The sequence below is a fragment of the Mustelus asterias genome, unplaced genomic scaffold (assembly GCF_964213995.1).
Source record: "Mustelus asterias unplaced genomic scaffold, sMusAst1.hap1.1 HAP1_SCAFFOLD_1259, whole genome shotgun sequence".
Taxonomy (NCBI): Eukaryota; Metazoa; Chordata; class Chondrichthyes; order Carcharhiniformes; family Triakidae; genus Mustelus; species Mustelus asterias.
Genome location: NW_027591204.1, coordinates 1 through 103,000, shown reverse-complemented (window position 1 = coordinate 103,000; position 103,000 = coordinate 1). Strand labels below are relative to the sequence as shown.

At 55.0% G+C, this 103,000-nt stretch overlaps 1 protein-coding gene across 1 annotated transcript; it reads left to right on the top strand.

The window, feature by feature from the left end:
- Positions 1 to 2,164: 2,164 nt before the first annotated feature.
- LOC144488067 (uncharacterized) lies at positions 2,165 to 59,984 on the top strand (the record flags this gene model as incomplete). Its single annotated transcript, XM_078206090.1, has 26 exons — positions 2,165 to 2,309; positions 4,221 to 4,297; positions 4,391 to 4,555; positions 7,159 to 7,303; positions 10,395 to 10,471; positions 10,565 to 10,729; positions 14,456 to 14,600; positions 17,776 to 17,852; positions 17,946 to 18,110; positions 21,937 to 22,081; positions 25,257 to 25,333; positions 25,427 to 25,591; positions 33,542 to 33,631; positions 36,267 to 36,356; positions 38,969 to 39,058; positions 42,227 to 42,316; positions 44,330 to 44,419; positions 45,767 to 45,856; positions 47,398 to 47,487; positions 50,145 to 50,234; positions 51,785 to 51,874; positions 54,537 to 54,626; positions 56,179 to 56,268; positions 57,008 to 57,103; positions 58,599 to 58,684; positions 59,889 to 59,984. Coding segments are annotated over 26 exons (2,816 nt in total), but the record flags the coding sequence as incomplete, so codon positions are not given.
- Positions 59,985 to 103,000: the final 43,016 nt, after the last annotated feature.

Genomic DNA, 103,000 nt, shown 5'->3' with positions numbered 1-103,000 from the left:
CTTATCCACCCTCCCCACTGCCCACACACATCACTGTCCCCCTTATCCACCCCCCCGCTACCCACACACATCACTGTCCCCCTTATCCACCCCCCCCACTACCCTCACACATCACTGTCCCCCTTATCCACCCCCCCGCTCCCCACACACATCACTGTCCCCCTTATCCACCCCCACCCCCCACTACCCACACACATCACTGTCCCCCTTATCCAACCAACCTGTCCACTTTGGACTCTCAGCAGCCTTCAGTCTGGTCAATCCACTCAGCCTACACTTCCTTGGACACAAAGGGGCAATTTAGCATGGCCATTCCACCCAACTTATATATCTCTGGACACTAAGATGATTTTACACTGTAGTAAGGTAGTTTTGGGCTCCTTACTTGAGAGAAGATGTATTGGATCTTACAGGACATTCACTTGTTTGAGTTGAGAGGGTTGGCTAATGAGGAGAATCTGAGTAGACTGGGGCTATACTCATTGGAATTCAGAAGAATGAGGGGGGATCGTACAGAAACATATAAGATTATGAAGGTATTCGATAAGATAGAAGCAGGGAAGTTGTTTCCTCTGGCAGGTGATACTAGAACTCGGGAGCATGGCCTCCAAATAAGGGGGAGCGGATTTAGGACTGAGTTGAGAAGGAACTTCTTCACCCAAAGGGTCTGGAATTCCCTGCCCAGTGAAGCAGTTGAGGCTACCTCACTGAATATTCATAAGCCAAGGACAGATTGATTTTTGAACAGTAAAGGAATTAAGGGTTATGATGACCGGGCGGATAAGCGGAGCTGAGTCCACGGAAAGATCAGCCAGGATCTTATTGAATGGCGGAGCAGGCTCGAGGGGCCAGATGGCCTACTCCTGCTCCTAGTTCTTAGGCTTTTCATTGCGAAGTGGCACAGTTTCTCCCTGTCTATCCGATCTATGTCCCTTTATAATTTTGTACACCTCAATCAACTCTCCTCCTCCTCAGCCTTGGCAGCTCTGGGGGCGGCACGGTAGCACAGTGGTTAGCATTGCTGCGTCACAGCTCCAGGGACCTGGGTTCGATTCCCGGCTTGGGTCACTGTCTGTGTGGAGATTGCACATTCTCCTCGTGTCTGCGTGGGTTTCCTCCGGGTGCTCCTGTTTCCTCCCACAGTCCAAAGATGTGCGGGTTAGGTTGATTGGCCATGCTAAAATTGCCCCTTAGTGTCCTGGGATGCGTAGGTTAGAGGGATTAGTGGGTCAATATGTAGGGATATGGGGGTAGGGCCTGCGTGGGATTGTGGTCTGTGCAGACCCAATGGGCCGAATGGCCTCTTTGTGTGCTGTAAGATTCTAAGAAAACAACGCGACCCTAATCAGCCTCTCGCCATAGCTGGGACGCTCCAGCCCAGGCGACATTCCAGTGTATCTCCTCTGCACTCCCTCTCTGTCTCCACTGTGATCACATCCTTCTAAAAGTGTGGTGACCAGAACTGCACACAGTACTGTAGCTGTGTCTGAACAAGCGTTTTATACAGCTCCCATTGTAACCTTCCTCCTCTTATATTCCCTGCCTCAGCTAATAAAGGCAAGTATCCCCGTATTCCTTCTGAACCACCTTATCTCCCTGTCCTGCTGCCTTCAGGGATCGATGGACACGCACCCCAAGATCCCTCTGGTACTCTGTCCCAGCACCCTAATGTTCACTGTGTATTTATTCCCTTGCCTTGTGAGTCCCCCCGAAAATGCCTCCCCTCTCACTTTTCAGGGTTAAATTCCATTTGCCATCGTTCTGCCGATCTGAGCAGCTTGATCATTTGCGGTGTCTCTGTTCGGTTTATTGCCGTGTTCCTTTGCCTGGGCCGTAATGGTTCATCTCGAACGGCGGGAGGGGGGACGATGTCTTAGGTGTGAGACAGAGGGACGAGGTTTCACTGGGAGTCAGATAGAAGCCTGGTTTGGACAAGGGGGGAAAGATTCGAGACTGAGTTTGTGATATTTACAATTGGGCAGGGCCCAGGGGGTGGGGGTGGGGGAGGGGGGGGTGTGGGGGTGGGGGCGCGGGGGGCTGGGGGTGTGGGTATATTTGTCGGGCAGGGGGAGAATCCGAGCTTATCGGTTCTTTGGTAATCACAAGTCTCTTTGTGACACGAAGTGTACTTTGTATTCACATTAAACATCTCTCTGTCTCTCAGTCACAGACCCTGCACTGACTGACCCGTGTGAGAATCACACCGTCCTGGACGATACCTGGAGGAGCGCCGATTGCAAAGAGAAAGAATGTTCTGACAAGGAGATGTGTGATCAGCAACTTAATGAAGGCTGGTACCGGTTTAAAAGGTAAAGAACATTTCCTGATAAACTGGGTACACCGGGAAGGACGTGTGAGTGTAGACACAGTAACTACGGCGATGGTCAGAGATATCAGTGCGGGAGGGGAGTGGGGAACAGCAGTCGCTAAGCTCTCTCCATCATGGTGTGAATAGTTGTTGGCTACAACTGACTGGCTTGTGGGGCCATTACAGACTCAGCCAGGTTGCTGTGTGTGTGTGGAGCCATCTGCAGGCCAGACCGAGTAATGATGGCAGATTTCCCTCCCCATCAGTGGCGAGTAACATTCACCCCACACAAGTGTCCATCTCCAACAAGAGAGGATCGAACCATCTGCCCCTTTGACATTCAATGGCGTTACTATCGCTGTATCCCCCTCCCCCAATATCAACATCCTGGGGGGGGCGACCATTGAGCAGAAACTGAACTGGGACCCAGCCATATAAATACTGTGGCTCCCAGAGCACAGTAAGAGTTTTAACAACACCAGGTTAAAGTCCAACAGGTTTATTTGGTAGCAAATGCCATTAGCTTTCAGAGCGCTGCTCCTTCGTCAGATGGAGTGGAAATCTGCTCTCAAACAGGGCACAGAGACACAAAATCAAGTTACAGAATACTGATGAATGAACGGATGAATGAACACCGCTCGACAATCACCAGGCAGGAGTGTTCTCTTCCTGTGGGGGAACACTTCAGCAGTCACGGGCGTTCAGCCTTGGATCTTCAGGTAAGCGCTCTCCAAGGCGGCCTTCACGACACACGACAGCGCAGAGTCGCTGAGCAGAAACTGATAGCCAAGTTCCGCACACATGAGGACGGCCTAAACCGGGATCTTGGGTTCATGTCACACTATCAGTAACCCCCACAGCTTGCCTCCTGGACTTGCAGAATCTCACTGGCTGTCCTGTCTGGAGACAATACACATCTCTTTAACCTGTGCTTAATGCTCCCTCCACTCACATTGTCTGTATATTTAAGACCTGGCTGGCTGCAGAGATTCGCATTCTAATCAGTATTCTGTAACTTGATTTTGTGTCTCTGTGCCCTGTTTGAGAGTAGATATCCACTCCATCTGACGAAGGAGCAGCGCTCCGAAAGCTAATGGCATTTGCTACCAAATAAACCTGTTGGACTTTAACCTGGTGTTGTTACAACTCTTACTGTGTTTACCCCAATCCAACGCTGGCATCTCCACATCATGGCTACCAGAGCATGTCAGAGGCTGGGAATCCTGCGGAGAGTCACTCACCTCCTGACTCCCATCTCTCCAAAGCCTGTCCCACCATCTACAAGGACACAAGTCAGGAGTGTGATGGGATACTCCCCATTTGCCTGGATGAGTGCGGCTCCCAACAACACTCGAGAAAGCTCGACACCCTCCAGGATAAAGCAGCCCCCTCCCCCCCGCTCGATCGACACGCTAACCACAAACATTCACTCCCTCCACCACCCACGCACAGCGGCAGCCGTGTGAACCGTCTACAAGATGCACCGCAGTGACTCGCCAAGGCTCCTTCAACGGCACCTTCCAAACCCACCACCTCTACCATCTAGAAGGACAAGGGCAGCAGACACATGGGGAAACCCCACCAGCTGCAAGTTCCCCCCTCCGAGCCCCTCACACCATCCCGACTTGGAAACATATCGGCCGTTCCTTCACTATGGCTGGGGGTCAAATTCCTGGCAGTCTCTCCCTAACAGCACAGTGGGTGTACCTCCATGATTGAATGGCGGAGCAGACTCGATGGGCCGAGGGGCCTCATTCTGCTCCTGTGTTTTATGGTCTTAGAGGAGGGAAGGGGAGGTGGACATTATTGGACAGACCATTCACAGGGGATAGCAGGGACATGGGGGACTGAATGGCGCTCATTCTCAGCTGTATCATTCTGTAATTCTCTGACTCTGTGATTGTTGTTCCAGTTCTGGCGGATGGAAGATTCTGGAGACTCGGGTCGCAGAGGAATACTGCTCCACACATCATCCAGGCTGGTTACAGGGTAGAGACAGACTTTACAATATCAGATTTACACTCACTGTCCAGCACTGTTCACATCGCTTACACTCTCCAATATTTATACACCTCATTTCAGGATCACATCCCACCCTGGAACAGGGGGAAGGAAGCGGGACAGTTTGTTTTAACTGGGATGGGAATCTCTGCAGCTGGAAGCGAGAGATAAAGATTAAAAACTGCAGCAGTTACTTTGTCTATGAGCTGAAACCGACACCAGGCTGTGACGCTGCTTATTGCACAGGTACATTGCTGTTTCAAAATGACCCAGGAGGGCAACACTGGATATACCGGGACACTGACACACCCAGTGACTGAGGGGAGAGGGACGGAGCGACTGAGGGGAGAGGGACGGAGCGACTGAGGGGAGAGGGACGGAGCGACTGAGGGGAGAGGGACGGAGCGACTGAGGGGAGAGGGACGGAGCGACTGAGGGGAGAGGGACAGAGCGACTGAGGGGAGAGGGACGGAGCGACTGAGGGGAGAGGGACGGAGCGACTGATGGGAGAGGGACGGAGCGACTGAGGGGAGAGGGACGGAGCGACTGAGGGGAGAGGGACAGAGCGACTGAGGGGAGAGGGACGGAGCTACTGAGGGGAGAGGGACGGAGCGACTGAGGGGAGAGGGAAGGAGCGACTGAGGGGAGAGGGACAGAGCGACTGAGGGGAGAGGGACGGAGCGACTGAGGGGAGAGGGACGGAGCGACTGAGGGGAGAGGGACGGAGCGACTGAGGGGAGAGGGACGGAGCGACTGAAGGGAGAGGGACGGAGCGACTGAGGGGAGAGGGACGGAGCGACTGAGGGGAGAGGGACGGAGCGACTGAGGAGAGAGGGACGGAGCGACTGAGGGGAGAGGGACGGAGCGACTGAGGGGAGAGGGACGGAGCGACTGAGGGGAGAGGGACGGAGCGAGTGAGGGGAGAAGGACGGAGCGACTGAGGGGAGAGGGACGGAGCGACTGAGGGGAGAGGGACGGAGCGAGTGAGGGGAGAGGGACGGAGCGACTGAGGGGAGAGGGACGGAGCGACTGAGGGGAGAGGGACGGAGCGACTGAGGGGAGAGGGACGGAGCGACTGAGGGGAGAGGGACGGAGCGACTGAGGGGAGAGGGACGGAGCGACTGAGGGGGAGAGGGACGGAGCGACTGAGGGGGAGGGGGACGGAGCGACTGAGGGGAGAGGGACGGAGCGACTGAGGGGGAGGGGGACGGAGCGACTGAGGGGAGAGGGACGGAGCGAGTGAGGGGAGTGGGATGGAGCGAGTGAGGGGAGTGTGATGGAGTGAGTGAGGGGAGTGGGATGGAGTGAGTGAGGGTAGTGTGATGGAGCGAGTGAGGGGAGTGGGATGGAGCGAGTGAGGGGAGTGGGATGGAGCGAGTGAGGGGAATGGGATGGAGCGAGTGCGGGGAGTGGGATGGAGCGAGTGAGGGGAGTGGGATGGAGCGAGCGAGGGGAGTGGGATGGAGCGAGCGAGGGGTGTGGGATGGAGCGAGCGAGGGGAGTGGGATGGAGCGCGCGAGGGGAGTGGGATGGAGTGAGCGAGCGGAGTGGGATGGAGCGAATGAGTGGAGTGGGATGTAGCGAGTGAGGGTAGTGGGATTGAGCGGGTGAGGGGAGTGGGATGGAGCGAGTGAGGGGAGTGGGATGGAGCGAGTGAGGGGAGTGGGATGGAGCAAGTGAGGGGAGTGGGACGGAGCGACTGACGGGAGAGGGACGGAGCGACTGAGGGGAGAGGGACGGAGCGACTGAGGGGAGAGGGACGGAGCGACTGAGGGGAGAGGGACGGAGCGACTGAGGGGAGAGGGACGGAGCGACTGAGGGGGAGGGGGACGGAGCGACTGAGGGGAGAGGGACGGAGCGACTGAGGGGGAGGGGGACGGAGCGACTGAGGGGAGAGGGACGGAGCGAGTGAGGGGAGGGGGACGGAGCGACTGAGGGGAGAGGGACGGAGCGACTGAGGGGAGAGGGACGGAGCCAGTGAGGGGAGGGGGACGGAGCCAGTGAGGGGAGGGGGACGGAGCGACTGAGGGGTGAGGGACGGAGCGACTGAGGGGTGAGGGACTGGGCGACTGAGGGGAGAGGGACGGGGCGACTGAGGGGAGAGGGACGGAGCGACTGAGGGGAGAGGGACGGAGAGACTGAGGGGAGAGGGACGGAGCGACTGAGGGGAGAGAGACGGAGCGACTGAGGGGAGAGGGACGGAGCGACTGAGGGGAGAGGGACGGAGAGACTGAGGGGAGAGGGACGGAGCGACTGAGGGGAGAGGGACGGAGAGACTGAAGGGAGAGGGTGGTAGTGAGTGGGGGGAGAGGGACGGAGCGACTGAGGGGAGTGGGTGGTAGTGAGGGAGGGGAGTGGGGTGGAACTTCGGCACATTCCGCCTTTCCGGAATCCAGTCTAATTCCCTCTCGAATCCCTCGATTGAAGCTGCCTCCTACACACACTCAGACAGCTCACTCCACACCCGAACCACTCGCCGTGTGAAAACATTTCTCCTCGTGTCCCCATCGCTTCTCTACCCGATCCCCATGAAACTGTCTCTGTCCCTTCTCGTTCTCAACCCGACTCCCACAACATGAACCGTTTCTCCCTCTGGACTCTGTCCCAGACCCTCCCCGTGATCCTCAGCCCCTCGATCAAATCTCCGCTCCGCCTTCACCTCTTCCCCGTGGAGAACATTCCCCGATTTTCTCCAATCCCTCCACGTCACTGAGGTTCCCCCATCCCTCGACACTCCCTCCTGCATTGAGGTTGTTGTTATCTGAGTGAGGGGGGGGAGAGGGTGGTCACAGGTTTCTGACATTGACTGTACTTTATCTGTTAGCGTTAAACATCTCTCTGTCACTCAGACCCAAACTCAGTGCTCACTGACCCGTGTGTAGATCACACGGTGCTGAACCAGCCCTGGAGAAGCAGCGATTGTACTGGGACAGAGTGTGTGGGACAGCGGCAGTGTGACAAGGATCTTGTCTACGGATGGTACAGGTTCAACAGGTAAGGTGTAGGGGGACACCCAGCTCAACCACCTGGGGAGGTGGGAGTTAGTGGCAGGTCGTGGTGATGATGGGTGGGGTTTTCCATCCTGCCCACTGCCTCGATCATCCAATCCCGCCATGGGGCCAGTGGACTTTCAACCGGGCCCCACAGTGGGTGTCACTATGACGGGACCATAAACCACATCCACTGGTTCTCCTCAGCCAACTCTACCAGTTACATCCTCCAAAAACTCCAATCGATTCCTCAAGCATGATTATCCCTTTGTAAATCCATGCTGACTTTATCTGATTACACCAGTGCTTTCCTATTGCTGAGCTATGAAATCCTTGATAATGGAATCGAGCAACTTCCCCAGTCCCGACGTTAGGCTTGTTAGAATGGAATCAGTGATAAGATTGGATCTGCTGGAGTGTGACTAATGGTAACAAGCTGTAAGGGTCAGCTGACCCACTAAACTGTGTGGCCAATGACAAAATGATGTGGTGGTGGTCAGCTGATTCAGTATTCACAAGGAGCTGCTGGGGTTTGTGGGAGATTGGAACAGCTCAGGGTGAGGGCTCAAGTGTTGGAGAAATGAATTTTCCTTCTTAAACCTTTTGAACAAAGAGAATTACAGCACAGGAACAGGCCCTTCGTCCCTCCAAGCCTGCACCCACCATGCTGCCCAACTTAACTAAAACCCCCTACCCTTCCAGGGACCATATCCCTCTATTCCCATCCTATTCATGGAGTAATTAAGATGCCCCTTAAAAGTCACTACCGTAACCACTTCCACTACCTCCCCCGGCAACGAGTTCCAGGCACCCACCACCCTCTGTGTAAAAGATCTGCCTCATACATCTCCTTTAAACCTTGCCCCTCACACCTTAAACCTGTGCCCCCGAGTAACTGACTCTTCCACCCTGGGGAAAGCTTCTGACTATCCACTCTGTCCATGCCTCTCATAATCTTGTAGACTTCTATCAGGTCTCCCCTCAACCTCCGTCGCTCCAATGAGAACAAACCAAGTTTCTCCAACCTCTCCTCAGAGCCAATGCCCTCCATACCAGGCAACATCCTGGTAAATCTTTTCTGTACCCTCTCCAAAGCCTCCACATCCTTCTGGTAGTGTGGCGACCAGAATTGAATACTATATTCCAAGTGCGGCCTAACTCAGGTTCTATCAAGCGTCAACATGACTTGCCAGTTTTTAAATTCAATACCCCGGCCGATGAAGGCAAGCATGCCGTCTGCCTTCTTGACTACCTTCTCCATCTGCGTTGCCACTTTCAGTGACCTGTGTACCTGAACACCCAGATCCCTTTCCCTATCAATACTCTTCAGGGTTCTGCCATTTACTGTATATTTCCCATCTGTATTAGACCTTCCAAAATGCATTCCTTCATATTTGTCCGGATTAAACTCCATCTGCCATCTCTCCGCCCAAGTCTCCAACTGATCTATATCCTGCTGTATCCTCTGATGGTCCTCATCGCTATCCACAAATCCACAAACCTTTGTGTTGTCCGCAAACTTACTAATCAAACCAGTTACATTTTCCTCCAAATCATTTTATATATATATATATTACAAACAGCAAAGGTCCCAGCACTGATCCATGAGGAACACCACTTGTCACAGCCCTCCATTCAGAAACGCACCCTTCCACTGCTACCCTCTGTCTTCTTTGACCGAGCCAGTTTTGTATCCACCTTGCCAGCTCACCTCTAATCCCGTGTGACTTCACCTTCTGCCCCAGTCTGCCACGGGGTCACCTTCTGCCCCAGTCTGCCACGGGGTCACCTTCTGCCCCAGTCTGCCACGGGGTCACCTTCTGCCCCAGTCTGCCACGGGGTCACCTTCTGCCCCAGTCTGCCACGGGGTCACCTTCTGCCCCAGTCTGCCACGGGGTCACCTTCTGCCCCAGTCTGCCATGAGGTTTTGGTTTGATTTATAAGTTGGAGTCAGTCTTGTTTTATTTTTAATGCCTCCAGTTGAAGAGTTCTGTCTGGAGGATTAACAAGGCTCACTGGTCTATAGATCCCTGTGGAGTCCAGTGGAGAGAGGCGGTATGTAGAGGGACAGGTAGTATTGAGGAAGCAGGGGGGCTGCAGAAGGACTGGGACAGGTTAGGAGAGTGGGAAAAGAAGTGACAGGTGGAATACAATGTGGAAAAGTGTGAGGTTATACACACAGGAAAGGAGGACTGGAGGCTGAGACTATTTTCTAAATGGGGAAATGCTTCAGAAATCAGAAACACAAAGGGACTTGGGATCCTTGTTCAAGATTCTCTTCAGGTTAACGGGTAGGTTCAGTCGGCAGTTAGGAAGGCAAATACAATGTTCGCATTCATGTCCAGAGGGCTAGAACACAAGAACAGGGATGTACTTCTGAGGCTGTATAAGGCTCTGGTCAGACCCCATTTGGAGTATTGTGAGCAGTTTTGGGCCCCGTATCTCAGGAAGGATGTGCTGGGCCTTGGAAAGGGTCCGGAGGAGGTTCACAAGAATGATCCATGGAATGAAGAGCTTGTCGTGTGAGGAATGGTTGAGGACTCTGGGTCTGTACTCGTTGGAGTTTAGAAGGATGATGAGGTGGAATCTTATTGAAACTTACAGGATACTGCGAGGCCCGGATAGAGTGGACGTGGAGAGGATGTTTCCACAAGTAGGAAAAACTAGAACCAAAGGGAACACAACCTCAGGCTGAAGGGACGATCTTTTAAAACAGAGATGAGGAGGAATTTCTCCAGCCAGAGAGTGGTGAATCTGTGGAACTCTTTGCCGCAGAAGGCTGTGGAGGCCGGGTCATTGAGTGACTTTAAGACAAAGATAGATAGGTTCTTGATTAATAAGAGGGTCAGGGGTTATGGGAAGTCAGGAAAATGGGGATGAGAAAAATATCAGCCATGATTGAATGGCGGAGCAGACTCGATGGGCCGAGGGGCCTCATTCTGCTCCTGTGTCTTATGGTCTTATAGGAGGGAAGGGGAGGTGGACATTATTGGACAGACCATTCACAGGGGATAGCAGGGACATGGGGGACTGAATGGCGCTCATTCTCAGCTGTATCATTCTGTAATTCTCTGACTCTGTGATTGTTGTTCCAGTTCTGGCGGATGGAAGATTCCGGAGACTCGGGTCGCACCGGGACACTGCTCCACACATCATCCAGGCTGGTTACAGGGTAGAGTCAGACTTTACAATATCAGATTTACACTCACTGTCCAGCACTGTTCACATCGCTTACACTCTCCAATATTTATACACCTCATTTCAGGATCACATCCCACCCTGGAACAGGGGGAAGTAAACCGGACAGTTTGTTTTCTGAAGGATGAGGAAATGTGCGAATGGAAGCGAGAGATAAAGATTAAAAACTGCAGCAGTTACTTTGTCTATGAGCTGAAACCGACACCAGGCTGTGAGGCTGCTTATTGCACAGGTACATTGCTGTTTCAAAATGACCCAGGAGGGCAACACTGGATATACCGGGACACTGACACACCCAGTGACTGAGGGGAGAGGGACGGAGCGACTGAGGGGAGAGGGACGGAGCGACTGAGGGGAGAGGGACGGAGCGACTGAGGGGAGAAGGACGGAGCGACTGAGGGGAGAGGGATGGAGCGACTGAGGGGAGAGGGATGGAGCGACTGAGGGGAGTGGGATGGAGTGAGTGAGGGGAGTGTGATGGAGTGAGTGAGGGGAGTGTGATGGAGTGAGTGAGGGGAGTGTGATGGAGTGAGTGAGGGGAGTGTGATGGAGTGAGTGAGGGGAGTGGGATGGAGTGAGTGAGGGTAGTGTGATGGAGCGAGTGAGGGTAGTGTGATGGAGCGAGTGAGGGGAGTGGGATGGAGCGAGTGAGGGGAATGGGATGGAGCGAGTGCGGGGAGTGGGATGGAGCGAGTGAGGGCAGTGGGATGGAGCGAGTGAGGGGAGTGGGATGGAGCGAGTGAGGGGAGTGGGATGGAGCGAGTGAGGGGAGTGGGATGGAACGAGTGAGGGGAGTGGGATGGAGCGAGTGAGGGGAGTGGGATGGAGCGAGTGAGGGGAGTGGGATGGAGCGAGCGAGGGGAGTGGGATTGAGGGAGCGACGGGAGTGGGATTGAGGGAGCGAGGGGAGGGGGATTGAGGGAACGAGGGGAGGGGGATTGAGGGAGCGTGGGGAGTGGGATTGAGGGAGCGAGGGGAGTGGGATTGAGGGAGCGAGGGGAGTGGGATTGAGGGAGCGAGGGGAGTGGGATTGAGGGAGCGAGGGGAGTGGGATTGAGGGAGCGAGGGGAGTGGGATTGAGGGAGCGAGGGGAGTGGGATTGAGGGAGCGAGGGGAGTGGGATTGAGGGAGCGAGGGGAGTGGGATTGAGGGAGCGAGGGGAGTGGGATTGAGGGAGCGAGGGGAGTGGGATTGAGGGAGCGAGGGGAGTGGGATTGAGGGAGCGAGGGGAGTGGGATTGAGGGAGCGAGGGGAGTGGGATTGAGGGAGCGAGGGGAGTGGGATTGAGGGAGCGAGGGGAGTGGGATTGAGGGAGCGAGGGGAGTGGGATTGAGGGAGCGAGGGGAGTGGGATTGAGGGAGCGAGGGGAGTGGGATTGAGGGAGCGAGGGGAGTGGGATTGAGGGAGCGAGGGGAGTGGGATTGAGGGAGCGAGGGGAGTGGGATTGAGGGAGCGAGGGGAGTGGGATTGAGGGAGCGAGGGGAGTGGGATTGAGGGAGCGAGGGGAGTGGGATTGAGGGAGCGAGGGGAGTGGGATTGAGGGAGCGAGGGGAGTGGGATTGAGGGAGCGAGGGGAGTGGGATTGAGGGAGCGAGGGGAGTGGGATTGAGGGAGCGAGGGGAGTGGGATTGAGGGAGCGAGGGGAGTGGGATTGAGGGAGCGAGGGGAGTGGGATTGAGGGAGCGAGGGGAGTGGGATTGAGGGAGCGAGGGGAGTGGGATTGAGGGAGCGAGGGGAGTGGGATTGAGGGAGCGAGGGGAGTGGGATTGAGGGAGCGAGGGAAGTGGGATTGAGGGAGCGAGGGGAGTGGGATTGAGGGAGCGAGGGGAGTGGGATTGAGGGAGCGAGGGGAGTGGGATTGAGGGAGCGAGGGGAGTGGGATTGAGGGAGCGAGGGGAGTGGGATTGAGGGAGCGAGGGGAGTGGGATTGAGGGAGCGAGGGGAGTGGGATTGAGGGAGCGAGGGGAGTGGGATTGAGGGAGCGAGGGGAGTGGGATTGAGGGAGCGAGGGGAGTGGGATTGAGGGAGCGAGGGGAGTGGGATTGAGGGAGCGAGGGGAGTGGGATTGAGGGAGCGAGGGGAGTGGGATTGAGGGAGCGAGGGGAGTGGGATTGAGGGAGCGAGGGGAGTGGGATTGAGGGAGCGAGGGGAGTGGGATTGAGGGAGCGAGGGGAGTGGGATTGAGGGAGCGAGGGGAGTGGGATTGAGGGAGCGAGGGGAGTGGGATTGAGGGAGCGAGGGGAGTGGGATTGAGGGAGCGAGGGGAGTGGGATTGAGGGAGCGAGGGGAGTGGGATTGAGGGAGCGAGGGGAGTGGGAGTGAGGGCAGTGGGATTGAGGGAGTGAGGGGAGTGGGACTGAGGGAGTGAGGGGAGTGGGATTGAGGGAGTGAGGGGAGTGGGATTGAGGGAGTGAGGGCAGTGGGATTGAGGGAGTGAGGGCAGTGGGATTGAGGGAGTGAGGGGAGTGGGACTGAGGGAGTGAGGGGAGTGGGACTGAGGGAGTGAGGGCAGTGGGATTGAGGGAGTGAGGGGAGTGGGATTGAGGGAGTGAGGGCAGTGGGATTGAGGGAGCGAGGGCAGTGGGATTGAGGGAGCGAGGGCAGAGTGATGTCGTGAGTGAGGGGAGTGGGATGTCGTGAGTGAGGGGAGTGGGATGGAACGACTGAGGGGAGAGGGACGGAGCGACTGAGGGGAGAGGGACGGAGCGACTGAGGGGAGAGGGACGGAGCGACTGAGGGGAGAGGGACGGAGCGACTGAGGGGAGAGGGACGGAGCGACTGAGGGGAGAGGGACGGAGCGACTGAGGGGAGAGGGACGGAGCGACTGAGGGGGAGGGGGACGGAGCGACTGAGGGGAGAGGGACGGAGCGACTGAGGGGGAGGGGGACGGAGCGACTGAGGGGAGAGGGACGGAGCGAGTGAGGGGAGTGGGATGGAGCGAGTGAGGGGAGTGTGATGGAGCGAGTGAGGGGAGTGGGATGGAGTGAGTGAGGGTAGTGTGATGGAGCGAGTGAGGGGAGTGGGATGGAGCGAGTGAGGGGAGTGGGATGGAGCGAGTGAGGGGAATGGGATGGAGCGAGTGCGGGGAGTGGGATGGAGCGAGTGAGGGGAGTGGGATGGAGCGAGCGAGGGGAGTGGGATGGAGCGAGCGAGGGGTGAGGGACGGAGCGACTGAGGGGTGAGGGACTGGGCGACTGAGGGGAGAGGGACGGGGCGACTGAGGGGAGAGGGACGGAGCGACTGAGGGGAGAGGGACGGAGAGACTGAGGGGAGAGGGACGGAGCGACTGAGGGGAGAGAGACGGAGCGACTGAGGGGAGAGGGGGAGAGGGACGGAGAGACTGAGGGGAGAGGGACGGAGCGACTGAGGGGAGAGGGACGGAGAGACTGAAGGGAGAGGGTGGTAGTGAGTGGGGGGAGAGGGACGGAGCGACTGAGGGGAGTGGGTGGTAGTGAGGGAGGGGAGTGGGGTGGAACTTCGGCACATTCCGCCTTTCCGGAATCCAGTCTAATTCCCTCTCGAATCCCTCGATTGAAGCTGCCTCCTACACACACTCAGACAGCTCACTCCACACCCGAACCACTCGCCGTGTGAAAACATTTCTCCTCGTGTCCCCATCGCTTCTCTACCCGATCCCCATGAAACTGTCTCTGTCCCTTCTCGTTCTCAACCCGACTCCCACAACATGAACCGTTTCTCCCTCTGGACTCTGTCCCAGACCCTCCCCGTGATCCTCAGCCCCTCGATCAAATCTCCGCTCCGCCTTCACCTCTTCCCCGTGGAGAACATTCCCCGATTTTCTCCAATCCCTCCACGTCACTGAGGTTCCCCCATCCCTCGACACTCCCTCCTGCATTGAGGTTGTTGTTATCTGAGTGAGGGGGGGAGAGGGTGGTCACAGGTTTCTGACATTGACTGTACTTTATCTGTTAGCGTTAAACATCTCTCTGTCACTCAGACCCAAACTCAGCGCTCACTGACCCGTGTGTAGATCACACGGTGCTGAACCAGCCCTGGAGAAGCAGCGATTGTACTGGGACAGAGTGTGTGGGACAGTGGAAGTGTGACAAGGATCTTGTCTACGGATGGTACAGGTTCAACAGGTAAGGTGTAGGGGGACACCCAGCTCAACCACCTGGGGAGGTGGGAGTTAGTGGCAGGTCGTGGTGATGATGGGTGGGGTTTTCCATCCTGCCCACTGCCTCGATCATCCAATCCCGCCATGGGACCAGTGGACTTTCAACCGGGCCCCACAGTGGGTGTCACTATGACGGGACCATAAACCACATCCACTGGTTCTCCTCAGCCAACTCTACCAGTTACATCCTGCATAAAATCCAATCGATTCCTCAAGCATGATTATCCCTTTGTAAATCCATGCTGACTTTATCTGATTACACCAGTGCTTTCCTATTGCTGAGCTATGAAATCCTTGATAATGGAATCGAGCAACTTCCCCAGTCCCGACGTTAGGCTTGTTAGAATGGAATCAGTGATAAGATTGGATCTGCTGGAGTGTGACTAATGGTAACAAGCTGTAAGGGTCAGCTGACCCACTAAACTGTGTGGCCAATGACAAAATGATGTGGTGGTGGTCAGCTGATTCAGTATTCACAAGGAGCTGCTGGGGTTTGTGGGAGATTGGAACAGCTCAGGGTGAGGGCTCAAGTGTTGGAGAAATGAATTTTCCTCATTAAACCTTTTGAACAAAGAAAATTACAGCACAGGAACAGGCCCTTCGGCCCTCCAAGCCTGCACCGACCATGCTGCCCAACTTAACTAAAACCCCCTACCCTTCCAGGGACCATATCCCTCTATTCCCATCCTATTCATGGAGTAATTAAGATGCCCCTTAAAAGTCACTACCGTAACCACTTCCACTACCTCCCCCGGCAACGAGTTCCAGGCACCCACCACCCTCTGTGTAAAAGATCTGCCTCATACATCTCCTTTAAACCTTGCCCCTCACACCTTAAACCTGTGCCCCCGAGTAACTGACTCTTCCACCCTGGGGAAAGCTTCTGACTATCCACTCTGTCCATGCCCCTCATAATCTTGTAGACTTCTATCAGGTCTCCCCTCAACCTCCGTCGCTCCAATGAGAACAAACCAAGTTTCTCCAACCTCTCCTCAGAGCCAATGCCCTCCATACCAGGCAACATCCTGGTAAATCTTTTCTGTACCCTCTCCAAAGCCTCCACATCCTTCTGGTAGTGTGGCGACCAGAATTGAATACTATATTCCAAGTGCGGCCTAACTCAGGTTCTATCAAGCGTCAACATGACTTGCCAGTTTTTAAATTCAATACCCCGGCCGATGAAGGCAAGCATGCCGTATGCCTTCTTGACTACCTTCTCCACCTGCGTTGCCACTTTCAGTGGCCTGTGTACCTGTACACCCAGATCCCTTTCCCTATCAATACTCTTCAGGGTTCTGCCATTTACTGTATATTTCCTATCTGTATTAGACCTTCCAAAATGCATTCCTTCATATTTGTCCGGATTAAACTCCATCTGCCATCTCTCCGCCCAAGTCTCCAACTGATCTATATCCTGCTGTATCCTCTGATGGTCCTCATCGCTATCCGCAAATCCACCAACCTTTGTGTTGTCCGCAAACTTACTAATCAAACCAGTTACATTTTCCTCCAAATCATTTTATATATATATATATTACAAACAGCAAAGGTCCCAGCACTGATCCATGAGGAACACCACTTGTCACAGCCCTCCATTCAGAAACGCACCCTTCCACTGCTACCCTCTGTCTTCTTTGACCGAGCCAGTTTTGTATCCACCTTGCCAGCTCACCTCTAATCCCGTGTGACTTCACCTTCTGGAACAGTCTGCCACGGGGTCACCTTCTGCCCCAGTCTGCCACGGGGTCACCTTCTGCCCCAGTCTGCCACGGGGTCACCTTCTGCCCCAGTCTGCCACGGGGTCACCTTCTGCCCCAGTCTACCACGGGGTCACCTTCTGCCCCAGTCTGCCACGGGGTCACCTTCTGCCCCAGTCTGCCACGGGGTCACCTTCTGCCCCAGTCTGCCACAGGGTCACCTTCTGCCCCAGACTGCCACGGGGTCACCTTCTGCCCCAGTCTGCCATGAGGTTTTGGTTTGATTTATAAGTTGGAGTCAGTCTTGTTTTATTTTTAATGCCTCCAGTTGAAGAGTTCTGTCTGGAGGATTAACAAGGCTCACTGATCTATAGATCCCTGTGGAGTCCAGTGGAGAGAGGCGGTATGTAGAGGGACAGGTAGTATTGAGGAAGCAGGGGGGCTGCAGAAGGACTGGGACAGGTTCGGAGAGTGGGAAAAGAAGTGACAGGTGGAATACAATGTGGAAAAGTGTGAGGTTATACACACAGGAAAGGAGGAGTGGAGGCTGAGACTATTTTCTAAATGGGGAAATGCTTCAGAAATCAGAAACACAAAGGGACTTGGGATCCTTGTTCAAGATTCTCTTCAGGTTAACGGGTAGGTTCAGTCGGCAGTTAGGAAGGCAAATACAATGTTCGCATTCATGTCCAGAGGGCTAGAATACAAGAACAGTGATGTACTTCTGAGGCTGTATAAGGCTCTGGTCAGACCCCATTTGGAGCATTGTGAGCAGTTTTGGGCCCCGTATCTAAGGAAGGATGTGCTGGGCCTTGGAAAGGGTCCGGAGGAGGTTCACAAGAATGATCCATGGAATGAAGAGCTTGTCGTGTGAGGAATGGTTGAGGACTCTGGGTCTGTACTCGTTGGAGTTTAGAAGGATGATGAGGTGGAATCTTATTGAAACTTACAGGATACTGCGAGGCCCGGATAGAGTGGACGTGGAGAGGATGTTTCCACAAGTAGGAAAAACTAGAACCAGAGGGAACACAACCTCAGGCTGAAGGGACGATCTTTTAAAACAGAGATGAGGAGGAATTTCTCCAGCCAGAGAGTGGTGAATCTGTGGAACTCTTTGCCGCAGAAGGCTGTGGAGGCCGGGTCATTGAGTGACTTTAAGACAGAGATAGATAGGTTCTTGATTAATAAGAGGGTCAGGGGTTATGGGAAGTCAGGAAAATGGGGATGAGAAAAATATCAGCCATGATTGAATGGCGGAGCAGACTCGATGGGCCGAGGGGCCTCATTCTGCTCCTGTGTCTTATGGTCTTATAGGAGGGAAGGGGAGGTGGACATTATTGGACAGACCATTCACAGGGGATAGCAGGGACATGGGGGACTGAATGGCGCTCATTCTCAGCTGTATCATTCTGTAATTCTCTGACTCTGTGATTGTTGTTCCAGTTCTGGCGGATGGAAGATTCCGGAGACTCGGGTCGCACCGGGACACTGCTCCACACATCATCCAGGCTGGTTACAGGGTAGAGTCAGACTTTACAATATCAGATTTACACTCACTGTCCAGCACTGTTCACATCGCTTACACTCTCCAATATTTATACACCTCATTTCAGGATCACATCCCACCCTGGAACAGGGGGAAGTAAACCGGACAGTTTGTTTTCTGAAGGATGAGGAAATGTGCGAATGGAAGCGAGAGATAAAGATTAAAAACTGCAGCAGTTACTTTGTCTATGAGCTGAAACCGACACCAGGCTGTGAGGCTGCTTATTGCACAGGTACATTGCTGTTTCAAAATGACCCAGGAGGGCAACACTGGATATACCGGGACACTGACACACCCAGTGACTGAGGGGAGAGGGACGGAGCGACTGAGGGGAGAGGGACGGAGCGACTGAGGGGAGAGGGACGGAGCGACTGAGGGGAGAAGGACGGAGCGACTGAGGGGAGAGGGATGGAGCGACTGAGGGGAGAGGGATGGAGCGACTGAGGGGAGTGGGATGGAGTGAGTGAGGGGAGTGGGATGGAGTGAGTGAGGGGAGTGTGATGGAGTGAGTGAGGGGAGTGTGATGGAGTGAGTGAGGGGAGTGTGATGGAGTGAGTGAGGGGAGTGGGATGGAGTGAGTGAGGGTAGTGTGATGGAGCGAGTGAGGGTAGTGTGATGGAGCGAGTGAGGGGAGTGGGATGGAGCGAGTGAGGGGAATGGGATGGAGCGAGTGCGGGGAGTGGGATGGAGCGAGTGAGGGCAGTGGGATGGAGCGAGTGAGGGGAGTGGGATGGAGCGAGTGAGGGGAGTGGGATGGAGCGAGTGAGGGGAGTGGGATGGAACGAGTGAGGGGAGTGGGATGGAGCGAGTGAGGGGAGTGGGATGGAGCGAGTGAGGGGAGTGGGATGGAGCGAGCGAGGGGAGTGGGATTGAGGGAGCGACGGGAGTGGGATTGAGGGAGCGACGGGAGTGGGATTGAGGGAGCGAGGGGAGGGGGATTGAGGGAGCGAGGGGAGGGGTATTGAGGGAGCGTGGGGAGTGGGATTGAGGGAGCGAGGGGAGTGGGATTGAGGGAGCGAGGGGAGTGGGATTGAGGGAGCGAGGGGAGTGGGATTGAGGGAGCGAGGGGAGTGGGATTGAGGGAGCGAGGGGAGTGGGATTGAGGGAGCGAGGGGAGTGGGATTGAGGGAGCGAGGGGAGTGGGATTGAGGGAGCGAGGGGAGTGGGATTGAGGGAGCGAGGGGAGTGGGATTGAGGGAGCGAGGGGAGTGGGATTGAGGGAGCGAGGGGAGTGGGATTGAGGGAGCGAGGGGAGTGGGATTGAGGGAGCGAGGGGAGTGGGATTGAGGGAGCGAGGGGAGTGGGATTGAGGGAGCGAGGGGAGTGGGATTGAGGGAGCGAGGGGAGTGGGATTGAGGGAGCGAGGGGAGTGGGATTGAGGGAGTGGGATTGAGGGAGCGAGGGGAGTGGGATTGAGGGAGCGAGGGGAGTGGGATTGAGGGAGCGAGGGGAGTGGGATTGAGGGAGCGAGGGGAGTGGGATTGAGGGAGCGAGGGGAGTGGGATTGAGGGAGCGAGGGGAGTGGGATTGAGGGAGCGAGGGGAGTGGGATTGAGGGAGCGAGGGGAGTGGGATTGAGGGAGCGAGGGGAGTGGGATTGAGGGAGCGAGGGGAGTGGGATTGAGGGACCGAGGGGAGTGGGATTGAGGGAGCGAGGGGAGTGGGATTGAGGGAGCGAGGGGAGTGGGATTGAGGGAGCGAGGGGAGTGGGATTGAGGGAGCGAGGGGAGTGGGATTGAGGGAGCGAGGGGAGTGGGATTGAGGGAGCGAGGGGAGTGGGATTGAGGGAGCGATGGGAGTGGGATTGAGGGAGCGAGGGGAGTGGGATTGAGGGAGCGAGGGGAGTGGGATTGAGGGAGCGAGGGGAGTGGGAGTGAGGGCAGTGGGATTGAGGGAGTGAGGGGAGTGGGACTGAGGGAGTGAGGGGAGTGGGATTGAGGGAGTGAGGGCAGTGGGATTGAGGGAGTGAGGGCAGTGGGATTGAGGGAGTGAGGGGAGTGGGACTGAGGGAGTGAGGGGAGTGGGACTGAGGGAGTGAGGGCAGTGGGATTGAGGGAGTGAGGGGAGTGGGATTGAGGGAGTGAGGGCAGTGGGATTGAGGGAGCGAGGGCAGTGGGATTGAGGGAGCGAGGGCAGTGGGATGTCGTGAGTGAGGGGAGTGGGATGTCGTGAGTGAGGGGAGTGGGATGGAGCGACTGAGGGGAGAGGGACGGAGCGACTGAGGGGAGAGGGACGGAGCGACTGAGGGGAGAGGGACGGAGCGACTGAGGGGAGAGGGACGGAGCGACTGAGGGGAGAGGGACGGAGCGACTGAGGGGAGAGGGACGGAGCGACTGAGGGGGAGGGGGACGGAGCGACTGAGGGGAGAGGGACGGAGCGACTGAGGGGGAGGGGGACGGAGCGACTGAGGGGAGAGGGACGGAGCGAGTGAGGGGAGTGGGACGGAGCGAGTGAGGGGAGTGTGATGGAGTGAGTGAGGGGAGTGGGATGGAGTGAGTGAGGGTAGTGTGATGGAGCGAGTGAGGGGAGTGGGATGGAGCGAGTGAGGGGAGTGGGATGGAGCGAGTGAGGGGAATGGGATGGAGCGAGTGCGGGGAGTGGGATGGAGCGAGTGAGGGGAGTGGGATGGAGCGAGCGAGGGGAGTGGGATGGAGCGAGCGAGGGGAGTGGGATGGAGCGAGCGAGGGGTGTGGGATGGAGCGAGCGAGGGGAGTGGGATGGAGCGCGCGAGGGGAGTGGGATGGAGCGAGCGAGGGGAGTGGGATGGAGCGAATGAGTGGAGTGGGATGTAGCGAGTGAGGGTAGTGGGATTGAGCGGGTGAGGGGAGTGGGATGGAGCGAGTGAGGGGAGTGGGATGGAGCGAGTGAGGGGAGTGGGATGGAGCAAGTGAGGGGAGTGGGACGGAGCGACTGAGGGGAGAGGGACGGAGCGACTGAGGGGAGAGGGACGGAGCGACTGAGGGGAGAGGGACGGAGCGACTGAGGGGAGAGGGACGGAGCGACTGAGGGGAGAGGGACGGAGCGACTGAGGGGGAGGGGGACGGAGCGACTGAGGGGAGAGGGACGGAGCGACTGAGGGGGAGGGGGACGGAGCGACTGAGGGGAGAGGGACGGAGCGAGTGAGGGGAGGGGGACGGAGCGACTGAGGGGAGAGGGACGGAGCGACTGAGGGGAGAGGGACGGAGCCAGTGAGGGGAGGGGGACGGAGCCAGTGAGGGGAGGGGGACGGAGCGACTGAGGGGTGAGGGACGGAGCGACTGAGGGGTGAGGGACTGGGCGACTGAGGGGAGAGGGACGGGGCGACTGAGGGGAGAGGGACGGAGCGCCTGAGGGGAGAGGGACGGAGAGACTGAGGGGAGAGGGACGGAGCGACTGAGGGGAGAGAGACGGAGCGACTGAGGGGAGAGGGACGGAGCGACTGAGGGGAGAGGGACGGAGAGACTGAGGGGAGAGGGACGGAGCGACTGAGGGGAGAGGGACGGAGAGACTGAAGGGAGAGGGTGGTAGTGAGTGGGGGGAGAGGGACGGAGCGACTGAGGGGAGTGGGTGGTAGTGAGGGAGGGGAGTGGGGTGGAACTTCGGCACATTCCGCCTTTCCGGAATCCAGTCTAATTCCCTCTCGAATCCCTCGATTGAAGCTGCCTCCTACACACACTCAGACAGCTCACTCCACACCCGAACCACTCGCCGTGTGAAAACATTTCTCCTCGTGTCCCCATCGCTTCTCTACCCGATCCCCATGAAACTGTCTCTGTCCCTTCTCGTTCTCAACCCGACTCCCACAACATGAACCGTTTCTCCCTCTGGACTCTGTCCCAGACCCTCCCCGTGATCCTCAGCCCCTCGATCAAATCTCCGCTCCGCCTTCACCTCTTCCCCGTGGAGAACATTCCCCGATTTTCTCCAATCCCTCCACGTCACTGAGGTTCCCCCATCCCTCGACACTCCCTCCTGCATTGAGGTTGTTGTTATCTGAGTGAGGGGGGGAGAGGGTGATCACAGGTTTCTGACATTGACTGTACTTTATCTGTTAGCGTTAAACATCTCTCTGTCACTCAGACCCAAACTCAGCGCTCACTGACCCGTGTGTAGATCACACGGTGCTGAACCAGCCCTGGAGAAGCAGCGATTGTACTGGGACAGAGTGTGTGGGACAGTGGAAGTGTGACAAGGATCTTGTCTACGGATGGTACAGGTTCAACAGGTAAGGTGTAGGGGGACACCCAGCTCAACCACCTGGGGAGGTGGGAGTTAGTGGCAGGTCGTGGTGATGATGGGTGGGGTTTTCCATCCTGCCCACTGCCTCGATCATCCAATCCCGCCATGGGACCAGTGGACTTTCAACCGGGCCCCACAGTGGGTGTCACTATGACGGGACCATAAACCACATCCACTGGTTCTCCTCAGCCAACTCTACCAGTGACATCCTCCAAAAACTCCAATCGATTCCTCAAGCATGATTATCCCTTTGTAAATCCATGCTGACTTTATCTGATTACACCAGTGCTTTCCTATTGCTGAGCTATGAAATCCTTGATAATGGAATCGAGCAACTTCCCCAGTCCCGACGTGAGGCTTGTTAGAATGGAATCAGTGATAACATTGGATCTGCTGGAGTGTGACTAATGGTAACAAGCTGTAAGGGTCAGCTGACCCACTAAACTGTGTGGCCAATGACAAAATGATGTGGTGGTGGTCAGCTGATTCAGTATTCACAAGGAGCTGCTGGGGTTTGTGGGAGATTGGAACAGCTCAGGGTGAGGGCTCAAGTGTTGGAGAAATGAATTTTCCTTCTTAAACCTTTTGAACAAAGAAAATTACAGCACAGGAACAGGCCCTTCGGCCCTCCAAGCCTGCACCGACCATGCTGCCCGACTGAACTAAAACCCCCTACCCTTCCAGGGACCATATCCCTCTATTCCCATCCTATTCATGGAGTAATTAAGATGCCCCTTAAAAGTCACTACCGTAACCACTTCCACTCCCTCCCCCGGCAGCGAGTTCCAGGCACCCACCACCCTCTGTGTAAAAGATCTGCCTCATACATCTCCTTTAAACCTTGCCCCTCACACCTTAAACCTGTGCCCCCGAGTAACTGACTCTTCCACCCTGGGGAAAGCTTCTGACTATCCACTCTGTCCATGTCTCTCATAATCTTGTAGACTTCTATCAGGTCTCCCCTCAACCTCCGTCGCTCCAATGAGAACAAACCAAGTTTCTCCAACCTCTCCTCAGAGCCAATGCCCTCCATACCAGGCAACATCCTGGTAAATCTTTTCTGTACCCTCTCCAAAGCCTCCACATCCTTCTGGTAGTGTGGCGACCAGAATTGAATACTATATTCCAAGTGCGGCCTAACTCAGGTTCTATCAAGCGTCAACATGACTTGCCAGTTTTTAAATTCAATACCCCGGCCGATGAAGGCAAGCATGCCGTATGCCTTCTTGACTACCTTCTCCATCTGCGTTGCCACTTTCAGTGGCCTGTGTACCTGTACACCCAGATCCCTTTCCCTATCAATACTCTTCAGGGTTCTGCCATTTACTGTATATTTCCCATCTGTATTAGACCTTCCAAAATGCATTCCTTCATATTTGTCCGGATTAAACTCCATCTGCCATCTCTCCGCCCAAGTCTCCAACTGATCTATATCCTGCTGTATCCTCTGATGGTCCTCATCGCTATCCACAAATCCACAAACCTTTGTGTTGTCCGCAAACTTACTAATCAAACCAGTTACATTTTCCTCCAAATCATTTTATATATATATATATTACAAACAGCAAAGGTCCCAGCACTGATCCATGAGGAACACCACTTGTCACAGCCCTCCATTCAGAAACGCACCCTTCCACTGCTACCCTCTGTCTTCTTTGACCGAGCCAGTTTTGTATCCACCTTGCCAGCTCACCTCTAATCCCGTGTGACTTCACCTTCTGCCCCAGTCTGCCACGGGGTCACCTTCTGCCCCAGTCTGCCACGGGGTCACCTTCTGCCCCAGTCTGCCACGGGGTCACCTTCTGCCCCAGTCTGCCACGGGGTCACCTTCTGCCCCAGTCTGCCACGGGGTCACCTTCTGCCCCAGTCTGCCACGGGGTCACCTTCTGCCCCAGTCTGCCACGGGGTCACCTTCTCCCCCAGTCTGCCACGGGGTCACCTTCTGCCCCAGTCTGCCACGGGGTCACCTTCTGCCCCAGTCTGCCATGAGGTTTTGGTTTGATTTATAAGTTGGAGTCAGTCTTGTTTTATTTTTAATGCCTCCAGTTGAAGAGTTCTGTCTGGAGGATTAACAAGGCTCACTGGTCTATAGATCCCTGTGGAGTCCAGTGGAGAGAGGCGGTATGTAGAGGGACAGGTAGTATTGAGGAAGCAGGGGGGCTGCAGAAGGACTGGGACAGGTTCGGAGAGTGGGAAAAGGAGTGACAGGTGGAATACAATGTGGAAAAGTGTGAGGTTATACACACAGGAAAGGAGGAGTGGAGGCTGAGACTATTTTCTAAATGGGGAAATGCTTCAGAAATCAGAAACACAAAGGGACTTGGGATCCTTGTTCAGGATTCTCTTCAGGTTAACGGGTAGGTTCAGTCGGCAGTTAGGAAGGCAAATACAATGTTAGCATTCATGTCCAGAGGGCTAGAATACAAGAACAGGGATGTACTTCTGAGGCTGTATAAGGTTCTGGTCAGACCCCATTTGGAGCATTGTGAGCAGTTTTGGGCCCCGTATCTAAGGAAGGATGTGCTGGGCCTTGGAAAGGGTCCGGAGGAGGTTCACAAGAATGATCCATGGAATGAAGAGCTTGTCGTGTGAGGAATGGTTGAGGACTCTGGGTCTGTACTCGTTGGAGTTTAGAAGGATGATGAGGTGGAATCTTATTGAAACTTACAGGATACTGCGAGGCCCGGATAGAGTGGACGTGGAGAGGATGTTTCCACAAGTAGGAAAAACTAGAACCAGAGGGAACACAACCTCAGGCTGAAGGGACGATCTTTTAAAACAGAGATGAGGAGGAATTTCTCCAGCCAGAGAGTGGTGAATCTGTGGAACTCTTTGCCGCAGAAGGCTGCGGAGGCCGGGTCATTGAGTGACTTTAAGACAAAGATAGATAGGTTCTTGATTAATAAGAGGGTCAGGGGTTATGGGAAGTCAGGAAAATGGGGATGAGAAAAATATCAGCCATGATTGAATGGCGGAGCAGACTCGATGGGCCGAGGGGCCTCATTCTGCTCCTGTGTCTTATGGTCTTATAGGAGGGAAGGGGAGGTGGACATTATTGGACAGACCATTCACAGGGGATAGCAGGGACATGGGGGACTGAATGGCGCTCATTCTCAGCTGTATCATTCTGTAATTCTCTGACTCTGTGATTGTTGTTCCAGTTCTGGCGGATGGAAGATTCCGGAGACTCGGGTCGCACCGGGACACTGCTCCACACATCATCCAGGCTGGTTACAGGGTAGAGTCAGACTTTACAATATCAGATTTACACTCACTGTCCAGCACTGTTCACATCGCTTACACTCTCCAATATTTATACACCTCATTTCAGGATCACATCCCACCCTGGAACAGGGGGAAGTAAACCGGACAGTTTGTTTTACTGAGAAGAACAATGAATGTAAATGGGAGCGAGAGATAAAGATTAAAAACTGCAACAGTTACTTTGTCTATGAGCTGAAACCGACACCAGGCTGTGAGGCTGCTTATTGCACAGGTACATTGCTGTTTCAAAATGACCCAGGAGGGCAACACTGGATATACCGGGACACTGACACACCCAGTGACCGAGGGGAGAGGGACGGAGTGACTGAGGGGAGAGGGACGGAGTGACTGAGGGGAGAGGGACGGAGCGACTGAGGGGAGAGGGACGGAGCGACTGAGGGGAGAGGGACGGAGCGACCGAGGGGAGAGGGACGGAGCGACCGAGGGGAGAGGGACGGAGCGACTGAGGGGAGAGGGACGGAGCGACTGAGGGGAGAGGGACGGAGCGACTGAGGGGAGAGGGACGGAGTGACTGAGGGGAGAGGGACAGAGCGACTGAGGGGAGAGGGACGGAGCGACTGAGGGGAGAGGGACGGAGCGACTGAGGGGAGAGGGACGGAGCGACTGAGGGGAGAGGGACGGAGTGACTGAGGGGAGAGGGACGGAGCGACTGAGGGGAGAGGGACGGAGCGACTGAGGGGAGAGGGACGGAGCGACTGAGGGGAGAGGGACGGAGCGACTGAGGGGAGTGGGATGGAGCGAGTGAGGGGAGTGGGATGGAGCGAGTGAGGGGAGTGTGATGGAGTGAGTGAGGGGAGTGTGATGGAGTGAGTGAGGGGAGTGTGATGGAGTGAGTGAGGGGAGTGTGATGGAGTGAGTGAGGGGAGTGTGATGGAGCGAGTGAGGGTAGTGTGATGGAGCGAGTGAGGGGAGTGGGATGGAGCGAGTGAGGGGAGTGGGATGGAGCGAGTGAGGGGAATGGGATGGAGCGAGTGCGGGGAGTGGGATGGAGCGAGTGAGGGGAGTGGGATGGAGCGAGTGAGGGGAGTGGGATGGAGCGAGTGAGGGGAGTGGGATGGAGCGAGCGAGGGGAGTGGGATGGAGCGAGCGAGCGGAGTGGGATTGAGGGAGCGACGGGAGTGGGATTGAGGGAGCGAAGCGAGGGGGATTGAGGGAGCGGAGGGAGTGGGAATGATAGGGGACTCAATGGTCAGAGGTACGGACCGGAGGTTCTGTGGTCGGGACAGAGACTCCCGCATGGTTTGTTGCCTCCCGGGTGCCAAGGTCAGCGATGTCTCTGATCGCGTGCACAGCGTTCTGGAGTGGGACGGTGATCAGCCAGATGTCGTGGTAAACATCGGGACAAATGACGTGGGAAGGAAGAGTGAGGAGGTCCTAAAGAGTGAGTACAAAGAGCTTGGAAGGATGTTAAAAAGCAGGACCCCGAGGGTAGTAATCTCAGGATTGCTACCTGAGCCACATGCCAGTGAGGGCAGGAGTAGGATGCTTGGGCGGATAAACACGTGGCTGAGGAACTGGTGCAGGGGGCAGGGTTTCCAATTCTTGGATCATTGGGACCTCTTCTGGGGCAGGTGGGACCTGTACAAGAGAGACGGGTTACACCTAAACGACAAGGGGACCAATATACTTGCAGGGAGATTTGCTAGTGTTATTGGGGAGCGTTTAAACTAGATTTGCAGGGGGGTGGGAACCAGAGTGCCAGAGCAGATAGTGGAGCAGGGGTAAAAAGACACGTTAGTTCATGCAAAATCACAAATGGAAGGGTAGAGTGTGGTGGAAATAATTTTTTGAGGTGTGTCTATTTCAATGCCAGGAGTATTGTAGGGAAGGCAGATGAGCTGAAGGTGTGGATAGACACGTGGAAATATGACATTATAGCCATTAGTGAAACTTGGCTACAGGAGGGGCAGGACTGGCAGCTCAATGTTCCAGGGTTCCAATGTTTCAGGCGGGATAGAGGCAGAGGGATAAAAGGTGGGGGGGGTGGCATTGTTGGTCAGGGAAAATGTTACAGCGGTACTCAGGCAGGATAGATTAGGGAGTTTGTCTACAGAGGCCCTATGGGTGGAGCTGAGAAACAGGAAAGGTATGACCACATTAATGGGCTTGTATTATAGACCACCCAATAGTCAGCGAGAATTGGAGGAGCAAATCAGCGGAGAGATAGCTGACAACTGCAAGAAACACAAAGTTGTGATAGTAGGGGATTTTAATTTTCCACATATAGATTGGGACTCGCATGCTGTTAAAGGTTTAGACGGGGTAGAGTTTGTAAAATGTGTTCAGGAGAATTTTCTACATCAGTGTATAGAGGTGCCAACAAGAGAGGATGCGATATTGGATCTCCTATTGGGAAATGAGTTAGGGCAGGTGATGGATGTGAGTGTGAGGGAACACTTTGGATCCAGTGATCATAATGCCATTAGTTTCAACCTGATCATGGATAAGGATAGATCTGGTCCTCGGGTTGAAGTTCTGAACTGGAAAAAGGCCAAATTTGATGAAATGAGAAGGGATCTGGGAAGTGTGGATTGGCACAGGCTGTTCTCTGGCAAGGATGTAAATGGAAAGTGGGAGGCCTTCAAAGGAGAAATTTTGAGAGTGCAGAGTTTGTATGTTCCTGTCAGGATTAAAGGCAAAGTAAATAGGAATAAGGAACCTTGGTTCTCGAGGGAGATTGTAACACTGATTAAGAGGAAGAGAGAGTTGTATGAAATGTACAGGCACCAAGGAACACATCAGATGCTCGAGGAGTATAAAAAGTGCAAGAAGCTACTTAAGAGTGAAATCAGGAGGGCTAAAAGAAGACATGAGGTTGCTTTGGCAGACAGAGTGAAGGAAAATCCAAAGAGCTTCTATAGGTATGTTAGGAGCAAAAGGATAGTGAGGGATAAAATTGGTCCTCTTGAAGACCAGAGTGGTAGACTGTGTATGGAACCAAAAGAGATGGGGGAGATATTAAATGGTTTTTTTGCATCCGTATTTACTGAGGAAACGGGCATGGAGTCTACGGAAATAGGGCAAACTGGTAGGGAGGTCATGGCACCTTTACAGATTAAAGGGGAGGAGGTGCTCGCTGTCTTGAGGCAAATCAGAGTGGATAAATCCCCAGGACCGGACAGGGTATTCCCACGGACCTTGAGGGAAGCTAGTGTTGAACTTGCAGGGGCCCTGGCAGACATATTTAAAATGTCAGTATTCACGGGGGAGGTACCGGATGCTTGGAGGGTGGCTCATGTTGTTCCGTTATTTAAAAAAGGTTCCAAAAGAAATCCGGGAAATTATCGGCCTGTAAGTTTGACGTCGGTGGTGGGCAAGTTATTGGAAGGTGTGATAAGGGATAGGATCTACAAATATTTGGATAGACAGGGACTTATTCGGGAGAGTCAACATGGCTTTGTGCGTGGTAGGTCATGTTTGACCAATCTATTAGAGTTTTTCGAGGAGGTTACCAGGAAAGTGGATGAAGGGAAGGCGGTGGATGTTGTCTACCTGGATTTCAGCAAGGCCTTTGACAAGGTCCCTCATGGGAGGTTAGTTAGGAAGGTTCAGTCGCTGGGTATAGATGGGGAGGTAGTAAATTGGATAAGACACTGGCTCAATGGAAGAAGCCAGAGAGTGGTTGTGGAGGATTGCTTCTCAGAGTGGAGGCCTGTGACTAGTGGTGTGCCGCAGGGATCGGTGTTGGGTCCATTGTTGTTTGTCATCTATATCAATGATCTGGATGATAATGTGGTAAATTGGATCAGCAAGTTTGCTGATGATACAAAGATTGGAGGTGTAGTGGACAGTGAGGAAGGTTTTCAAAGCTTGCAGAGGGATTTGGACTGACTAGAAAAATGGGCTGAAAAATGGCAAATGGAATTTAACGCAGACAAGTGTGAGATATTGCACTTTGGAAGGACAAACCAAAGAAGAACGTACAGGGTAAATGGTGGGACTCTGAAGAGTGCAGTTGAACAGAGGGATCTGGGAATACAGGTACAGAGTTCCCTAAAAGTGACGTCACAGGTGGATAGGGTCGTAAAGAGTGCCTTTGGTACATTGGCCTTTATAAATTGGAGTATCGAGTATAAAAGTTGGAGTGTTATGGTAAGGTTATATAAGGCATTGGTGAGGCCGAATTTGGAGTATTGTGTACAGTTTTGGTCACCTCGTTACAGGAAGGATGTTAATAAGATTGAAAGAGTGCAGAGAAGGTTCACAAGGATGTTGCCGGGACTTGAGAAGCTGAGTTACAGAGAGAGATTGAATAGGTTGGGACTTTATTCCCTGGAGCGTAAAAGATTGAGGGGAGATTTGATAGAGGTGTATAAGATTTTGATGGGTATAGATAGAGTGAATGCAAGCAGGCTTTTTCCGCTGAGGCTAGGGGAGAAAAAAACCAGAGGGGGCATGGGTTAAGGGTGAAAGGAGAAAAGTTTAAAGGGAATATTAGGGGGGGCTTCTTCACGCAGAGAGTGGTGGGAGTGTGGAATGAGCTGCCGGATAAAGTGGTAAATGCGGGGTCACTTTTAACATTTAAGAAATACTTGGACGGGTTCATGGATGAGGGGGGTGTGGAGAGATATGGTCCAAGTGCAGGTCGGTGGGACTAGGCATAAAATGGTTCGGCACAGACAAGAAGGGCCAAAAGGCCTGTTTCTGAGCTGTAATTTTCTATGATTCTATGGTTCTATGGAGCGAGGGGAGTGGGATTGTGGGAGTGAGGGCAGTGGGATTGAGGGAGCGAGGGGAGTGGGATTGAGGGAGCGAGGGGAGTGAGATTGAGGGAGCGAGGGGAGTGGGATTGAGGGAGCGAGGGGAGTGGGATTGAGGGAGCGAGGGGAGTGGGATTGAGGGAGCGAGGGGAGTGGGATTGAGGGAGCGAGGGGAGTGGGATTGAGGGAGCGAGGGGAGTGGGATTGAGGGAGCGAGGGGAGTGGGATTGAGGGAGCGAGGGGAGTGGGATTGAGGGAGCGAGGGGAGTGGGATTGAGGGAGCGAGGGGAGTGGGATTGAGGGAGCGAGGGGAGTGGGATTGAGGGAGCGAGGGGAGTGGGATTGAGGGAGCGAGGGGAGTGGGATTGAGGGAGCGAGGGGAGTGGGATTGAGGGAGCGAGGGGAGTGGGATTGAGGGAGCGAGGGGAGTGGGATTGAGGGAGCGAGGGGAGTGGGATTGAGGGAGAGTGGGGAGTGGGATTGAGGGAGCGAGGGCAGTGGGATTGAGGGAGCGAGGGCAGTGGGATTGAGGGAGCGAGTGCAGTGGGATTGAGGGAGCGAGGGCAGTGGGATTGAGGGAGTGAGGGCAGTGGGATTGAGGGAGTGAGGGCAGTGGGATGGAGCGAGTGAGGGCAGTGGGATGGAGCGAGTGAGGGGAGTGGGATGGAGCGAGTGAGGGGAGTGGGATGGAGCGAGTGAGGGGAGTGGGATGGAACGAGTGAGGGGAGTGGGATGGAGCGAGTGAGGGGAGTGGGATGGAGCGAGTGAGGGGAGTGGGATGGAGCGAGCGAGGGGAGTGGGATTGAGGGAGCGACGGGAGTGGGATTGAGGGAGCGAGGGGAGGGGGATTGAGGGAGCGAGGGGGATTGAGGGAGCGAGGGAAGGGGGATTGAGGGAGCGTGGGGAGTGGGAATGAGGGAGCGAGGGGAGTGGGATTGAGGGAGCGAGGGGAGTGGGATTGAGGGAGCGAGGGGAGTGGGATTGAGGGAGCGAGGGGAGTGGGATTGAGCGAGCGAGGGGAGTGGGATTGAGGGAGCGAGGGGAGTGGGATTGAGGGAGCGAGGGGAGTGGGATTGAGGGAGCGAGGGGAGTGGGATTGAGGGAGCGAGGGGAGTGGGATTGAGGGAGCGAGGGGAGTGGGATTGAGGGAGCGAGGGGAGTGGGATTGAGGGAGCGAGGGGAGTGGGATTGAGGGAGCGAGGGGAGTGGGATTGAGGGAGCGAGGGGAGTGGGATTGAGGGAGCGAGGGGAGTGGGATTGAGGGAGCGAGGGGAGTGGGATTGAGGGAGCGAGGGGAGTGGGAGTGAGGGCAGTGGGATTGAGGGAGTGAGGGCAGTGGGACTGAGGGAGTGAGGGCAGTGGGACTGAGGGAGTGAGGGGAGTGGGATTGAGGGAGTGAGGGCAGTGGGATTGAGGGAGTGAGGGGAGTGGGATTGAGGGAGTGAGGGGAGTGGGATTGAGAGAGCGAGGGCAGTGGCATTGAGGGAGCGAGGGGAGTGGGATTGAGGGAGCGAGGGCAGTGGGATGTCATGAGTGAGGGGAGTGGGATGGAGCAAGTGCGGGGAGTGGGATGGAGCGAGTGCGGGGAGTGGGATGGAGCGAGTGCGGGGAGTGGGATGGAGCGAGTGCGGGGAGTGGGATGGAGCGAATGCGGGGAGTGGGATGGAGCGAGTGCGGGGAGTGGGATGGAACGAGTGAGGGGAGTGGGATGGAGCGAGGGAGGGGAGTGGGATGGAGCGAGTGAGGGGAGTGGGATGGAGCGAGTGAGGGGAGTGGGATGGAGCCAGTGAGGGGAGTGGGATGGAGCGAGTGAGGGGAGTGAGATGGAGCGAGTGCGGGGAGTGGGATGGAGCGAGTGAGGGGAGTGGGATGGAGCGAGGGAGGGGAGTGGGATGGAGCGAGTGAGGGGAGTGGGATGGAGCGAGTGAGGGGAGTGGGATGGAGCGAGTGAGGGGAGCGGGACGGAGCGAGTGAGGGGAGTGGGATGGAGCGAGTGAGGGGAGTGGGATGGAGTGAGTGGGATGGAGCGAGTGAGGGGAGTGGGATGGAGCGAGTGAGGGGAGTGGGACGGAGTGAGTGAGGGGAATGGGATGGAGCGAGTGAGGGGAGTGGGATGGAGCGAGTGAGGGGAGTGGGACGGAGTGAGTGAGGGGAGTGGGATGGAGCGAGTGAGGGGAGTGGGATGGAGCGAGTGAGGGGAATGGGATGGAGTGAGTGAGGGGAGTGGGATGGAGCGAGTGAGGGGAGTGGGACGGAGTGAGTGAGGGGAGTGGGATGGAGCGAGTGAGGGGAGTGGGATGGAGCGAGTGAGGGGAATGGGATGGAGTGAGTGAGGGGAGTGGGATGGAGCGAGTGAGGGGAGTGGGACGGAGTGAGTGAGGGGAGTGGGATGGAGCGAGTGAGGGGAGTGGGATGGAGCGAGTGAGGGGAGTGGGACGGAGTGAGTGAGGGGAATGGGATGGAGCGAGTGAGGGGAGTGGGATGGAGCGAGTGAGGGGAGTGGGACGGAGTGAGTGAGGGGAGTGGGATGGAGCGAGTGAGGGGAGTGGGATGGAGCGAGTGAGGGGAATGGGATGGAGTGAGTGAGGGGAGTGGGATGGAGCGAGTGAGGGGAGTGGGACGGAGTGAGTGAGGGGAGTGGGATGGAGCGAGTGAGGGGAGTGGGATGGAGCGAGTGAGGGGAATGGGATGGAGTGAGTGAGGGGAGTGGGATGGAGCGAGTGAGGGGAGTGGGACGGAGTGAGTGAGGGGAGTGGGATGGAGCGAGTGAGGGGAGTGGGATGGAGCGAGTGAGGGGAGTGGGATGGAGCGAGTGAGGGGAGTGGGATGGAGCGAGTGAGGGGAATGGGATGGAGTGAATGAGGGGAGTGGGATGGAGTGAGTGAGGGGAGTGGGATGGAGTGAGTGAGGGGAGTGGGATGTAGTGACATTTATTGGAATTGTGCAATTGGATAAAACTTACCGAACAATCACGCAGGTACCAAGAATTACACAGCAGCCATTTTCTGACTCTCGCCCTTGCTTGCAATGTGCCTCAAATAGACTTGTTGAAGATGAATAATTTTGCACTCAGGGCCACTCTCTGCATGTTCTCCAAATAGTGAAGTTGTTCAGGAAACATCAGTTTGCAGTTCTCTGTCCAATGGAGCATTACAATGAGTTTCCCAATGACAAGCCAACAAATCAGCAGCATCTATCCGACGCTGCGCAAGTTGTTTGTCCCTGTACGATTTGGTTTTGTTGTATCTGAGTCCTGATGAGTCCAGGGTGGAAAGTTTTAACTCTTCATCTCTTTTCCCGACCATACTCGAGGAATGTGATATGTTGGGACTGACGACCGGTTTTGGGTGAGGAAGGTTTTTAAATTGTTACCGTGCGGAATCTGGTCTGAGTATTATGGTCTGTCCTGGAATTGTCCAATCAGCAAGTTTTCAATTCTCTTTCTCTCATTCTCCATCCAGGAAAATCCACAACTCGGGAAGCTGGGGGAAAATCGACTGGAAAACCCACCCAACAATCATCCACTGTCCCTGTGGATTCTTCAACCCCAGGTAGGTGAAACTCAGGGAACGTTCGAGATGAATTGTTCACTCAGTGTGACACATGGAGATGTCAGTGCTCAAGATTCACTCAGGCATTTACTGATGGAGTGGGAGCAGTGAGTGAGTGAGAATCATCGTAGAGTTAGAGTTAAAGTCAATAACCTGAATGGAGAGACGGTACCTCAGAGACAATGTGGATATAGTCACAGCCATTGAGGGGAGTGGGATGGAGTGAGTGAGGGGATTGGGATGTAGTGAGTGAGGGGAGTGGGATGGAGTGAGTGAGGGGAGTGGGATGGAGTGAGTGAGGGGAATGGGATGGAGTGAGTGAGGGGAGAGGGATGGAGTGAGTGAGGGGAGTGGGATGGAGTGAGTGAGGGGAGTGGGATGGAGTGAGTGAGGGGAGTAGGATGAAGTGAGTAAGGAGTGGGGAGCAGTGGCTGAGGGGAGTGGGATGCAGTGAGTGAGGGGAGTGAGGTGCAGTGAGTGAGGGGAGTGGGATGGAGTGGGTGAGGGGAGTGGGATGGAGTGTGTGAGGGGAGAGGGATGGAGTGAGTGAGGGGAGAGGGATGGAGTGAGTGAGGGGAGTGGGATGGAGTGAATGAGGGGAGTGGGATGGAGTGAGTGAGGGGGAGGTGCAGTGAGTGAGGGGAGCGGGATGCAGTGAATGAGGGGCGTGGGATGGAGTGAGTGAGGGCAGTGAGATGGAGTGAGTGCGGGGAGTGGGATGGAGCGAGTGCGGGGAGTGGGATGGAGCGAGTGCGGGGAGTGGGATGGAGCGAGTGCGGGGAGTGGGATGGAGCGAGGGAGGGGAGTGGGATGGAGCGAGTGAGGGGATTGGGATGTAGTGAGTGAGGGGAGTGGGATGGAGTGAGTGAGGGGAGTGGGATGGAGTGAGTGAGGGGAATGGGATGGAGTGAGTGAGGGGAGAGGGATGGAGTGAGTGAGGGGAGTGGGATGGAGTGAGTGAGGGGAGTGGGATGGAGTGAGTGAGGGGAGTGGGATGGAGTGAGTGAGGGGAGTGGGATGTAGTGAGTGAGGGGAGTGGGATGTAGTGAGTGAGGGGAGTGGGATGTAGTGAGTGAGGGGAGTGGGATGGAGTGAGTGAGGGGAGTGGGATGGAGTGAGTGAGGGGAGTAGGATGGAGTGAGTGAGGGGAGTGGGATGGAGTGAGTGAGGGGAGTAGGATGGAGTGAGTGAGGGGAGTAGGATGAAGCGAGTAAGGAGTGGGGAGCAGTGGCTGAGGGGAGTGGGGTGCAGTGAGTGAGGGGAGTGGGATGGAGTGGGTGAGGGGAGTGGGATGGAGTGTGTGAGAGGAGTGGGATGTAGTGAGTGAGGGGAGTGGGATGTAGTGAGTGAGGGGAGCGGGATACCGTGAGTGAGGGGAGCGGGGTGCAGTGAGTGAGGGGAGTGGGATGTAGTGAATGAGAGGTGTGGGATGGAGTGAGTGAGGAGAGTGGGGTGCAGTGAGTGAGGGGAGTGGGATGGAGTGAGTGAGGGGAGTGGGTTGGAGTGAGTGAGGGGGAGGTGCAGTGAGTGAGGGGAGCGGGATGCAGTGAATGAGGGGCGTGGGATGGAGTGAGTGAGGGCAGTGAGATGGAGTGAGTGAGGGGAGTGGGATGGAGCGAGTGCGGGGAGTGGGATGGAGCGAGTGCGGGGAGTGGGATGGAGCGAGGGAGGGGAGTGGGATGGAGCGAGGGAGGGGAGTGGGATGGAGCGAGTGCAGGGAGTGGGATGGAGCGAGTGCAGGGAGTGGGATGGAGCGAGTGCAGGAAGTGGGATGGAGCGAGTGAGGGGAGTGGGATGGAGTGAGTGAGGGCAGTGAGATGGAGCGAGTGAGGGGAGTGGGATGGAGCGAGTGAGGGGAGTGGGATGGAGCGAGTGAGGGGAGTGGGATGTCGTGATTGAGGGGAGTGGAATGCAGCGATTGCAGGGAGTGGGATGGAGCGAGGGAGGGGAGTGGGATGGAGCGAGGGAGGGGAGTGGGATGTCGTGAGTGAGGGGAGTGGGATGGAGCAAGTGCAGGGAGTGGGATGGAGCGAGTGAGGGGAATGGGATGGAGCGAGTGAGGGGAGTGGGATGGAGCGAGTGAGGGGAGTGGGACGGAGTGACATTAATTGCAATTGTGCAATTGGATAAAACTTACCGAACAATCACGCAGGTACCAAGAATTACACAGCAGCCATTTTCTGATTCTCGCCCTTGCTTGCAATGTGCCTCAAATAGACTTGTTGAAGATGAATAATTTTGCACTCAGGGCCACTCTCTGCATGTTCTCCAAATAGTGAAGTTGTTGAGGAAACGTCAGCTTGCAGTTCTCTATCCAATGGAACATTACAATGAGTTTCCCAATGACAAGCCAACAAATCAGCAGCATCTATCCGACGCTGCGCAAGTTGTTTGTCCCTGTACGATTTGGTTTTGTTGTATCTGAGTCCTGATGAGTCCAGGGTGGAAAGTTTTTACTCTGCATCTCCTTTCCCGACCATACTCGAGGAATGTGATGTGTTGAGACTGACGACCGGCTTGGGTGAGGAAGGTTTTTAAATTGTTACCGTGCGGAATCTGGTCTGAGTATTATGGTCTGTTCTGGAATTGTCCAATCAGCAAGTTTTCAATTCTCTTTCTCTCATTCTCCATCCAGGAAAATCCACAACTCGGGAAGCTGGGGGAAAATCGACTGGAAAACCCACCCAACAATCATCCACTGTCCCTGTGGATTCTTCAACCCCAGGTAGGTGAAACTCAGGGAACGTTCGAGATGAATTGTTCACTCAGTGTGACACATGGAGATGTCAGTGCTCAAGATTCACTCAGGCATTTACTGATGGAGTGCGAGCAGTGAGTGAGTGAGAATCATCGTAGAGTTAGAGTTAAAGTCAATAACCTGAATGGAGAGACGGTACCTCAGAGACAATGTGGATATAGTCACAGCCATTGAGGGGAGTGGGATGGAGTGAGTGAGGGGATTGGGATGTAGTGAGTGAGGGGAGTGGGATGGAGTGAGTGAGGGGAGTGGGATGGAGTGAGTGAGGGGAATGGGATGGAGTGAGTGAGGGGAGAGGGATGGAGTGAGTGAGGGGAGTGGGATGGAGTGAGTGAGGGGAGTGGGATGGAGTGAGTGAGGGGAGTAGGATGAAGTGAGTAAGGAGTGGGGAGCAGTGGCTGAGGGGAGTGGGATGCAGTGAGTGAGGGGAGTGAGGTGCAGTGAGTGAGGGGAGTGGGATGGAGTGGGTGAGGGGAGTGGGATGGAGTGTGTGAGGGGAGAGGGATGGAGTGAGTGAGGGGAGAGGGATGGAGTGAGTGAGGGGAGTGGGATGGAGTGAATGAGGGGAGTGGGATGGAGTGAGTGAGGGGGAGGTGCAGTGAGTGAGGGGAGCGGGATGCAGTGAATGAGGGGCGTGGGATGGAGTGAGTGAGGGCAGTGAGATGGAGTGAGTGCGGGGAGTGGGATGGAGCGAGTGCGGGGAGTGGGATGGAGCGAGTGCGGGGAGTGGGATGGAGCGAGTGCGGGGAGTGGGATGGAGCGAGGGAGGGGAGTGGGATGGAGCGAGTGAGGGGATTGGGATGTAGTGAGTGAGGGGAGTGGGATGGAGTGAGTGAGGGGAGTGGGATGGAGTGAGTGAGGGGAATGGGATGGAGTGAGTGAGGGGAGAGGGATGGAGTGAGTGAGGGGAGTGGGATGGAGTGAGTGAGGGGAGTGGGATGGAGTGAGTGAGGGGAGTGGGATGGAGTGAGTGAGGGGAGTGGGATGTAGTGAGTGAGGGGAGTGGGATGTAGTGAGTGAGGGGAGTGGGATGGAGTGAGTGAGGGGAGTGGGATGGAGTGAGTGAGGGGAGTAGGATGGAGTGAGTGAGGGGAGTGGGATGGAGTGAGTGAGGGGAGTAGGATGGAGTGAGTGAGGGGAGTAGGATGAAGCGAGTAAGGAGTGGGGAGCAGTGGCTGAGGGGAGTGGGGTGCAGTGAGTGAGGGGAGTGGGATGGAGTGGGTGAGGGGAGTGGGATGGAGTGTGTGAGGGGAGTGGGATGTAGTGAGTGAGGGGAGTGGGATGTAGTGAGTGAGGGGAGCGGGATACCGTGAGTGAGGGGAGCGGGGTGCAGTGAGTGAGGGGAGTGGGATGTAGTGAATGAGAGGTGTGGGATGGAGTGAGTGAGGAGAGTGGGGTGCAGTGAGTGAGGGGAGTGGGATGGAGTGAGTGAGGGGAGTGGGTTGGAGTGAGTGAGGGGGAGGTGCAGTGAGTGAGGGGAGCGGGATGCAGTGAATGAGGGGCGTGGGATGGAGTGAGTGAGGGCAGTGAGATGGAGTGAGTGAGGGGAGTGGGATGGAGCGAGTGCGGGGAGTGGGATGGAGCGAGTGCGGGGAGTGGGATGGAGCGAGGGAGGGGAGTGGGATGGAGCGAGGGAGGGGAGTGGGATGGAGCGAGTGCAGGGAGTGGGATGGAGCGAGTGCAGGGAGTGGGATGGAGCGAGTGCAGGAAGTGGGATGGAGCGAGTGAGGGGAGTGGGATGGAGTGAGTGAGGGCAGTGAGATGGAGCGAGTGAGGGGAGTGGGATGGAGCGAGTGAGGGGAGTGGGATGGAGCGAGTGAGGGGAGTGGGATGTCGTGATTGAGGGGAGTGGAATGCAGCGATTGCAGGGAGTGGGATGGAGCGAGGGAGGGGAGTGGGATGGAGCGAGGGAGGGGAGTGGGATGTCGTGAGTGAGGGGAGTGGGATGGAGCAAGTGCAGGGAGTGGGATGGAGCGAGTGAGGGGAATGGGATGGAGCGAGTGAGGGGAGTGGGATGGAGCGAGTGAGGGGAGTGGGACGGAGTGACATTAATTGCAATTGTGCAATTGGATAAAACTTACCGAACAATCACGCAGGTACCAAGAATTACACAGCAGCCATTTTCTGATTCTCGCCCTTGCTTGCAATGTGCCTCAAATAGACTTGTTGAAGATGAATAATTTTGCACTCAGGGCCACTCTCTGCATGTTCTCCAAATAGTGAAGTTGTTGAGGAAACGTCAGCTTGCAGTTCTCTATCCAATGGAACATTACAATGAGTTTCCCAATGACAAGCCAACAAATCAGCAGCATCTATCCGACGCTGCGCAAGTTGTTTGTCCCTGTACGATTTGGTTTTGTTGTATCTGAGTCCTGATGAGTCCAGGGTGGAAAGTTTTTACTCTGCATCTCCTTTCCCGACCATACTCGAGGAATGTGATGTGTTGAGACTGACGACCGGCTTGGGTGAGGAAGGTTTTTAAATTGTTACCGTGCGGAATCTGGTCTGAGTATTATGGTCTGTTCTGGAATTGTCCAATCAGCAAGTTTTCAATTCTCTTTCTCTCATTCTCCATCCAGGAAAATCCACAACTCGGGAAGCTGGGGGAAAATCGACTGGAAAACCCACCCAACAATCATCCACTGTCCCTGTGGATTCTTCAACCCCAGGTAGGTGAAACTCAGGGAACGTTCGAGATGAATTGTTCACTCAGTGTGACACATGGAGATGTCAGTGCTCAAGATTCACTCAGGCATTTACTGATGGAGTGCGAGCAGTGAGTGAGTGAGAATCATCGTAGAGTGAAAGTTAAAGTCAATAACCTGAATGGAGAGACGATACCTCAGTGACAATGTGGATATAGTCACAGCCATTGAGGGGAGAGGGATGGAGTGAGTGAGGGGATTGGGATGTAGTGAGTGAGGGGAGTGGGATGGAGTGAGTGAGGGGAGTGGGATGGAGTGAGTGAGGGGAATGGGATGGAGTGAGTGAGGGGAGAGGGATGGAGTGAGTGAGGGGAGTGGGATGGAGTGAATGAGGGGATTGGGATGGAGTGAGTGAGGGGAGTGGGATGAAGTGAGTAAGGAGTGGGGAGCAGTGGCTGAGGGGAGTGGGATGGAGTGAGTGAGGGGAGTGGGGTGCAGTGAGTCAGGGGAGTGGGATGGAGTGAGTGAGGGGAGTGGGATGGAGTGAGTGAGGGGAGTGGGATGGAGTGAGTGAGGGGAGTGGGATGGAGTGAGTGAGGGGAGTGGGGTGCAGTGAGTGAGGGGAGTGAGATGGAGTGAGTGAGGGGAGTGGGATGGAGTGAGTGAGGGGAGTGGGATGGAGTGAGTGAGGGGAGTGGGATGGAGTGAGTGAGGGGAGTGGGATGGAGTGAGTGAGGGGAGTGGGATGGAGTGAGTGAGGGAAGTGGGATGGAGTGAGTGAGGGGAGTGGGATGGAGTGAGTGAGGGGAGTGGGATGGAGTGAGTGAGGGGAGAGGGATGGAGAGAGTGAGGGCAGCGGGATGGAGAGAGTGAGGGGAGCGGGATGGAGCGAGTGAGGGGAGCGGGATGGAGCGAGTGAGGGGAGCGGGATGGAGCGAGTGAGGGGAGCGGGATGGAGCGAGTGAGGGGAGCGGGATGGAGCGAGTGAGGGGAGCGGGATGGAGCGAGTGTGGGTAGCGGGATGGAGCGAGTGAGGGGAGTGGGATGGAGCGAGTGGGATGGAGTGAGTGAGGGTAGTGGGATGGAGTGAGTGAGGGTAGTGGGATGGAGTGAGTGAGGGGAGTGGGATGGAGTGAGTGAGGGTAGTGGGATGGAGCGAGTGAGGGGAGTGGGATGGAGTGAGTGAGGGGAGTGGGATGGAGTGAGTGAGGGGAGTGGGATGGAGCGAGTGAGGAGAGTGGGATGGAGTGAGTGAGGGGAGTGGGATGGAGTGAGTGAGGGGAGTGGGATGGAGTGAGTGAGGGGGAGGTGCAGTGAGTGAGGGGAGCGGGATGCAGTGAATGAGGGGCGTGGGATGGAGTGAGTGAGGGCAGTGAGATGGAGTGAGTGAGGGGAGTGGGATGGAGTGAGTGAGGGGGAGGTGCAGTGAGTGAGGGGAGCGGGATGCAGTGAATGAGGGGCGTGGGATGGAGTGAGTGAGGGCAGTGAGATGGAGTGAGTGAGGGGAGTGGGATGGAGCGAGTGCGGGGAGTGGGATGGAGCGAGTGCGGGGAATGGGATGGAGCGAGGGAGGGGAGTGGGATGGAGCGAGGGAGGGGAGTGGGATGGAGCGAGTGCAGGGAGTGGGATGGAGCGAGTGCAGGGAGTGGGATGGAGCGAGTGAGGGGAGTGGGATGGAGTGAGTGAGGGGAGTGGGATTGAGTGAGTGAGGGCAGTGAGATGGAGCGAGTGAGGGGAGTGGGATGGAGCGAGTGAGGGGAGTGGGATGGAGCGAGTGAGGGGAGTGGGATGTCGTGATTGAGGGGAGTGGAATGCAGCGATTGCAGGGAGTGGGATGGAGCGAGGGAGGGGAGTGGGATGGAGCGAGGGAGGGGAGTGGGATGTCGTGAGTGAGGGGAGTGGGATGGAGCAAGTGCAGGGAGTGGGATGGAGCGAGTGAGGGGAATGGGATGGAGCGAGTGAGGGGAGTGGGATGGAGTGAGTGGGATGGAGCGAGTGAGGGGAGTGGGATGGAGCGAGTGAGGGGAGTGGGATGGAGCGAGTGAGGGGAGTGGGATGGAGTGAGTGAGGGGAGTGGGATGTAGTGAGTGAGGGGAGTGGGATGGAGCAAGTGCAGGGAGTGGGATGGAGCGAGTGAGGGGAATGGGATGGAGCGAGTGAGGGGAGTGGGATGGAGTGAGTGGGATGGAGCGAGTGAGGGGAGTGGGATGGAGCGAGTGAGGGGAGTGGGATGTCGTGAGTGAGGGGAGTGGGATGGAGCAAGTGCAGGGAGTGGGATGGAGCGAGTGAGGGGAATGGGATGGAGCGAGTGAGGGGAGTGGGATGGAGTGAGTGGGATGGAGCGAGTGAGGGGAGTGGGATGGAGCGAGTGAGGGGAGTGGGATGGAGCGAGTGAGGGGAATGGGATGGAGCGAGTGAGGGGAGTGGGATGGAGCGAGGGAGGGGAGTGGGATGGAGCGAGGGAGGGGAGTGGGATGGAGCAAGTGCAGGGAGTGGGATGGAGCGAGTGAGGGGAATGGGATGGAGCGAGTGAGGGGAGTGGGATGGAGTGAGTGGGATGGAGCGAGTGAGGGGAGTGGGATGGAGCGAGTGAGGGGAGTGGGATGGAGCGAGTGAGGGGAGTGGGATGGAGCGAGTGAGGGGAGTGGGATGTAGTGACATTAATTGGAATTGTGCAATTGGATAAAACTTACCGAACAATCACGCAGGTACCAAGAATTACACAGCAGCCATTTTCTGATTCTCGCCCTTGCTTGCAATGTGCCTCAAATAGACTTGTTGAAGATAAATAATTTTGCACTCAGGGCCACTCTCTGCATGTTCTCCAAATAGTGAAGTTGTTGAGGAAACATCAGTTTGCAGTTCTCTGTCCAATGGAGCATTACAATGAGTTTCCCAATGACAAGCCAACAAAACAGCAGCATCTATCCGACGCTGCGCAAGTTGTTTGTCCCTGTACGATTTGGATTTGTTGTATCTGAGTCCTGATGAGTCCAGGGTGGAAAGTTTTAACTCTTCATCTCCTTTCCCGACCATACTCGAGGAATGTGATGTGTTGGGACTGACGACCGGTTTTGGGTGAGGAAGGTTTTTAATTTGTTACCGTCCGGAATCTGGTCTGAGTATTATGGTCTGTTCTGGAATTGTCCAATCAGCAAGTTTTCAATTCTCTTTCTCTCATTCTCCATCCAGGAAAATCCACAACTCGGGAAGCTGGGGGAAAATCGACTGGAAAACCCACCCAACAATCATCCACTGTCCCTGTGGATTCTTCAGCCCCAGGTAGGTGAAACCCAGGGAACGTTCTGGATGAATTGTTCACTCAGTGTGACACATGGAGATGTCAGTGCTCAAGATTCACTCAGGCATTTACTGATGGAGTGGGAGCAGTGAGTGAGTGAGAATCATCGTAGAGTTAAAGTTAAAATCAATAACCTGAATGGAGAGACGGTACCTCAGAGACAATGTGGATATAGTCAAAGCCATTGAGTGGAGTGGGATGGAGTGAGTGAGGGGATTGGGATGTAGTGAGTGAGGGGAGTGGGATGGAGTGAGTGAGGGGAGTGGGATGGAGTGAGTGGGATGGAGTGAGTGAGGGGAATGGGATGGAGTGAGTGAGGGGAGAGGGATGGAGTGAGTGAGGGGAGAGGGATGGAGTGAGTGAGGGGAGTGGGATGGAGTGAGTGAGGGGAGTAGGATGGAGTGAGTGAGGGGAGTAGGATGAAGTGAGTAAGGAGTGGGGAGCAGTGGCAGAGGGGAGTGGGATGCAGTGAGTGAGGGGAGTGGGATGCAGTGAATGAGGGGCGTGGGATGGAGTGAGTGAGGGCAGTGAGATGGAGTGAGTGAGGGGAGTGGGATGGAGCGAGTGCGGGGAGTGGGATGGAGCGAGTGCGGGGAGTGGGATGGAGCGAGGGAGGGGAGTGGGATGAATTGAGTGAGCGGAGTGTGATGGAGCGAGTGAGGGGAGTGGGATGGAGCGAGTGAGGGGAGTGGGATGGAGTGAGTGGGATGGAGCGAGTGAGGGGAGTGGGATGGAGTGAGTGAGGGGAGTGGGATGGAGTGAGTGAGGGGAATGGGATGGAGTGAGTGAGGGGAGTGGGATGGAGTGAGTGAGGGGAGTGGGAGGAGTGAGTGAGGGGAGTAGGATGGAGTGAGTGAGGGGAGTAGGATGAAGTGAGTAAGGAGTGGGGAGCAGTGGCAGAGGGGAGTGGGATGCAGTGAGTGAGGGGAGTGGGGTGCAGTGAGTGAGGGGAGTGGGATGGAGTGAGTGAGGGGAGTGGGATGGAGTGTGTGAGGGGAGTGGGATGTAGTGAGTGAGGGGAGCGGGATACCGTGAGTGAGGGGAGCGGGGTGCAGTGAGTGAGGGGAGCGGGATGTAGTGAATGAGAGGAGTGGGATGGAGTGAGTGAGGAGAGTGGGGTGCAGTGAGTGAGGGGAGTGGGATGGAGTGAGTGAGGGGGAGGTGCAGTGAGTGAGGGGAGCGGGATGCAGTGAATGAGGGGCGTGGGATGGAGTGAGTGAGGGCAGTGAGATGGAGTGAGTGAGGGGAGTGGGATGGAGCGAGTGCGGGGAGTGGGATGGAGCGAGTGCGGGGAGTGGGATGGAGCGAGGGAGGGGAGTGGGATGGAGCGAGTGAGGGGAGTGGGATGAATTGAGTGAGCGGAGTGTGATGGAGCGAGTGCGGGGAGTGGGATGGAGCGAGTGAGGGGAGTGGGATGGAGTGAGTGGGATGGAGCGAGTGAGGGGAGTGGGATGGAGTGACATTAATTGGAATTGTGCAATTGGATAAAACTTACCGCACAATCACGCAGGTACCAAGAATTACACAGCAGCCATTTTCTGATTCTCGCCCTTGCTTGCAATGTGCCTCAAATAGACTTGTTGAAGATAAATAATTTTGCACTCAGGGCCACTCTCTGCATGTTCTCCAAATAGTGAAGTTGTTGAGGAAACATCAGTTTGCAGTTCTCTGTCCAATGGAGCATTACAATGAGTTTCCCAATGACAAGCCAACAAAACAGCAGCATCTATCCGACGCTGCGCAAGTTGTTTGTCCCTGTACGATTTGGTTTTGTTGTATCTGAGTCCTGATGAGTCCAGGGTGGAAAGTTTTAACTCTTCATCTCCTTTCCCGACCATACTCGAGGAATGTGATGTGTTGGGACTGACGACCGGTTTTGGGTGAGGAAGGTTTTTAATTTGTTACCGTCCGGAATCTGGTCTGAGTATTATGGTCTGTTCTGGAATTGTCCAATCAGCAAGTTTTCAATTCTCTTTCTCTCATTCTCCATCCAGGAAAATCCACAACTCGGGAAGCTGGGGGAAAATCGACTGGAAAACCCACCCAACAATCATCCACTGTCCCTGTGGATTCTTCAGCCCCAGGTAGGTGAAACCCAGGGAACGTTCTGGATGAATTGTTCACTCAGTGTGACACATGGAGATGTCAGTGCTCAAGATTCACTCAGGCATTTACTGATGGAGTGGGAGCAGTGAGTGAGTGAGAATCATCGTAGAGTTAAAGTTAAAATCAATAACCTGAATGGAGAGACGGTACCTCAGAGACAATGTGGATATAGTCAAAGCCATTGAGGGGAGTGGGATGGAGTGAGTGAGGGGATTGGGATGTAGTGAGTGAGGGGAGTGGGATGGAGTGAGTGAGGGGAGTGGGATGGAGTGAGTGAGGGGAATGGGATGGAGTGAGTGAGGGGAATGGGATGGAGTGAGTGAGGGGAGAGGGATGGAGTGAGTGAGGGGAGAGGGATGGAGTGAGTGAGGGGAGTGGGATGGAGTGAGTGAGGGGAGTAGGATGGAGTGAGTGAGGGGAGTAGGATGAAGTGAGTAAGGAGTGGGGAGCAGTGGCAGAGGGGAGTGGGATGCAGTGAGTGAGGGGAGTGGGATGCAGTGAATGAGGGGCGTGGGATGGAGTGAGTGAGGGCAGTGAGATGGAGTGAGTGAGGGGAGTGGGATGGAGCGAGTGCGGGGAGTGGGATGGAGCGAGTGCGGGGAGTGGGATGGAGCGAGGGAGGGGAGTGGGATGAATTGAGTGAGCGGAGTGTGATGGAGCGAGTGAGGGGAGTGGGATGGAGCGAGTGAGGGGAGTGGGATGGAGTGAGTGGGATGGAGCGAGTGAGGGGAGTGGGATGGAGTGAGAGAGGGGAGTGGGATGGAGCGAGTGAGGGGAGTGGGATGTAGTGACATTAATTGGAATTGTGCAATTGGATAAAACTTACCGAACAATCACGCAGGGACCAAGAATTACACAGCAGCCATTTTCTGATTCTCGCCCTTGCTTGCAATGTGCCTCAAATAGACTTGTTGAAGATGAATAATTTTTCACTCAGGGCCACTCTCTGCATGTCCTCCAAATAGTGAAGTTGTTGAGGAAACATCAGTTTGCAGTTCTCTGTCCAATGGAGCATTACAATGAGTTTCCCAATGACAAGCCAACAAAACAGCAGCATCTATCCGACGCTGCGCAAGTTGTTTGTCCCTGTACGATTTGGATTTGTTGTATCTGAGTCCTGATGAGTCCAGGGTGGAAAGTTTTAACTCTTCATCTCCTTTCCCGACCATACTCGAGGAATGTGATGTGTTGGGACTGACGACCGGTTTTGGGTGAGGAAGGTTTTTAATTTGTTACCGTCCGGAATCTGGTCTGAGTATTATGGTCTGTTCTGGAATTGTCCAATCAGCAAGTTTTCAATTCTCTTTCTCTCATTCTCCATCCAGGAAAATCCACAACTCGGGAAGCTGGGGGAAAATCGACTGGAAAACCCACCCAACAATCATCCACTGTCCCTGTGGATTCTTCAGCCCCAGGTAGGTGAAACCCAGGGAACGTTCTGGATGAATTGTTCACTCAGTGTGACACATGGAGATGTCAGTGCTCAAGATTCACTCAGGCATTTACTGATGGAGTGGGAGCAGTGAGTGAGTGAGAATCATCGTAGAGTTAAAGTTAAAATCAATAACCTGAATGGAGAGACGGTACCTCAGAGACAATGTGGATATAGTCAAAGCCATTGAGGGGAGTGGGATGGAGTGAGTGAGGGGATTGGGATGTAGTGAGTGAGGGGAGTGGGATGGAGTGAGTGAGGGGAGTGGGATGGAGTGAGTGGGATGGAGTGAGTGAGGGGAATGGGATGGAGTGAGTGAGGGGAGTGGGATGGAGTGAGTGAGGGGAGTGGGAGGAGTGAGTGAGGGGAGTAGGATGGAGTGAGTGAGGGGAGTAGGATGAAGTGAGTAAGGAGTGGGGAGCAGTGGCAGAGGGGAGTGGGATGCAGTGAGTGAGGGGAGTGGGGTGCAGTGAGTGAGGGGAGTGGGGTGCAGTGAGTGAGGGGAGTGGGATGGAGTGTGTGAGGGGAGTGGGATGGAGTGTGTGAGGGGAGTGGGATGTAGTGAGTGAGGGGAGCGGGATACCGTGAGTGAGGGGAGCGGGGTGCAGTGAGTGAGGGGAGCGGGATGTAGTGAATGAGAGGAGTGGGATGGAGTGAGTGAGGAGAGTGGGGTGCAGTGAGTGAGGGGAGTGGGATGGAGTGAGTGAGGGGGAGGTGCAGTGAGTGAGGGGAGCGGGATGCAGTGAATGAGGGGCGTGGGATGGAGTGAGTGAGGGCAGTGAGATGGAGTGAGTGAGGGGAGTGGGATGGAGCGAGTGCGGGGAGTGGGATGGAGCGAGTGCGGGGAGTGGGATGGAGCGAGGGAGGGGAGTGGGATGAATTGAGTGAGCGGAGTGTGATGGAGCGAGTGCGGGGAGTGGGATGGAGCGAGTGAGGGGAGTGGGATGGAGTGAGTGGGATGGAGCGAGTGAGGGGAGTGGGATGGAGTGACATTAATTGGAATTGTGCAATTGGATAAAACTTACCGAACAATCGCGCAGGTACCAAGAATTACACAGCAGCCATTTTCTGATTCTCGCCCTTGCTTGCAATGTGCCTCAAATAGACTTGTTGAAGATAAATAATTTTGCACTCAGGGCCACTCTCTGCATGTTCTCCAAATAGTGAAGTTGTTGAGGAAACGTCAGTTTGCAGTTCTCTGTCCAATGGAGCATTACAATGAGTTTCCCAATGACAAGCCAACAAATCAGCAGCATCTATCCGACGCTGCGCAAGTTGTTTGTCCCTGTACGATTTGGTTTTGTTGTATCTGAGTCCTGATGAATCCAGGGTGGAAAGTTTTAACTCTTCATCTCCTTTCCCGACCATACTCGAGGAATGTGATGTGTTGGGACTGACGACCGGTTTTGGGTGAGGAAGGTTTTTAATTTGTTACCGACCGGAATCTGGTCTGAGTATTATGGTCTGTTCTGGAATTGTCCAATCAGCAAGTTTTCAATTCTCTTTCTCTCATTCTCCATCCAGGAAAATCCACAACTCGGGAAGCTGGGGGAAAATCGACTGGAAAACCCACCCAACAATCATCCACTGTCCCTGTGGATTCTTCAGCCCCAGGTAGGTGAAACCCAGGGAACGTTCTGGATGAATTGTTCACTCAGTGTGACACATGGAGATGTCAGTGCTCAAGATTCACTCAGGCATTTACTGATGGAGTGCGAGCAGTGAGTGAGTGAGAATCATCGTAGAGTGAAAGTTAAAGTCAATAACCTGAATGGAGAGAGGGTACCTCAGAGACAATGTGGATCAAGTTACAGTCATTGAGGGGAGTGGGATGGAGTGAGTCAGGGGAGTGGGATGGAGTGAGTGAGGGGAGTGGGATGGAGTGAGTGAGGGGAGTGGGATGGAGTGAGTGAGGGGAGTGGGATGGAGTGAGTGGGGAGTGGGATGGAGTGAGTGAGGGGAATGTGATGCAGTGAGTGAGGGGAGTGGGATGCAGTGAGTGAGGGGAGTGGGATGGAGTGAGTGATGGGAGTGGGATGGAGTAAGTGAGGGGAGTGGGATGGAGTGAGTGGGGAGTGGGATGGAGTGAGTGAGGGGAGTGGGATGCAGTGAGTGAGGGGATTGGGGAGCAGTGGCTGAGGGGAGTGGGATGCAGTGAGTGAGGGGAGTGGGATGCAGTGAGTGAGGGGAGTGGGATGCAGTGAGTGAGGGGAGTGGGATGGAGTGAGTGAGGGGAGTGGGATGGAGTGAGTGAGGGGAGTGGGATGGAGTGAGTGAGGGGAGTGGGATGGAGTGAGTGAGGGGAGTGGGATGGAGTGAGTGAGGGGAGTGGGATGGAGTGAGTGAGGGGAGTGGGATGGAGTGAGTGAGGGGAGTGGGATGGAGTGAGTGAGGGGAGCGGGATGCAGTGAGTGAGGGGAGCGGGGTGCAGTGAGTGAGGGGAGCGGGATGGACTGAGTGAGGGGAGCGGGATGTAGTGAGTGAGAGGAGTGTGATGGAGTGAGAGAGGAGAGTCGGATGGAGTGAGTGAGGGGGGTGCAGTGAGTGAGGGGAGCGGGATGCAGTGAGTGAGGGGAGTGGGATGGAGTGAGTGAGGGCAGTGAGATGGAGCGAGTGAGGGGAGTGGGATTGAGGGATCGAGGGGAGTGGGATTGAGGGAGCGAGGGCAGTGGGATTGAGGGAACGAGGGGAGTGGGATTGAGGGATCGAGGGAAGTGGGATTGAGGGAGCGAGGGGAGTGGGAGTGAGGGCAGTGGGATTGAGGGAGTGAGGGGAGTGGGATTGAGGGAGTCAGAGGAGTGAGATTGAGGGAGCGAGGGCAGTGGGATGGAGTGAGTGAGGGGAGTGGGATGGAGTGAGTGAGGGGAGTAGGATGAAGTGAGTAAGGAGTGGGGAGCAGTGGCAGAGGGGAGTGGGATGCAGTGAGTGAGGGGAGTGGGGTGCAGTAAGTGAGGGGAGTGGGGTGCAGTGAGTGTGGGGAGTGGGGTGCAGTGAGTGAGGGGAGTGGGATGGAGTGTGTGAGGGGAGTGGGATGGAGTGTGTGAGGGGAGTGGGATGTAGTGAGTGAGGGGAGCGGGATACCGTGAGTGAGGGGAGCGGGGTGCAGGGAGTGAGGGGAGTGGGATGTAGTGAATGAGAGGAGTGGGATGGAGTGAGTGAAGAGAGTGGGGTGCAGTGAGTGAGGGGAGTGGGATGGAGTGAGTGAGGGGGAGGTGCAGTGAGTGAGGGGAGCGGGATGCAGTGAATGAGGGGCGTGGGATGGAGTGAGTGAGGGCAGTGAGATGGAGTGAGTGAGGGGAGTGGGATGGAGCGAGTGCGGGGAGTGGGATGGAGCGAGTGAGGGGAGTGGGATGGAGCGAGGGAGGGGAGTGGGATGAATTGAGTGAGCGGAGTGTGATGGAGCGAGTGAGGGGAATGGGATGGAGCGAGTGAGGGGAGTGGGATGGAGCGAGTGCGGGGAGTGGGATGGAGCGAGGGAGGGGAGTGGGATGAATTGAGTGAGCGGAGTGTGATGGAGCGAGTGAGGGGAATGGGATGGAGCGAGTGAGGGGAGTGGGATGGAGTGAGTGGGATGGAGCGAGTGAGGGGAGTGGGATGGAGCGAGTGAGGGGAGTGGGATGGAGTGAGTGGGATGGAGCGAGTGAGGGGAGTGGGATGGAGTGAGTGGGATGGAGCGAGTGAGGGGAGTGGGATGGAGTGAGTGGGATGGAGCGAGTGAGGGGAGTGGGATGGAGTGACATTAATTGGAATTGTGCAATTGGATAAAACTTACCGAACAATCACGCAGGTACCAAGAATTACACAGCAGCCATTTTCTGATTCTGGCCCTTGCTTGCAATGTGCCTCAAATAGACTTGTTGAAGATGAATAATTTTTCACTCAGGGCCACTCTCTGCATGTTCTCCAAATAGTGAAGTTGTTGAGGAAACATCAGCTTGCAGTTCTCTGTCCAATGGAGCATTACAATGAGTTTCCCAATGACAAGCCAACAAATCAGCAGCATCTATCCGACGCTGCGCAAGTTGTTTGTCCCTGTACGATTTGGATTTGTTGTATCTGAGTCCTGATGAGTCCAGGGTGGAAAGTTTTAACTCTTCATCTCCTTTCCCGACCATACTCGAGGAATGTGATGTGTTGGGACTGACGACCGGTTTTGGGTGAGGAAGGTTTTTAATTTGTTACCGTGCGGAATCTGGTCTGAGTATTATGGACTGTTCTGGAATTGTCCAATCAGCAAGTTTTCAATTCTCTTTCTCTCATTCTCCATCCAGGAAAATCCAAAACTTGGGAAGCTGGGGGAAAATCGACTGGAAAACCCACCCAACAATCATCCACTGTCCCTGTGGATTCTTCAGCCCCAGGTAGGTGAAACCCAGGGAACGTTCTGGATGAATTGTTCACTCAGTGTGACACATGGAGATGTCAGTGCTCAAGATTCACTCAGGCATTTACTGATGGAGTGCGAGCAGTGAGTGAGTGAGAATCATCGTAGAGTTAAAGTTAAAGTCAATAACCTGAATGGAGAGAGGGTACCTCAGAGACAATGTGGATATAGTCACAGCCATTGAGGGGAGTGGGATGGAGTGAGTGAGGGGATTGGGATGTAGTGAGTGAGGGGAGTGGGATGGAGTGAGTGAGGGGAGTGGGATGGAGTGAGTGAGGGGAGTGGGATGGAGTGAGTGAGGGGAATGGGATGGAGTGAGTGAGGGGAGTGGGATGGAGTGAGTGAGGGGAGTGGGAGGAGTGAGTGAGGGGAGTAGGATGGAGTGAGTGAGGGGAGTAGGATGAAGTGAGTAAGGAGTGGGGAGCAGTGGCAGAGGGGAGTGGGATGCAGTGAGTGAGGGGAGTGGGGTGCAGTGAGTGAGGGGAGTGGGGTGCAGTGAGTGAGGGGAGTGGGATGGAGTGTGTGAGGGGAGTGGGATGGAGTGTGTGAGGGGAGTGGGATGTAGTGAGTGAGGGGAGCGGGATACCGTGAGTGAGGGGAGCGGGGTGCAGTGAGTGAGGGGAGTGGGATGTAGTGAATGAGAGGAGTGGGATGGAGTGAGTGAGGAGAGTGGGGTGCAGTGAGTGAGGGGAGTGGGATGGAGTGAGTGAGGGGGAGGTGCAGTGAGTGAGGGGAGCGGGATGCAGTGAATGAGGGGCGTGGGATGGAGTGAGTGAGGGCAGTGAGATGGAGTGAGTGAGGGGAGTGGGATGGAGCGAGTGCGGGGAGTGGGATGGAGCGAGTGCGGGGAGTGGGATGGAGCGAGGGAGGGGAGTGGGAGGAATTGAGTGAGCGGAGTGTGATGGAGCGAGTGCGGGGAGTGGGATGGAGCGAGTGAGGGGAGTGGGATGGAGTGAGTGGGATGGAGCGAGTGAGGGGAGTGGGATGGAGTGACATTAATTGGAATTGTGCAATTGGATAAAACTTACCGAACAATCACGCAGGTACCAAGAATTACACAGCAGCCATTTTCTGATTCTCGCCCTTGCTTGCAATGTGCCTCAAATAGACTTGTTGAAGATGAATAATTTTGCACTCAGGGCCACTCTCTGCATGTTCTCCAAATAGTGAAGTTGTTGAGGAAACATCAGTTTGCAGTTCTCTGTCCAATGGAGCATTACAATGAGTTTCCCAATGACAAGCCAACAAATCAGCAGCATCTATCCGACGCTGCGCAAGTTGTTTGTCCCTGTACGATTTGGTTTTGTTGTATCTGAGTCCTGATGAATCCAGGGTGGAAAGTTTTAACTCTTCATCTCCTTTCCCGACCATACTCGAGGAATGTGATGTGTTGGGACTGACGACCGGTTTTGGGTGAGGAAGGTTTTTAATTTGTTACCGTCCGGAATCTGGTCTGAGTATTATGGTCTGTTCTGGAATTGTCCAATCAGCAAGTTTTCAATTCTCTTTCTCTCATTCTCCATCCAGGAAAATCCAAAACTTGGGAAGCTGGGGGAAAATCGACTGGAAAACCCACCCAACAATCATCCACTGTCCCTGTGGATTCTTCAGCCCCAGGTAGGTGAAACCCAGGGAACGTTCTGGATGAATTGTTCACTCAGTGTGACACATGGAGATGTCAGTGCTCAAGATTCACTCAGGCATTTACTGATGGAGTGCGAGCAGTGAGTGAGTGAGAATCATCGTAGAGTGAAAGTTAAAGTCAATAACCTGAATGGAGAGAGGGTACCTCAGAGACAATGTGGATCAAGTTACAGTCATTGAGGGGAGTGGGATGGAGTGAGTCAGGGGAGTGGGATGGAGTGAGTGAGGGGAGTGGGATGGAGTGAGTGAGGGGAGTGGGATGGAGTGAGTGAGGGGAGTGGGATGGAGTGAGTGGGGAGTGGGATGGAGTGAGTGAGGGGAATGTGATGCAGTGAGTGAGGGGAGTGGGATGCAGTGAGTGAGGGGAGTGGGATGGAGTGAGTGATGGGAGTGGGATGGAGTAAGTGAGGGGAGTGGGATGGAGTGAGTGGGGAGTGGGATGGAGTGAGTGAGGGGAGTGGGATGCAGTGAGTGAGGGGATTGGGGAGCAGTGGCTGAGGGGAGTGGGATGCAGTGAGTGAGGGGAGTGGGATGCAGTGAGTGAGGGGAGTGGGATGCAGTGAGTGAGGGGAGTGGGATGGAGTGAGTGAGGGGAGTGGGATGGAGTGAGTGAGGGGAGTGGGATGGAGTGAGTGAGGGGAGTGGGATGGAGTGAGTGAGGGGAGTGGGATGGAGTGAGTGAGGGGAGTGGGATGGAGTGAGTGAGGGGAGTGGGATGGAGTGAGTGAGGGGAGTGGGATGGAGTGAGTGAGGGGAGCGGGATGCAGTGAGTGAGGGGAGCGGGGTGCAGTGAGTGAGGGGAGCGGGATGGACTGAGTGAGGGGAGCGGGATGTAGTGAGTGAGAGGAGTGTGATGGAGTGAGAGAGGAGAGTCGGATGGAGTGAGTGAGGGGGGTGCAGTGAGTGAGGGGAGCGGGATGCAGTGAGTGAGGGGAGTGGGATGGAGTGAGTGAGGGCAGTGAGATGGAGCGAGTGAGGGGAGTGGGATTGAGGGATCGAGGGGAGTGGGATTGAGGGAGCGAGGGCAGTGGGATTGAGGGAACGAGGGGAGTGGGATTGAGGGAGCGAGGGAAGTGGGATTGAGGGAGCGAGGGGAGTGGGAGTGAGGGCAGTGGGATTGAGGGAGTGAGGGGAGTGGGATTGAGGGAGTCAGAGGAGTGAGATTGAGGGAGCGAGGGCAGTGGGATGGAGTGAGTGAGGGGAGTGGGATGGAGTGAGTGAGGGGAGTGGGATGGAGTGAGTGAGGGGAGTGGGATGGAGTGAGTGAGGGGAGTGGGATGGAGTGAGTGAGGGGAGTGGGATGGAGTGAGTGAGGGGAGTGGGATGGAGTGAGTGAGGGGAGTGGGATGGAGTGAGTGAGGGGAGTGGGATGGAGTGAGTGAGGGGAGTGGGATGGAGTCAGTGAGGGGAGTGGGATGGAGTGAGTGAGGGGAGTGGGATGGAGTGAGTGAGGGGAGTGGGCTGGAGTGAGTGAGGGGAGTGGGATGGAGTGAGTGAGGGGAGTGGGATGGAGTGAGTGAGGGGAGTGGGATGGAGTGAGTGAGGGGAGTGGGGTGCAGTGAGTGAGGGGAGTGGGGTGGGGCGAGTGGGATGGAGTGAGTGAGGGGAGTGGGGTGCAGTGAGTGAGGGGAGTGGGGTGCAGTGAGTGAGGGGAGTGGGGTGCAGTGAATGGGGGGAGTGGGATGGAGTGAGTGAGGGGAGTGGGATGGAGCGAGTGAGGGGAGTGGGATGGAGCGAGTGAGGGGAGTGGGACGGAGCGAGTGAGGGGAGTGGGATGGAGCGAGTGAGGGGAGTGGGATGGAGCGAGTGAGGGGAGTGGGATGGAGCGAGTGAGGGGAGTGGGATGGAGCGAGTGAAGGGAGTGGGATGGAGCGAGTGAGGGGAGTGGGACGGAGCGAGTGAGGGGAGTGGGACGGAGCGAGTGAGGGGAGTGGGACGGAGCGAGTGAGGGGAGTGGGACGGAGCGAGTGAGGGGAGTGGGACGGAGCGAGTGAGGGGAGTGGGACGGAGTGAGAGGGGAGTGGGATGGAGTGAGTGAGGGGAGTGGGATGGCGCGAGTGACGGGAGTGGGATGGAGCGAGTGAGGGGAGGGGGACGGAGTGACATTAATTGGAATTGTGCAATTGGATAAAACTTACCGAACAATCACGCAGGTACCAAGAATGACACAGCAGCCATTTTCTGATTCTGGCCCTTGCTTGCAATGTGCCTCAAATAGACTTGTTGAAGATGAATAATTTTGCACTCAGGGCCACTCTCTGCATGTTCTCCAAATAGTGAAGTTGTTGAGGAAACATCAGCTTGCAGTTCTCTGTCCAATGGAGCATTACAATGAGTTTCCCAATGACAAGCCAACAAATCAGCAGCATCTATCCGACGCTGCGCAAGTTGTTTGTCCCTGTACGATTTGTTTTGTTGTATCTGAGTCCTGATGAGTCCAGGGTGGAAAGTTTTAACTCTTCATCTCTTTTCCCGACCATACTTGAGGAATGTGATGTGTTGGGACTGACGACCCGCTTGGGTGAGGAAGGTTTTTAATTTGTTACCGTCCGGAATCTGGTCTGAGTATTATGGTCTGTTCTGGAATTGTCCAATCAGCAAGTTTTCAATTCTCTTTCTCTCATTCTCCATCCAGGAAAATCCACAACTCGGGAAGCTGGGGGAAAATCGACTGGAAAACCCACCCAACAATCATCCACTGTCCCTGTGGATTCTTCAACCCCAGGTAGGTAAAACTCAGGGAACGTTCGAGATGAATTGTTCACTCAGTGTGACACATGGAGATGTCAGTGCTCAAGATTCACTCAGACATTTACTGATGGAGTGGGAGCAGTGAGTGAGTGAGAATCATCGTAGAGTTAAAGTTAAAGTCAATAACCTGAATGGAGAGACGATACCTCAGTGACAATGTGGATATAGTCACAGGCATTGAGGGGAGAGGGATGCAGTGAGTGAGGTGAGAGGGATGGAGTGAGTGAGGGGAGCGGGATGGAGTGAGTGAGGGGAGCGGGATGGAGTGAGTGAGGGGAGTGGGATGGAGTCAGTGAGGGGAGTGGGATGGAGTGAGTGAGGGGAGTGGGATGGAGTGAGTGAGGGGAGTGGGCTGGAGTGAGTGAGGGGAGTGGGATGGAGTGAGTGAGGGGAGTGGGATGGAGTGAGTGAGGGGAGTGGGATGGAGTGAGTGAGGGGAGTGGGGTGCAGTGAGTGAGGGGAGTGGGGTGGGGCGAGTGGGATGGAGTGAGTGAGGGGAGTGGGGTGCAGTGAGTGAGGGGAGTGGGGTGCAGTGAGTGAGGGGAGTGGGGTGCAGTGAATGGGGGGAGTGGGATGGAGTGAGTGAGGGGAGTGGGATGGAGCGAGTGAGGGGAGTGGGATGGAGCGAGTGAGGGGAGTGGGACGGAGCGAGTGAGGGGAGTGGGATGGAGCGAGTGAGGGGAGTGGGATGGAGCGAGTGAGGGGAGTGGGATGGAGCGAGTGAGGGGAGTGGGATGGAGCGAGTGAAGGGAGTGGGATGGAGCGAGTGAGGGGAGTGGGACGGAGCGAGTGAGGGGAGTGGGACGGAGCGAGTGAGGGGAGTGGGACGGAGCGAGTGAGGGGAGTGGGACGGAGCGAGTGAGGGGAGTGGGACGGAGCGAGTGAGGGGAGTGGGACGGAGTGAGAGGGGAGTGGGATGGAGTGAGTGAGGGGAGTGGGATGGCGCGAGTGACGGGAGTGGGATGGAGCGAGTGAGGGGAGGGGGACGGAGTGACATTAATTGGAATTGTGCAATTGGATAAACCTTACCGAACAATCACGCAGGTACCAAGAATGACACAGCAGCCATTTTCTGATTCTGGCCCTTGCTTGCAATGTGCCTCAAATAGACTTGTTGAAGATGAATAATTTTGCACTCAGGGCCACTCTCTGCATGTTCTCCAAATAGTGAAGTTGTTGAGGAAACATCAGCTTGCAGTTCTCTGTCCAATGGAGCATTACAATGAGTTTCCCAATGACAAGCCAACAAATCAGCAGCATCTATCCGACGCTGCGCAAGTTGTTTGTCCCTGTACGATTTGTTTTGTTGTATCTGAGTCCTGATGAGTCCAGGGTGGAAAGTTTTAACTCTTCATCTCTTTTCCCGACCATACTTGAGGAATGTGATGTGTTGGGACTGACGACCCGCTTGGGTGAGGAAGGTTTTTAATTTGTTACCGTCCGGAATCTGGTCTGAGTATTATGGTCTGTTCTGGAATTGTCCAATCAGCAAGTTTTCAATTCTCTTTCTCTCATTCTCCATCCAGGAAAATCCACAACTCGGGAAGCTGGGGGAAAATCGACTGGAAAACCCACCCAACAATCATCCACTGTCCCTGTGGATTCTTCAACCCCAGGTAGGTAAAACTCAGGGAACGTTCGAGATGAATTGTTCACTCAGTGTGACACATGGAGATGTCAGTGCTCAAGATTCACTCAGACATTTACTGATGGAGTGGGAGCAGTGAGTGAGTGAGAATCATCGTAGAGTTAAAGTTAAAGTCAATAACCTGAATGGAGAGACGATACCTCAGTGACAATGTGGATATAGTCACAGGCATTGAGGGGAGAGGGATGCAGTGAGTGAGGTGAGAGGGATGGAGTGAGTGAGGGGAGCGGGATGGAGTGAGTGAGGGGAGCGGGATGGAGTGAGTGAGGGGAGTGGGATGGAGTGAGTGAGGAGAGCGGGATGGAGTGAGTGAGGGGAGTGGGATGGAGTGAGAGAGGGGAGTGGGATGGAGTGAGTGAGGGGAGTGGGATGGAGTGAGTGAGGAGAGCGGGATGGAGCGAGTGCGCGGAGTGGGATTGAAGGAGTGAGGGGAGTGGGATTGAGGGAGCGAGGGCAGTGGGATTGCGGGAGCGAGGGCAGTGGGATTGAGGGAGTGAAGGCAGTGGGATGCAGTGACAGGAGTTAGTGTGCTCCGTGCAGAGTGCAGTGTGATTTAATGTCTCGTTGTGACACAGTTTCTGGGCACTGACTGATTCCGGGTAGAATAAATTTGGAAGTGTAAATTGGTCTGAATTTCCATTACAAACAGATGAAGGATTGAGATGATTTCTGCTCTGTGATCTCCCATATCTCCTCCCTTGTCACAGATCCAGGGACAGCTCCAACTCTGGGAGCCGATGATAAATCCCAGCCGGAATCCACTGACTCAGGCTCCCCAATCCCGACAGAATCTCCAAACTCAGGTATGAATCTGCTGCTAGTTTATCCGGATTCGACATTCCCCACATATCCCAGTAGTTTAATGACTAAAATGCCAGAATATTTGGAGTGAGGGGAGTGGTATGGAGCGAGTGAGGGAAGTTGTATGGAGCGAGTGAGGGGAGTGGAATGGAGCGAGTGAGGGGAGTGGGATGGAGCGAGTGAGGGGAGTGGGATGGAGCGAGAGGGGAGTGGGATGGAGCGATTGAGGGGAGTGGGATGGAGTGAGTGAGGGGAGTGGGATGGAGTGAGTGAGGGGAGTGGGATGGAGTGAGTGAGGGGAGTGGGATGGAGTGAGTGAGGGGAGTGGGATGGAGTGAGTGAGGTGAGTGGGATGGAGTGAGTGAGGGGAGTGGGATGTAGTGAGTGATGGGAGTGGGATGTCGTGAGTGAGGGGAGTGGGATGTAGTGAGTGAGGGGAGTGGGATGGAGTGAGTGAGGGGAGTGGGATGTAGTGAGTGAGGGGAGTGGGATGGAGCGAGTGAGGGGAGAGGGATGGAGTGAGTGAGGGGAGTGGGATGGGGTGAGTGAGGGGAGTGGGATGGAGCGAGTGAGGGGAGTGGGATGGAGCGAGTGAGGGGAGTGGGATGGAGCGAGTGAGGGGAGTGGGATGGAGCGAGTGAGGGGAGTGGGATGGAGCGAGTGAGGGGAGTGTGATGGAGCGAGTGAGGGGAGTGTGATGGAGCGAGTGAGGGGAGTGTGATGGAGCGAGTGAGGGCAGTGGGATGGAGTGAGTGAGGGGAGTGGGATGGAGCGAGTGAGGGGAGTGGGATAGAGCGAGTGAGGGGAGTGGGATGTTGTGAGTGAGGGGAGTTGGATGGAGCGAGTGAGGGGAGAGGGATGCACTGAGGGGAGTGGAATGGAGTGAGTTAGGGGAGTGGGATGGAGCGAGTGAGGGGAGTGGGATGGAGCGAGTGAGGGGAGTGGGACGGAGCGAGTGAGGGGAGTGGGTTGGAGTGTGTGAGAGGAGTGGGATGGAGCGAGTGAGGGCAGTGGGATGGAGCGAGTGAGGGGAGTGGGATGGAGCGAGTGAGGGGAGTGGGATGGAACGAGTGAGGGGAGTGGGATGGAGCGAGTGAGGGGAGTGGGATGGAGTGAGTGAGGGCAGTGGGATGGAGTGAGTGAGGGGAGTGGGACGGAGCGAGTGAGGGGAGTGGGACCCAGCGAGCGAGGGCAGTGGGATGGAGCGAGTGAGGGGAGTGGGATGGAGCGAGTGAGGGGAGTGGGACGGAGCGAGCGAGGGCAGTGGGATATCACAGAGTAGTGAATGGTCACCGAGTGGGGCTCGTGCTGTGGGGAGTGACGGCGATGTTCTGGGTTAATGTGGGACACACAGAGTGTGTGTGAGAATGGAGATGGTGTTAAACAGACGGGACGGGGAGGTGAATTCTCTGCTAGGGATATTACTCGATCGATGCTGCCTCCTACACTAAACCCTGGCTGTGTGGAACTTGCTGACGGTGTGTGTGTTGTGTTTAGATTCTGAGTCCCAGACCATTAATGTGGAGATCTCTTCAATGAGGGAACTGGACGATGACACAGCAAAGAAGGTGGCATTGAGGAGGGTGAGAGTTTGTATTACACTGAGGCTCAACACCAGAGAGAGAGAGAGGACATCGTCCCTCTCACTGTCAGCACTCACTGACTGCTGATTCCAGCTCACAATCATTAACCCTTCCCATCGCGTCCCCTCTGCCCATTCTCACCCCCAACCCCACAACAAGAGGGGCTGAATGGCCTCACAGTTTTAATAACAGTCTCCAGATGGGCTGAATGGCCGACTGCTCTCTCTCTCTCTCTCTTCCCCTGTATCTCTTTCTCTGTACGAAGTTTAACAACACCAGGTTAAAGTCCAACAGGTTTATTTGGTCGCAAAAGCCACTAACTTTCAGAACTGGCTGTCCCTCCGTCAGGTGAACTCTGTCTCTCTCTGTCTCCCTCTCTCTCTGTCTGTCTCTCTCCCTCTGTCTCTCTCTCTCTGTCTCCCTCTCTCTCTGTCTGTCTCTCCCTCTCTCTCTGTCTCTTGCTCTCTGTCTCTCTCTCTGTCTCCCTCTCTCTCTGTCTCTCCCTCTCTCTCTCTCTGTCTCCCTGTCTCTCCCTCTCTCTCTGTCTCCGTCTCTCTGTCTCTGTCTCTCTCTCTCTCTCTCTGTCTCCCTCTCTCTCTGTCTCTCCCTCTCTCTCTCTGTCTCTCTGTTTTTCTCTGTCTCTCTCTCTCTGTCTCTCTCTCTGTCTCTCTCTCTGTCTCTCTCTCTGTCTCTCTCTGTCTGTGTCTGTCTCTCTCTGTCTGTCTGTGTCTGTTTTTCTCTCTCTCTCTCTGTCTCTCTCTCTCTCTGTCTCTCTCTCTGTTTTTCTCTCTTTCTCTGTCTCTCTCTGTCTTTCTCTCTGTCTCTCTGACTCTCTCTGTCTGTCTGTCTCTCTGTTTTTCTCTCTCTCTCTGTCACTCTGTCTCTCTCTCTCTCTGTCTCTCTGTTTTTCTCTCTCTTTCTCTCTCTGTCTCTGTTTTTCTCTCTCTCTCTGTCTGTCTCTGTCTCTCTGTTTTTCTCTCTCTCTCTCTCTGTCTCTCTGTTTTTCTCTCTTTCTCTCTCTGTCTCTCTCTCTGTCTCTCTGCCTCTCTCTCTCTCTGCCTCTCTCTCTCTCTCTGTGTCTCTCACTCTCTATTTCTCTCTCTCTGTCTTTCTCTCTCTGTCTCTCTGACTCTCTCTCTCTCTCTCTGTGTCTCTCTCTCTCTCTCCGCTCTCACACTCATCCTTTCTCCTCTGTGCTTTCCAGGTGCAGCAGATGTTCCAGGATCAATGTCCAAAGCAGCCGATCGATTGGGATGAGGTGGAGGTCCAGTGCTGGGATGTGGACGAGCCGGATCCCTGATGGAGATCACCCTGTGAGCGAGCAACCGGATCCCGTGATCCGGTCTGGGTGCGATTCCCAGACTCGCTCCAGGACCGTTCGACCTTAACCTCACCTCGTTTCCCCGCAAGCACAGGGTTCATGTCCAGTGAGACGTGTGTGAGAGTTAAAGCCATATTTACTGTGTGTTAGGCTGCAGGGAGTGGGAGCTTGAAGCATTTGTTTCTGATCACTTTCAGTAGGGAATTAAAGTCCCGTTTTGTAAAGAATGTCTGCTGCTCAGTTGGAACCAGACTGACCCTCCAGTTGTGTCCCGTCCCGGGGTGAAAGGTTCTGCCCCTGACTGAGGGAAGTGGATGAAAGATCTCCCATTGCGTCCGGCCCTTTGAGATTCAGGGAACTGTCAGCACTGATAACAGGGACAAGGGCTGGCACCGTGGCACAGTGGGTTCGCACTGCTGCCTCACAGCGCCAGGGACCCGGGTTCGATTCCCGGCCTCGGGTCACTGTCTGTGCGGAGTCTGCACGTTCTCCCCGTGTCTGCGTGGGTTTCCTCCGGTTTCCTCCCACAGTCTGAAAGGCGTGCTGGTTAGGGTGCATTGGCCATGCTAAATTCTCCCTCAGTGTCACCCGAACAGGCGCCGGAGTGTGGCGACTCGGGGATTTTCACAGTAACTTCATTGCCGTGTTAATGTGAGCCTACTCATGACATGATTAAAGAAACTTGAAGCTTGAAGGACACCAGACAGCCCCTGTGAAAGGTGAAACATCTCCGATATCCCCACTTGAATGGAGGTTTGTGTAGAATGGGGAAATGATTCAACACTGACATTGAACAGGGTCAGAGAGAGAGAATGAAAGACAGAGAGAGATAGAGGGAGAGATAGACAGAGAAGAGAGAAAGAGAGAGATGGAGAGATAGACAGGGAGAGAGAGAGGTGGAGAGATCGACAGGGAGAGAGAGAATGAAAGACAGAGAGATAGAGGGAGCGAAGGACAAAGAGAGAAAGAGAGAGATGGAGAGGGGCAAAGAGATAGAGTCAGAGAGGTTTACAGCATGGAAACAGGCCCTTCGGCCCAACTTGTCCTTGCCGCCCTTTTTTATAAACCCCTAAGCGAGTCCCAATTGCATTTGGCCCATATCCCTCTGTACCCATCTTACCCGTGTAGCTGTCTAAATGCTTTTTAAAGAACAAAATTGTACCCACCTCGACTACTACCTCTGGCAGCTCGTTCAAGACACAGAGAGACAGAGAGAGTTAGAGAGAAAGAGAGTCAAAGACAGAGAGAGAGAGAGACAGTGACAGTGAGGGGCGGAGAGAGTCAGAGAGAGAGTCAGAGAGAGTCAGAGAGAGTCAGAGAGGGGCGGTGAGAGAGAGAGGCAGAGAGAAAGAGTGAGACAGAGGGGCAGAGAGAGAGAGAGTCAGAGAAAGAGAGAGAGAGGCAGAGAGAGGAGAGGGAGTAATGAAACAAATCCTCCGGTTAGTTTTGAACATTAGTGATGTCTGAGCAGAGGGCAAATGATTTAGAGAATGACCATTCACCTGAGTCCGGATGTCACGTTGCGGCTTCATAAAACTCTGCTCAGGCCGCACTTATAGAGTCTCACGTTCGATTCTGGTCACCACATCACAGGGAAGGATGTGCCGGCTTTGGAGAGGGTGCAGAAGAGGTTTCCCAGGAATGCTGCCTGGATTAGAGGGTGGGAGCGATAAGGAGAATCTGGACAAACTCGGGCTGTTATCTCGGGAGCAGAGAAGACCTGATCGAGGTGGATAAGATTATGAGGGACAAGGACAGAGTGGATTGGGAGCAGCTGTTCCCCTTCGCTGAAGGGTCAGTCACGAGGGGACATAGGGTCAAGGTGAGGGGGCGGGAGGTTTAGGGAGGGATGTGGGGAAATGCTGTTTCACCCAGAGGATGGTGAGGGTCTGGAATGCGCTGCCTGGGAGGGTGGTGGAGGCGGGATGCCTCACACCCTTTAAAAACTACCTGGATGGTGCTTGGCAGGTCAGAACATTCAGGGGTACGGGCCGATGCTGGTAGATGGGATTAGGTGGGAGGGCTCAGTGTTTCTCATGTGTCAATGCAGACTGAATGGGCCGAATGGCCTCTTCTGCACTGTGCGATTCTATGATGGGCTAGTTACGGTTCTCACCGGGTCTTGCACGATGCTTCTCTCCCACCACTCGGGTAAACCAAACTGTACAGCACCACGAATTGATGTTCCGAGTTGGCACACCCTGACAGGTAACATCAGCCACATCCAGTTAACAGGAGATGGAGAGTTAGCGTGAAGAGGTCTTCTGACACCTACTTTTAAATAGGTGAGATGGGAAAGTATAAGGAGGACATAAATGGGTCAGGGATGCGACAAGGTGATGGAGTCCGGTTAAGACAGTGGGCACAGCTCTGGCAAACGGAGCGTAATGTAGGAAAATGTTTTTTGTTTAATTATTGGTGCCGCTGGGTCTTAATCCGGCATCCTGTATTGTTGCTGCAGCAGGATAAATGCTCCTCATTGTTAGAATGTTTTAATCTGAACTAACGCTGCTCTGTTGTGTTTATTCTTTTCCCCTGGGCTTTTGCAGAGGAGGACTTGTTTGGGGTTGATTGACAGTAATATCATGCAACTGGGTGGAGCTAGGCTTACACGGAGAACTCAAGCTCAGTTGCTTTTACAGCAGCTGTAGTAAAAAGGGGCGGGATTTTGTGGCCATGCTCGCCCAGAAACCGGAAGATCCCGTCCGAGGTCAACGGACCTTTCCATGGTCCACCCCTCAGAACAGCGAAATTCGTCCTTAGATGTTGGGAGGCTGAGATCAGCCAGAGACTAGGTTTATTACTCTGAAGTTCTGCTGCTTCAGGATATATCCTTCTCTGGAATCTGCTGTCTGGATCTCTGACCAGAGGTGTTAAAAGACTGGAAATCCAACATCCACGTGAGCATATTGGTCTTTGGGGCTAACTGGTTCTGAAGAAGCGGTTTACGTCTGTGAGGAAACACTGATAAATTGGAACAACAGAGATAGCTTGCTGTTAAGATTCGCGCTTTGTCGTGTTTAAGTACTTTAACTGGTGAAAGTGAGGCTAATTCTTTTTCTTGTATTCTAACTGTGATCTTAAATAAACTTTGTTCGGTCAAAGCTCCCTCGTGGGTCACTTGAATCATACCTGGAGTGAAACACCGTACGCTCACCCGAATGCCAGAATCAAAAGTAAATGTTGGGCTCTAGGCTGACTTCAGAATGTGCCCTGGGGTTCCTGATCTGGTCACTGACAGGGGTCTTTTATTGTGTGCTGTCTGAGGTCTCCTTGTGCCATCGCAGGAGGAGGCAGGGTAAGATCCCAGCAATGGAAGACGCCTCGCCAAATAAAAAGGCAAAAGACAGACGCTAGACCGAGGGATATCCTTTCGTGAATCGAAGGAGCTATTTGAGTTCTGGGTGCATGCATCGGTACTCGGTTCCACTCTGCTGTTTTCCCATGACTGAGAGAGTGCAGTATCCAATCCTGAATCGCACAGGAGGAGTGAGTTTTTTCATTCATCCGTGGGACACGGGCGTCGATGGCTGGACAGCATTTATTGCCCATCCCCAGCTGTCCTTGGAGGGCAGTGAGAGTCAACCACATTGCTGTGTCTCTGGAGTCACATGTCAGGCCAGACCGGGTAAGGACGGCAGATTTCCTTCCCTAAAGGGACATTAGTGAACCAGATGGGTTTTTCCCACAATCGACAATGGGTCATCAGTCGATTCTTAATCCCAGATATTTTTTTAATTGAATTCAAATTCCACCATCTGCCGTGGTGGGATTCGAACCCGGGTCCCCCAGAACATTCGCAGAGTTTCTGGATTGATAGTCTGGCGATAATACCACTGAGCCATCGCCTTGTGTGCCGCGGTATCGCAGGTGAACATCTAAATACTTCTTCAATGTTGTGAGGGTCTCGGCCTCCACCACCCGTCAGGGCAGCCAGTTCCAGACTCCCGCCATCCTCTGGCCGATCAGGTTTTTCCTCACATCCTCCTTAAATTTAAGCTGTTTTAAGTTTAAAGTTTTTATTTGTTGAACCAGATGGGTTTTTCCGACAATGGTTTCATGGTTGTCAGTGGATTCTTAATTCCAGATTTTTTTTATTGAATTCAAATTCCACCACCTGCCAAAGCGAGATTTGAACTTGGGTCCCCAGCTGAGTTTCTGCATTAATAGCCAGCGATAAGACCACTAAGCCATCACCTCCCCATTAATTGACACAGTTTCGAATGAATTTCCAAGCACCCGTTGACAAAGAACAAAGAAAATTACAGCACAGGAACAGGCCCTTCGGCCCTCCAAGCCTGCACCCACCAGGCTGCCCGACTTAACTAAAACCCCCTACCCTTCCGGGGACCATATCCCTCTATTCCCATCTCATTCATGTACTTGTCAAGATGCCCCTTAAAAGTCACTACCGTATCCGCTTCCACTCCCTCCCCCGGCAGCGAGTTCCAGGCACCCACTACTCTGTGGAAAAAATCTGCCTCGTACATCTCCTTTAAACCTTGCCCCTCGCACCTTAAACCTGTGCCCCCGAGTAACTGACTCTTCCACCCAGGGAAAAGCTTCTGACTATCCACTCTGTCCATGCCTCTATAATCTTGTAGACTTCTATCAGGTCTCCCCTCAACCTCCGTCACTCCAGTGAGAACAAACCAAGTTTCTCCAACCTCTCCTCAAAGCTAATGCCCTCCATACCAGGCAACATCCTGGTAAATCTTTTCTGTACCCTCTCCAAAGCCTCCACATCCTTCTGGTAGTGTGGCGACCAGAATTGAACACTATATTCCAAGTGCGGCCTCACTCAGGTTCTATAAAGTTGCAACGTGACTTGCCAATTTTTAAACTCAGTACCCCGGCTGATGAAGGCAAGCATGCCGTATGCCTTCTTGACTACCTTCTCCACCTGCTTTGCCACTTTCAGTGGCCTGAGTACCTGTACACCCAGATCCCTTTCCCTATCAATACTCTTCAGGGTTCTGCCATTTACTGTATATTTCCTATCTGTATTAGACCTTCCGAAATGCATTCCTTCACATTTGTCCGGATTAAACTCCATCTACCATCTCTCCGTCCAAGTCTCCAACTGATCTATATCCTGTTGTATCCTCTGATGGTCCTCATTGCTATCCGCAAATCCACCAACCTTTGTGTTCTCCGCAAACTTACTAATCAATCCAGTTACATTTTCCTCCAAATCATTGATATATATTACAAACAGCAAAGGTCCCAGCACTAATCCCTGAGGAACACCACTTGTCACAGCCCTCCATTCAGAAACGCACCCTTCCACTGCTACCCTCTGTCTTCTTTGACCGAGCCAGTTTTGTATCCACCTTGCCAGCTCACCTCTGATCCCATGCGACTTCACCTTCTGCACCAGTCTGCCACGGGGTCACCTTCTGCCCCAGTCTGCCACGGGGTCACCTTCTGCCCCAGTCTGCCACGGGGTCACCTTCTGCCCCAGTCTGCCATGAGGTTTTGGTTTGATTTATAAGTTGGAGTAAGTCTTGTTTTATGTTTATTGCCTACAATTGAACATAAGAACATAAGAAATAGGAGCAGGAGTAGGCCATCTGGCCCTTCGAGCCTGCCCCGCCATTCAACAAGATCATGGCTGATCTGAAGCGAATCAGTTCCACTTACCCGCCTGCTCCCCATAACCCCTAATTCCCTTATCGATCAGAAAACTATCTACCCGTGATTTAAACATATTCAACGAGGAAGCCTCCACCACTTCAATGGGCAGAGAATTCCAGAGATTCACTACCCTCTGAGAGAAGAAGTTCCCCCTCAACTCTGTTCTGAACCGGCCCCCCCCTTATTTTGAGGCTGTGCCCTCGAGTTCTGGTTTCCCTTCTAAGTGGAAAGAATCTCTCCACCTCTACCTTATCCAGCCCCTTCATTATCTTATATGTCTCTATAAGATCACCCCTCATCCTTCTAAACTCCAACGAGTACAGACCCAATCTGTTCAATCTCTCCTCATAAGCTACACCCCTCATCTCCGGTATCAACCTGGTGAACCTTCTCTGCACTCCCTCCAAGGCCAATATATCCTTTCGCAAATAAGGGGACCAAAACTGCACACAGTACTCCAGTTGCGGCCTCACCAGTGCCTTGTACAGTTGCAGCAAGACCTCCCTGCTTTTATATTCTATCCCCCTCGCGATAAAGGCCAACATTCCATTCGCCTTCTTGATCACCTGCTGCACCTGCAGACTGAGTTTTTGCGATTCGTGCACAAGGACCCCCAGGTCCCTCTGCACAGTCGCACGATGTAATTTTTCTCCATTTAAATAATATTCCAATTTACTATTATTTCTTCCAAAGTGGATAACCTCACATTTGCTAACGTTATATTCCATCTGCCAGATCCTCACCCACTCGCTCAGCCTATCCAAATCTCTCTGCAGACTTTCCGCGTCCTCCACGCAATTCGCTTTCCCACTCACCTTCGTGTCATCAGCAAACTTGAATACCCTAGATTCAGTCCCCTCCTCCAGATCATCTATGTAAATGGTAAACAATTGAGGCCCCAGCACCGATCCCTGCGGCACACCACTGGTCACCAACTGCCAACCAGAAAAGCACCCATTTATTCCAACTCTCTGCTTCCTGTTAGATAGCCAATCCCCAATCCACGCCAACACCTTACCCCTAACTCCATGTACCCCAATCTTCTGCAGCAACCTTTTGTGAGGCACCTTATCGAACGCCTTCTGGAAACACCACATCCACCGGTTCCCCTCTGTCAACCGCACTAGTGACATCTTCATAAAAGTCCAGTAGATTCGTCAAACATGACTTTCCCTTCATGAATCCATGCTGCGTCTGCTTGATCGAACCATTCTTATTCAGGTGCTCTGTTATTTCCTCTTTAATAATGAACTCTAGCATCTTCCCAACTACGGACATTGAGCTAACCGGCCTGTAGTTACCCGCCTTTTGTCTACTTCCTTTTTTAAACAGCGGCGTAACAGTAGCTGTTTTCCAGTCAGCCGGCACTACCCCAGAGTCCAGTGAATTTTGATAAATTACTACTAACGCATCTGCTATTACCTCAGCCATTTCTTTCAGTACCCTGGGATGCATTCCATCCGGGCCCGGGGACTTGTCTACCTTCAGTCCTATTAGTCTACCAAGCACCACCTCCTTAGTAACAGTAATTGTATTAAGGACCTCCCCTCCCACCAACTCTCGATCTCTAATATTCGGCAAACTATTTGTGTCTTCCACCGTGAAGACCGACACAAAGAACTTATTTAAAGTCTCAGCCATTTCCTCGTTTTCCACTATTAAATCCCCCCTCTCATCTTCCAAGGGTCCAACATTCACTCTAGCCACTCTATTCCTTTTTATATACTTGTAAAAACTTTTACTATCATTTTTTACATTTTGAGCTAGTTTAGTTTCATAATCTATCTTTCCTTTCTTAATCGCTTTCTTAGTCGTTCTTTGTTTTTCTTTGTTTTTCTTTAAAGCTTTCCCAATCCACTAATTATTTTTGGCCACTCTGTACGCATCTGATTTTATTTTAATACTCTCCTTTATTTCCTTCGTTATCCACGTCCGGTTATCCTTTTTCTTACAGTCCTTCTTTATCACCGGAATATATTTTTGCTGAGTACTTAAAAAAATCTCCTTAAAAATCCTCCACTATTCCTCAGCTGTCCTACCTACCAGTCTGCTCGCCCAGTCTACATTAGCCAATTCCACCCTCATCCTATCGTACTCCCCTCTGTTCAAGCAGAGGACACTGGTTTGGGACCCTACTTTCTCACCCTCCATCTGTATCAGAAATTCCACCATAATATGATCACTCATCCCAAGAGGATCCTTCACAAGAAGATCCTTAATCCTACCTGTCTCATTGCACAGAACCAGATCCAAGATAGCTCGCTCTCTCGTAGGTTCTGTAACATACTGTTCAATGAAACAATCCCGACAGCATTCCAAGAACTCTTCCTCAAGCCCTCCACGTCCAATTTGAGTCGACCAATCAATATGTAGGTTAAAATCCCCCATGATTATTGCCGTTCCACTTTTGCACGCATCCATTATTTGCTTGTTTATAGCCCTCCCCACCTCTAAGTTATTATTTGGGGGCCTATAGACCACGCCTACCAGTGTCTTTCTCCCCCTACTATTCCTTATCTCCACCCACAACGATTCCACGTTTTGCTCCTTAGAGCCTATGTCGTCTCTCACTACCGTCCTGATATTATCCTTTATTAACAAAGCTACCCCACCTCCTTTTTCTACCTGTCTATCCTTCCTAAATGCCTGATAACCCTGTATATTCAGTTCCCAGTCCCGGTCACCCTGCAACCACGTTTCTGTGATGGACACTAGATCATATTCATTTGTATGGATTTGTGCCATCAACTCATTTACTTTGTTTCGAATGCTTCGTGCATTCAGGCAAAGTGTCTTTATGCCAGCCTTTATCTGGACCCGGTTTGATGAAGCGCTACTAACATCTCCCAAGCCCTCTCCTCCTTTAGCTAATTGTTTATTCACTATACTCCTGGCATTAGAGTAGGCACATCTCAATCCTATGGTCTGACCTCTCCCCTTCTCTGTTCCCAGTCCACCTGCCCTCTTGCACTGCCTATAACCCTTCTCTGTTTGCGAGCTACCTTCCTCACTCTCAGTCACGTCACTTTGATCCCCTCCCCCCAACCTATCTAGTTTAAACTCTCCCCAGTAGCCTGAGCCAACCTTCCTGCCAGGATATTGGTCCCCCTGGGATTCAAGTGCCACCCGTTTTTAGTATACAGGTCACACCTGCCCCTAAAGAGGTCCCAATGGTCCAGGAACCTGAATCCCTGCCCCCTGCACCATTCCCTCAGCCACACATTCATCTTCACCTCACTCCATTCCTTTCCTCACCTTCCCGTGGCACAGGCAGCAATCCCGAGATTACTACCTTTGCTTTCCTCCTTCTCAGCTGTCTCCCTAATTCCCTATACTCTTTTTTCATGTTCCCTTCCCCCTTCTTACCCACATCAGCGGTACCAATATGTACCGCTACCTCCGGCTCCTCTCCCTCCCACCTCAGGATTTCTGGGACTCGCCCAGCGACATCCTGGATCCCAGCCCCAGGGAGGCAGACCACCATGCGAGACTCCCGCCTGCCTCCGCAAAATCGCCTGTCCGTCCCCCTGACTGTCGAGTCCCCGATTAATACCGCCTTCTTCCTCCTTTCCTTAGCCCTCTGAGTTACAGGGCCGGACTCCACCCCGGAGACACGGCCACTGCTGCTTCCCCCAGATGGGCTGTCCCCCCCAACAGTACTCAGACAGGAGTACTTGTTATGTAGGGGCACTTCCACCGGGGTGCTCTCAATCACCCGTGTTTTACCCTTCCTGGCTGTCACCCACTTGGCCTCCTCCCGTGGCCCTGGTGTGACCACCTGATGATAGCTCTTGTCTATCACCTCCTCATTCTACCTCACCCGCCTAAGATCGTCAAGCTGCAGTTCCAGCTCCCTAAGAGTTCCGTCTGGAGGATTAACAAGGCTCACTGGTCTATAGATCCCTGTGGAGTCCAGTGGAGAGAGGTGATCCACAGAATTAAACCGAAAGGCAGCAATGGGGTCAGAACTCTGTGAAACCAGTGAAATGCCACCCACCCTGGATCAGTGGAAGTGCTGGGCTTGATACTACAGCCCCAGGGTACCTTTCCCATCGTCACGATAGGTTGAAATGAGAAGTGGTCGGGGATATTGTTGGAACACAGCAGAATGCCGGTGGTAACGAGAACCACCGCCGCGGTTCTTCCGGTGCAATATTTCGCCCTCAGTTTCCGACAACAGATGGCCACAAATCGGTCGAAGGAGAAGGCGACAGTGAACCAGACGGAACAGTCTGTGGCTGTGCTAATCAGGACGGTGCGGGCACTGCACACAGGGGGTGATGTCCAAGAAGGTGAGTGGGAAATAATAATAAACGGTCTGGTTCAGTATGACCTGAGTGACAATGACCAGCAGATCCGCCGTCGCCATGGCAACCAGGTAGACTGAGGTGCAGGTGGAGAGGCCACACTTTCCCCGCGACAGGATCACGATTCCCAGCAAGTTAACTGCGAGGGAGAGAAGGGAGGAGACATAAGGCATAGGAGCAGAATTAGGCCACTCGGCCCATCGAGTCTGCTCCGCCATTCAATCATGGCTGAAATTTTTCTCATTCCCATTCTCCTGCCTTTTCCCCATAACCCCTGATCCCCTTATTAATCAAGAACCTATCTATCTCTGTCTTAAAGACACTCAATGGTCCGGCCTCCACAGCCTTCTGCGGCAAAGAGTTCCACAGATTCACCACTCTCTGGCTAAAGAACTTCCTCCTCATCTCTGTTTTAAAGGATTGTCCCTTTCGTCTGAGGTTGTTCCCTCTGGTTCTAGTTTTTCCGACGAATGGAAACATCCTCTCCACGTCCACTCTATCCGGGCCTCGCAGTATCCTGTAAGTTTCTATAAGACCCCCCCCCTCATTCTTCTAAACTCCAACGAGTACAGACCCAGAGTCCTCAACCGTTCCTCATACGACAAGCTGTTCATTCCAGGGAATCATTCTGGTGAACCTCCCCTGGACCCTTTCCAAGGCCGAGCACATCCTTATTCATTGTGCATTTGTATAAAGCGGAGGTGGACCCCCCACCACCCCTCCCCTCTGAGAACTAACCCCTCAAAGAGGAGTCGGTCGCTGTATAATCTGTTAACGTGAGTGTGAATTGGGACAGTCTGAGCCTCAGCAACTTGGTGATTAAATGAAAATAACCCCCTGACTCTCTGTGTAAAATCAACAGGGAATGTATCTAACTAACACAGAACAAGCTGCCTAAACTATTAACAAACCCAATAAAACAGCATTCCAATGGAATGCTGCTCAGATAAATACAGTTCCCGCTCATTCACCAAAACACAGAATTTTTACTCACTCTCTAAATTACAACCAGGTTTTGTGTCTTCCAGAATATTGTGGGGCTTCCCTCTTGATTCTTCTTCTTTGGTAGCCTTGCTATCTCGATGAGGCTTTGAGTTAAGAGCGGTGAGCTGTGGCAATGGCAGGTGTCCTCCCTCTTTGTCCCACTGCCCCCTTCCTTTTATACCTGTGATGACGTATCAATTTCTTTCTCAGAAGGCTCAAAAATTGGGCATGTCCGCTACGACTCTCACCGACTCTTACAGATGCACCACAGAAAGCATCCTTTCCGGTTGTATCACAGCTTGGTCTGGGGCTCCTGCTCTGCCCAAGACCGCAAGGAACTACAAAGGGTTGTGAACGGAGACAGGTCCATCACGCAAACCAGCCTCCCATCCATTGACTCCATCTACACTTCCCGCTGCCTCGGGGAAAAGCAGCCGGCATAATTAAGGATCCCACGCACCCCGGACATTCTCTCTTCCACCTTCTTCCGTCGGGGAAAAAGATACAAAAGTCTGAGGTCACGTACCGACCGACTCAAGAACAGCTTCTTCCTGCTGCCGTCAGACTTTTGAATGGACCTACCTCGCACTAAGTTGATCTTTCTCCACACCCTCGCTGTGACTGTAACACTACACTCTGCACTCCTTTCCTGTACAGCGCGCAAGAAACAATACTTTTCGCTGTATCCCAATAAATCAAATCAAATATTAAGTTGATCTTTCTGTACACCCTCACTGTGACTGTGACACTGCATGCTGCACCCTCTCCATTCCATCTCCCCTTCTCCCCCTCTCCTTCCCTTCTCCCTCTATGTACTCTATGAACGGTATGCTTTGTCTGTATAATGCGCAAGAAACAATACTTTTCACTGTACAGTAATGCATGTGACAATAAATCAAATCAAATATTGAGTTGATCTTTCTCTACATCCTCGCTGTGACTGTAACACCACATTCTGCACTCTTTCCTTTCCTTCTCTATGAACAGTATGCTTTGTCTGTATAGCACGCAAGAAGCAATACTTTTCATGTATACTAATATATGTGACAATAATAAATCAAATTAAATCAGATGTCCCCCACAATAGGGGCGGCACGGTAGCACAGTGGTTAGCACTGCTGCTTCACAGCTCCAGGGACCTGGGTTCGATTCCCGGCTCGGGTCGCTGTCTGTGTGGAGTCTGCACATTCTCCCCGTGTCTGCGTGGGTTTCCTCCGGGTGCTCCGGCTTCCTCCCACAGACCAAAGATGTGCGGGCTCGCCATTCTAAATTGCCCCTTTGTGTCCTGGGATGCATAGGTTAGAGAGGTTAGTGGGTAAATATGTAGGGATATGTGGATAGGGCCTGGGTGGGATTGTGGTTGGTGCAGACTCGATGGGCCGAATGACCTCTTTCTGCACTGGAGGATTCTATGATGACAGGATTGGTGCTCTGTTGCCAACACCATCAGATTTTAATTTAATAGGTTCTTGGTATCTAAGTGGCTGAATTCGAAAAAAATTCAAATGCCTGAAAGCCTGTTGCCTTGGTAACCCTGCTGCTTGGCCTTTCAATACAAATGTTTCATTTTGGATACTCTATATGTACTTGCCTTTTTTTAACTCTCTGAGCACAGAAAAAAGACCACCTTTGAAAGGGACCATGCAATGCTTTTTCCCCAAACGTTTTCCAATGTCACAATCGCCAATCTGCAATTACTTTACAACAGCCGACACAGACAGCAAGGAGAGGGGCAGATTAGACATAGCTCTGAGTTTGAAAGTTAAAACACCTCCCTACGCTCACCCCCATCCAAATTGCTCACTTCTAGTTTTAACTGAGTCAGTACTGGGATTGCTCAGTAATAGGGGCAACAATGGCAGAGTGGGCATTATCGCTGGACTATTAACATAGAATCAGAGAAGCATAAACTCCATACAGTGCACAAGGAGGCCATTCGGCCCATCGAGTCTGTACCCACCACAATCCCACCAGGCCCTAGCCCTGTAACCCCATGTAATCCCCCTGACACTGAGGGGAAATCCCACCCAGACCTCTTCTTTGTTACTCCAAGTATTTACCCCACTAATTCCCCGAATCTACACATCTTTGGACATGGCCAATCCACCTAACCTGCACATCCTTGGACATTAAGGGGCAAATTAACAATTTATCTCCCTGTCCTGCTGCCTTCAGGGATCGATGGACATGCACCCCAAGGTCCCTCTGATCTTCACAGTGTCCAAAGATGTGCAGGTTAGGTGGATTGGCCATGCTAAATTGTCCCTTAATGATTGGGTGGATTGGCCATGATAAATTGCCGCTTAGTGTCCAAAGATGTGTTGGATCGGTGGATTGGTCATGCTAAATTGCCCCTTGGTGTCCAAAGATGTGTGAGTTAAGTGGATTGGCCACTAAGTTGTCCCTTAGTGTCCAAATATGTGCAGGGTGGGCGGATTGGCCAAGCGAAATTGCCCTTGGTGTCTAAAGGTGTGCAGGTTTGGTAAATTGACCATGCTAACTTGCCCCTTAGTGTCCAAAGATGTGCGGATTAGGTGGTTTGGCCATGCTAAGTTGCTGCGTTGTCTTAGAATCTTAGAATCTTAGAAACCCTACAGCACAGAAAGAGGCCATTTGGCCCATCGAGTCTGCACCAACCACAATCTCACTGTGGCCCTACCCCTATATCCCTACATATTTACCCACTAATCCCACTAACCTACGCATCCCAGGACACTAAGGGCAATTTTAGCATGGCCAATCAACCTAACCCGCACATTTTTGGATTGTGGGAGGAAACCGGAGCAACCGTAGGAAACCCACGCAGACACGAGGAGAATGTGCAAACTCCACAGAGACAGTGACCCAAGCCGGGAATCGAACCCAGGTCCCTGGAGCTGTGAAGCAGCAGTGCTAACCACTGTGCTACCGCGTCGAAAGAAGTGTCGGTTAGGTGGATTGGTCATGCTATGTTGCCCCTTAGTGTCCAAAGATGTGCGGGTTAAGTGGATTGGCTACTAAATTGTCCCTTAGTGTCCAAGTATGTGCAGGGTGGGTAGATTGGCCAAGCAAAATTGCCCTTGGTGTCTAAAGATGTGCAGGTTTGGTAAATTGACCATGCGAAATTGCCCCTTAGTGTTTAAAGATGTGCAGGTTCGGTGGATTGGCCAGGCTGAATTTTCCCTCAGTGTCCAAATATGTGCAGGGAGGGTGGATTGGTCATGTTACGTTGCCCCCTGAGAGTCAAGGATGTGGTGATTGAGTGGATTGGTCATGTTACGTTGCCCCCTGAGAGTCAAGGATGTGGTGATTGAGTGGATTGTCTATGCTAAATTGTCCCTTAGTGTCTAAAGATGTGCAGGTTGGGTGGATTGGCCGTGTTAAATTGCCCCTTAGGGTCCAAAGATAGAAATCATAGAAAATCATAGAAACCCTACAGAGCAGAAGGAGACCATTCGGCCCATCGAGTCTGCACCGACCACAATCCCACCCAGGCCCTACCCCCACATATTTTACCCACTAATCCCTCTAACCTACGCATCCCAGGACTCTAAGGGGCAATTTTTTTAACCTGGCCAATTAACCTAACCCGCACATCTTTGGACTGTGGGAGGAAACCGGAGCACCCGGAGGAAACCCACGCAGACACGAGGAGAATGTGCAAACTCCACACAGACAGTGACCCGGGCCGGGAATCGAACCCGGGACCCTGGAGCTGTGAAGCAGCAGTGCTAACCACTGTGCTACTGTGCCGCCCCAGGTTGGGTGGATTGGCCATGCTAAATTGTCCCTTAGGGTCCAAAGATGTGCAGGTTGGGTGGATTGGCCATGCTAAATTGTCCCTTAGTGTTGATCTGTTTCATTGCTGAATGACTGTGGATTCGGGAACTGGAGCTGCCCGGCCCCGCCCCTTTCCTCCTCAGGCCCCGCCTCCTCATCCCCAGACCCCGCCCCCTCCGCCCCTCCCCGCCCCCTCCCTGCCCCCACCCCATCCACCTCAGGCCCCGCCCCATCCACCCAGGCCCCGCCCCTCCCCAGGCCATTCTCCCTGACCCCAATCCCAACAAAATCATCCCTCCGCCCCGCCCCCTCCTCCCTCGGCCCCGCCCACTCTTCCCTCGGCCCCGCCCCCACCTCCCTGGTCGTGCCACCTCCTCGACGGCTGCTGCCCCCTCCTTCCCGTCATCTTCCCCGATACCGCCCCCTCCACCCCATGCCCCGCCCCTTCGTCCCAAGCCCCGCCCCTCATTCCCCAAGCCCCGCCCCTTCTCCCCAAGACCCGCCCCCTCATTCCCCAAGCCCATCTCCCTCCACCCCGAGCCCCGGCCTCAAACCCCAAGCCCCGCCCCCTCATTCCCCAAGCCCATCTCCCTCCTCCCCAAGCCCCGCCCCTCATTCCCCAAGCCCCTCCCTCCTCCACAAGCTCCGCCCCCTCCCTCCTCCTTGTCGACCCTCAGCCAGGATGGCGGCGGCGGCGGCAGCAGCGGGACTCCCGGGCGGCGGGCGGCCGGAGCGGGGCGCGGCCGAGGGCGGACAGGCACCGCGGGGAGAGGCCGAGGCTTGGTGTGCGGCCTGCTCCTGCCTGGGGAAGGAGAGCAGCCCTTGGCCTTGGAGAAGGGAGAATATTGAAGAGAGAGATTAGAAAAGACATGAATGATTCCAAGTGAGAATCCCTCAAGATTCACATTGACCCCAAACTGACCCCAACATTTACCCCAAATTTATCCCAATGTTAACATTTACCTCAAATATTCTCCAATTTACCTCAAAACGAGAGTCAAATTTAGCTCAAAATAAAACCTCAAATTTACCCCAAATCAGCCTCAAATTTTACCTCAATATTAACATTCGCCTCAATAGCCTCCAATTTACCTGAAGTTTCACCACAAATTTATCCCAAATTTACTTCAAAACTTTGCTCAAATTTAGCTCAAAAATGACCTCAAATTTACCTCAAAATGTTCCTCAAATTTAACTCAAAATTACCTCAAAATTGAGCTCAAGGATTCCCCTCAAATTTACCCCAAAATTTACCTCAAAGTTACCCCAAATTTCCCTCAGATTGACCTCAAACGTCAGTTAAATATCGGATAAATTTTGGTCAAACGTCAGTCAAATATATGTCAAATTTCAGCCAATATTCTGCAAATTTCGCTCAGATTTCAGTCCAGTCCGGTGTTGTAGTTCAATTTTCACGACATCTGAATTTGTGTTCGTCGATTGACTGATTTTCCTAAACTTGTCTCTCTCCTGTTTGTTCACACATTTAATCGTCAGATTTACTTTATCCAAACACAATTGTTCCGTGTTTTACAGATTTATTATTAATAGTCAAGTTATCTAAATGTTCCTCAAAATTTACCCCCAAAAAGTAGCTCAAAGTTCACCCCAAATTTACCTCAAACGCGGGTCAAATTTAGCTCAGAATAAACCATCGAATTTACCCCAAACTTACTTCAAAATATCCCTCAACATTTTTCTCAAAATTTACCTCAACATTTATCTCGCAATTTACCTCAAACTTTGCCTCAAGTTTACCTCAAACATTACCCAACAAATAGCTCAAACGTTACCTCAAAATTTATCGCAAATCTACCCCATAATCTACCTCAAGATTTACCCAAATTACCTCAAGAATTGCCCAAAACTTGGCTCACAGTTCAGCTCAAATTTACCTCAAAAATTACCTCAAGATTTGCCTCAAATTCAGCTCAAAATTTACCTCAAATTTATATTAAAATGTACACTCAAATTTACCCCAAATTTTCCTCAAATGTAGCTCAAAAATGACCTCATAATTTGCCTCAAATTCAGCTCAGAATTTCCCTCAAATTTAGCTCAAAATGTACACTCAAATTTACCCCAGATTTTCCTCAAATCTAGTTCACAAGGGACCTCAAATTTACCTCAAAATGTACCTCAAATTTAACTCAAAATTACCTCAAAATTGAGCTCAAGGATTCCCCTCAAATTTACCCCAAAATTTACCTCAAAGTTACCCCAAATTTCCCTCAGATTTACCTCAAACTTCAGTTAAATATCGGATAAATTTTGGTCAAACGTCAGTCAAAAAAATGTCAAATTTCAGCCAACATTCGGCAAATTTCGCTCAGATTTCAGTCCAGTCCGGGGTTGAAGTTCAATTTTCACTACATCTGAATTTGTGTTCGTCGATTGACGGATTTTCCTAAACTTGTCTCTCTCCTGTTTGTTCACACATTTAATCGTCAGATTTACTTTATCCAAACACAATTGTTCCGTGTTTTACAGATTTATTATTAATAGTCAAGTTATCTAAATGTTCCTCAAAATTTACTCCCAAAAAGTAGCTCAAAGTTCACCCCAAATTTACCTCAAACCCGGGTCAAATTTAGCTCAAAAGAAACCATCAAATTTACCCCAAACTTACTTCAAAATATCCCTCAACATTTTTCTCAAAAATTACCTCAACATTTATCTCGCAATTTACCTCAAACTTTGCCTCAAGTTTACCTCAAACGTTACCCAAAAAATAGCTCAAATGTTACCTCAAAATTTATCGCAAATCTACCCCACAATCTACCTCAGGATTTACCCAAATTACCTCAAAAATTGCCCAAAACCTGGCTCACAGTTCAGCTGAAATTTACCTCAAAATTACCTCAAAAGTTGCCTCAAATTCAGCTCAGAATTTACCTCAAATTTATATTAAAATGTACACTCAAATTTACCCCAAATTTTCCTCAAATGTAGCTCAAAAATGACCTCATAATTTGCCTCAAATTCAGCTCAGAATTTCCCTCAAGTTTAGCTCAAAATGTACACTCAAATTTACCCCAGATTTTCCTCAAATCTAGTTCACAAGGGACCTCAAATTTACCTCAAAATGTACCTCAAATTTAACTCAAAATTACCTCAAAATTGAGCTCAAGGATTCCCCTCAAATTTACCCCAAAATTTACCTCAAAGTTACCCCAAATTTCCCTCAGATTGACCTCAAACTTCAGTTAAATATCGGATAAATTTTGGTCAAACGTCAGTCAAAAAAATGTCAAATTTCAGCCAACATTCGGCAAATTTCGCTCAGATTTCAGTCCAGTCCGGGGTTGAAGTTCAATTTTCACTACATCTGAATTTGTGTTCGTCGATTGACGGATTTTCCTAAACTTGTCTCTCTCCTGTTTGTTCACACATTTAATCGTCAGATTTACTTTATCCAAACACAATTGTTCCGTGTTTTACAGATTTATTATTAATAGTCAAGTTATCTAAATGTTCCTCAAAATTTACCCCCAAAAATTAGCTCAAAGTTCACCCCAAATTTACCTCAAACTCGGGTCAAATTTAGCTCAGAATAAACCATCAAATTTAGCCCAAACCTACTTCAAAATATCCCTCAACATTTTTCTCAAAATTTACCTCAGCATTTATCTCGCAATTTAACTCAAACTTTGCCTCAAGTTTACCTCAAACGTTACCCAAAAAATAGCTCAAACGTTACCTCAAAATTTATCGCAAATCTACCCCACAATTTACCTCAAGATTTACCCAAATTACCTCAAAAATTGCCCAAAACTTGGCTCACAGTTCAGCTCAAATTTACCTCACAAATTACCTCAAAATTTGCCTCAAATTCAGCTCAGAATTTACCTCAAATCTATATCAAAATGTACACTCAAATTTACCCCAAATTTTCCTCAAATGTAGCTCACAAATGACCTCAAATTTACCTCAAAATGTTCCTCAAATTTAACTCAAAATTACCTCAAAATTGAGCTCAAGGATTCCCCTCAAATTTACCCCAAAATTTACCTCAAAGTTACCCCAAATTTCCCTCAGATTGACCTCAAACTTCAGTTAAATATCGGATAAATTTTGGTCAAACGTCAGTCAAATATATGTCAAATCTCAGCCAACATTCGGCAAATTTCGCTCAGATTTCAGTCCAGTCCGGGGTTGAAGTTCAATTTTCACTTCATCTGAATTTGTGTTCGTCGATTGACGGATTTTCCTAAACTTGTCTCTCTCCTGTTTGTTCACACATTTAATCGTCAGATTTACTTTATCCAAACACAATTGTTCCGTGTTTTACAGATTTATTATTAATAGTCAAGTTATCTAAATGTTCCTCAAAATTTACCCCCAAAAATTAGCTCAAAGTTCACCCCAAATTTACCTCAAACTCGGGTCAAATTTAGCTCAGAATAAACCATCAAATTTACCCCAAACTTACTTCAAAATATCCCTCAACATTTTTCTCAAAATTTACCTCAGCATTTATCTCGCAATTTACCTCATACGTTGCCTCAAGTTTACCTCAAACGTTACCCAAAAAATCTACCCCACAATTTACCTCAAGATTTACCCAAATTACCTCAAAAATTGCCCAAAACTTGGCTCACAGTTCAGCTCAAATTTACCTCAAAAATTACCTCACAATTTGCCTCAAATTCAGCTCAAAATTTACCTCAAATCTATATCAAAATGTACACTCAAGTTTACCCCAAATTATCCTCAAATTTAGCTCAAAAATGACCTCAAAATTTGCCTCAAATTCAGCTCAAAGTTTCACTCAAATTTAGCTCAAAATGTACTCTCAAATTTACCCCAAATTTTCCTCAAATGTAGCTCAAAAATGACCTCAAATTTACCTCAAAATGTTCCTCAAATTTAACTCAAAATTACCTCAAAATTGAGCTCAAGGATTCCCCTCAAACTTACCCCAAAATTTACCTCAAAGTTACCCCAAATTTCCCTCAGATTGACCTCAAACTTCAGTTAAATATCGGATAAATTTTGGTCAAACGTCAGTCAAATATATGTCAAATTTCAGCCAACATTCGGCAAATTTCGCTCAGATTTCAGTCCAGTCCGGGGTTGAAGTTCAATTTTCACTGCATCTGAATTTGTGTTCGTCGATTGACTGATTTTCCTAAACTTGTCTCTCTCCTGTTTGTTCACACATTTAATCGTCAGATTTACTTTATCCAAACACAATTGTTCCGTGTTTTACAGATTTATTATTAATAGTCAAGTTATCTAAATGTTCCTCAAAATTTACCCCCAAAAATTAGCTCAAAGTTCACCCCAAATTTACCTCAAACCCGGGTCAAATTTAGCTCAAAATAAACCATCAAATTTACCCCAAACTTACTTCAAAATATACCTCAACATTTTTCTCAAAATTTACCTCAACATTTATCTCGCAATTTAACTCAAACTTTGCCTCAGGTTTACCTCAAACGTTACCCAACAAATAGCTCAAACGTTACCTCAAGATTTATCGCAAATCTACCCCATAATCTACCTCAAGATTTACCCAAATTACCTCAAAAATTGCCCAAAACTTGGCTCACAGTTTAGCTCAAATTTACCTCAAAAATTACCTCAAAATTTGCCTCAAATTCAGCTGAAAATTTACCTCAAATTTATATTAAAATGTACACTCAAATGTACCCCAAATTTTCCTCACATTTAGCTCAAAAATGACCTCATAATTTGCCTCAAATTCAGCTCAGAATTTCCCTCAAATTTAGCTCAAAATGTACACTCAAATTTACCCCAGATTTTCCTCAAATCTAGTTCACAAGTGACCTCAAATTTACCTCAAAATGTACCTCAAATTTAACTCAAAATTACCTCAAAATTGAGCTCAAGGATTCCCCTCAAATTTACCCCAAAATGTACCTCAAAGTTACCCCAAATTTCCCTCAGATTGACCTCAAACTTTAGTTAAATATCGGATAAATTTTGGTCAAACGTCAGTCAAATATATGTCAAATTTCAGCCAACATTCGGCAAATTTTGCTCAGATTTCAGTCCAGTCCGGGGTTGAAGTTCAATTTTCACTACATCTGAATTTGTGTTCGTCGATTGACGGATTTTCCTAAACTTGTCTCTCTCCTGTTTGTTCACACATTTAATCGTCAGATTTACTTTATCCAAACACAATTGTTCCGTGTTTTACAGATTTATTATTAATAGTCAAGTTATCTAAATGTTCCTCAAAATTTACCCCCAAAAATTAGCTCAAAGTTCACCCCAAATTTACCTCAAACGCGGGTCAAATTTAGCTCAAAATAAACCATCATATTTACCCCAAACTTACTTCAAAGTATACCTCAACATTTTTCTCAAAATTTACCTCAACATTTATCTCGCAATTTACCTCAAACTTTGCCTCAAGTTTACCTCAAACGTTACCTCAAAATTTATCGCAAATCTACCCCACAATTTACCTCAAGATTTACCCAAATTACCTCAAAAATTGCCCAAAACTTGGCTCACAGTTCAGCTCAAATTTACCTCAAAAATTACCTCAAAATTTGCCTCAAATTCAGCTCAAAATTTACCTCAAATTTATATCAGAATGTACACTCAAATTTACCCCAAATTTCCCTCAAATTTCCCTCAAATTTACCTCAAAATGTACCTCAAATTTAGCTCAAAATTACCTCAAAATTGAGCTCAACGATTCCCCTCAAATTTACCCCAAAATTTACCTCAAAGTTACCCCAAATTTCCCTCAGATTTACCTCAAACCTCAGTTAAATATCGGATACATTTTGGTCAAACGTCAGTCAAATATATGTCAAATTTCAGCCAACATTCGGCAAATTTCACTCAGATTTCAGTCCAGTCCGGGGTGGAAGTTCAATTTTCACTACATCTGAATTTGTGTTCGTCGATTGACGGATTTTCCTAAACTTGTCTCTCTCCTGTTCGTTCACACATTTAATCATCAGATTTACTTTATCCAGACACAATTGTTCTGTTGTTTTACAGATTTATTATTAATAGTCAAGTTATCTAAACTTGTGTGTAACATGTCAGCGGATATTCTCTGGACTAATATCAGATTTATCTGAAGTTGTGCTTCTCCTGTCCATTAACACATTTAACAATCAGATCTAACTGTGTGTTTGTCCTGGCGATTAGCCGATTTGATGTTTATATTTAGTTTATCTCAATTCGTGCTTGTCCCGTCACTTAACATGTTTTGTATTAATATTCACGTTATCTGTTCAGACGAATGAGGGGGGATCTCATAGAGACTTATAAAATTCTAACAGGACTAGACAGGGTCGATGCAGGGAGGATGTTCCCGATGGTGGGGGAGTCCAGAACCAGGGGTCATAGTCTGAGGATTCGGGGTAGATTCGTGAAGAGAGTATGCGCGGGGTGCGTGGGGTCCTTGATTATGCTGGCTGATTTTCCCCTTGGCAACGGGAAGTGTAGATGGAGTCGATGGATGGGAGGTTGGTTTTGTGTGATGGACTGGGCTAGTTCCTTGCGGTCTTGGACAGAGCAGGAGTCATACCAAACTGTGATACAACCAGAAAGAATGTCTTCTGTGGTGCATCTGGAGACGTTGGTGAGAGTCGTAGTGGACATGCCAATTTCCTTAGCCTCCTGAGAAAGTAGAGGCGTTGGTGGGCTGGAGTGGGAATGGAGGGATACAAAAGAATGGTCCAGTTTGGACCAGGGAGCGGCGCGGGCTTGGAGGGCCGAAGGGCCTGTTCCTGTGCTGTATTGTTCTTTGTTTTTAACTATAGCGTCGCCATGGGGGGAACCAAGACAGGTTTTTGGTGATGTGGACACCTAAAAACCTGAAGCTCTCGACCTTTACTATTCATCCCCGTTGATGTAGACAGGGACATGTCCTCCACTACGCTTCCTGAAGTCGATGACAATCTCCTTCGTTGTGTTGACGTTGAGGGAGAGATTATTGTCACTGTTCCAGTTCACCAGATTCTCTGTCTCTTTCCTGTACTCCGTCTCGTCAGTGTTTGAGATTAATTTGACAATGAATAGTGAATCAGTTTTAATGCAGTGGACAGGATTTTACTGCCGCACTCACCCCCAATATCGGAAAATCCCACCAAACGTCAACGATCCTGTGCATGCCCCCCCTCCCCCCCCCCCCCCCCCCTACAATTCCCATGGCGGGTGGGACGGGAAAATTCCCCCAACTAAATCAGATAATATCACGATTCTAACTATTGATTATTAGTCCCAATCACGGGACAGTCTGAAGGAAATAATCCAAGCATTTTGTGATGGTCCTGAATTGGTAATTAATAATCGATGATCAACCTAAATAAAGAGCCCCTAATGAGTGAAAACCGACGTCAAATATGTTGGTCCAATGTGTGAAGAAACTCATTAAGTTAGCATCAATTCAGAGCTTTCAATATTAACAAATAATTCATTAATTGAAGAGAAAATTATTGGAGCGAATGATACAAGCAGTTCCAGCAACTAAAATTCTTTACTCTGTATCTAACCCCGTGCTGTACCTGTCCTGGGAGTGTTTGATAGGGACAGTGTCGAGGGAGCTTTACTCTGTATCTAACCCCGTGCTGTACCTGTCCTGGGTGTGTTTGATGGGGACAGTGTAGTGGGAGCTTTACTCTGTATCTAACCCCGTGCTGTACCTGTCCTGGGAGTGTTTGATGGGGACAGTGTAGAGGGAGCTTTACTCTGTATCTAACCCCGTGCTGTACCTGTCCTGGGTGTGTTTGATGGGGACAGTGTAGTGGGAGCTTTACTCTGTATCTAACCCCGTGCTGTACCTGTCCTGGGTGTGTTTGATGGGGACAGTGGGAGTCCCAAGTCTCCAAGCTACACCCCTCATCTCCGGTATCAACCTGGTGAACCTTCTCTGCACTCCCTCCAAGGCCAATATATCCTTTCGCAAATAAGGGGACCAAAACTGCACACAGTACTCCAGTTGCGGCCTCACCAGTGCCTTGTACAGTTGCAGCAAGACCTCCCTGCTTTTATATTCTATCCCCCTCGCGATAAAGGCCAACATTCCATTCGCCTTCTTGATCACCTGCTGCACCTGCAGACTGAGTTTTTGCGATTCGTGCACAAGGACCCCCAGGTCCCTCTGCACAGTCGCACGATGTAATTTTTCTCCATTTAAATAATATTCCAATTTACTATTATTTCTTCCAAAGTGGATAACCTCACATTTGCTAACGTTATATTCCATCTGCCAGATCCTCGCCCACTCGCTCAGCCTATCCAAATCTCTCTGCAGACTTTCCGCGTCCTCCACGCAATTCGCTTTCCCACTCACCTTCGTGTCATCAGCAAACTTGAATACCCTAGATTCAGTCCCCTCCTCCAGATCATCTATGTAAATGGTAAACAATTGAAGCCCCAGCAGCGATCCCTGCGGCACGCCACTGGTCACCAACTGCCAACCAGAAAAGCACCCATTTATCCCAACTCTCTGCTTCCTGTTAGATAGCCAATCCCCAATCCACGCCAACACCTTACCCCTAACTCCGTGTACCCCAATCTTCTGCAGCAACCTTTTGTGAGGCACCTTATCGAACGCCTTCTGGAAATCTAAAAACACCACATCCACCGGTTCCCCTCTGTCAACCGCACTCGTGACATCTTCATAAAAGTCCAGTAGATTCGTCAAACACGACTTTCCCTTCATGAATCCATGCTGCGTCTCCTTGATCGAACCATTCTTATTCAGGTGCTCTGTTATTTCCTCTTTAATAATGGACTCTAGCATCTTCCCAACTACGGACGTTAAGCTAACCGGCCTGTAGTTACCCGCCTTTTGTCTACTTCCTTTTTTAAACAGCGGCGTAACAGTAGCTGTTTTCCAGTCAGCCGGCACTACCCCAGAGTCGAGCGAATTTTGATAAATTACTACTAACGTATCTGCTATTACCTCAGCCATTTCTTTCAGTACCCTGGGATGCATTCCATCCGGGCCTGGGGACTTGTCTACCTTCAGTCCTATTAGTCTACCAAGCACCACCTCCTTAGTAACAGTAATTGTATTAAGGACCTCCCCTCCCACCAACTCTTGATGGGGGACAGTGTAGAGGGAGCTTTACTCTGTAGCTAACCCTGTGGTGTACCTGTCCTGGGAGTGTTTGATGGGGGACAGTGTAGAGGGAGCTTTACTCTGTATCTAACCCTGTGCTGTACCTGTCCTGGGAGTGTTTGATGGGGGACAGTGTAGAGGGAGCTTCACTCTGTATCTAACCCCGTGCTGTACCTGTCCTGGGAGTGTTTGATGGGGGACAGTGTAGAGGGAGGTTTACTCTGTATCTAACCCCGTGCTGTACCTGTCCTGGGAGTGTTTGATGGGGGACAGTGTAGAGGGAGGTTTACTCTGTATCTAACCCTGTGCTGGACCTGTCCTGGGAGTGTTTGATGGGGGACAGTGTAGAGGGAGCTTTACTCTGTATCTAACCCCGTGCTGTACCTGTCCTGGGAGTGTTTGATAGGGGACAGTGTAGAGGGAGCTTTACTCTGTATCTAACCCTGTGGTGTACCTGTCCTGCGAGTGTTTGATGGGGGACAGTGTAGAGGGAGCTTTACTCTGTATCTAACCCCGTGCTGTACCTGTCCTGCGAGTGTTTGATGGGGGACAGTGTGCTGCCTGACTCACTCACTGCTTTACCCTGTCCGTGTTTCCAGAAGCTCCTCGCTGGCTGTGATGTCTGGAAAGTGGTTTGGATCGGTTCCAGTGAAGGCTCTGAATTGGGTACACGGGAATTGGCACGGTCGGCATGGTCTCCCTCATGAGCACAAGTGAGTGTTGATGTTTATCTTTGCTTCAGAGTTGGCCATCCAGCCTGTAGGCCTCACCCAGCCTTGCACCAAGTTGGGAGAGGTCGGGGTTGGCCAACATTTGGGAGGTGTTTGGGGGTGGGCAAGACCAATCGATAGTCACAACCTGAGTCTGGCCGGTAGGGGAACGTGAAACTGTGCCCGAAGAATAAAGAAATGCTGCTCTTAAGATTTAGCTGTTTGGTGACAAAATGGTGACCGTGAACATGTCCAAAATGGCCACAGTGAACATGTCCAAAATGGCCACAGTGAACATGTCCAAAATGGCCACCGTGGACATGTCCAAAATGGCCACAGTGAACATGTCCAAAATGGCCACAGTGAACATGTCCAAAATGGCCACAGTGAACATGTCCAAAATGGCCACAGTGAACATGTGCAAAATGGCCACAGTGAACATGTCCAAAACGGCCACTGTGAACATGTCCAAAATGGCCGCAGTGAACATGTCCAAAACGGCTGCTGTGAGCATGTTCAAATGGCTGCCATAAACATGTCCAAAATGGCTGACATGTCTCTGTTCTGTTTTACGGACATTCTGAGGAATATTATTAATCGGTCTAGTAATTCGTTCATCTTACACAATCGCTGATGCCAATATTAACTCATCTCAGTCCTGTCTCAGCCCAGTTTCCCCATATCTATTCCCCAGTTAGCCATTGCCCTTGACGGGACTGGAAATATTCAGAGATGATATTGGGTGGAGGTGATATAAAATATCATAAAATATTGAACATAAAATACTGCGTGTCCTTGATAGGTATGTCCCTGCCAGGCAGAGAGGAAATGGCCGAGTGAGGGAACCATGGTTCACAAAAGAGTTGGAATGTCTTGTCAAGAGGAAGAAGGAAGCACACGTAAGGTTGAGAAAACAAGGTTCAGTTGGCTCGATGGAGGGTTACAAGTTAGCAAGAAATGAGCTGAAAAAGGGGCTTAAGAGAGCGAGGAGGGGGCATGAGAAGTCCTTGGCGGGTCGGATCAAGGAAAACCCCAAGGCTTTTTACTCTTATGTGAGGAATAAAAGAATGACCAGGGTGAGGTTGGGGCCGGTCAAGGACGGCAGTGGGAATTTGTGCATGGAGTCAGAAGAGATAGGAGAGGTGATGAATGAATACTTTTCTTCGGTGTTCACCAAGGAGAGGGGCCATGTTTTTGAGGAAGAGAGGGTGTCACAGGCTGATAGGCTGGAGGAAGTAGATGTTCGGAGGGAAGATGTACTAGCAATTTTGAATAAACTGAAAGTTGATAAGTCCCCTGGGCCTGATTAAATATATCCTCGGAGTCTTTGGGAGGCAAGGGATGAGATAGCAGAGCCTTTGGCATTGATCTTTGCGTCCTCACTGTCCACGGGGGTGGTGCCAGAGGACTGGAGAGTGGCGAATGTGGTTCCTCTGTTTAAGAAAGGGAATAGAAATGACCCTGGTAATTATAGGCCGGTTAGTCTTACTTCGGTGGTCGGTAAGTTGATGGAAAAGGTCCTCAGGGATAGGATTTACGACCATTTAGAAAAATGCAGCTTAATCCGGGATGGTCAGCACGGATTTGTGAAGGGCAAGTCTTGCCTCACAAATTTGATAGAATTTTTTGAGGAGGTAACTAAGTATGTAGATGAAGGTAGTGCAGTTGATGTCATATACATGGATTTTAGTAAGGCGTTTGATAAAGTCCCCCATGGTCGGCTTATGAAGAAAGTAAGGATGTGTGGGATAGAGGGAAGTTTGGCCGATTGGATAGGTAACTGGCTATCTAACAGAATGTGGAGATGCCGGCGTTGGACTGGAGTAAGCACAGTAAGAAGTCTCACAACACCAGGTTAAAGTCCAACAGGTTTATTTGGTAGCAAATACCATAAGCTTTCGGAGTAATGCTCCGAAACTAACAGAAGACAGAGAGTGGTGGTGGATGGAAAATTTTCGGACTGGAAACCGGTTACCAGCGGAGTGCCACAGGGATCAGTGCTTGGTCCTCTGCTATTTGTCATTTTTATAAATGACTTGGAGGAGGGGCTGAAGGGTGGATCACTAAATTTGCTGATGACACCAAGATTGTTGGAGGAGTGGATGAGGTGGAGGGCTGTTGTAGGCTGCAAAGAGACATAGATAGGATGCAAAGCTGGGCTGAAAAATGACAAATGGAGTTTAACCCTGACAAATGCGAGGTGATTCATTTTGGTAGGACAAATTGAAATGTGGATTACAGGGTCAAAGGTAGGGTTCTGAAGAATGTGGAGGAACAGAGAGATCTTGGGGTTCATATCCATAGATCTCTGAAGGTTGCCACTCAAGTGGATAGAGCTGTGAAGAAGGCCTATCGTGTGTTGGCGTTCATTAACAGGGGGTTTGAGTTTAAGAGCCGTGGGGTTATGCTGCAACTGTACAGGACCTTGGTGAGACCACATTTGGAATATTGTGTGCAGTTCTGGTCACCTCACTATAAGAAGGATGTGGAGACACTGGAAAGAGTGCAAAGGAGATTTACCAGGATGCTGCCTGGTTTGGAGGGTAGGTCTTAGAAGGTTGAAGGAACTTGGGCTTTTCTCTTTGGAGCGGAGGAGGTTGAGAGGAGACTTGATAGAGGTTTATAAGATGATGAGGGGGATAGATAGAGTGAACGTTCAAAGACTATTTATTGGGTGGATGGAGCTATTACAAGGGGGCATAACTATAGGGTTCATGGTGGGAGATATAGGAAGGATGTCTGAGGTAGGTTTTTTACTCAGAGAGTGGTTGGGGTGTGGAATGGACTGCCTGCAGTGATAGTGGAGTCAGACACTTTAGGAACATTTAAGAAGCTATTGGATAGGCACATGGAGTACTTCGGGATGATAGGGAGGAAATAGCTTGATCTTGGTTTCAGACAAAGCTCGGCACAACAATGTGGGCCGAAGGGCCTGTTCTGTGCTCTACTGTTCTATGTTCTATGATGGCCTCCTGGTCTTATCGCTAGACTCTTAATCCGGAAACTCAGCTAATGTTCTGGGGGACCCGAGTTCAAATCCCGCCACGGCAGGTGTTGGAATATGAATTCAATAAAAAATATCTGGAATTAAGAATCTACTGATGAAAGCATTGTCGATTGTGGTTCGCACCGCTGCCTCACAGCACCAGGGACCCAGGTTCAATTCCAGCCTCTGGTCACTGTGTGTGCGGAGTCTGCACGTTCTCCCCGTGTCTGCGTGGGTTTCCTCCGGGTGCTCCGGTTTCCTCCCACACTCCAATGATGTGCAGGTTAGGTTGATCGGCCATGCTAAATGTCCCTTTAGTGTCAGGGGGATTAGCAGGGTAAATGCGAGGGGTTACGGGGATAGGGCCTGGGTGGGATTGTTGTGGGCGAAGGCTCGATCGGCCAAATGGCCACATCCTGCACTGTAGGGATTCAATGATTGTGGGAAAAACCCATCACTAACCCACCTCACTGATGTCCTTTAGGGAAGGAAATCTACCGTCCTTACCCAGTCTGGCCTACATGTGACTCCAGAGCCACAGCAATGTGGTTGACTCTCCAAGGGCAACGAGGGATGGGCAATAAATGCTGTCCAGCCGGTGACGCCCGTGTCCCACAAATGAATAAAACTATATTTATATCAGACGCGTATGTTGATGGGTCAGTGTTGGGCACGGATCTATCAGTGTAAGGCCCTCCCACTCCCTCACCCCTCTCTGCACGGTTTTGTCCAGGGATTACTCACCCCTTGGTGATACCTGACTTTAACATTCCACACCGGAATCATTGTAGCCCGATTCCCATCCCAACGTACGGATTAGAGTCAGGAGGAGGCCACTCTGCCCCTCGAGCCCTGCTCCCCCATTCCATAAGGTCACGGCTGATCTGATTGTAACCTCAAACCCCCACATTCCCGCCTCACCGTCCCCCCCCCGATAACCTTTCACCTCCCATCCCTCGCTAATCCAGAATCCAGAACCCCCACACCTACCGCCTTCTGGGAACGAGAGTTCCAGAGACTTAGCACCCTCGGAGAGAAATAAATTCTTCCCTCTTCAATCCCCCCCACCCCTCCCTCATTTTGACACGGCCGTTATTCTCCCCATTTGTTTGGTGTGTTTTTTTGGGGGGAGAATCTGGAATTCAGCCTTGCCGTTCCCGACCGTATTGTTAATGAGTGAACAGCAGACAGTGTTTGGGACGTTGGTGTCTGACGTAGGTTCCATGTTCTGAACACACGCAGAAACTCTCTCTCTCACACACACACACACACACACACAGACTGTCCCAGCTCTGTCTCTCTCCTCTCTCTAGTTTGCATCTCTCGCTGGGTGCGGTCCTGTGGATGTTCTGAGCTGGGCCCTGCTATGAACAGCCTATTGTTCCTCACTCTGTCATATTTTTTCTAACACAACTTCCTCCTCTTATTTAGAAACTTGCAGAAATTGCCACCTCTCCCCGGATAGAAGCAGAGAGACTAGGAGCAGGAGTCGGCCTCGGAGCCTGCTCCACCATTCAATATGACCATGGCTGTCCCTCTCTCTCCACACCACACTCCCGCTCTCTCCCCCACTCCTCTCTTTGGCACATTCAGAGTCAAGAAATCTATCCATTTCCTCCTTCAATATATATTCAGTGATTTGACCTCCACTGCGTTCTGTGGTAGAGAATTCCACAGATTCACCACCCTCTGAGCGAAGAAATTTCTCCTCATCTCTGTCCCTAATGGTCTCCCCTGTATCCTGAGACTGTGACCCCTTGTTCCAGACTCTTCCCCACCCACCGGAGGAAACGACATCCCTGTATCCAGTCTGCCCAGCTCTGTCAGAATTTTATACCTTTCAATCAGACCCCCACCCCCTCATTCTTCTAAACTCCAGTCAATACAAGACCCAGTCGACCCAATCTCTCCTCGTACGACAATCCCACCATCCCAGGAATCAGCCTGGTGAACTTTGGCCGCACTCCCTCTGTGGCAAGTATAAGCTTTCTTTGATAAGGAGACCAAAGCTGCGCACGATGCTCCAGGTGTGGTCTCCCCAAGGCCCTGTACAGCTGCAGACAGACATCCCCGCTCCTGTCGCATGTCCTCTCGCAATGAAGGCCAACGTACCATTTGCCTTCCTAGCTGCGTGCTATTTCCCAATCGATCGCCTCTGTGAATAACACTCTGCCATTCTGTTCCTCTGTCCGAAGTGGATAATTTCACATTGAATCCACGTTATACAGCAGCTGCCATGTATTTGCCCACTCACTCAAACCTGTCTAAATCACCGTGAAAGTTTCTAACATCTGCTGGATAAACAAAAACAGACATTCCTCCATTTTCCCCTCCAGATCATCTGTCTTTTGATTTGATTTGATTTATTATTGTCACATGTACTGGGATACAGTGAAAAGTATTGTCTCTTGCAGTTTATACAGACAAAGCATACCATTCATAGAGAAGGAAAGGAGAGGGTGCAGAATATAGTGTTACAGTCACAGCAAGGGTGTAAGAGAAAGATGAACTTAATATAAGGTTGGTCCATTCAAAAGTCTGATGGCAGCAGGGAAGAAGCTTTTCTTGAGTTGGCCGGTACGTGTCATCAAAGTTTTGTATCTTTTTCCCGATGGGAGAAGGTGGAAGAGGGAATGTCCGGCGTGTGTGGGGTCCTTGATGATGCTGGCTGCTTTCCCGAGGCAGTAGGAAGTGTAGACAGAGCCAATGGATGGGAGGCTGGTTTGCGTGATGGATTGGACTACATTCACGACCTTTTGTAGTTTCTTGCAGTCTTGGTCAGAGCAGGAACCAGACCAAGCTGTGATACAACCAGAAAGAATGCTTTCTATGGTGCACCTGTAAAAGTTAGAAAATCATAGAAACCCTGCAATGCAGAAACAGGCCATTCGGCCCATCAAATCTGCACCGACCACAATCCCACCCAGGCCCTACTCCTATATCCCTACACGTTTACCCGCTAATCCCTCTAACCTACGCATCTCAGGACAGTAAGGGGCAATTTTAGCATGGACAATCAACCTAACCCGCACATCTTGGTGAGAGTTGTCGTGGACAGGCCAAATTTCCTTCGTCTTGTTGGTGGGGTTTTCTTAACTATAGTGTTGGTGATCTGGACACTTAAAAACTTGAAGCTGTCGCCCATTTCTACTTTGTCCCCATTGATGTAGACGGGGCGTGTTCCCCACTACTCTTCCTGATGTCGATGCCAATCTCCTTCGTTTTGTTGACATTGAGGGAGAGATTATTATCGTAACTGATTCATTGAGCATATTACTGTATTCTCAGCTCAGCTACTCATTAACTTGTTATTAATCCACACATCTCATCATTTATTGATTTCACTTATTGATTAATTATTGAGATATTTTTTCCTGAATATGTTTTGTAATTCATCTCTCGTCGCTGTCGCTGGATTATTTCATGACAATTTATATCCATATTTGGCACAGTGGTTAGCACTGCTGTCGCACAGCGCCAGGGACCCGGGTTCGATTCCCGGCTCGGGTCGCTGTCTGTGTGGAGTTTGCACGTTCTCCCCGTGTCTGCAGGGGTTTCCTCCGGGTGCTCCGGTTTCCTCCCACAGTCCAAAGATGTGTAGATTTGGTGGATTCGCCATGATAAATTACCCCATCATATCCATCTGTTTCATTACTGAATGACTCTGGATTGGGGATTAAGAGCTGCCTGGCCCCGCCCCCTCATTCCCAGGCCCCACCCCCTCATTCCCAGGCCCCGCCCCCTCATTCCCAGGCTCCGCCCCTCATTCCCAGGCCCCGCCCCTCATTCCCAGGCCCCGCCCCTCATTCCCAGGCCCCACCCCCTCATTCCCAGGCCCCGCCCCCTCATTCCCAGGCCCCGCCTGCTCATTCCCAGGCCCCGCCTGCTCATTCCCAGGCCCCGCCTGCTCATTCCCAGGCTCCGCCCCTCATTCCCAGGCCCCGCCCCTCCTCCCCAGGCCCAGCCCCTCCTCCCCAGGCCCTGCCCCCTCCTCCCCAGGCCCTGCCCCCTCCTCCCCAGGCCCCGCCCCCTCCTCCCCAGGCCCCGCCCCCTCCTCCCCAGGCCCCGCCCCCTCCTCCCCAGGCCCCGCCCCCTCCTCCCCAGGCCCCACCCGCTCCTCCCCAGTCCCCGCCCCCTCCTCCCCAGGCCCCGCCCCTCCTCCCCAGGCCCCGCCCCTCCTCCCCAGGCCCCGCCCCTCCTCCCCAGGCCCCGCCCCTCCTCCCCAGGCCCCGCCCCTCCTCCCCAGGCCCCACCCCCTCCTCCCCAGGCCCCACCCCCAGCTCCTCAGGCCCCACCCCCTCCTCCCCAGGCCCCCCTCTCCTCCCCAGGCCCCACCCCCAGCTCCTCAGGCCCCACCCCCTCCTCCCCAGGCCCCACCCCCTCCTCCCCAGGCCCCACCCCCAGCTCCTCAGGCCCCACCCCCTCCTCCCCAGGCCCCCCTCTCCTCCCCAGGCCCCACCTCTCACTCCCCAGGCCCTGCCCCCTCATTCCCAGGCCCCGGCCCCTCATTCCCAGGCCCCGGCCCCACATTCCCAGGCCCCGCCCCCTCATTCCCAGGCCCCGCCCCCTCATTCCCAGGCCCCGCCCCCTCATTCCCAGGCCCCGCCCCCTCATTCACAGGCCCCGCCCCTCATTCCCAGGCCCCGCCCCCTCATTCCCAGGCCACGCCCCCTCATTCCCAGGCCACGCCCCTTCCCCAGGCCCTGCCCCCTCCTACCCAGTCCCCGCCCCCTCCTCCCCAGTCCCCGCCCCCTCCTCCCCAGTCCCCGCCCCCTCCTCCTCAGTCCCGCCCCCTCCTCCCCAGGCCCCGCCCATCCTCCCCTCCTCCCCAGGCCCTGCCCCCTCCTACCCAGGCCCCAACCCCTCCTCCGCAGGACCCGCCTGCTCCTCCGCAGGCCCCACCCCCTCCTCCCCAGGCCCCCCTCTCCTCCCCAGGCCCCACCTCTCACTCCCCAGGACCCGCCCCCTCATGCCCTGGCCCCGCCCCCTTCCCAGGCCCGGCCCCCCTCCCCAGGCCCTGCCCCACTCCTCCCCCTCGCCAGGCCCAGCCCCCCTCCTCCCCCTCCCCAGGCCCAGCACCCCTCCTCCCCCCCTCCTCCCCCCTCCCCCACCCCAGCCCCCCCTCCCCCCTCCTCCCCCTCACCCCTCCTCTCCCTCCCCAGCCCCCCTCCTCCCCTCCCCAGCCCCCCTCCTCCCCCTCCCCAGCCCCCCTCCTCCCCTCCCCCAGCCCCCCTCCTCCCCCTCCCCAGCCCCCCTCCTCCCCTCCCCAGCCCCCCCCTCCTCCCCCTCCCCAGCCCTCCTCCTCCCCCTCCCAGCCCTCCTCCTCCCCCTCCCCAGCCCTCCTCCTCCCCCTCCCCCGGCCCTCCTCCTCCCCTCCCCCGGCCCTCCTCCTCCCCCTCCCCCTCCCCCGGCCCTCCTCCTCCCCTCCCCAGCCCTCCTCCTCCCCCTCCCCCGGCCCCCTCCTCCCCCTCCCCCGGCCCCCCTCCTCCCCCTCCCCCGGCCCCCTCCTCCCCCTCCCCCGGCCCCCTCCTCCCCCTCCCCCCGCCCGCTCATTCCCAGGCCCCGCCCCTCATTCCCACGCCCAGCCTCTCCTCCCCAGGCCCCGCCCCCTCCTCCCCAGGCCCCACCCCTCCTCCCCAGGCCCTGCCCACTCCTCCCCAGGCCCCGCCCACTCGTCCCCATGCCCCGTCCCCTCCTCCCCATGCCCCGCCCCCTCCTCACCAGGCCCCGCCCCCTCCTTACCAGTCCCCCGCCCCCTCCTCCCCTGTCCCCGCTCCCTCCTCCCCGGTCCCCGCCCCCTCCTCCCCAGTCCCCGCCCCCTCCTCCCCAGGCCCCGCCCCCTCCTCCCCAGGCCCCACCTCTCACTCCCCAGGACCCGCCCCCTCATTCCCAGGCCCCGCCCCCTCATTCCCAGGCCCCGGCCCCTCATTCCCAGGCCCCGGCCCCTCATTCCCAGGCCCCGGCCCCTCATTCCCAGGCCCCGGCCCCTCATTCCCAGGCCCCGCCCCCTCATTCCCAGGCCCCCTCATCCAGCCCCCTCATTCCCAGGCCCCGCCCGCTCATTCCCAGGCCCCCGCCCGCTCATTCCCAGGCCCCGCCCGCTCATTCCCAGGCCCCGCCCGCTCATTCCCAGGCCCCGCCCCTCATTCCCAGGCCATGCCCCTCATTCCCACGCCCAGCCCCTCCTCCCCAGGCCCCGCCCCTCCTCCCCAGGCCCCGTCCCCTCCTCCCCAGGCCCCGTCCCCTCCTCCCCAGGCCCCGTCCCCTCCTCCCCAGGCCCCGTCCCCTCCTCCCCATGCCCCGCCCCCTCCTCCCCATGCCCCGCCCCCTCCTCCCCAGGCCCTGCCCCCTCCCCAGGCCCCACCCCCTCCCCAGTCCCCGCCCCCTCCTCCCCAGTCCCCACCCCAGCTCCTCAGGCCCCACCCCCTCCTCCCCAGGCCCCACCCCCTCCTCCCCAGGCCCCCCTCTCCTCCCCAGGCCCCACCTCTCACTCCCCAGGACCCGCACCCTCATTCCCAGGCCCCGGCCCCTCATTCCCAGGCCCCGGCCCCACATTCCCAGGCCCCGCCCCCTCATTCCCAGGCCCCGGCCCCTCATTCCCAGGCCCCGCCCCCTCATTCCCAGGCCACGCCCCCTCATGCCCTGGCCCCGCCCCATCCCCAGGCCCCGCCCCTCCTCCCCAGGCCCCGCCCCTCCTCCCCAGGCCCCGCCCCTCCTCCCCCAGGCCCCGCCCCTCCTCCCCAGGCCCCGCCCCCTCCTCCCCAGTCCCCGCCCCCTCCTCCCCAGTCCCCGCCCCCTCCTCCCCAGTCCCCGCCCCCTCCTCCCCAGTCCCCGCCCCCTCCTCCCCAGTCCCGCCCCCTCCTCCCCAGGCCCCGCCCCCTCCTCCCCGGCCCCGCCCCTTCCTCCCCAGGCCCCGCCCCCTCCTCCCCAGGCCCCGCCCCTCCTCCCCAGGCCCCGCCCCCTCCTCCCCAGGCCCCACCCCCTCCTCCCCAGGCCCCACCCCCTCCTCCCCAGGCCCCCCTCTCCTCCCCAGGCCCCACCTTTCACTCCCCAGGACCCGCCCCCTCATTCCCAGGCCCCGGCCCCTCATTCCCAGGCCCCGGCGCCTCATTCCCAGGCCACGCCCCCTCATTCCCAGGCCCCGGCCCCTCATTCCCAGGCCCCGGCCCCTCATTCCCAGGCCACGCCCCCTCATGTCCTGGCCCCGCCCCTTCCCCAGGCCCCGCCCCTCCTCCCCAGGCCCCGCCCCCTCCTCCACAGGCCCCGCCCCTCCTCCCCAGGTCCCGCCCCTCCCCAGGCCCCGCCCCTCCTCCCCTCCTCCCCAGGCCCTGCCCCCTCCTACCCAGGCCCCAACCCCTCCTCCGCAGGACCCACCTGCTCCTCCGCAGGCCCCACCCCCTCCTCCCCAGGCCCCACCCCCTCCTCCCCAGGCCCCCTCTCCTCCCCAGGCCCCACCTCTCACTCCCCAGGACCCGCCCCTCATGCCCTGGCCCCGCCCCCTTCCCAGGCCCAGCCCACCTCCCCAGGCCTTGCCCCACTCCTCCCCCTCGCCAGGTCCAGCCCCCCTCCTCCCCCTCCCCAGGCCCAGCACCCCTCCTCCCCCCCCTCCTCCCCCCCTCCCCCACCCCAGCCCCCCCTCCCCCCTCCACCCTCCTCCCCCTCACCCCTCCTCTCCCTCCGCAGCCCCCCTCCTCCCCTCCCCAGCCCCCCTCCTCCCCCTCCCCCCTCCTCCCCCTCCCCAGCCCCCCTCCTCCCCCTCCCCAGCCCTCCTCCTCCCCCTCCCCAGCCCTCCTCCTCCCCCTCCCCAGCACTCCTCCTCCCCCTCCCCCCGGCCCTCCTCCTCCCCCTCCCCCGGCCCTCCTCCTCCCCCTCCCCCAGCCCTCCTCCTCCCCCTCCCCCAGCCCTCCTCCTCCCCCTCCCCCGGCCCCCTCCTCCCCCTCCCCCGGCCCCCTCCTCCCCCTCCCCCGGCCCCCCTCCTCCCCCTCCCCCCGCCCGCTCATTCCCACGCCCAGCCTCTCCTCCCCAGGCCCCGCCCCTCCTCCCCAGGCCCCACCCCTCCTCCCCAGGCCCCACCCCCTCCTCCCCAGGCCCCGCCCACTCCTCCCCATGCCCCGTCCCCTCCTCCCCATGCCCCGCCCCCTCCTCCCCAGTCCCCGCCCCCTCCCTCCCCAGTCCCCGCCCCCTCCTCCCAGGCCCCACCCCCTCCTCCTCAGGCCCCACCCCCTCCTCCCCAGGCCCTCCTCTCCTCCCCAGGCCCCACCTCTCACTCCCCAGGACCCGCCCCCTCATTCCCAGGCCCCGGCCCCTCATTCCCAGGCCCCGGCCCCTCATTCCCAGGCCCCGGCCCCTCATTCCCAGGCCCCGGCCCCTCATTCCCAGGCCCCGGCCCCTCATTCCCAGGCCCCGGCCCCTCATTCCCAGGCCCCGGCCCCTCATTCCCAGGCCCCGGCCCCTCATTCCCAGGCCCCGCCCCCTCATTCCCAGGCCATGCCCCCTCATTCCCAGGCCCCGGCCCCTCATTCCCAGGCCCCGACCCCTCATTCCCAGGCCACGCCCCCTCATGCCCTGGCCCCGCCCCCTCCCCAGGCCCCGCCCCCCTCCTCCCCAGGCCCCGCCCCCTCCTCCCCAGGCCCCGCCCCTCCTCCCCAGGCCCCGCCCCTCCTCCCCAGGCCCCGCCCCCTCGTCCCCAGGCCCCGCCCCCTACTCCCCAGGCCCCGCCCCCTACTCCCCAGGCCCCGCCCCCTCCTCCCCAGGCCCCGCCCCCTCCTCCCCAGGCCCGCCCCCTCCTCCCCAGGCCCCGCCCCCTCCTCCACAGGCCCCGCCCCTCCTCCCCAGGCCCCGCCCCCTCCTCCGCAGGCCCCGCCCCCTCCTCCGCAGGCCCCGCCCACTCCTCCGCAGGCCCCACCCCCTGCTCCCCAGGTCCCCCTCTCCTCCCCAGGCCCCACCTCTCACTCCCCAGGACCCGCCCCCTCATGCCCTGGCCCCGCCCCCTCCCCAGGCCCGGCCCCCTCCCCAGGCCCTGCCCCACTCCTCCCCCTCGCCAGGCCCAGCCCCCCTCCTCCCCCTCCCCAGGCCCAGCCCCCCTCCTCCCCCTCCCCAGGCCCGGCCCCCCTCCCCAGGCCCTGCCCCACTCCTCCCCCTCGCCAGGCCCCACCCCCTCCTCCCCAGGCCCCACCCCCAGCTCCTCAGGCCCCACCCCCTCCTCCCCAGGCCCCCCTCTCCTCCCCAGGCCCCACCTCTCACTCCCCAGGCCCTGCCCCCTCATTCCCAGGCCCCGGCCCCTCATTCCCAGGCCCCGGCCCCACATTCCCAGGCCCCGCCCCCTCATTCCCAGGCCCCGCCCCCTCATTCCCAGGCCCCGCCCCCTCATTCCCAGGCCCCGCCCCCTCATTCACAGGCCCCGCCCTCATTCCCAGGCCCCCGCCCCCTCATTCCCAGGCCACGCCCCCTCATTCCCAGGCCACGCCCCTTCCCAGGCCCTGCCCCCTCCTACCCAGTCCCCGCCCCCTCCTCCCCAGTCCCCGCCCCCTCCTCCCCAGTCCCCGCCCCCTCCTCCTCAGTCCCGCCCCCTCCTCCCCAGGCCCCGCCCATCCTCCCTCCTCCCCAGGCCCTGCCCCCTCCTACCCAGGCCCCAACCCCTCCTCCGCAGGACCCGCCTGCTCCTCCGCAGGCCCCACCCCCTCCTCCCCAGGCCCCCTCTCCTCCCCAGGCCCCACCTCTCACTCCCCAGGACCCGCCCCCTCATGCCCTGGCCCCGCCCCCTTCCCAGGCCCGGCCCCTCCCCAGGCCCTGCCCCACTCCTCCCCCTCGCCAGGCCCAGCCCCCCTCCCTCCCCCTCCCCAGGCCCAGCACCCCTCCTCCCCCCCTCCTCCCCCCTCCCCCACCCCAGCCCCCCCTCCCCCCTCCTCCCCCTCACCCCTCCTCTCCCTCCCCAGCCCCCCTCCTCCCCTCCCCAGCCCCCCTCCCTCCCCCTCCCCAGCCCCCCTCCTCCCCTCCCCAGCCCCCCTCCTCCCCCTCCCCAGCCCCCCTCCTCCCCCTCCCCAGCCCCCCTCCTCCCCCTCCCCAGCCCTCCTCCTCCCCCTCCCCAGCCCTCCTCCTCCCCTCCCCAGCCTCCTCCTCCCCCTCCCCCGGCCCTCCTCCTCCCCTCCCCCGGCCCTCCTCCTCCCCCTCCCCCTCCCCGGCCCTCCTCCTCCCCCTCCCCAGCCCTCCTCCTCCCCCTCCCCCGGCCCCCTCCTCCCCCTCCCCCGGCCCCCCTCCTCCCCCTCCCCCGGCCCCCCTCCTCCCCTCCCCCGGCCCCCCTCCTCCCCCTCCCCCCGCCCGCTCATTCCCAGGCCCCGCCCCTCATTCCCACGCCCAGCCTCTCCTCCCCAGGCCCCGCCCCCTCCTCCCCAGGCCCCACCCCTCCTCCCCAGGCCCTGCCCACTCCTCCCCAGGCCCCGCCCACTCGTCCCCATGCCCCGTCCCCTCCTCCCCATGCCCCGCCCCCTCCTCACCAGGCCCCGCCCCCTCCTTACCAGTCCCCGCCCCCTCCTCCCCTGTCCCCGCTCCCTCCTCCCCGGTCCCCGCCCCCTCCTCCCCAGTCCCCGCCCCCTCCTCCCCAGGCCCCGCCCCCTCCTCCCCAGGCCCCACCTCTCACTCCCCAGGACCCGCCCCCTCATTCCCAGGCCCCGCCCCCTCATTCCCAGGCCCCGGCCCCTCATTCCCAGGCCCCGGCCCCTCATTCCCAGGCCCCGGCCCCTCATTCCCAGGCCCCGGCCCCTCATTCCCAGGCCCCGCCCCCTCATTCCCAGGCCATGCCCCCTCATTCCCAGGCCCCGCCCGCTCATTCCCAGGCCCCGCCCGCTCATTCCCAGGCCCCGCCCGCTCATTCCCAGGCCCCGCCCGCTCATTCCCAGGCCCCGCCCCTCATTCCCAGGCCATGCCCCTCATTCCCACGCCCAGCCCCTCCTCCCCAGGCCCCGCCCCTCCTCCCCAGGCCCCCGTCCCCTCCTCCCCAGGCCCCGTCCCCTCCTCCCCAGGCCCCGTCCCCTCCTCCCCAGGCCCCGTCCCCTCCTCCCCATGCCCCGCCCCCTCCTCCCCATGCCCCGCCCCCTCCTCCCCAGGCCCTGCCCCCTCCCCAGGCCCCACCCCCTCCCCAGTCCCCGCCCCCTCCTCCCCAGTCCCCACCCCCAGCTCCTCAGGCCCCACCCCCTCCTCCCCAGGCCCCACCCCCTCCTCCCCAGGCCCCCTCTCCTCCCCAGGCCCCACCTCTCACTCCCCAGGACCCGCACCCTCATTCCCAGGCCCCGGCCCCTCATTCCCAGGCCCCGGCCCCACATTCCCAGGCCCCGCCCCCTCATTCCCAGGCCCCGGCCCCTCATTCCCAGGCCCCGCCCCCTCATTCCCAGGCCACGCCCCCTCATGCCCTGGCCCCGCCCCATCCCCAGGCCCCGCCCCATCCCCAGGCCCCGCCCCTCCTCCCCAGGCCCCGCCCCTCCTCCCCAGGCCCCGCCCCTCCTCCCCAGGCCCCGCCCCTCCTCCCCAGGCCCCGCCCCCTCCTCCCCAGTCCCCGCCCCCTCCTCCCCAGTCCCCGCCCCCTCCTCCCCAGTCCCCGCCCCCTCCTCCCCAGTCCCGCCCCCTCCTCCCCAGTCCCGCCCCCTCCTCCCCAGGCCCCGCCCCCTCCTCCCCAGGCCCCCGCCCCTTCCTCCCCAGGCCCCGCCCCTCCTCCCCAGGCCCCGCCCCCTCCTCCCCAGGCCCCGCCCCCTCCTCCCCAGGCCCCACCCCCTCCTCCCCAGGCCCCACCCCCTCCTCCCCAGGCCCCCCTCTCCTCCCAGGCCCCACCTTTCACTCCCCAGGACCCGCCCCCTCATTCCCAGGCCCCGGCCCCTCATTCCCAGGCCCCGGCGCCTCATTCCCAGGCCACGCCCCCTCATTCCCAGGCCCCGGCCCCTCATTCCCAGGCCCCGGCCCCTCATTCCCAGGCCACGCCCCCTCATGTCCTGGCCCCGCCCCTTCCCCAGGCCCCGCCCCTCCTCCCCAGGCCCCGCCCCCTCCTCCACAGGCCCCGCCCCTCCTCCCCAGGCCCCGCCCCTCCCCAGGCCCCGCCCCTCCTCCCCTCCTCCCCAGGCCCTGCCCCCTCCTACCCAGGCCCCAACCCCTCCTCCGCAGGACCCACCTGCTCCTCCGCAGGCCCCACCCCCTCCTCCCCAGGCCCCACCCCCTCCTCCCCAGGCCCCCTCTCCTCCCCAGGCCCCACCTCTCACTCCCAGGACCCGCCCCCTCATGCCCTGGCCCCGCCCCCTTCCCAGGCCCAGCCCACCTCCCCAGGCCTTGCCCCACTCCTCCCCCTCGCCAGGTCCAGCCCCCTCCTCCCCCTCCCCAGGCCCAGCACCCCTCCTCCCCCCCCTCCTCCCCCCCTCCCCCACCCCAGCCCCCCCTCCCCCCTCCACCCTCCTCCCCCTCACCCCTCCTCTCCCTCCGCAGCCCCCCTCCTCCCCTCCCCAGCCCCCTTCCTCCCCCTCCCCCCTCCTCCCCCTCCCCAGCCCCCCTCCTCCCCCTCCCCAGCCCTCCTCCTCCCCCTCCCCAGCCCTCCTCCTCCCCCTCCCCAGCACTCCTCCTCCCCCTCCCCCGGCCCTCCTCCTCCCCCTCCCCCGGCCCTCCTCCTCCCCCTCCCCCAGCCCTCCTCCTCCCCCTCCCCCAGCCCTCCTCCTCCCCCTCCCCCGGCCCCCTCCTCCCCCTCCCCCGGCCCCCCTCCTCCCCCTCCCCCGGCCCCCCTCCTCCCCCTCCCCCCGCCCGCTCATTCCCACGCCCAGCCTCTCCTCCCCAGGCCCCGCCCCCTCCTCCCCAGGCCCCACCCCTCCTCCCCAGGCCCCACCCCCTCCTCCCCAGGCCCCGCCCACTCCTCCCCATGCCCCGTCCCCTCCTCCCCATGCCCCGCCCCCTCCTCCCCAGTCCCCGCCCCCTCCTCCCCAGTCCCCGCCCCTCCTCCCCAGGCCCCACCCCCTCCTCCTCAGGCCCCACCCCCTCCTCCCCAGGCCCTCCTCTCCTCCCCAGGCCCCACCTCTCACTCCCCAGGACCCGCCCCCTCATTCCCAGGCCCCGGCCCCTCATTCCCAGGCCCCGGCCCCTCATTCCCAGGCCCCGGCCCCTCATTCCCAGGCCCCGGCCCCTCATTCCCAGGCCCCGGCCCCTCATTCCCAGGCCCTGGCCCCTCATTCCCAGGCCCGGCCCCTCATTCCCAGGCCCCGGCCCCTCATTCCCAGGCCCCGCCCCCTCATTCCCAGGCCATGCCCCCTCATTCCCAGGCCCCGGCCCCTCATTCCCAGGCCCCGACCCCTCATTCCCAGGCCACGCCCCCTCATGCCCTGGCCCCGCCCCCTCCCCAGGCCCCGCCCCCTCCTCCCCAGGCCCCGCCCCCTCCTCCCCAGGCCCCGCCCCCTCCTCCCAGGCCCCGCCCCTCCTCCCCAGGCCCCGCCCCCTCGTCCCCAGGCCCCGCCCCCTACTCCCCAGGCCCCGCCCCCTACTCCCCAGGCCCCGCCCCCTCCTCCCCAGGCCCCGCCCCCTCCTCCCCAGGCCCGCCCCTCCCTCCCCAGGCCCCGCCCCCTCCTCCACAGGCCCCGCCCCTCCTCCCCAGGCCCCGCCCCCTCCTCCGCAGGCCCCGCCCCCTCCTCCGCAGGCCCCGCCCACTCCTCCGCAGGCCCCACCCCCTGCTCCCCAGGTCCCCCTCTCCTCCCCAGGCCCCACCTCTCACTCCCCAGGACCCGCCCCCTCATGCCCTGGCCCCGCCCCCTCCCCAGGCCCGGCCCCCCTCCCCAGGCCCTGCCCCACTCCTCCCCCTCGCCAGGCCCAGCCCCCCTCCTCCCCCTCCCCAGGCCCAGCACCCCTCCTCCCCCCCCTCCTCCCCCCTCCCCCTCCCCAGCCCCCCCTCCCCCCTCCTCCCCCTCACCCCTCCTCCCCCTCCCCAGCCCCCCTCCTCCCCCTCCCCAGCCCCCCCTCCTCCCCTCCCCAGCCCCCCTCCTCCCCCTCCCCCGGCCCCCCACCTCCCCCTCCCCCCCCCTCCCCCTCCCCCGCCCGCTCATTCCCAGGCCCCGCCCGCTCATTCCCAGGCCCCGCCCGCTCATTCCCAGGCCCCGCCCGCTCATTCCCAGGCCCCGCCCCTCATTCCCAGGCCCAGCCCCTCCTCCCCAGGCACCGCCCCCTCCCCCCAGGCCCCACCCCTCCTCTCCAGGCCCCGCCCCTCCTCCCCAGGCCCCTCCCCCTCCTCCCCAGGCCCCTCCCCCTCCTCCCCAGGCCCCTCCCCCTCCTCCCCAGGCCCCTCCCCTCCTCCCCAGGCCCCTCCCCCTCCTCCCCAGGCCCCGCCCCCTCATCCCCAGGCCCCGCCCACTCCTCCCCATGCCCCACCCCCTCCTCCCCATGCCCCGCCCCCTCCTCACCAGGCCCCGCCCCCTCCTCCCCAGTCCCCGCCCCCTCCTCCCCAGGCCCGCCCGCTCCTCCCCAGGCCCCGCCCGCTCCTCCCAGGCCCCACCCCCTCCTCCCCAGGCCTAACCCCCTCCTCCTCAGGCCCCACCCCCTCC